The following is a 109,756-nucleotide window of genomic DNA, read 5'->3' as shown; positions in this document are numbered from 1 at the left end:
TTTTCCAATATGTTTCGATATTTTGCGACACACAAGCTTAAAATTAAATTTAAATTAACTAGTACATAAAATATTAATAACTAAAGGGAATGCTGTCGGAGCCTTCAACTTGTATATTTATGAGTTTATTTTTTGGTTTGAATAAATTACCAAAGATGATGACAAAAAGATTGAAAAGCGGTTGGGACCTACAGAGGGTTAAGTCATTATATTCCTATCTATATATCGGGGGTTTTATTCATAGGCTTTATTCATGTTAAAAGTATTGTCTGATAGTCAATAATTCGAAACTGAAAGCCTCATCGTAAACCCTCTGTCCACCTCCTCACCTTTTTCTTGGCATATATGCCAATTCGAAACAAGTTACAGGACGACGAATGGACGGACAAGAAGGGGAGGGGCGACACAGAACTTTCACTTTCCATTTGGACAGGCAGGCGCAACCGAACCGAAGCCATCAAACTAAACAGGGATTTCGTTCAGTTTGTTGCGTTTTGAGATTTTTTCTTTTTGCTCCTTTCCTTTTCAATTGGACACATACATACATAGATACACACACACACACATACGTAGACACATTCGCATTCACCATGTGCGTGTGCGGGCGTTGATGAGTTCGGGAATAAATTTTTTTCTTTTTTTTTTCCTGTGGGAGGGGTAAGGGAAGTAGGCATAGCTCAGAGAGAGAGAGAGAGAAAGAGAGAGACTTACATATCTCGGTGTACTTGTATGGTTACGTTAAGTATGTCCAGGGGAGCGGTGGTAGGGGAATGTGTGTGATGCGATGAGATGGAATGGAATGGCAGGGGAGGGGAGGGGATGGGATGGGATGGGATGGTATGGGGATGAGGAAAGGACACGCGGCCAGTGGAAAGAAAGGAATGAAGCAGGCAGGAGAGCAACAAGATGGCAACATTTTTGTATGAAAGTTGAGAGAAAAATAAGAAGAAAATTCGTAATTTTCATCAGCAAAAAAAAAAAAACAGGCATGAGAAATACCGTAAATACTTCCAAGCATCGACTTATGAGTATCCTATATTATTAATTTGAAATTCTGTTTGTAAAGGAGAGAAAGAGAGGGAGAAAGAGAGGGAGACACAAAGGGGAAAGAAGAGACATAGATAGAACCACAATGTGAAGACAAAACAATGTAGAAGAATCGAAAAAAGTCCACCTCTAGTATCCCTTTTTCTCCAGAAAAATAATAAACGATCACAATAAACGATTCCCTTCTTTGCCCTTTAAAAACGTTTCATGTGCCAGCAAAAAAGGTATATACTCTTTTCTATTCTTTAACTTGCAGGGTATACAAAAAAGAAAACTTTTTTTTTTTGTTTTGTATTTTATTCCTGCTTGACCTTAAAAGAAAATTAGAAGCTCGTGTGGGGATGCTTTCTCTTTTATCAATGTATGTGTGTGTGTGTGTGTGTGTGTGTGTGTGTATCTGTGTATGACCGTGTGTGTGTGTGTGTGGCATCTGTGTGGCATGTGTGTGAGTGATATGGTGAGGCTTATCGAAAAATTCCAAAATAAAAAGAAAAAGAAAAATTTAACGCAAAAGGCAAAAGTTTCGGTTATGTATGTACGGTGTATGGCAAGGGGGAAGGGAGTTGAGGGGGATCGGTTAGGAGGTGGTTGAGAGTGGACAGCAAGGATAAGGATATGCGGCTGCTGTGGCAACGGCAACGGCTTCTCCAATTTCAGTTACAGCCTACCAAGATGAGGGCCAAAATGAGGGTGAGGGTAAAGGAAATGGGGGAATGGTGAGAGTGAGGGTAAGGGTGAGGGTGGCCTCTGTCCTGTGCTGTGCTGTGTGTGTGTGTGTGTATGCTAAAGTGAAAAGTAGTAAATTGAACTTTTCTATTTTTTTTTTGTGGGGGGATTTTTCGTTTGCTGGCTTCTTATTTTTCTCTTTCGTCTTTGGTTTTGCGGGTTGCCTTTCTATCTCGCTCTCTCTCTCTCTCCCTCCCTCTCTCTTATTCGTTCTGTCTCTTTTTGTTGCTGTCTCTCTTCCTTTTTGTGGGCAATTTGTACTTTTCTGCGTTCAGCACTTTTTCTACTTTCTTTTCACTTTCATTTTATGGCTGAGCTTCTTGTGTGTTTGTGTGTGTGTGTGTGTGTGTACTTATTGTAGTTTTTGCTATGGGTTTTGGGATGTGGGTGGAAAATACGTGGTTGGGGGGAGTATGGGAACATTTGTTATTTATCGCTTTTCAAATTAAAGTTGAGCGACTTGTGGGCCAAATTATTTATAGCAATAAATATGAGCTGCATCTTTCACACACCAAAGAAACACGCAAACGGCACACACTCACCCACACACACACACACACACACACACACACACACACACACACACACACACACACACACTGTTTCTTAATTAAAAGTACTAAGACGTTGCCCAGGACAACAGCAAAAATAAAGAAAACTTTAATAATAAATTGAAAAATATATCAAAGGTAACTACTAATTTGTTGTGAAAATGTAATGGAAAAAATACACTGAAACTAAAATCTTAATGCTTTATAGAGTCATATTTTAATTTGAAAAGTTTCTAAAATACTTCATTTTCTAAACTGACTTGAAATTTTTTCTTAACTTCTTTCGCTAAAAGATACGAGCAACAGTATTTTCACTTTGAGCAGGTTCCACTGTATCGGATATAAATAATGATGGCAAATGAAATTTTATTTTTGTCTCTGCTTGTCAATCAGAGACATGACGAACACAAAACATCATCCTCATGCCCAGCTTCAACCTCATCTCATCCTCATCCTATTTGAGCCTGAATGTATGCTACGTTTGTCCTCTCTCACTCTCTCTCTCTCATTTATTCTTCCCTTCTCTGTATATTTTCCCCTCAAGATTTTTTCGCTTTTACTCATTATGGGAAAAAAATCAATAGATATGAACGTAATTTTAGACTACCAACTAGAGAAATGAATACAAACTAACCAACAGCAAAAAAAAAAAAAAAAAACAAAATTAATTAATTTATGTTCGCCCAGGCAGCCGAAATTTTTCCATGGCAATACTCACACACACACACAGTCAAGCCGATATAGAGATACGCAACACACACACAGACACACACACACACACACACACACTCACACATAGGCAATCTATTGATACAATTTTTCCAATTTCAACGTCATCCTCTCTAACAATTTCGTCCTCATTTTGGTTGTCGTTGTCGTCCTTGTTGTTGTCGTCGTCGCCTCTGCTGACAACAATAACAACAACAACAGCAACTTGAACTCATTACAAAAACATAATAACAAAATAAATATTGAAAGAAATGGCATAAAATTATAAAAGCCTTGAATACCAACGGGAAACCCTCCCCAAAACCAACAAAAAAAAAAGGAGAAAAAAATAAAAAAAGGGGGACTCCCAATGCGCCAATAAATTTTATGCACTATCACACGCACACACACACACACACACACCAAGCGAAGGAGTATAAAAGAGAGAGTGAGAGGCGAAAGTGGAGGAGGAGTAGGACTAGCGGCAGCGAACAGGAGGAGAATGAGTTTCATAAGCCGCTTATGAGTGAGTTTGGCCGTGTAGTGTGTATGTGTGTGTGTGTGAGTGGTCAGACTTTGTAAGCATCTGAGTTTATATTATTTTAGTGAAAAAAAAAAAAATAGTAATAAATACTTACCAAGCCCTTTGGGCAGCGTCTTTTATACTTTTATCTTAAAACCCACACACAACCACACACACACACATACATACAAAACGAGCGCGGAAACTCATCAATTATGATATGAAAGACAAAGATAGATAGAAAATTGCAACCCAAAAGATATGCCATACAAAAAAACCAATAGCTAAAATATTTTCAAATTATTCATTAAATTTTTTCAAATTTTCTTTAACAATTTTGAAAAGAGATACATATTTAAATCAATTAAAATCAAACAAACAATTTTCTTAAATAAACTAATATTATTCCTATGTAAAAAAGTAAAAAACAATAACCTGAAATCGAAGGAATGATTTTTTTTTGCTTTTGCAAGTTTAATAAACTAAATTAGCAAAACGCCTACATATGTAATTTTATTAAAATCTTATCCAATGTTGAGACATTAAGCTTTATTTTGGATACACAATGGCGAATTTTATCACACTAGGCTCATCCTTTATTGACGGGTCTGGCCACCACCCCGAAATGTCAATACATCGAATATTTGTGGACTTTTTTCATCTCTTAGTATACCCCCAAGAAGGTGAATTGCCAAAGTGGGTATAAATTCTTAATTTGACAAAATGTCTCCTTCGAAAATGATAAAATTTTCTAGGCCAAAAATCAAATTTTTTGTTTTGACAACCCCCAAATATATTTACTAAATCTAGACATAAAGATTTACTCATTTATCCTCTTCCTTGTACCTATTGGAAATACCGACTTTTTATCTATAGACAAAAACTAAAAAACTGTTCATTAAAGTAAACCAAAAACAATTTCCCCGTCTGTGTAGATATTATCACGGTCTTAATGTTAGATTTAGGTAGGTAAACATTTTCTATAATTGGATCAAAATTGGTTTCAAAAAAAGGAAGGAGAAGATGTTGTGTGTCATTCGTTTTGAAAGAGTTTTGAAATTTTCATAGAAGGGTGCAGAGGTTTTCCCTATTATCCTAGACTAACACAGTCTCATTGCTTAATACTAACTTATGTATCTATGTACCTAGTTTGAGTTCTTAAAAACAGTCCTTTTTCTAGTTTAAATTCCTTAAAAAACAAATAAAAAACATTTTCTCAGCTAATTTTGAAGAGCCAGCATATATGTATGTATATAAAGTCAAGGTTGATGGCTTTGCGGCACGTGTCTTGATTTAAAATCCAATATTTTACACACATTTCAACAAACACACACCACACACACACACAGAGAGAAAGATCAATAATAGTAATAATCATACATATAACAACAGAAAAAGGCAACTTTTACACCCAAAAAAATAACACAAAATACAAAAGAAAAAGAAGAAAAAAATATATAGGAAAAAAAAGAGAAAAAAACAACTAAATGTTCTTATCTTTTAACACCCCTAACAAGGTTTAGGATCCTAAGCCTGAGGCAAATACACACACACACACACACACATACATATACTGATGCCTGTGTGTGTGCCAATAATATCGAAATCGTATAAGCAAACAAGAGGCATAAAAAACTATAGATTCCATAGATGATGGGTCGTTTCAGTTCTTTAAAGGAAAACCAAGACAGGGATAGAACGATAGAGTGGACCCTCGTTGACGTTCATTATGATGGCAGCTGCAGTTCAATATGAAATCCACACGCGTGTGAAACGTGTGCTCCAAAATGTCAATAATGGGATATATACGCACATACATACATACATATATGTACATACATTTATGTTTTATAGTTCACATTTTAAGCTAGGGGAATGACGGCTGTAAAATTCTATTCGCTCTTGCATTGTTGCACAAATCGAATAACCTTAACCCTTTCTCTTTCTCTCGCACCATTGCTTAGAAAAGGGTTGAATATCCAAGGCACATGGCACATGGACAATTTTCCAAAAAAAAATAAAAGAAATGTTTTTGTTGAAAATGTGTAAAATTTTACCCCAAAAACTACAATCGAAGGGTCACTAAATTACTTTTGAGCGCAACTGCAGCAGCGACAGTTGAATCAAATCAACCGAAATGAAAGTGAAATCTAAAGGGTAAAGGGTCTTTAACCCTTTGCTGCCATCAGCAGGATCAACAACCCTCTCACACTTTCGCATTGTAAAATTGCAATTTTCTATGGATAATGCGAAATTTTCCAAAAATTTTTCTATGACATTTTTCGCACATGACACATAAAGAGTAAAAAATCACATATAGACTTAAAAATGCCCTGTAAATATGAATCAAAATTGAAAACTAGAAAATGATTTCAATATTGATGGTTATATTCGAACGCATTGAATACTTTTCTTTGAATACTTTTTAGTTTTGAATTAGTTTTACAGAGAAACCCGTTTAAATAATAGAGAAAATCTTCAAATCAGTAGATAGTCTTCTTGCCCTTGCCCTCTCTTTAATATACCCCGTTTCATTTAATCAGACTACAGGGTAATTGGAAAATTCTTTAGGTCGAGGGTTAGGGGCAAAAAGGGAAAGGGTCACCCAAATGCTGCCGCGCATTGTGTAAATAAAGGATCAGCCGATGCATCCAACTGTCACACGCAAGTCCATGCGAAATTAATAAATTACATTTTTTCACCCAAAAAGAAAAAAAAAAAAACAAAAAAATTTTGCCAATTTTTGAGGAAAAAAGGAAAAAAATTAAATTTGTGTTTTTTTTTTTTTTTTTTGGGTGCACACAAAGAATTGAAAGATGATGGCAAGGGGTCGGGGTGCAATGCAGAGATGGTGGTCGATGAAGGGGTTGTGACACATTAACTGAACCTATTAATAAGCGTTGCCAACCCCCCAACCCCGTTAGCGACCTTTTGAGCGCATCGCCTGACACGTGGGTCAACGTCGACCTGGACCCGTTCCCAAAAAAAAAAAGAAACTAAAATTGACAGGGGACACAAAAAAATAGAAAAAAAAAACTGCAAAGAAAAATGGGTGAAAAAATGGCATAAAAAATGGAAAATTCTCACTCCAATTGAAAAGGAAAACAATTGGAATTGGTATTTTTCAATAAATTGGCACAAGCCTTAGGAAAATTTTTTTTCCTCTGGCAGGCAATAATCCTCTTAACTGCGACGACTGTCGCAAAACTATAACAAAAGGACTTTTCGGGCAAGGGACTCAATGCGTATGCATACATATACATATGTATATAGGGGAGTGCAATCTCTATTGACCTACGGAAGGACCAAAATGCCGGTTACTTGTTCAATAAATTAGATTTTCGACTCTAAAAAGGGAAACTAAATGGGTGCAAAAATATACTAAATTAATGAGAAAAATCCAAAAAATAGAAAAAAGGAAAATAAAGAATAATACAGAACTTCGGGGCTTAGCTGAAATTATGAGATGTCTCATTGAAATCAGAGTAATTAATCAAAGCGAGATGATGAAAGAAATTCAATGCAAATAAAGTTGGATTTTCTGTTGAAAAGTTTAGTCTTGAGATTCTAATCAAATAACTTATACATTTGTAGGCTTAAAAAATAATAATCTGCTTAGTAATCTACTTGAAATACAAATATCGTACTGAAAATACTTTACAGTTTTACGAAAAAGAAAAAAAAAACGAATTTTATATATATTTTAAATTTAAACGTCTTTTTGTTTATTTGGCGCCCGCAGTGAACAGTGCTGCCCCTCTGTTTATATTTTACTCTCGCTCTCTCTGGCTCTCTCCCACTCTTTCACAGTGATGTTTAAAGATTTTTAGCTTTTTCGGCAACTGGTCACATTGACTAAATTCCATTTGTTTTTATAGACCATACGCAAATCTCGCCAAGGATTTGTGTTTTAGTTTAATAACGAAATCGACCAAACTTTAAGAAGTTTGGAATTGACAAGGCATTCAATTGCATCATACCGATTCTTCCCTTGACAATTAAAACAAAATGGTTGTTGGGTAAGTGCATTATATTGCCAATTTCATTACGTAAGAGTGCAAAAAAAAAAAAACAACTTTGCTTTGGTTTCTTCTTCTTTTTTGTTGGTCTTGATCTTGATCCAGATTCCTAGTACGCGGTGGCCTGGTGGCTGGAGCTGTTTACTACACACGCAAAGCTGGCATCTGGGGCAGCACAGAGGAAACGGAAAAGCTATACAACAATGTGAAGAACCAACTGTGCCCATATGTGCAGCAGGTCCAAAAGAAACTGCCATTCGAGGTGCCACAACTACCCAAAACGGGCGAGATGCGATTCCTGGCAAAACACTATTACAATGAGGGCGTTAAGAGCTCATTCCGTTTCATTCACATGTTGCCCTGCTATGCCGGACGAGGCCTTAAGAAGGTAAAGGACACATTTGAGGATTTCGCGAAATCACCAGCTGGTGGCCAGGAGGCATCGACGGCGACGGCGGTAGCAGTTAAACAGCAGCAATAAGGGGAATGGGGGGAGGCTATTTCAAATTGGGAGGCTTGTTTCATGTTAGTCTATAGTTCGATCCAATTGAATATGTTAATTAATCCTACCTTCCTTATTCAACTGCCCGCACCCACACACACACACACACACAGACACACACACAATGCATCGGGCATTGTACTAGAAATAAACAAATTTATGTGTTAAGCGTGAAAGTATCACCAAAAAACCAAAAAAAAAAAACAACTAATTTACTTATGCTGATATGATTTAGAATCTAGATGGCTTTCTCTCTCTCTCTCGCGCTCTCTCAGTCTTATTTATGCATGTTTTGGTTGTAAATTTATTTAGATCCTCCTACTACCGACGTTGGCACTTGATCAAACAATGTCACAAAGTACTCCAAGTCATAGTCTTTGATTTATACTCTTTCTCTTTCCTCCATCTGCTTGTTGGCTTTGCTATTTACCTTTGTGCTGCCGGGCACGTGAATAAAAGACGACCTGTTGCCAAGTTTCACACGCCCACGCCCACTCTTTGACTCCTCTCTCTCTCTCTCGCTCTATCTAGATAATAACCAGAAATTATTGCTGTAAACATTAAGAGGACCATGTTCAAAGATTGTCAATTACTATATAAAATGACAGAGTTTTTGCCTCTTTGAAGATAAAAGGCAAAAAAAGAGCAATAAATAAAACGTAACATTTGACGCTGATGCTGCAAGCTAAGCGGGGGGGACGGGAATGGAGAGAGTTGGGACGGGGAGAGGATTGTAGACTGACTCATCAGATTCTAGTTAGTTGACATTTTACAGCCAAGTCACTTTTTTTTGTATACTTCCGGCCATCATATTGGTCTACTTGGGAGCAAACTAAATATTACGCATACGCCCCAGTGGCAAAAACAAACATAACTTTGCCACACGATACGACGATCACTGCACTAGATTTGCAAATAAAGCAAAAGCCAACAAAATATTACACAAAAAGACGACGTCGTCTTACTCCAGAGAGACCCCAGTAGACTAGATTATCAGATTGTCGATATAAAGAACTTTCTATACTCTTGTTAACCATAAGAGTAAAACTGAATAAAAACTTTTGGATATTCACACAAGCTACCGATGCAAAAGCAAGCAACATGATAAGATCTCATAAGTATACAACTACACTAAGAAAAATCGCCAAAGGTTTGCTAGGTCAAGTTTGAAAAATGCTTTAGATAAACCTAAAAATCGACTACTTTCTTAGCAATATATTTGAAATTCGTTTGACTAGAGCTTATTGGGATGCTTGGAAATGGGCTGTATCTAGGAATAATACCTAAGGATTCATATCGCTTATGTATCTTATAGATACAGTATCTCATGGGCCTCAAATTCTCAGAAACTCTTAACTTCGAATAAACCTTAATTTCTTGACGCTCAATTTTTTGAGTTTGAATTTAGTTAGAAATTGGAATAATGACTTTCAACCTGCATTAGAAACTCAATACATAATTTCTTTGTCAATTTTCAGAAAAAAATCAAACACAATACATCATGGTTTCTGTGTTTTAAATCGGATCCAAATTAAATATCCATTTAAAAATATGCTAAATTGCAATTTACATGAGATATAACTATTTGAAATCGTTTAGAAAATGGCCAAATTACAGACTAGAGAAAAGAGGCCAACAATTTATGTTTAAAAAAATTCTAAAAAAAATCAAACACACACATTGGAAAGTGAACTCCCATTGCAAATTAGAGTTTAAGACTCTTTTATATTTCTTATATCCTAGTTATAGACAGATTTTGAGCCATTAGACTTTACATCTTTTTGATTTTGAGCCATTAGACCTTACATCTCATGTGTATTGAGATCTTGTGATTGGACTTGAAGACTAAAGACAAAATCCCAGCTCCCAATTAAATTAGGTCTGTTTAATAGCAAGATTTGATATTTGGGTCGTGTTCCTACTTGGGATACAAAACCGTTTTTTAAGCCCTCAACTCTCTTGTGAACTCGAGATCAAAGTCCATATACCCAACTTTGCAAAAAGGTTGCGTTTATTCTTTTTTATTAAATAAGACGTCATTGTAGATGGACAAGATTTGTGATAAGAATAATTTGGTAGTAGGTAGGACTAATTAGAGTAAAACGAAAAAAAAAAAATAGAAATAGAAACCCCGAAGAGATAATGAATTGCCACCATATTGTCCATCTCAACTATATAACCACATATGTACATATGACTGTTCTGTCATGGTTTAATATTAGTCTCCCCACTTGAGCCTGTCCCCCGATTAACATCTTGGTCGGGGAGAATTATTTCATTTTAATTTTGAAACATTTGTCATTGGGGAATTGTAGATTTGTTTTTTTTTTTTATATTTGCAATTGTTTCATTGTTATTATTGGCTTCTTCTACTTGTATTTGCTTAGCATAAACAATAACAACAATTGCAACTTGCTTGGTTTTTTGTTTTTAATTTAAATTTTTTAATTAATTAAACTTTTGCGTTATTCTATCTCTCTCGCTCTTCTTTGTGTTTATTGGCTTAAGCGAAGGGGAACCAAATACAAGCAACTGTCGCCCCTGTCTACTAGACACCACAGATGTTGGCCGGACTATGAAACAGACGGACGGACGGAGGGACGGACGGAGGGACGGGCGGACGGACAGAACGAGGGACGTACGATACGGTACGGTCTTGTCTGATAAAGAGAAATTAACACTAGTCAAGAGATGGATGAGTCATAAGTCAGGCATCAGAGAGATAATGACCCTGATCTTTAACTTATTCTGCCCTCATTTGCTTTGAGTATATTCACTTTGTCAACAAGTTGAATAGAAATAAAACTATTTCGCCTATATATAAATGATTTACTTGGCCTTTAAGTCGGCCATAGCGTGACTTTTGGTCTATATAAAAGCGGTAAAATATCAAAAGTTACAATAATATCACGTGCTAAACGAAATTTAAACATTTAAAATCCAATCTTCCATTAAACCCCCCCCCACAGTTTGCCCCTTTTACCAAGAAAGAAGACTAATATTTGTTAGTAAATAAAAAATCACATTTTCAGCGACCCATAAAAATGCAAGTAAATAAATGTTTAACCTTTAAATTGCGCAAAAAACACAACAAGCAACACCTTCCAAAAAAAAAAAAAAAAAACAAAAAACAAAAGTCGTGCAAGGAGATCTGAGGTGGACAAACAACATATATGTATATATATAGATACACACCTGGTCACCCACATGCATACACACATACATACTTATGTACGTACATATGTATATGTAGAATAATTTGTAGAACATAGAAATAGATAAAGATAAGACCCAACTTTCAGTCAGTGACGCCAGGGACAATAGAAATTGTTTTTTGTTTATTTTAACAATGGCAGAACAATAATTAAAAAATGCTTTCATATTTCTCATTAAATAAATACATATACATATGTATTTACATACATATATGTATGTGTATATGTACATATATTCACGATAGGTAGGCATATTTACTTAGATATTCATTTAATTAAAAGTTCCTAAAATAACTTTGATAAGCACCAAGAGAGGGAAAGAGAACCAAAATGTGCTGCAATGCCAATATTATAAAAAGGAATTGACGCAAATTACCAAGCAATGCCAAAATGACAAAAGTTTCTATGACACTTTCATTTGGCTTTAAACGTAATTACACTTAAATATGTGCAGGAATGTCCCTTCTTAAACACCGGAAATTTTATAGATGCTTTTCCATTTCTACGATGACGTGGGCAAAACGGAAACATCGAAACGACTTTTCACCCTTTCCAAAAAGTCTTTTTAGAGGCTTAGGGGAACTCTTAAGGATGTCCTAGATCTTACATATTGTCAAGCTGTCTAAATATTAAAATTTCTCAACTGTTGAACAAAATTTCTTAGGTATTCTTTTCAGAAACTGATTTGATTACTTTCTATCCTTTCATTTTGTTAGATTCGCTTCTACTGTAACAAATTTCTCAACTGCTCAACATAAATAGTTATGGTTTTTGTTACGATTATTGATTAAATCCTTTCAGAACCAAATCAAAATCGGACTACTTGCCTATGAGCCAGACTAATGTTGAAAGTTTTAATCACAGTAAATCATCATCATGCAAGGTTTGACGTAAATCATCATCTCAAGACCCTACTAACTGACTGTTGATGTTCTTAGCTAAATTTCTGTATATATTTGTCTGAAAAAACTTTTGATTGCTCTCTTAGGAATGTATTTCTATAGCATAACAGATAATAGAGAGACCAGTTAATAATATTGGAGGCAATGAAAATAGTTTTTGGATAGAGTTTCAGAGAATCCCTCTAAACAAATAAAGAAACCTTTAAGAAAACAGTCTTGAAGTTTTTTTCCGCCACTGATATATATTCCAAAAGTTATTTGGAAATAGTTTTTGTTTCTTATTATCCCACATTTCAATTCATTTTAAAAGGTTTTTGGTATTCATCCTTCAGGGTTCAGGAACCCTTGAAAAATTGTTCGATCATTGATCAATATGCAATATGTTCAGGTGTTGGCAACTATTAATTTCTATATCTATTTTTTTAAAGAGACATAAACGCCAAGTGAATTCAATTAATTTTGTATTTCAACCGATTTGTTACCAAAAAAAAAAAAACTTATAAATCAATTAGACAGAGAAGAGCTACTGAATAAAAAGTCAAATAAAATGAGAAGAAGAATTCAAACACTAATTGCATTTGAAAAAAAAAACCTTATATATATACATATATACATATATAGGTATAAACAATTTCTGCTATTGACAATTTGTCATATATTCAATTATTCCCGCACTTGTTGTTGTTGTTGTTGTTGTTGTTGCTGCTGCTGTCGATATTTGTGTATTGTTTAATAATTTTTCTATGTCACGTCGCACGATTTGAGTTGAAATTTGTAGAGAGCTCGACCTTAAAGCATAATCCGCTAGCCCCCTCACCGATGCCCCGTCCCCCCTGGAATCAAACACAATCACACCCAAGACAATCGCTGATATTATTGGAGAAGTTTATTCAACCAAAATAAAAAAGTATTCATAATAATTATTACTCTGATAAGAATTAAATTAAGTAGTTTTTTGTTAAGGTAAATACATGTAAGTTTGTTGAACTTATATAAGTCTTACCTGGCCTGGCCTGGCCTGGTCTGGTCTGGTTGATTTAATAATTAAGAAAAATCATGTGCAATTTGTTTAAACAAGAGGCGAGAGCGTGCGCCTTGGGCAAATAGAACAACTAGTTGAAAGTGGGTGGGTGGTTGGGTGGTTCGGTGGTTGGGTGGGTGACTAAATGGTTGGATGCTTAATTAGAAGCGTGGACAACAACTGAATAAACATTGCCAAGTAATCCCCTCTAGTCCCCCCCATTCCATTCCATTCACAGCTTGATCAGAACTCGTATGCTAATATGCTGACAAGTTTATACATAAAATGTTACAAATATTTAAAGTTGCTGTGCAATTCCATGATAACTTGGAATTATTGACCGGTTTATATAAATGTAATGCTTCCGATAATATAGTTAACTATTTGCCATTTTGTTTGTATGTGTGTGTGTGTTAGTGTATGTGTGTGTGTGTATTATAAAGTGAGACGATCTCCAGCGACCCTGCGGCTGTTGCCTTTGCGCTGCTCAACAGTTAACAACAAACGCTTTCAAGTTGCTGCACTGAATCTGTCTGTGACAGTGTGTGTGTGTGTGTGTGTGTGTGTGTGTGTCGATGTGTGTGTTTGTTACTACTATTACTACTACTACTTACCGCCATCACCCACTCCCACCAACTGATGTTAACTTGGCTTATCAGACCAGCCAAGCAGCCAACAAACACAAACACACAAAAAGACACAAAATAAAGCTGCCCCGTCTCAGTGCTCGGCAAAGTGTCGTCGGTGTTTAAGGTATTTCTGTGGGACGCAAGCGCAACTCGAGTTCAAAACACTTTGGACAATCGACAAGTCAATATATATACCTACTATATATACATACATACATATATAGACAGTCGTCAGTCAGACCTCGGCATTTTGCAAAATAGTTTCTGACATTTTTGTGATTTTTTGTTATTTTTTTTGTTTTTTTCTGTAATTTATTTAAATGAATTAAAGTGCATTTCCAATGCAAAGTGAATGTGCTAGCGAATGGCTAACGAATTTTATAAAAGTGTAAAGTGAAGCGAGGATAAAGTGTGTTTCAATTGACATCTCAAAAAGAATTAATTAAACCAGCAAAACACAAAACAAAAAAAAAAAAAGACAACACTAAAACAGCAAAAAATTCAATATTGTTTCTGTTTTGTAAAAATGAAGAATTTATATTTTATGCACTTTACAAAAGTATTATTAATCACATTAATATTCAGCATAATACAAACATCAATCAGGTGAGTTTTCAAATGAGAGACAGAGATGAGAAAATTATATCATACATTATTCATTCATTTACTTCCTTTGAGAGATATTTTAGAAAAATTTCCATAGTCAATAGTGCAAAGTCAGAAAATACAAATTTCAACTACATACATCTTCTTGCAATGCAAAATGTGAGTGAGAGAGTCTGATAAAAACCAATATAATTGATATGTTTTCAGCTGATAAAACAATATGTTCACTCTCCCCCCATCCACTCCCCCAATCAGCCCCCCTGACCAACCATCAAACCATTTAGCATCAAGACAAGAGAGACATTTGGTTTTTTATAAAAAAAAAGAAAAAAAAACTTTCAGACCAGTTGAGCAAATTGTCTTTATACACTTGCCCCAAAATGGTTAATTTATTGCGGCCTAATTAGCAAAATCAATCTAGCCATTAAGAAAACCTAACTACCAGGTAATTGAAGTGATCCTTCAGGTAAACAAAGTAATATCTTAAAGTTAAGGACTTTATAGTTTTCTCTGCCAAATTACTCAATAGATGCAACTGGAAAGAGTATAGAAAGTTTGTCATGTCTATTCTTAGTGTCAAATTCTACTTGGTTCTGGGAAAACCCATCAAGTATTTTTTTTTTTGGGAAAAATATAATGTGAATACCAGGTGAATTTTGTTGTTCAGATCATTTCATTGATAAGAAAGCAAAAACAACAAAATTTTACAAATTTTATTTCAACAAAATGTGTTTGTGCAACAATTTGACGCAAGAAAGGGAAGTTTTTTTTTTTGTTTAAACAAAAACAAGGCAAAGATAAGAAACAAATTCTCTTAATAACAAGAAATCTTTTGTAAACTGTAGAAAAAAAGAATTCAATTAAAAGTTACCTAAAATCCAGAATCAATAAACAAAATTTGTTTCCCATTTAATTGAGTCGGCCAGAGTTGAAAAGAAAATGCTGTGATAATGAGATAAGGGATCAGGGTTCAATACATATATACATATATATATAGTGAGTACATAATGTGTTAATTATTTTCAAAAGCAAGTAGGTAATAATAATAATAATATTTATTATTACTATTCTCATTATTCTGCTGGAGCCGAGAAGACAAATATTGTTTAAGTTGTTTTTGTTTTAACGATTTTTAACTAACTTTCAAAATGAGATTTGGCACAGCTGCGGGGCGCCTATAGATACAGAACCACAGAAAATTCATAGATGGAAACGTTTAGGAATGTGGTGCCCAGGGGGACCCAAGGGTAGGGGGATGGAACAGTAGCTTATACCCCTAGAACAATAAACTCCCACTATAACTAACTAAGCGAAACTGAAGCATTTCGAATGGGTAATGAAATAAAGGCACTTGCCAATTCCGTTAACAATGCAAAGCTATATACCATATGCATATATATATATATTTAAGTATATATATATACATGTACAGATATACATACATATATAAGTATATAATCTTTTTACGTACAAATATTGCCTATATTGGGCTTTACAGGGAGAGAGATAGAGAGAGAGAGATAGTTGAATAATTTAAAAATTGCCCAATAATAATATTTTATGATACAAGTTTGTGGCTAGGAATACCTAAATATAAATCATTTAGTTTCAAAAGAACTCCTTAGTCATGCCGAAGCTAATATACACTAACTATGTGTATAAACATAGATTAAGGGGCTAAGATTTCAACTGCTCTGACGTTTAAATGTTAGAAAATATAAAATGAAATCCAAATCTCTATGGATCATGTGAACAATTAGAATAAGGTTTCATTTGTTTCAAATGAAAACATTATATTGACAAACGAAAATATTTTGTGATTTATGAATACATTTTCGAGCGATGACTGAATTTGCAAATAATTCAAAATTTATGATCATGCAGGAACAACTAACGAGGCAGCCTATAATAAATTATATTTACCTACCTAGCAATCGATTTACGTTTATATATACCTATATATTCCTGACCAACATCAACATCAAGCAAAGTAAAGGCACGTAGTGAGCTGCTTAAAAATTAATACAAAGAAAAGTGTCAATTTGACTAAATTGAGTTTTCTTTCCATTTTCAAGTCCTAGGTATTCCATTTCCAATTAGTTAAGACAGCTCGGCCTTTAATCATTTCCCTTCTACCCTTTTACATGTTGATTGATCTCTTTAATATCCTTTTAGTGCGGCAACAAATGACACAATTGACGAGGAGGAAGAATGTCCCAGTTTATCGAATGCAGCCAGTTTGCAGCAGACGCAACTTATACAAAGATTAACCCATGTCTGTCGATATGATCGTCTAGAGCGACCCATTGGTAAGTTCAATACCCAACAGCCACATACGCAAATGAGATGCTAAGTGATTTCCCTCCCCTTCCCGGCAGAGTATAACAATGTGACATTGGAACGTTTACCGATTGTGGTTAAGACCCGCATCTATGTATATTTTTTGCAAAATCTCAACTCGGATTTGTTGCAATTCAAAATGCATGCCCTATTGCAATTAAGTTTCCAGGACAAGAGATTGGCCTATAAGGAATTCGAGCGGACTGACAATATATTGGGGCAAAAGCATTTAAGCGAACGCCTCTGGTTGCCACACATATTCTTTGCCAATGAACGTGAATCCTCGATACTTGGAACGGATGAGAAGGATGTCTTAACTTCGCTATCGCCGGAGGGCAATGTCATCATATCGACACGAATGCAGGCCTCGCTCTATTGTTGGATGAATTTCAAAAAGTTTCCATTCGATCAGCAATATTGTTCAACAGTTTTGGAGAGTTGTAAGTACATAAGTTAAGATTGGTTAATTTACATATGTATGTATATTTAAACGAACCATTTTCGTTTCGGTTTTAGGGATGTACAACACATCCGATTTGTTATTGGAATGGGAACAAGAGTCACCCATATCATTTGATCCCGAAATGCGTCTTACTGAATATAATATGGGCAAATATTGGCATAATACGACAGTTGTTCATTCGGATATGGTTAATTTGCGGCATGGAGCTTTCAGTAAGTGTTTTTATTGCAATTAAAAATTGGTTTGAAATATTCATTTAATGTTTTTTTTTTTTCTCTCTCTCCCCAGAGGGTGATTATAGTTCATTGAGTTTTACGGTCAACTTGAAGCGTGAGATTGGTTTCTATCTGTTGGACTATTATCTGCCTTCCATGATGATAGTGGCCATATCATGGGTTTCATTCTGGCTTCAGGCAGATGCCTCTCCGCCGCGCATTATGTTGGGCACTAGCACCATGTTGTCATTCATAACGCTGTCCTCGTCGCAGAGCAAAACATTGCCCAAAGTTAGCTATATTAAAGTGTCGGAAATTTGGTTTATCGGTTGCACCTTCTTCATTTTTGGCAGTCTGGTTGAATTCGCTTTTGTCAATACGATATGGCGACGCAAGGAGAATATTGAACTGAAGAAGGTCAATAGTAAATATATCATCAAGTCCACATTGACACCACGACCAGCTAGGCGACAAATTGGCGGTAGTTTGAGTAGCGATTCGCGAGCTAGGTCCTGCTCCAGTTTGGACAACATTGTGTCCAGCACGGAGAGTGTACGTAATGGCAATGGCAACGTGAATCAGGGCTTTAACAATTACCTAACCGTTCATGTGAGTAGGGACTTGAAGACGATCGTTTGGTGGAATCATTCTAATAAGATTTATTTATACGCTTTTTAGCCAAATTTACCCATCATTAAGACCGAGTGTGCCGACAATGTTTCCATTTCCAGTGAAAGGACAAACAGCAATGATCACATTGTTGATATTGACAAGGACAAGAAGGAGACACCGCCAACATTTACCACCATGACGCCACAGGAGATAGCCATGTGGATTGATAGGCGATCACGATTTGTGTTTCCAGTCATGTTTCTAATTTTCAATGCCCTCTATTGGACATTTGTTTATGTATTATAAGAAACGAAATGAAATTTATATATATATATATATATTTATATACATGCATACATATATACTATATATCATCGCAGAATTGTTGCCATAAATGTGAAATCTTGTCGTCTTTTGTGTTTGATCATGTTTTTTTTTATACAAATAATAATTTTAATTAATTGTAAGGTGCCTCATCTCATAGTTGTACAAATGTTGCTCATAAACAAATTACTTTTGACATGATAAATATTCTTATTTTTGTTTTTCTATTGGTAAATGGACAAGTTTTACAGGCAGCAAATATGAAATTTGAATTTGAATTTAAATTTAAAAACCGCCTTACATTTTGCAGTTTGGTCACACTGCCAACAAAGCTGCCAGAGTGTCAAATTGACTTACTCATTTTGAGACTTTTACTGAGCAATGTTATCGGTGTTAAAGAAAAATCGATAATTCACTTTCGCACTGTCTGTGGCAGCACTGTTTAGTGTGAGACAAGAACAATACTTCTCTCTCACACCGTCTGGCAGCACTGTTCAGTACGAGACGAACACGGAACGAAAACTTTTTTTTGGCCGCATAACAAATCAAATCAAGGTAAAATTTCGCATTATAATTGCCAAAAAAAGACACATTTGACAGCTGCTGGGACTATAAATATGCCCAATCATTTTCGCCTGGTAAAAGTGCAAAGATCTTGAACGCCGTCAGACGTTTTCCCTGTCGAATTGTGCAAAAAATTACGTAACCGACGTAACCAGCGCCTGAGAAGATGTTTATAATCACAATTTGTGTCTTTATACAAATCCTACTTAATTTTTTGTGCTGCTGCTGAATCCTGCTAATCCCCAATCATTTCACCCACCTCTCCCACAGCCTAAAAGATGCGTATTTCCTCGATCCTGAACGGAGCCCACTTTGGCAATCTTGCCAAGGTCCATGGCATTGTCACATACAAACTGTCTCCGTTCGAGCAGCGTGCCTTTGCCGGCGCCATCAGCAACGGTCTGCCCAACATGGTGCGTCGCTTCCGCTCCAATGTGTTCCGTGTGGCTCCACGTAAGTTGCAAATTATTTTGGATTATTTGAAATTTACATTATTCTAATATCTCTTTCTCTCTATCCATCTAGCCTTCATTGTGGGCTACTTGATCTACGATCTGACCGAGCGGAAACATTCTGCTTTGCTGCGCAAGAATCCCGCTGACTTTGAAAACGACGAATAAGTGCTGGCTATAGCTTACTTATTATCCTGTAGTTGGGAGTTCACGTTAGCAAATAGTTATGTTAAACTAAATTAATAAAACTCAACCCACAGTTCAAGAGCGAAACTTGTTAGAATAGTTTATACCCAGAAAGTGGTAGAGAGTGTGTGTGAAATCTATCTTGTATCTCTAGATGAGATTCAGGAGTTTAAAAGCCGTAATCCTGAATACGCCCCAGTTGAACAAATTAACTACATGAGTCCTGAACTCTACGTATTCTCGGCAACTGTTCCGTTGGAGAAACCAGGAACATTTTTTGGTACGTATAATCGTAGATTTGGTTGAAATCACCTAGTATATGTGTATTCGAATTCTTCACGAGAGTGAGAGAGAAAGCAATAAGAAATGACATTTCATGGGATTTCCATAGGGTGTATCGAAATCGGGCAATTTAACTATTGAATTGGAATCTAATTAGCCCAAGGGATACAAAGTATATCGCTATCAATGACAATTTTCTTTATCTCTGCAAGAATTTTGGGTTTACAGCTTTGTTTTGTTTTGGTTTTTGTACGCGTGATTTTTTCCGCTCGTGAGCCAATCGTGACTTGCAATTTGTCCATCGCTAATAAATAAACGCAAAGTGGCAACGCCACCATGGCCTCTGTTTCACAAGCAAACGACGTGAATGGGAATACAACAAAATCAATAGTTTTATAAAAACAAAATATATTTCGCGTACTTAAAGTTAGTTACCTATACCACCCCCATATGGACTGCTGTGGCGACGAAGTGCGGAGCGAGAGCATTTACAGCATGTTGCAGGCCATTGTTGACTCCAAAGTGATCAATGTCCAGCTGTTCACAATTGCGGTTGGAGTCTTTTTTCTCATTCTCCTGCTGAAGAACAATTTCCGCAGCTTTTCGGGAACATAAGAGAGAGCGTTAAAAGGGCAGCCAATTGGGGAGAAATGGGGTGATGAAGGAGGACAGTGAGGATAGTGAGGCGCCTTTTAGTGTTTAATTTATATAATAATGTGTACGTGTAAAACAAATGTAGTTAAGTACTATAAAAAAAAAAAAAAACACAAAAACTAATTACATATTTTAAAGCGAATTAGTATTTGCCACCCAACATGTTTTTCATATGTTTGTTTTGTTTTTGTTCTTTAAGGGCAGGTGGCGGCCAGAGGCTACTAGAGCAAGAGGTGGAGAGCAAAAGGCGACAACACGTGACGTCACGAACTGATGTTTATTTTTGATCTCAGGGTCATTTAACAAGGCAAAAGCCCCCCCCAAATCAAGGCATGGCAAACGATTCAAACGCTGCTAATTGAACAGGTTTTTTTTTTTTTTTTGGTCTGGATTTGACCAAAAAGTAAATATAATACCCGGCCCACAGAGAGAGAGAGAGAAAAAACACTCAGTTGTCTATTTCATCACGGCCCACTGAATCACCTTCATTTAAAGATTCTTATCAAAAAGATTGCAGTATGAAAAGTGTGTACCATCGAAATGGAACCACTCAACAGTAGCAATGCGAAAAACCAATGGAAAACGCATTGAATTCTCGAAAGTATTCACCCAATACATTGGAAATATTCACTAGAAATGTGATTCACTTGACCATGATTCAAGATCTTATATGACCAAAACGGAATTTACTACTTTAATGGTAGAAAACATCAACTTTTTTTTCCTAAAAAATTGTCGAAATTTGCCTCTATATACCTATAACCTCTGGCTGGCTGACATTCTCGATCATCCTTCATTCGAATCATTCACTTTCATGGATATACAATGTATTTACAACAGGTTAGTATTTAAATCTTAGCATATAATACAATCTAGATGGAGAGAGAAGCAGTATTTGAACTTTAGTCGGATCTAAAGCTTTATTTGTATTGAACTTTTGGCCCAATTTCAATCTTTATGCAATATTACTATGGACAATTGATTTCAATTGGCCAACGATTGATTGTCTGCACGCACTTCCTGGTTTCCATCATTAGAATGCATTGGAGGAGAGGCAACTTAACTTCTATGACTCAACATTGAAATAGGTTTGCAATTTATGGGATTTATGCTACGTGCTTTAATGCAGAAATTTTCAAATTCACTAGCAAAGACAAACGCAATAGAACGTAAGGAATATAAAAGGCTTCACATGTGTCTAAGTCACTGGAAAGAAACGTGACAAGTTTCAAATTCTATATGTATGTATGTATGTATGAGTCTTTTGCATGGGGCGAAATGCACTCAATTTTTCTTTACAAATACCTCAACATTTTGCATGGCGTGTTGGTAGTTTAATAACCCTTTTGATTGAGTTAATTTGGTTACAAAACATTGTCAATGAACTTTATTTCAATTCACAAGAATCACAAGAGAATTGAAATTGCTGACTAAAGTTCCGGACCCGCAGAAAACATGTAAAACATTGGCTCGATGAATGGATGTATGGCCTAGAATATGATCCAATACAGAATTACCTCACCCTGCTCTTACTCTTTACCCGTCTCTGTTCTGTCGTTCAAGCAGTTCAAAAATTATCATTCAATTCGTGGAAAATATGCGAATAAAAAGTAAAAACAAAAAAAATCGAATACTTTAATCTCTCTCTTTAAAATTTAAGTTTGGTTTGGATTACGTTTGTAGGTTTTCTAGATCTCGAATATAATCACTATCAAATGGGGGTGTCCGATTCATCTCTCCTAGGCCTCGGTCTTTAGTTCTATTTTTTTTCTCAAAGCTGTGGTAAGACAGGCAAATTTTTGCACTGGTTTCTTATGGACTTTTGCAGCTGTTCCATCTAACTTTGAATGGACATTCGTTGCATCGGATGTATCATTAGTTGATTGCTTTACATTCTGTACGGTCTGTGTTCCAATGTCCTTTTGATGATGCAAGCGATTCATTTTACACTGATGCAACTGACTGATTATGGACATTATCTCTGTGTGCTGGGCCTCATATTGGGCTATAATGGCATTGCGACGGCTTAGCTTGCTATAAAGGATATCCATTTGTTGTTGCAACTGATCGTGATCCTTGGCCTTGGAAGTAATCTCTTGCAATTCGTGGCGTAACTTCTTTAGCTCCTGTTCTAGAAGATCGGCACCAATTTTCACATCACTCACTTTCAGCTCGTATTTGGAACGCGTCAATTTGATTTGCTCCTCCAGGAAGGCAATATACATGTCACGATCTTGCAGACGTTTGGTCAGTTTCCTAACACTATCCTCGGGATGCAGGGCCTCGCCATTTTTCATACGCGTTTTCTGCTCCAGATGCAATTCATCCCGATCACAGGCAATTGAGGCCATCTCCTGACGCAGCAAAACCATTCCGTGTTCCAAACGCGATGTCTTAAGACCAGACAAAGTATTACTACACTTGGCCATTATCTAGATATGGTTACAGACTAGTTAATCATTCATTTTCTCGCTACTTCAAATGCACTTACCAAAATTTATTACTTGTGAATTTTCTTACAGTTCTGTGAATTTTTATAGGACACTTGATAATTTATTTGGCTTTAGAGCAAATGAAAGATTTTCGTGTGTGTACAATGAAACAAAATGTGACAACTGTCAAGCCTCCTTACAGAGAGAGAGAGAGGAAACATATCATAGCCATCTAAGTTTTTTAAAATTTTTTTTATTGCCTCACTTTGCTATTGGCTCTGCATATCAAAAAGAGAAAATTAGGAGACTTTTTGAATTAAAATTTTGTTTGTTGTTTGACTCAAACTAAAAGGACTTTAATCTCTGGCTGGAGAATGGAGAATTTACATATATATTAAACGGAGCTCTAGAATCTTTTGAGTCCAAAGATTCCTTTTCGAACACGAGATGATGATCTTTTCTGTCTCTCTTCTCCCTGACAAACCTTATGATTCAAATCTTTGAACTACTTTAATTTGAAACTTATGCCCTGATAATAGAGCATATTAGATGCATCTGTGCCCGAAGCTGTCCATTTGGTCAAACATTGATTCCCATACCCATTTATTTAGGAACTCTTTGCAAAAGAAGCCAACAATTTACCCCATAAACTAAATTGATTATTTAAAACAAGAAGCCAATTTCAAGATATGTATTAATGGTGTTATTTGTAATTTAAAATATTCGAAATTTTAAAATATATATCTACACTTTCTGGATAATGCTCAGGTAGGCCGAATTTGTCGGGCTGCTTAAGCATTGTCCACAAAGTGCAAAGATTCCATAGAGCAGCAATGCAAAGAGCTATTCACATTATGGATGGCATTGGAAGAGCTTTGCGACACGATGGGCGAATCGTATACATTAATGCCATGCGATTGCATCTTATCGACGGCCTGGAGTATCTCATTGTAGTAGCTATCAAGGCGAAAACTGGTATCCGGATTTTGTTCCAAATGAGCCTGAAGGAGCATTTGAAGCTTATTCAACTGGCATTCCAGCAATTGGGCATTCGACTTGATATTGGCCACTTGGCGCTCATAGCAGAGTTTGATGCGATGCAGCATTTCTTGTTGCTCCTCAATGCGCTGAGCCTGCTGAGTGATAAGAGCCATTTGTGGGCAGTCACTTATTGTCGTCGGATTGTCATCGAAATCCACTTGACTGCTCTTCGATCTCTTTGGGGTCTTACGTCTACGGGAGCTCTTGGCTCTGTGTTTCTCTTCGGCCTTTGCCTTGGCCTGCTCCCTTGCCTGTTCCTGATCCCTCAGCATGGCCGCCAGGACACTGCGCAATTGTCTCAATTCATTGTGCATTAGAAACATTGTGCCCGTCTTTTCATTAGTTACTCTAGTTTTTCTATATTTTCTTACAGTTCTTCGATTTGTTGATTTCATTTCCCATGAATTTTACATAAAATTTTGATTGATAATGCTCAACAAAAATTTAACTTGATGTGGAAGAAAACAGAAACAAAAATGCATTAGCCGATTAAATACAAACTTATCACGTGCCAAGTTTTGGGTTTTTTTTTAAATTTTTGTTTTAAGTAAATAATATTAAATTGAAAACCTTCATCCCTTCTCCCAATACATCGTTTCCCCCCCTTTGGACATTCCACTGAGGCGAACTTGAAGAAAATTACTGCAATTTGATATCAGACAAATTTGCATCACTGGAATCTTATAAAGTTGTGTGTGTGTGTGTGTAAGAGTGTGTATGGTTTTTTTTTTCGTTGCGCTGTACCGGATTTAAGCGTGCCACGCCCACTTGCTTTGCCGGTGGTCAAAGTAAAAGAGAGAAAAAAAAAACAAAAGACTTTAAAAAGAAAAACACACATACAAAAACATTTCTTCTTTTTCGCTCTCTTATTGTTGTTGTTGTTGTTTTTTGAAACATAATTTGTATTTTTTGCATGGCGATGCCGCTGTCTTGATAAGGGTTATCGATATGAAAGAAGTTTGGAGTTATTATACCCTTTAATTAACCGTATACTAACTGCAGAGAAAGAGAGAGAGATTGAGGGGGAAATAATGTAAAAATAGTAAAAATAATGGTTGAGATTGAATTCGAAATTCTATCTACTATATATTAGAAACTATGTAAATATATATTGACTCCAACAAGTTGAAGAAACTTAATCTATACCATTAATTAAAGGGTATTCTAACTGAAGAGAGAGAGAGAGAGAGGGCTTTTGTTATTTAAGTAAAGCTTGAATTTGAAAATCCTTATACTGCTTGTGTAGAGGAAACTTCATCTTATGAAAATGGGTGATTTTCGATTTATTACATACATTTTAGACTCACTGAAGGTCTCCGTAAACTAGTCCTTGACTTTATAGAGCATTACTCAACCTTAAAATAGAGACAATTAGGCATAGGATATTAAGAAAATATATATTCTATTTCATTCCCAAACTAATAGACAAATAATAGTTGAATTTATAAGGTCCTTAAATCGAGATACATTTATAAACAGGATAAATAATACATTTTTAGGTCCAGGATGGCATTTATGGTAACATTTTATGAAGTTTTTCTTGTTGTCTAGACATGCAAATAAGTAAAGAGTAAGATGTGTGTGTGTGTGTCTAATTTGTGAGGGAGGAGGAGGAGGAGGAGGAGGAGGGCACATGAAAGGGGTTCACTTTTGTCATTGTCAAGGTCTGTCATGGGTTTTTAGTTCAGTTGAATTTGATTATTTCCTTTATATTGCGTGGTGTGTTTTTGTTTCTGTTTTTGTTTTTTTTTTTCTTCTTTCGATCTCTTAATATGACAAAGTTGTTCTCACTTATGCAATTTCCATAAATTCAAGGTCAGTCATACAATAAAAGTCCAGACATCAGACTCACACACACACACATCTATATTTTTATATGTCTGGCTACTTTTTTTTTTGGCAAATAAATCAAGATGATGATGAGAGCAAAACAAAATATAACAAAAAGGGCCAAAGAAACTCTTATATTGACATTGACAGTGATGCTCTAGAGAGAAAAAATGACAAAAGTGCTTACTTTATGAGACTTTTTATACGAAACCCCAAATTTATTTAGAATTATTGAAAGAAAATTGTGAGCAAAGTTTAAGATAAATGGATAAAAACCACCAAATGAGGCATCCTGTTTCCAACCCAGGCTGTGTTTGTGTGCCGAAAAATGATATCAAATGCAAAATCAAAACAATAAACCCAAAAAAAAAATAAAATAAAAAGAAACCACCACTTGGCCAAAGCAAAACTTGACTAACATCTAACCCAAAATCAACAAGAAGCAGCAGCAGCAGCAGTAGAAGGAAAAGGTGGACGATGAGGAGGAGCTGAAGCAGACAGAGGAGAGATGAAAGGACAACGGGCAGACAAAGGGCAGACAACTAAGGCAAATTCAAGGCAAACAACAACAACAATTGTCCAGACGAAAAAAAAAAAACTTGAGACTGAAGCCGTAGACGTAATCTAGACGCTCTTTTGTTATTTAAGGGGCTAAGAAGTATAGAGAAGTATAGATGGATGGGGATAGAGGATTGGATTGAATGGAATGGAAGCTGTCAAGTGTCAAAGCCAGAAAAAATAATATAAAGTAAAAAAAAAGCCTTCTTTTTTGCCTTTCGATTCTATCAATTTCAGTTTAATTGCATTCAATTTAAAGTGCAGACAGAATTGAATCGAAAGATTTTTTTTTGTTTTGTATAATTTGTCAGCTAGACATATAGCAATTCTTGTCAATTTCAGTGCAACGCACAAAAATTTGATTAGATTTGATTGTTCAAATACAATATATGTACATATATGTATATAGACTATACTATACCTACATATATATAACTCGAATGATATGTATATATTGGCACACTGAAACTGAACACTTGCGCATAAATCTGTGTGAACGAAATCAACATAAAATCGATTTTAAAAGGTAAACATATGAAATATGCAACAGGCCAAGCGACCGACAGACAAACAGACAGAAAGACCGACCAACCGAAAACCGCTGAGTTCAGTACAGCATCAGAGAATTTGCTTTGCAAATTTTCCCGAACGTTTTTGGCGACAATTTTCATTTAACAAATTGAGTACACACATCCGTTCTCCATCTCCATCACGAACTTAAATTCAAACTTTTGTGATCAGTGCAAAAGGCACATAAATTCAATCTCGACAAAAACAAAAAAACACAAAAAAAAAAAAAACACACAACAGCCATGATAAAAAGCAATGGAATTTGCTGCCGCTTGAAGAAGAAACATAACTCAGATAGAAGGAGAAGGAGCAGGCCAAGCATAAGGCATAAGGCAGAAAACAGAAAAGAAAAGAAAATGCAAACTTTAATTTCCGACAGGGGACGATGACGCTGACGCTGAGTTATTAAAAACTGTTCACAAAAGAAATGAACAAACACACACCACACACACAAACGCACACACACACACACATTCACATACTTTCTGCACTGTGCACAGTGCACACACAAAGTTTGTTATGTTGCGCAGGCGCAGCCCTACTGCAACGCCCTCAAATGGCAGGAGGACGTGAATATTGGTGGACAGGCCACATCCCAAAATGTTATTGACCCGTTCAGCGATCCGTTAGCAGTGTGTATGCATGTGTGTGTGTGTGTGTGTGTGTGCGTTTGTGGAGCTTCTCCGCCTTATGGTTCCGTTCCCAACCCCCAATCCATCTACCTCCCTCTCTTCTGCTCTGGCCAATGCCGGGAATTCTTATTAAGATCAATCAGCTAAATGTCGGTTTTATGCTTAATGCTCATGATTCACACGCGCAAAGCACAAAAATCGAAAATGCATATGGCAAAAAAAGAAAAAAAAACCCCAAAAAAAAAACACACACAACCAAAAACAAATCCAAAAGAACAAACCAAAACAACAAAACTTAAAAATTCATAAAAACAATTGAATGCTCTTACCATTTTACATTTCGATGATATCAATTTCGTTTTCAAATCGTTTCAGAATTATGAATATTTTCTACAAATTGAACATTTTGGGTATCCCAAAAAGTATGCTATGAAAAATGTTTACATATTTAGTTCTCTAACGAACATGATAATGGACAATCTTATGAATTGTATGGACCATAAAAACTTATGAATTTGGGATAACAACAGGTCCTTGCCAAATTCCATTGAAAAGTTAACTTAAAACGAATTCTTATACTTCTCTTTTGCAATGTTTTTCATCTACTAGATAAATGTATTGAATGAAAATGTATCATATCCCCCATCAAATGAACGACACATAAAAGTTTGTATGCTTTTTTTTTGCTTTTGACCAACCTTTACAAAGTTGTCGGCGCGTTTTAATGCTGAGAACTTGAGTTTTGGTTACTTAATTAGTCATGGCAGGGGCAGAGCAGTCCCTTTGAATTGAAACTGATTCCCATATTCGGGGCAAATTGTTGTTATTGTTGTTATGTATATACTTATTATATATAGATTCTGTTGGCAATCTCATCTGTGTGTATATAGAGAGAAATGTGCATGGTGGCTTATCACAATTGACACACATTAGAGAGGAGGGCGGACACTCTGGGGTCTGGTCTGGTGTGGACTAGAGAGATTATAGAGCGCTCTGTTCATGCTCTTGCAATTCATCAGCGTGCTTCCTGCTTGCATTTGTCAAATGGAAGATGATTAAACTGTCAATGGTGTAAGAGAGGGGCAAGGGTGGGAAGGGGAAAAAGTTTGGGTGCGGGTGCGTGTACATGTACGTGAGACTTGCAACCAATTCGGAAGACACGTAACACGAAAGCATAAACAAATGCATATATACATATATATTTATTTGATCAGACAACGAGCAGTCAACGATAAGCCAAGTCCAAAGAAAAAACAAGAAGAATTCGACAAAATTTTTGTTGGAAAATTTTCGTTTTCGATGCCGTTTTTTTTTTTTTTTTTTTTATTATTGTTTAAACAACAGTTGCTACACAAATACATCTGCAATTGAGCTCAGCTGGCTTGGTTATAGTATTAAATATTTTCATAGAATTTCATTGGAGTTCATCTAGCAGGTTATCTCTGTATTGGCAATGCAATAATAATTCCATTTGTTTAATTCTCGCCCCTTCGCCTCCCCCCCAATCTATATTAAACTATATACATATATATAGATTTATGTAAATATATAGAATTAATTATTCAAAGAGTTCAATGCACATTTCGAGGTGAATTTGTTAACAATTTGAAACTTGTTTTTTGCGTGTCTAACATCATGTCACGTAATTAATTTGGCTAGTTGAAACGATATTGAGCAAACGAGTAACGAAAATTAATGATATACATATATCGAATTCGCCAAATACATATAGAAATTGCATTCAATTTGCTTTCGATTTTGACTGACTGACTGCCGAATGCATCGAACGCAGAGTGCTGGACGGCCTTGTGCTCAATGTAAGTAATTGATATTTGTATGTATGTATGTACATACGGGTGGATGGTCTGAATCTTATTTAATAAATGCATCGACATATTGGCAGGGGGAACTACACAGAAACTAAGTCGTCCACCAAATGCCAATGGAGGGAATTCAATATTGCCAAAGTGAATGCCCGCCATAAGAGGTTTAAATCATCACCACAAAAAGGACATTCAGTCAAAGGCTTATCCTTTAACCGATTCCAAACAATTAAGTCACTTTTCATTAATTAAAATGTTAGACCATGCTTCATGGAAAATGGTTATAGGGAATTTTCTCAAATTTTTTTATTAGCCATGGGGATATTTTATTAACAAGCTCGTGTGAAGTGCAACAGCTGTCAAAGATAGATAACAATAAAAATGTCAATCAAATTAACATAGTATCTTTACGCACACACCCACACACAAACACACACACACATGCACACTAAATATTGAGCACATTAACAGAGCCCTAACAGCGTACAACTGTTAAGCTTTTCAGTGAGCGCAAAAGCCAAGCAAATGTCACACTGGGGCCAAAGCTGATTAAAGTTATTGATAAACGAGTTGTAAAAACTAACTTTAGCTGCGCTGAAGTTAATAAGTGCCATTTTAAACACGTTATTTTTTTTTTAAATTTTCAAAGTTTCCTTTAATATTTTCCAAATATTTTTCAATAAAGTTGGCTTTTCATTCGCTGATTTCTATGGCAGATAAATTGTCAAACTTGATTTCACATAAAAGTTCCAAAAAACCATGTTTCATTTCAGTAGCTTTCTAATTTAGAGAGTGAAACATAGACAGACAGACTTGGCTAAATGAACACGGCTACTTCCACTGATCAAGAATATATATACTTAGTTTATGGTTGACTAATTTTATAATACCCTTTATAAGGGTATACAAAACATATTTTATACCCTCTCAACATATCAATAAAAGAATAACATACACACTCTATTAAACATGCTTAAACTGCTTAAAGAATATATTTCAAAAACGAATAAAACTATTGAACAGATTCTTCTTGTGTGAGTTTAAATTGATAAAAAAATTTTAAAATTTTCTTGGCAAATTAAAATTAAACCTAAAAATGCATATTCTCTTTCGCAATATTGTCACATATATTGACTTTGTTGTGGTGTAGACATTTCTAGTGTGGTCTTTACCACTGTGCAAGCCTCATGCTAGTGGAGAGGCTCCCCAACGTCGCTGTTGGCGTCGACGTTAACTGCGGCCGAAGCTCAGCGTCTCTGGTCATGTTAAAAGACAAAAGTTTCGGCTGTTTTCAGTCCGTTTTTCGTATTCGTATTCGATGTGTGACCGCGTACGGACGACTGTGACTACGACTACGACAACAACGACGACTACGACGACGCCGACACCGACGACGACGACGCCGACATAGCTGACGACGACTGCGGCGACTACGGAACGCTACGCTACATAGTGTGGTTTTAAGCGCATGTGTGTGTGTGTGTGTGTGTGTGAGCGAATGGTGTTTGAGGTGTGGGGGGGGGAATATTGAGGCGACTACTACTACAACTACACACTTTATACGACGTCGACGGTCAGATAGGCGGTGGCAAGCGGCGGATAATATGTGTGTTTTTATTTATATGTGACGCGGCTACGTCTGCTGGGGCTGCTGCTGCTGCTGCCTGTGCTGCTGCTGCTGGTAGTGCTCAGTGCTCGGTGCCTGTGCCCGTTGCTCCCAGTGCGTTCATATGTACAAAAGTATCTGTATCTTAATATTTTTCATTTCGTTTTTGTTTGTGCGTTACTGCCGATATTTATGTTGTTGTTGTTGTTGTCGTTGTTGACGTCGTCGTCGCCTTTTTGTTTTCTATCTATGTATGTGGGTCGTGCATATTTAATTTATGCAAATAAAACAATGAATTAAAACAGATAAAATTTAACAGAAACTAAGCGAGAGACCCCCGACCAACCACCAACCCCCCACCCAATCCAAAGCAAAAAAAAACCCAATTGTTTGGCTAAGCAGAGTGTGAGGTTTTTTTTCTTGTCGTTTCTTTTCTTTTATTTAATAACAAACACCGACGCACTGGCGATAACAGCGCCACCCCCTCAACTGTGAGACTCCAAGCAAAATAGAGAGGGATAGAGAGCAAAAGAGAGCGAAAGCGTGAGCGCCCCACAAAAGAGAGGAAAAATTCACTCTCGCTGCTGGCGGCGTTCTAACATTGCGTGCATGTTGCCGCTAACGTCGACGCTGACTGAGACGGCAGCAGAGCGACTGAGCAGCGACGCAGCACTGTTATCTGCCCCGATGCCGATCGTGTGTATCTTGAAGATACACCAATACACTCTGTCAGCGTGTATCCGTCTCTGTGTGTGTGTGTGCAGTGTGTGCGGTGTTTGTGCGAATGTGTGTGTGGATGTCTGTGTATCTTCTTGTCTGTTTTGTCGTATAAATTGAGCCGCACTTTGCTTATTCTCGAGTTTTTGCCGCTCAGACGTCGTCGTTGTAAGTGCCACACGCCGGCGAACGCGTTTTGCGGTTTTTTTTACAAAAAAAAAGGAAAAAAACATAAAACACACACATACAGCCAAAAAACAAAAAAAAAAAAACTAACAAATTATAATTATTTTATTTTTAACTGAACTACAAAAATACCAAAAACGAAAAAAACAAAAATTAAATTCAATTTTAGTTGTTCTCGTCGACTCGGACTTCTGGTATTAATTTTTTATTTTCGACTTTTTTTTTTTTGGTTGTTTTATTTTTTTGCGCCTGCTGAAACAAGTGTAAAACTAAATTTTCATGTGTGCTGCTGGAAAACTCATTTAAACGACGAGAGGAGACAGTGCAAAAGAGAGAGAGAAAGAGAGGAAGAAAAATTAATAATTAAATTTGTTTTCTGTGCGTATTTTTTTTTTAATGTTGTTCTTTTTTTTGTCTGTTTGATCCAACAGCAGCATTTAAATTTGTCTAGTATTTGTGCAATTATTAAAAAAAAAAAAAAAAATCAAAATACAAAAAAAGAAATTACCAAAATATCAAGAGCAAGTAAAAATAACAAAATTGTGTGAAAAAACAACAACAAAAACAAAAGTTTTATACAATACAAATCGTTAGAGAGAACAAGAGCGTCTACAGATCGGCCAACAAAAGAGAGAGAGAGAGAGAGAGGGGAAGACAGAGAGAGAGTGCGAGCGAGGAAGCGAGAGAGCAGCAACAAATTACACGCGTAAATTGCGTAGCGAAATTTTGAATGAATCAAATAATAAATAACTAACTAAATAAGTTGGCAACTGGAAATTATAGAAACGATAAACGTAAGTATTAAATGAAATTACATCTACACACATACATTGGCATTACATATGTATGTACATATGTATGTATGTATTATATATATCAGTCAAATGGCAAGAGAAATTAATGTTAATTCCAACAAAAACAAAAATGTAAAACTTGGTCGCGTGATAAACAATTTAACAAATATCTGTTGATGGAAAATTTACCAAAATCAAGCAAAACTTATATTCTTGAGTCCGCCTCTAAATAAAAAAATTATATATATATATATAACGACATATTAGTGAGTAGATTATCGATCACAAATGTCAAAATTACTTCACACAAAAAGATATTGAGATCACAAATTCTAAAACTAAACTGATTTTTTACAATTTTATACATTTATAGAAAGAAAAAAAAAACAACAGAGAAAGACTTAAGTAATTAATTGTATTCACAATTTTTGGCAAATACTTAATTTCCACTTCAATTTTAAACTTTTAGTTTTGATTACAAACTGATAACTAAGTAAACTTTTTGGACTATAAGAATGCATAATTTATGTATCAGATATGTAAGATAATAATCGTCTTCAAAATTTGGGGGGAGGGAATACTTTACCTAGTTATCACAGAATTCATTCAACATTAAAGTCTTCTTTTCATAACCTGCTTTTCATGTGCTCAACCCAAAAAAAAAACCGAAATTTCCCTTTTTAATGATGCCAAAAGAAATGGAAACAAAATTCTGAAAGAAGCTGAGAAAACACACAGAATGAGAGAGACAAAGAGATATAGAGAGACAGATGGACAGAAAAAGTATTTCGAAATCCCCCCGCGATGAAGTAGAAGAAGAAGTTGTCTAAGCATTTATCTTGTGTGAGTTCTTCTTCGGTGGATATTTTCGGTGGGGGCTTTTCAGAGGCGCCAGAGAAAGTGAAACATGTAATTTTTGTGGATTGCTAGCAGGCAGGCGGCAGGCAGCAGCAGCAGCAGCAGCAGCAGAAGTAACGAACGGCCTACAAAAATTACACATTGTATTGAGTGAAATCGTAATGAGTTGAAAAATTTCTTAAAACTGAACTCAAAAAGGGTCTTAAGAAGAGGGGCATACGCACACAATCAGAAAACGCACACACACACACAATAATGATAAGAGAATTAACACAAAATTTATAGAATTCTAGCCGAACTTGCTATACCCTAGAAAAGTATCTGTTAGAACGTTTTTTTTATCTACGTCAATCATATATCAATAGGTTATAAAAGAGATGATTTTCGAACTTTGCTTGTGATCATAAGCTATATGTATGTCCAGGGTATATGTAAAGGGTATATATGAAATGCAGAAAAGAACTTGAATTACTTGCCTTTTTTTTCTGTGTACGTTTTTATTTTTGTTTTCTTGTTCTTTTTTTCTTCTTGTGTTGCTTGTTTTGTAATTGCATGTAAAAACCAAAATAAATACGCACAGATAAAGATGCAGATACAGATACATACCATGCAGATACATACATATAAAAAAGTATATAAACGTATATATATGTATTTATAGAGGGACGGGGAAAAAAGAGAGGAAGACTGTATGTAGGTCTCGACAGGCATAAAGAGTTGTCTTCTTTTTTTTTTTTTCTTTTTGCATTGGGACAAGACAAAAGCGAAATGAACCTCTGCGAAATGGTCGACCAAAAGCCAAAAATGCATAAATAAATGCTAAAGTGCGGCATTTAAAACAACAATCAATAAACATTGTTTAATTAATGTAAATGTTTATATTGTCAAGAGACGCCGCACCCTCCCCCGCCATTCTCTCTCTCTTACCGTTTCTTTGCTGCTTCATCCTTTACAGAGAATTTCACTTTTTGGCCCAAAAGAAAATATATAGTCAATATTAAAGGAGTGTAAAGTGAAGAACGAAAGGTGAAACAACAACAACAACAGAAATGTTTGTTCTGTTAAAAGAGAGTTTTAAATTTCAATTAAATATGACCTACATTGAGGACATTATCATGCTTATGGATTTTTATTACGCATTTATCTTGTTAATTTTGCTTAACGTACAAACACAATCACCTACACACACTCAGACATAGGGAAACCTAAAGTACATACATACATAAACAGAATGTGCTAAATTTAATAAAAACTTAAAAAAAAAAACTAAAGTTAAAATGTTGATACATATATTAAGATTTGTTTAAAGCCAAGTGGAGAAAAAATATTCCAAATCAATAAAATAGATTTGAGTATAAGTGATTTATTTACTTTCTTCTAAACAAAAGGAATCAAAAAATTTCAAAAATGACGCTCTTAATTGGAAAATTTCAGGTTTGAAACCAAAAAGTGAGAAATGAATTTGAAAATATTAATAACTAATTAGATAAATCTAATCTAAATGCTGAAATTAATGAGATGAGTTTTTCCAATCATAGAAATTTTCAATTCATTGATTCTTTTGAATATAAAATGTAAGTTAAATTTTGATTATTTGAATTTTTAATCGATTGGTTCAGTTTGTATCGATTCCCACTATATTAATATTTTTTTTTTACCTGTTTTTATGATACCAATGACCAAGCATTTCGTTTTCATGCCAACTGGAATATATTTGTATATGTATGTATGTATATATAATATTTTCTTAACAAAAAAAAAGCGCCATGCCTTCTAAGCCAAGTTAACAACAACAACAACAACAACAACAAATTCACCTGTAATAACGTCGCAGAAATGAAGAGCAACAGAAAGAGTCGCTTCGCAGAAAGGCAGAGGCAAAAACAAAAAAAAAAAAAAAAACAAGAATTTTAGTAGACAACAAACAGACAGACAGACAGTAAAAAAGAGTGAGGTGTGATGAGGTGTGAGGTGAGAGGTGAGGTGAGATGAAAAGACTGAAGAGAGGTTGAGAGTAGAGAGAAGAACCCGAAATTAAAAAACCAGATTTACTACTAATTTAAATTCTTGGCATACAAAAATTCTAAAAAACAAAAACCAAAAAACCAAAAAAAAAAAAGGAAAACAACCACAGCAACAAAAATAAAACAACAAATATTAAATTGAGTATCGAAACGAAACGAAATGGTTTTATTGGCAAAATATTGGCAGAGATCGACAGAGATCCAAGCAGAGGCAGAGTCTAAAAACTGTGGCCATCTCCGTCTCTCCCATGCAATTGTGGCCAAGTCTCAGATCTTTGGTGAATTTCCGTTTTGTTTTCGGTGGCAACGGGCGCTTCCTTTTTGGTGGATACCCTTTCATACGCACAGGGCAACTAAAATTCATTGGACCAGCTGTAATCAAAATAAAGTTATTCACTATCCATATACCTTATATTCTATTTCTACTATTAACGATCCTTAATCCATTGTATGTTAAGAAATAATTACATGAAAATCTTTCGAAACAAAAATGAAATTTCAAGCTCGTATACAAAAAAATGATTAGCTTGACAATTGATTGAGAAGATAGTGAAAACCACATATATATATATATATATATACATATAGGATTTGTAGTAAGTTTTTTGTTTTATTTATTTATTTATATTCAAGTTGAGCGGTAATTAAAATTACAGTTAACACTAAAACTGGCTATAGCTACTAGGCCTTTAGCTATAGTTCGTACTTTTTTTTTTTAATATTTCCATATTTGGTTAATTTGTTTTGCTAAAGGATATTTACATATTTGTTTTTATATGTATAAGTATAAATTTAACTTTGACTGAACCATTTAAACTTGTAAAACTCTTTGGGAAAACTTTAATAAACATCTAAGAAAAACTCGCCAAAATAAAGTAATATCCAAAACGGAAATCAATTCACATATTTTTTATATGAAAGAGATGTCTTCCATTATGTGTTATAATTTCTTAATTAATCATTAAGAATCATTAATTTTAGAACTGAAAGTCAATAGATGTTAAATAGCGTATAGAATTTTCGACTTGATAAGAGGAATTGGTTATGGCTTTTTCTTTAAAATGTCTTTTGTTTTGTCTTGCTTGTTTCTTTGTCTGATAAATTGACATTTGGTTTGACTGAAAGACGCAAAAACATTTGAAGCAGGCACAGGCACAGTAAATACAAAACCATACAATACAATAAGTCCAAATCTAAAAACAAAAACAAAAACAAAACAAATCATCAATAAAATGAAAATCTAGCACGTGTAAACCTGATAATGTGTTTTCCATTGGATCTGTTGCTCCTGCTGCTGCTGCTGCTCGACGATCATATGTTAATTTCAGAAATTGAAACAACAACAAAAAGAGACAATAATCGAAAATATGGGCATTAATTATGCATTTATTTAAAGCGTATCATGCTTCGGGCTATGACCAAATTTCAACGATTTAGATACTCGCATACAGATATGTATGTATGTATATGTATATAGCTCGTTTGAAAACCTCGATTTACTTTTTGAAAACTGAAAGTTGGCCTAAAAACACAGTTAGGATTTGAATTTTGTTGGCTAGTGGCCATGCATATTGACTCTGTGTGAGTATTTTATTGGGGTTGGGCCTTTGATCGTGCTGTGTGGCTTTTAGTTATGGTCAAAATAAGAAACTCCCCCTCTCCCCGCCAAAAAAAAAAAAAAGTATATATACCTCTATATATACATATATTATATTCATATAAATGTTGTATGGCAATTCTTCTTTCCCATAGCCAATCATTTTCAATGCTAATCATGTCTAAATATTCTTAAATTGCCTGCAGACACGCCTATCCACTTGAAACAACAACACACACACACACACACACACATAGATAGAGAGAGAGAGAGAGAGAGAGAAAGGGAATATTCCATGGGATCTCTATACACACACACCAACACACTGAAAACTTGAAGATTTCCTACCGCTTAAGAACCAGAAGTCGCACTTGACTTGTTTACTTAAAGTGCGAGTGAGTGAATGACTGAATGACTGAGAGTGAGGTAGTCATGACTGAGAAAGGAGGGGGAAGATAGGAATAGCGGGAGCAGGGAGCAGGGAGCAGGGAAGGAGGAGGGAGTGGAGAGGTTGAAAAACGAATTGAAATCATCCATACAATTACGGCATTATAACTACGCAGCATCCGGCAACAGCAGCAGCAGCAACAACAACAACAACAACAACAACAACAACGAGATGCGTGCAAAATCGAAAACAGACCACACTATACATATGTATATATAGATACATATAAATGTATACATATATATAGTATGCCACATAGATACAGATACACATCTTTAGCATTGGCTTCCCTTTAGTCTCACACCAGACCAGACCAGACCAGACCAAGCAACCAACCAAGAAACCGTCCGACAGACCGACAGACAGACAGACAGACAGACCAACTGATTCCCACTCATCTGGAAGCTGTTGTAGCTTGTTTTGCTTTTGCTGCTGCTGCCTGCCTGCTTTGCTCTGCTCGCCACGCCGACGTCGTTTTCTTTAAGCAAGTGATTTCAATTTAATTGACAGTCCTTGAACTTGACTTAAACGCAACCACAAACAACAACAACTACAACAACAACAACACCACCAATACCAAGCAATAGCAACAGCATCAACAACAACAGCAACAGCCAGTTTAACGTTTCACTCTCTTCTAAAATAGAGCACTAAACCGATATCAATTCATTACCATATGAGTCACTCTCTTTCTCTCTCTCTATATCTATGCATTATATAATCTTAATCAGCCTGAATAGAATACTACTTTGTAGATCAAGAAAATCAGAAAGACTAAGCCTCTTAAGAGAAAAGCTACTATAATTAAAAAGAATATATGTATGTATATATAAACTGTTAAAGTTCAAAGTGTTAAAGTTAAAGTATAAACTTAACTATTAAAGTAAACTGTTAAATCCTTAAATCTGTTAATACAAATCTTTCTAAATGCTCGTATTATAAGATTTTCCATATGTCTTTTACTTCAAAAGATACCAATATTTCATTAGATTAGGAAACATTGAATTCTAAAAAGTAATAAAAGATAGACGATGCGTTTCATGCATGTTGCATACCTTTGGGCGTTAAGGGGGGAGCCTGCTTTAGGAGGCTCAAAAAATCGAATTTTTTTTATTGCTTAAATCTGTTCCTAATATATCTAAGAATATGTCTGTCAATTTTGGAAAGACAATTCGAATTATTTTCGAAGATACAGCACTAAAAGCAGTCGGGCGCCGAGCAGGTATACGGGTAAACTTTAGTAAACTTTAAAGCGCGTTCTCTCGAGTTTTCATTTTTGGGATTTTCCAAAATTGGCGGGCAAAATTGCAAAAAAAGTATTCAATCAATCGTAAAAAAACAAAACTTATTAGATTCAGTATCTTATTACCTCCTCTGTGAACCTAAAAAGTTCTTGAAAAAAAATTCTAAACTATTTTTTTTAGTAAATTGAAGTTAGGTTTTTTGGTGAAAAATTCAACTTTTTTTTTCAAATCTAAAAAAAACTTTGATTTTGGCGTTTTTTTCGGGTTTTTACAGGTTCACATAGAAGAAGGACTAATGAAAATTAATTATTCATTTGATTTTTTTGTTTCCGACAAAAATTTCGACCTACATTTTGCCCGCCAATTGGACACTTTAAATGCGCGGTGGTGCACAAAAGTAGATGAAAGTGGGCTAATAAAATGATGTAATAATTTCATTACATTTGCTTCTTTTTTTCTATCCTAAAAAAAACACGAAAAACTGCCTTTTTTAAGCCTCCTAAAGCAGGCTCCCCCCTTAATTTGCAATATGTAATATTCATTATTACGAAAAAAGTAAATTTTTGGTATGTCCTTATTATACATTTAACAGCTTCAAATAGTCCAAAAGTTACACATGATTGTGTGAAGCTTAAGGAATCAGCATAATTAGTTTATACAATTATTATTTGAAACTGATTAAGTGATTAAAAATGAGAGTACAAGAGAGAGACTTTTGTTCCATATTCAAATTAGCTTAAAATAACTAAAGTTCTCTTGAATTTTCAAATATGACAATTGCGAAGAGTCAAAACCACAATATAGAAATCTATAGGGGAATATATATTCGCACACACACACAGACAGACTAAAACATTTTATTGGTATTTTTCTTGTCAAATTTTGTTTTTTTTTTTTTGTTCTTTTGGCAAATAAATCTTACGAGAGGAAACAAGAAATAGAAAAAGAGAAAAGTCAAGATATACATAGAGATATATAGAAATGTATATACAGATATGTATTTATATAGAAAAATATAATATCGTCATATCATCGGGCCATACTATATAATTTATTTTGAAAGCGTGCGTACGCCACGCACATTTGGTAGACAAATAGCCCACCCGGCCATGTATGTATGTGTGTGTGTGTGTGTGTGTGATATCCATGTATTTCACAGTGCCCTGATGATCTTTCATTCAGCACAAGACTCTCAATGAAATATATCATCATCTACTAGTAGGTATGTGTGTGTATGCGTGTGTGTGTGTGTGTGTATTAATTATACAGTACATAACAGACACAGAATGTGTCGGCCATAAGATCTCTCGCCCCGTTTGCCGGCAATCATAAAACTTCAATTTCGAATCGAACCAAAACTCAATTATGACTTGGCAGCATTCGTTCGGTTGGCATACACACACGTGTCTATAACTTTTTATTGTTCGTTATTTTTTTTTTTGTTGTGTTGTTTTCTTTAGTTTTGGTTTTCTATTTCATACGCCCTGTGGGCAAAATATAGAAATATATGTATGTATGTATATAGCCACAGGTGACAAACCCATGAGAAAAAAAAAAGGCAACATAACTTGATATTCAATAGATAAGCTGCTCTAGAGCCATTTATAATAAAAGTAAATGAAATTTAAAAGTAAGAAACAAAAAAAAAAACACAGAAACACACACACACAGAGACAACCTAAAAGTAAAACTTTCACCCGCAAATGATCTATGAACACACACACACACACACACTCTAGACTTTCGCAATTCAAATTGAGCGGTCTACGCACATCTAATTACAGCACTTCAACTCTGCCCTTCTCCCCCTCTTTCAACCAACCCTCTGTTGGCCCCCTCTAACTTTTTAGCTGAAAATAAAACTTGCCAACTGATTAGAAATCCGTTCTTGTCCAACAAAATTGGGGTCCGGCATTGTCTCTATCTATGTATGTATATACATACATACATACAATTTACTTTCACAAAAATCAAAAATTCAAGTTCATGGCAAAGCGAAAAGCATTTTGCAGAAATGTGATTAGAAATTCATTTATTCTAACCACACACACACACACACACACACACACAACTAACACCAACTAAGACCGAGACCCAGACCCCGGAGACCCTCAACCCAGCCCAATCGATGGGTGGGCACTACTTATTCTAACCGTGATGACGTTGCTATCACTAGCCACACTTCCACACATCGATAAGAGGTGAAACTAAAATAAAATCAGCCAACAAATATTTTTGGTTTTTTTTTTTTTGTGCGTGGGGAAAAACTAAAACTAAAACGAAAACCAAAAAGAACAACCCACAGCCCACAATATTTTGATTTCTTTCGTTTGTGTGTCAATGAACTCGTATGAACTAAATTCGTTTTTTTTTTTTTTTACGATTCTAGTGTTTTTTTTTTTTTATTGAGGCCTTTTTTTTTTTTTTGTTTTTTTTTTTCTTCTACTATTTGTCTGATTTGGTTTTGCGTTTGTGCCGGTGCGTTATCTTGAAATTTGTTGCGTAGGCCGATTTTAAATGCGTTTAGAAAAGAAAAGTAATGGGGCAGCTCGAAGATCGAACCGATGCCTCCTTCTCTTTGGCCCTCAAGAGATTAGAGAGAACTTATATGTATAGGTGTATGTATATACATATTTCAAGTGATAATGAGATTGAAAACTTTACGAATTGTCTGTGAATGAATGGGGATTACATGTTCCTCAGAGCCAAATAAGTATATATGGGTCAAGAGGTTAAATAGAGAGCTAGAAATTCAACTCCAATGCCGATGATGATATGCAAAACGAGTATGAATATTTAATTAAAACTTTTTAGATATAAATCTAAACAATTTTCTTCATGTGATACATTGGTAGTTAACAAATTACCAAAGTTGTCTCATCATATATTAAGTAGAGAAATCTAGAAGTTTGTTCAAAAATAAATTGTGTATACACCGTTGTGAAGAAACTAGAATTCCAAATTTTATTTTTGCTGGTCTAAGAAATTTCAAAAGATTTTTAACCCAATTCGATTTTCATTATTAACAATTTTTTTAAACATATATCTACACAACTGTTTGTTGATATTAAATTAAATAGTAGTCGCATCCGTAAAGTGAACGAATTTAACGAAACTTAAACTTTCCATTCCCATACTCAGGTGTTCTAGGCGATGTGTTTTGTAGGATGAGAATTTTTGATAATTGTTTTCAATAATTTCACTTATTTTATCCATTTTTAACTGGACTCTGTATATGAAATCCGATTCAGTTTGCTCATTTGTCTTATTATAACTGGTCGATGTCTTTGAGAGGCCTTAAAATCGATGCACTGAACACCAAGTGTCAACAATGTGATGAAAAGCAATAACAGGAAGAAAACCTTTGCAAACATCTTTTCGAATCTCGCTCTAAAGACAAACTGATGCCAAGCACTTGCTATATATACATATATACATATATGTATATATAGTGATAAGAGCATCTCAGGGGATGTACAGATCACAAAAGTCCCTAACCTCAGACAGATAATGCTAAAAGTCCCCGTCCAAATGTGACTTACCCTGCGAGGGTAAGTCCCATTGTTCGTTCGTTCAGACTATAAAAGTCAAACCTTTGTCGAGGATCAGCATCAGTTCGATTGTCCATAACCACCAGCAAAGATGTTCTCAGTAAAATCAGTTTTGATCTGCTCGCTGCTTGTTGCTCTGGTATCGGCCTATCCACAGCCACAGGAGGAGGAAGCCTATCTTGATCCTGAAATGGCATGGGATGACTCCAATTATCCTCTAGTTCGTTTGGTGCGTTCTCCTGAGGGTGGTTCTGTTGTTCTCACCGCTAGCAAGGATCAGGCTGGACGTGAAGCGAGTGTGCAGTATAATCATAATCTCTATACCAGTCGTGATGGGCGTGGCACCATCGATGCCTATGCCCAGGCTAGTCGTAATTTTGATTATAATCGAAACAATTATGGCGGCGGCATCCAAGGCCGATGGTCTTTTTGAAATGTGTCACCAATTCGATGAGTTTATATAGTATTTTCTTTGGTTTTTTTGTTTTTCCTTTGGAATTGATGGATATTTAAATTAATAAATAAAAAAAAAAAATTTGTAATTAAATTGCTATAAACTTAGTTTTAGACATTCAACTGGGCTTGACTACTTTTTCTCACTCTCTCTCTCTCTCTCTCTCTCTCTCTCTCTCTCTCTCTCTCTCTCTCATAAAAGACCTTTCCATTGAGAATTCTAATTTTATTGATCTTTTTTTCTGGTTTTTCTCTGGGAGTGCCATTTCCGTTTCCGGTTAACAAAAAATAAATACCAAACTCTTTATCGTTATCGTTTGGTTTCACTTTGTTCGATGATCGTTTCCCTTGATCTCTGTTTACAAGGCGATCCTTTTGCCTGAAGGTTCTATTGCATTCACCCCCCCAACGAATAAGAAGCAAGAGAAAGAAAAGTAGAAGGAAAAGGGGAGCATAACAACTACAACAACAACATGAACATGAAGAGTACTAAAAGTCATAAGTCGAAAAGTTCAATGTACTTTTATATTCCTCATCGTCTTTGCCTCTCTTTCGCCCTCTCTCTCGCTCTCTCTATCTGTCTTTCTGCTGCTGCTGCTGTGTGCTGACAACGTTGTTGTGTAACCAATAAAAATTGATTCTGTTGCCAGAACAGGAAGGGCTGGTGGAGGGGGTAAAGGGAGGAGAAAGTCATTGAAGGGAACCGAGTTCTTGTTCCCTTTTCCATTCGCTGACCCTTTATGCACTTTGGGGTTGCATTTTTAGACAACATTTTCTTTATAGCTTTAATGCCCAACTTATCTCTATATAGAATTAACTGTGTTTGTGTGTGCGGGTGCCGGGGTGTGTGTGTGTGTGTGTGCGTGTGCTTGCATGACTAAGTGTAATTACTTTCGCTTTCAGCGTTTGCTCAGCTGGAAAATCAATAATATACCTATATATGTATGCATGTATATGTATTTATTTTATATGTATATATTTTCGTAAATAGTGAATTTTAATTCAAGAATGCTTGACCCCCATTTTCGGAAGGTTAAGACGAAAAATCTCCATGGGAAAGCCAAGATAATATATATATATATATATATGCGAAAAAGGCGAAAATGCAACAAAGAAAATGACTTTCCATTTTCATTTAACAATAAGCAATCAATTGCAAGTTCATGGCACACAACTAACGATCTATTAGAAGAAAGTAAAAACAACAACCAAACGAAACGAAACGAAGCAGATGAAACAAAAGATATACACCAGAAAGAGCCAAGACGGCACTTGAGATGTAAAGAGGGGCAGAGGAGATGGCTAGGCGGGGGGTGAAAGATGCCGCCTACACCAGGTGAGCCCAGCTGTCAGCTGTTCGAGAGAGACAGAGAGTAGTGCTCATGGTGGTGGGGCCTCCAACTGGTTTTTCAATTTCGGCTTGGAAAAACCACACATTGGCATTGCCCCGTTGCCATTTTTAGTGGCAAAAACTGACTGCATCATAATGAAAGTGAAATGCATTGCGCAGATGGCGATGGCAGTTACCAGATACCAACACCAACAGCACCACCAACACCACCATCACCGCCACAGCCACCGCCAGCATCATCAGCGGCTGTAGATAGCCACAGAGAGACAGAGAGAGAGAGAGAGAGTAAAGTGGTGTGTGGTACGGAGTGAAGTGAAGTAGTGGCGACTGGTGGGGAGATAGAGCAAGTAAGTCAAGTGCAGTTGTTGCAACACACATAAACTGTGCAAGCTCTGCCTCTGCCTCTGCCCGCCCTCCTCTCGCCCCGTCTCTTTGAATGGAATGTGAGCGCGTGTCATCGAAAACGATCTGCCATACTCCTTCACATCCTGATACCATAGCTGATCCTCATCTAATTGATTGACTTCAACTGACTGAATGACATATTTGGTCATTTAACCAAGAGACGGGAAATTTGCATAAATTATGTCAACTTGCAACAGGCAATTGTGTGCCTGCCCCCCCTCCCCCCACTATCACTTCATATGTATGTATGTATGTGTGTATGTATGGCCACTGTTCAATGTCAGTGTTGAACACAATGAAGGCCGCCGTCCTCTGTTCTTCTCTTTTCTCTTGCTCTTGCACTTGCAACTTTATCATCTTCTCTTTGCGCCTCTGCTCTGCTCAGCATTCTCTGTGGAGTATTTTTCTGTAAATTGGTTCAATAACATGATCAACTTGACATTGAGACATGACAGCTGGAGCTTTTTGCATTGTGGTAGGGCCGGCCAGAGAGTCAAGAGATAAAGATAAAGATAAAGATAGTTCCTATTCCCTGCCACGCCCCACATTCATGGCTCCTTTTTAACTTAACTACCTTTCCTTTTTGAGGCAAGTTTCCCTTTAACCAAAGAGTCATTAATTTAAGCAGCACTCAATCAAGTCGCAATAAATTAACCTCTATTTGTAAGCAAAATGAATAATGTGAATAACTAACAAATAGACACACACACACACACACACACACACAATACAATGCAACATCAATTCACTTTTTTTTTTTGTTGGTTTTCGTTTTGGTTTTTTTTTTTGGTTACATTTCACTGATTTTGAAAGTGAACGTTTGCGCAGCGGAATCACGATTTTATGTCGAAGGCATACACTCCATTCGGAGGAGCCGAAAAGTCTCTGCATCCAAGTACAGTAAACTAACACAAAAAGGGACGCGAAATCTAATGACAAAACGCAAATCGAAAAGGATAAATCCTCCTGCCCTCCATATGTGTCTGAGATCTTTAAATGTTTTAAATGTTTTGCGATCTGAAATTATTATGTCAGATGACTCGCTCTATATTTAACCACCCGCCCACACAGTCATTTGACTTAACATTGGTTAATATTTCATCTTTCTTGTTCACTTCTTCACGACGGTTCAATGTCAATGTCGTCCACAGTCTGTTCACTGTAGCTCCAGATGGCTGAATGGCTGGCCGTGCCTCTTATGGGCTTTCGGGTTAGTTATTAGCATGTCAGACAATGGATAGATGATGGTTGGATGGTTGGATGGATGGATTGGTTGGTTGTAGTGTGCATACTGTCGTGGTTACTTGCAGTTAATATTGTGATTTGTTGTTATCACAATGCAGTTTTGTGGTCGAACATGGCATGCTCTGCGCGTGTCTGATAAGAATGCCAAAAAAAAAAAACAAGCAAACCCAAAAAGCAAAAGTAAGTAAAACAACAAGTTGTATGTAACTTGACCCAAGTCAAGTCAAGCCAAGCCAAGACAAAGCAAGACAAACCAAGGCAAGGCAAGGCAAGAGTTGATTTTAATGATTTTGGTGCCTTTTGGTTGCAGTTGCAATGCAGCAGCTGCAACAGCAACGGTGTGAAGGGGGTATGTTGGCGGTGGCGGTGGCGGCGGTGGCGGCGTGGGTGAAATTCAGCAGACATAAATTTTGGCGTCGTCGTGTTGTAGCTGCTGCCGTTTCTACTTTTCCAGCGTGCGAGTAAATGAAGCGAAACGTGGGTTATTTTTGTGATTTTCGCAGTATTTTTTGTATTTTTTTGGTATGTGTGAGTGTGTAGTCGCGTTTTTTTTTTCGGCATGCATCTTATAGATACAGCTGGCTTGTGTATATCTTTTTGAGTTACATATTTGTAACGACTGAGGCCAGATAGACACCAACGGAGACAGCAACAGAGACGACAACGGAGACGACTACGACAAACGACGACGACTACGACTACGACATGTCTCTGCGTAGGCTGGTCCGCATCAGGTGACCCAGTTTTCGCTTTCTGTCTCCTCCACTGTCTTGTTTTATTTTGTGAAAATTATACGATATGCAACTTAAAGTTGACTTGTTTTAATGTTTGTGCTTTAATTTATGGCATCTACCACCCACCACACCACACCCGACCACCCTCTCAGCTGCATCTCACTGACATCTCAGTGGATCATTTTTGCTTTCAGAAGAATGCTCAATCAATTTAGCACACATTTTTCATTTTTCCGTTAACCTATCCACTTATTCAATTTAGTGTGCCACGTAACTTAGTAAGTATTCCTACTAAACTAGTTTCGCCCATTTTATATACATCTCCATCTATCTATACATTCTTCTATCCATCCCCCCTCCGTTCCCTTCCCTTCACCGGGCTGTGGCAATTTGCAGCAGACATTGTTGTCCGACCGCAAATTAGTAATACAATAAGCCACGTCGAAATGTTTTGCGCATGCAACGTCAAAGTGCAGTAAAGTGCATCAATGTTGATTATATCTACATATATAATAGGGTGTGTAGGCGTTTAAAAGGGGGTGGTAGTGGAGCGGTTAGGGGATGGGATTGGGAGGTATGGATGATGTATGGCAAAGTGTTGACACATTAACTAGCTAAAATGATTACTTTAAATCTATGTAGTTAGACACATTTAAAGATAGATTGGGTGAATGTATTATTTGTAGTTCTTGCTGACAAAATATTTAAATACCTGAACAAAAGTTGTTAAGGAAATTAAATTTCAAGTGTAACGTGTCGTATACGTAATGTCTATAGAAATGTTTTGAGCTAATGAAAATCTCATCATTCGTTTGCTGAGTTTTTTTATTACTAGCAATTAAGACACAATTATTAAAATGTTTTACTCATAGGAAAAAGTGGATATAAGTATGTATATTCAAAAATATTCAAATATCTACAGTGTTACTTACTTAATGTCAACGATTTTATTATTCTGTTTTACTGCAAGTGACTTTAACTTAAACATGAATTAATTCGGAATCTATAATTTGATTTGCAATTAATTTTGCTATGGTTTTTGATCAAATTTCTTTCCAAACCAAGTGTGGTGTCCTTGGAACAAAAAGTGGTAACGGCAAACTTTAATCTTAAAGATTTAAACTCTATACTAAAACCTAACGAAATGTTTTTTCAATAAATATGTTACTTATATATCTACGGAGTAGATTTTAAACTGAGCTTCTTGTTTAGTTCTATACAATCTCTAAAATATAGAGCATGTGCGCCTGAAAGTATGCAATACGTATAAGCTACATTAAGGCCATGAATATTCAATGATTATCATTAAAATCATAAGATCCAAGTACAAGAAAGATTAAAATGTGTTTAAAAATCTTAACATTCGGTTATTTTTAGTATTTTTCGTGAATCATTTCTCATAATTTGCATTTTAAATAAAAATTCCGTAGTCAACAACTATGGCGATTCCATTCATCCAGCCAGCTGCCACTTAAATCATATTGAAAATTATATATGCCATCGTAAATAAGATATAAAACAGACGCCAGTATACGGATAGACATACGCACACACACACACACAGATGCATACATACATACATATTAAAGAAATAATATTGAACATACATATGTAAATACATATATGTATGTATGTATGTAAATATGATTGTGAATTTAAATTTGTGATATTTGCATTTTGCAATACAATGCATCAGACACAATTGGAAATGGAATTGAAATTGGTCATATGTAGCAATGTGAATGTGGGTTGGTCGCATGCCACACACAGATACTCACACATACATACATATATGCACACTTATACTTATAGCCAATCACACCCAGGTAGACCGCCACAAGTCATTGCACTTTTTGCAATTCATACACGCACACACACACACACACACACACACTTGTTCATGTGTGTGTGCGTGTTTAGATTTTGCAATAATTTCATTTTCATTTTGAATTTTCATTTCATTTTCATTTCAGCATTGGAAACTCTATTTAACAGTCTCCATTGCGCGCTCTCACTCTTTTCTTCAGCTTTAGCTCTCTCTTTCTCTCTCTCTCTCAGCCTGTCTGTCTGTCTCTCTGTATCTTTTAACAGCTACAGCGACGTCAACGTCGCAACGTTGTCACGCTGCGCTGCCTTTGGGGGTCTATTGACAGAGACAGCTGACATCTAAAAATACAGTAAATGACAGTCAGAGAGAAAGAAAGATACCGAGAGAGGGGAGAATGAGATAGATGAAGAGCGAGTGCAGTTTGATCAATTTCACTTTCAGTAATTATGTCACAATCAAAACCAAAAAAAACTGCGCTTCCTCTTTACACCCCTCGCTCTAACTCACTCTGACCAATATGTGCTCTTTGTATTTGCATTTGTATGTGTGGAGTATCCTTCTAACCTTTGCGTCCTTCTTGATTCAAGGGTCGTCTAATTGCCTGTCTAGACAATATTTCAGATAAATTGCGCAATAATTTTTGTTTTTGCCTTTTTATTGTCTGCAATTCAAAGACGCCAGACCAGACTCTAGACCCACCCTAAAGTTTTCTATTTTTGGCTAGTCATCAGATCAGATGGTAAACACAACCAACAACAACAACAACAACAACAACAACAACAACAACAGCAGGAGAGAAAAGTAAAGAAGTAAATAAGAAGAAAGCTTTTCTGCAGAGGGCTGTCTTTGAGGGTAGCAAAAGCAAAAAGCTTTTTGCCTTCTTTTTTGTTATTGTCGTTGTTGTTGTTGTGTGTACACAGACAGTATTTATTTTATTGTCGTAGGTCATGTTGGGGGATGTTGGGACATGGAAGCTGTTTTCGCTTAGAGCTCTTAGCCCCAAGAATCAATGTGCTTTGGAATGCTTTCTCTAATACAACAGCTAAAGAAGAATATAGTTAAATATTAATTTGTTAATAAGGGTATAAAATCTACTACTATTTGCACGGCCAAAAAAAACCTCAGCAGAAAGTGCAAGTAAATTAAACATCTCGCACTCTCTCTCTTGTTTGTAAAATGCATTTACTCTCGCATCCGTTTGTCTTCGCTCTCTCGCTCTCGGTCTCTGTCGCTGTTGGCGTCGCTGCAACTTTGCCAGTTGCAACGTTGCAAGAGGTTTTTTTTTTCCCCCCCCATTTTTGTTGTTTTACTGTTCTCTGAGAACGCAAAATTATTGGAATTGCACAAAGAAAAGTGAATCGACCAAGCGAGAGAGTGTGTATGTGTGTGAGAGAGAGAGAAAGAGAGAAACTGCAACTGCGATTGTGTAAGTTTTACAAGTCAGACGCATACATTCACACACAAACTGAGATGAAAAGTAATAAAAATTAAAAGAAGAAGAAAAACAAAAATGAAACTTGTTTTATGTTTTAGTTTATTGCATTCTTGGTTAACCGATTTAGACTTTAGATGAAAAGAGAAAGACAAACAGTGGAGATTGATGCCAATATCCTCCGAGATGAGACCGAGACCCCTAACGACCGCTCTCTCTCTCTCTCTAGCCAAGAGTAATTAGAGCAGTTTAACGTCAACGTCGCAGTTGCAGCGCTGCAGCAACTATTAAAGCTTGTCGCTGCAATTGTATGCGTGTGTGTGACTGACCTATCTCAATGCAATTCTGCTTGGCCATTTACTCTTTACACTGGCTGAGTGTGCATCTGTGTGTGTGTGTGTGTGTGTGTGATGGAGAGAGAGGGTGAGACAGTTGTGTGCTCATTTATCTTTTAGTTTTGTACAATTTGCTTTTGGAGGCGTCAGCAACTACTACGACGATGTCGATGTCGAAGCCGACGCCATCTGACCCCCGAAAGCACCCATCAACCCCTCTTCCAACACGCTTCCCCCTCCATCCGTTCGGTCTGTAGACAACATTTGCATTTTACATTCAGTTTTTGCCCCCTTGTCTTCTTGATTTAACATTTTTCTCCTCTGATTGTTTCTCATTTTTATTCTGTGCAATTTTTTATTACATATTTTTCTCATCATTTTTTTGTTTTTTGTTTTTGCTTTTTCCTCTTTGACTTGTCGTTCACACGCATGACAAAAAGGAACAATTTTGTTGTTGTTGTTGTTGTATTGTTGTTGCTGTTAATTGTTATTGCTGTAATTGTTATTATATGAGCCAACTAAACGGTTGGCTTATTAAACGCAATTGCTGTTATTTTACGACTTTTGCAGTTAAAACATGCTGCACATTTAATTGAAGTAATAAATGAATACAAAATTTTAAGTGAAACTAAATTTGCAACAATATATGAAAAATGCGAGGGTAGTTCGTAGAATAATTTAATGATGCCCCACTCTTCTGCTCTAACTAAGAGCGAATGTGATTAAGTTTAAAATGATGTGATCTTAGTCTGATCACTTGGGGTGGGGGAGAGGGGGTGTACAATCGATATAGAATCAATCAATATTTTTGTACACTTTCCACCTTCAACATTTTCTGTTCTTTATCATATGTAATCATTCCGTTTTCTTCATATCTTTGCAGTTGCCAACTCACTAACTGGCCTAAGGCAAACTTCAGAAATTCAAAAATAAACGTGAGTAAAATATGCAAAACAAGAATCTGAGAATTTTTTTTTTTTTTTTTTTGGGTAGAAACAAAACAAAACACTTGATTTAAAATGTAACGCCGAAAATGGTTTTGGGGCGCCAGAAAAAAAAAATTCCCCTCCCATCGTTCAACCAACAACGCCAAAAACCAAAAAAAAAAAAAACGAAATATAATAAGTGGCAAGACAATAAATACTAAAATTTATGCAAAAAGCATTATTTTTTAAACAATTGTGAAGCAAAAGAATAAGAATGACGATAATGACAACGACAATGAGTAGAGGAAAAGAAGGTGGAGAAGGAGAATGTAGAGAACTTTTCGAGAAGTTGCTAAGTACTTTCATAAACAAATAATCATGAGTAATGAGAATCGTACAACTCGACTGACTGTCTCTCTTTCTCTCTGTCTCTCTGTCTGTCTCTTATGTACATTTTGTCTATCTATCTATCTATTCATCCGTCTATTGCCAATGTCCGTCCGTAACTGCGGCCATGTCTGTGTCTATGCAACCACTTGACACTTTAAGTGAATGAACTGCCGATCAAACTAAAGCCAGCCAAACCCACTTCAAATACAAATGAGCAAAACTTTTGCCATCATTTTTTTTTTTATTTTGCGCATGACTAAGGGCTCATTTATATCCACATAACACATATAGACAAATCTATATATGTATGTAAATACTCAAACATAGACAAGATATGTGTATGCGTATAATTAGGCGTTAATTGAAAATATCAATGAGGCGTCAGTTGTAGTTACCAAACGAAATTCAGTTACCACACCCGTCCCTCCTCCCACCACTCACCCCTTTTCTTTCCTGCTATCCTTTGTGCCATGTTTCTTCCCCTTTCCGTTATGTTCTCTGCAGTTCTGTTGGCCAAATGACAGCAAACAATTTATAAAACTCCAATTAGCCCTATAACGGTACTTGGTACTGTAGCCGATCTCAGACCGAAATCTCTGCGAACATTTAAGGCAAGTTAACACCTTGATATATTTTGTTTTTATATACATACCTATATATTTTATTCTTATGCGGCACAAAAAACAACAACAACAAAAATCACCATCGACAAAAAAAACGAGCAACTGAAAAGCCGCTTAAATCAGCGGCTCAATCAATCAGAAGACGTAAGACGTTCTGTTTAAATTAAGAATATTTTTCGTTTTTCGTTGGCAATGCCAACTTTCTTTACCCAAAAAAGGGTTCTACATCCTTCTCCACCTTCTTTAGCCCCCAACCCCCTGGGCACACAGTGGTATCGAATGCATGGAAAAACGCTCTAGGGGCTCACAGTAAAAGCTTAAAAGATTGAGAATTTTCTAATCAAATATCTTGAGTCAATTTAAGTTGACTGAGAAATGCATTTTATCTACAAAAGTTGACACTGAAAATCTACTAGAGTAATGAAAGAAGTTTAAAAAAAATTTCTGGATAATTTGGGAATCCTTTTGCCCCACTGTAATCACAAAATGACAAATGTAAACTGTTGGCTTGACTTGGTTTTTTGTGGCTGATTGTGTTGACGGTAGGGGGAGGGGGAGGGGAAAGGGACCAAGGGGAGTTACTCTCAAAAAGCAATCGCTCGCATTTATTTTGTATTTCTTGTGAAGAAAAAATTAAAATTTGAACATCTTGTTCTTCTCTTTTCTTCTGGCTGCACGTCAGCGCCATGTTCTGATCTCTGCGCCAGATATTTAAGAGGCAGAGCCGACACGGGGAGGGTGGAATTGTGGGGTGGTGAGAGGGGGAGGGAGGATTGGCAATCTCCACCAGGTAGCTGCAGCTCCTCACTTAATGCAGTTGCCTCTGGAAAAAAGGCTTCGGTTTTTGTTTTCTTGTTTTTTTTTTTTTTTTTTTTTTTGATTGCATTTCATTAAGTTTTTGTTTTTACTTTTTGGTTTGCGTTTGGTGTTTTTGGTTTTGTTGCGGAGCATTTCAAAAATTTATGCATACTCGACTGCCATTTTGAGCTTGTTAATTTTGGCCTTTCATTCGTTTTGGGTTCAGTTTTTGTTTTCAGATTTTTGTACGTTTTGGATTGCCGCCTCCCTTTGGATTTTATTTTTTGACATTTTTAACAAGCGCCGGTCAAAAGGAAGTTTGTTCACCAAATATTAAGCCCAACTTTTGTTAGTGCCTCTTTTTTAGCCTTGTCAGAACACTTTTTATTTAGAATAGTCGTTTGATTTGGAAAGAAATTTATTAACAATATCTTTTGTATATCCATCGTACCTATTTAAGGAGTTCTTTGACATCGTGAGGGTCTACTACATCTTGAAGTGCTTTATAAAACCTTCTCTGAGGTCTGTAGAAGCCAAAAATGGTTCAATCTATAAAGTTATGGCCAGAAGTTAGAAAAGAATACTATAGAATGCTATAGCTAACTAAAAGTCATTGTCTAAAAGGAATCAAATGAATTTTTGTGGATTTTGTTAAATTTTTTATTGTCGGTAAATATTTCATCTAATTAAAATTAAGAGCATTACATTTTCGACTTAATAAGTTGTGATTTTCTTGAATTTGCTGTTTAAAATTGGATTTGTTGTTGTTATATTTGGAGCCACACCTTTTGTCATGCCATGAATCATGTATACATATGTAAATATACCATATACAATACACAAAGCCATTTACATGTGTGTTCCACTTAAAATCCCAACAAATATATATATCTCATATACAAGTAAAATTCGATGTGTGTGTTTGTGTGTGTGTGTGTGACAGATATGTACATACATATATTGAAATATAATTTTTTATAATCCGCATTTTCTGTTTTTGGTTATATGTTTTATCGCTTCTTTTTGATGTCTTGCCTTGGCCATAATAAGATTGGATTGACGAAAAAAGTTACATGCGAAAAAACTTAAAGAAACATAAAAACTCGTTGTTTGTACTCGAAAGTATGTACATGTGATTCATTGTGTCAAATAAAACTCAAATAAGACAATAAACAGATAACGGATCGTTATTGCCAATATCCGCCATTGATTTCCTATCTAAAGTATTTACTTTAATCCCAAAGATAACTAACTCTACCATGAGAATAATCTCGTTAGTCTAAGATTGTTTTTAAGATCACTTTCGAACTAATTTAAATGTCTTCCCCATTGACATTGATATGGAAAGTTAAATCTGTCGAAAACTCCCCAAAAAAGTGTATTTTATTTGCACAATTTCCACTGTTTTTTTTTCCCCCTTTGCCTTTTTATTTTTGTGATTGTTGTTGTTGTTCGCCTAACATTTAATAAACGTTTAGTTCAAATTTCATTTTTCAATGTGAAGGTCAACATTTGAAGCTCCATTCAATTATGAGCCACTTTAATACCCTGTAAATTGACTCCATCTAGATAATCCTTTTCAATGACAACGATCCAGGCTAATTGTAAACTCTTCATTCAGTTTTAAGAAGCAAACATTTATGGGAAAAACCAATATACCCTTTCATTAGCTTCCAGGGTGATAAACAAATTCTCATTCTCATTTCGTTGATTTTGATGGCCAGCTGTGAATTTGATTCCATTAGGAATTAATTGGACTACTGCATATACATACATACGTTTATGTCTATAATTTTCAAATCGAATGACTCAATCGCCTCTATATGTATTTAAAAGATTTTTGGGAATTATTTCCCCGAAAGTTGAGTTCAAAGCAAAAGAAGTTTGCAACAAGAAAACGTTTTGCTTCTAACCGCACAACAATTGAGGGGCACACACACACACACATGCAGAAAGAAGAAGAAGAAGAAAAAGTCTTCCACAAGTTCAGCAGGCAGCAGGCAGACAAGTTCTAAATTATTTCTATGCTAAAAGTGAAATGTGGCCAAACCACTTTTTCCAAGAGTCGTCGGTGTCGGTGTTGGAGCTGGAGCTGGAGTTGGAGTTGGAGTCGGAGTCGAAGTCGTCGTCTTTCAATGCCTGAACTTGGGCTTGGAACTTGGACTAGGTATTGCCATCAGCAGAAGCAGCAGCAGCAACATCATCATTATTATCATGATTATTATCATGATCATCTGGCATCTTGCCCATCTTCTGCACTAGTCTGCAATTTACTTTCAATGCCACTTTTAAGATGTGGTATTGTTGCTCCTCTGTGGCTTTCTTTGGCACTTGTTGTTGCTGTTGCTGTTGCTGTTGTTGCTATTGCTGTTGCTGTCAGCGTCTAGTCAACACTTTTGTTGCCTGTGTGTCTGTCTGGTTTTTTGTTGCATGTTGGCATGCTGTTTGGTATGCAATTTGCAATAGTTGCGCTTGCGCAATTCAAATGCACACTTAGATACTCTCTCACACACACACACACACATGACTTAAACAAGATAGCGTAATAACTTAGTCAGCCAAGCAGCAGCAGCAGCAGCAGCGGCAGCAACAACAGTCCAAGACGGAAGACGGAAGATGTTGCAACATTGCGAAACAACAAAAAACTAAGCGCAAAAAAAAATACTACAAAAAAAAAAACCAACTTGGCAAAGAAAACCGGAAAAACAACACGCAGTGAGCCAAAGTGGAAACTCTGCTAGCCATTTTCATTCTAAACACTAGACAACACAAAAGCTATTAAACAAATCTTTGATGACCTTAAATCAAGCGTCTTAACAATGATTCTAATCACTGGACAAAGAGAGAAATATGATGATTGAGAAAACTTCAAGGAGCGTCATGAGTTTGTATGCTGAACTAACAACTAAGTAACCAAAAAAAGTTTTGAATTAATATCGAAAAAGAATTTCTTATGGTTTGCTTTAAATTTTTGTTGAATAGTGTTTGAATGCAAGACTTGATTTTTCTCACATTGTTGAATTTATTGGCATAGCTGCGGGCTCTGCGGGTTCGTTTGGCTGTTGCCTCAATTGAAATGGAAACCTCTTTTTGGTTCTCTTCGCCCCCCACACCCCACACGCCCCCTTTTGTTGACAAACCTCTTTTTTCAGTTTTCAAACTATCCCATTGAGAGTTTCGTAAACACTTTTAATTGCATTTATTATGATTGACACTGATAAATCAGGCATATCTAACATTCTGTCCGTGTGTCTTGTCTATCAGTCAGTCAGTCAGTCATTTGGCTCTATGGTGGGGGCCATTGTCACTCTTGTGTTTTATGTAAGCAGGCAACAAATTGAACAATTTAAGCATCTATTGGCTCAAATTGAAACCAATATATGGCCTATGACTTGTATCGTATGTATGTATGTATTAAAAGACTGACTGACTGACTGACAGACAGACAGACAGCAAGCACTTGGCACTCTGCACTTACATGCCTATGCTGCTGGTGGTCAGTGGTTTGGTCAGTGGTTAGTGGCCAGTGGTGGTGGCGGTGGCGATGGCGGTGGTTGGTTAGTATTTAGTGGTGGGGTGGCCATTCCAATTTCCACTTTGGGTTCAATGTGCTTTACTATATGCCTACCTTTAGAAGAAGTGTTCTTCAAATACAAAAGCCTGCACATACACATAAACTGGTAGTTAGAAGTAGAAACCAGGGAGCCAGGGACCTGTACCTGGGACCTGGGACCTGGAACCTGGAACCTGTGCCCAGGTCCAAGTGCATGTGGTAGAGGCAAAAAAAAAAAAAAAAAGAACCTAATGCCTCTTTTGCATATTTGACTCTTTGGTCAAGCATTTGAAACGTGTGTAGGCACAACAACAACAACAACAAAAACAAGCAGAAGAAATGGCAAGAAGATAAGATAAGTTCAAGCAGGACTGGGTACTAAAGTACTTGCTTTGTTAGGGTTAGTTAACAACCACGTTACAAATTAAAAAAAAAAAGAAAAGAAACCGACAACGAGCCAGAAAAAAAAAAGGAAGAATCAACAGTTAGCAGGGTGAGAGGGGAATAGGAGAGTGGGGTGGGGTGAAGCCGCAGTTAAGATGATCAAGATATATTCATCAAAATGCATATAATTCACACACTTGATTATTAGATGAATATCTAGAAGATGACTGAAAACATGAAAGTGGAAATCATTTTAGTTGATCATTTTCATTACTTGTGTGTTGTTGTTGTTGTTATTGTTTTTCTGGCCATTCTTTAAACGCTTTATCTTTGAAGCAAATGGGTTTTCTATCTCCTTACATCCTTACATGTCTCTTATAACTTGGACACTTTCTTAACTTGTCACTTGATTCGATCCTTTTCCTTATCCTCATCAATTTCTTCTGAGTGAATTTGAGTGAATTTTTTCGAAATTGCTTCTTAAACGATTCTAGAATTTCCGAAAAAAAGTGGCCTCAGATTATAAATCTAATGTGGTCACGTTCTCGTTGCCTTTTTGCCCCAATTGCTAAATTTTAGCGAAATTTTTGTGTTTCAACAAACAAAGTATTTAATTTTTTCCATTTCAAATAAAAGACGAGAGGACGCCAAGTAGTGAAAGAAGGGGGTGGGGGGGAGAGAGAATATGGGTAGAAGCAAAGGCAAGCACCAAATCAATTTGCACCAAAATGCGCAATAAATAAATCAAGCAGCAAACAGCAACCACAACAACAACAACAATTTCAAGGCCAAAGTTTATGACGCCTGGGACGGGGGCAGATATTCCCTACCATCTCCTCCCACTTTCCATCTCCATCTCCCTTCTCCTCCTACTCCTCCTCCCGCCGCCTGCTTCTCCTGTTTGGCATTGCAACACACACAGAGACATTCACATTATGGACATGGGCATGGCGAGAATATCTAAGCAATTTCACTTTCCTTATCAGCGAGGTCGGCCACACACACACACACACACACACAGAAAAAAAAATTGTGATAAGATTTCCGACTGCAAGAGCCATTTGCTGCGATTGCAATTGAATTATGAATTGGCCATGTGAAAGAGGGGGCTTAGGGGGGGGGCGTGGCGATTAGGTGGAGTGTTTATAAGTAAGTGAAATGAAAGTGAAATTATATTGTGTCATAGTCTTATTTTTTTTTTTGTTTTATTTGTATATACATATATATGTATAAACCTTAGGTATATCAAAATGCCAAGTCAAATGGTGGGTAGAGCAATAAAAACAAAATTTAGACTTCATACTAACAACAACAACAAATATACACACCAAACCGAATCTTTTTATACACTATAAATTAAATATTGAAATTAAAACTAATTGGAGTTTTTAAGTTAAATTGCACAAAGACACAATAATAATATTTCAAATCACAAAATTGTTTTAGTTTTATGCAAAATACAAACATATTCATTCTGGTAAATCAAATATACATATATAATAATAATATGTACTTACATATACATATGTATGTAGATGAAATATTTATTTATATAGGTACATATAAAGATATGACGAATCTGCGATCAGAATTTTAGAAGAAAAACTTAGCCAGGGGCGAAAACTCGGTCATTTTGAAGTGAAAATCCTTCTTGGATTTCGAAACTTTACCACTTTGATAGGTAAAATGTAATTTTTTTTTTGGAAAATGTATATAAGAACATTCATGCAAATTATATGAGGTCATCCTTATCAAGATATGCAAAGAGCCAAACAAAACTGATATACCCCATGTATAACAAGGGTAACGAAAAGAATTCGCTTATATTTCGGTTGACATTGAAACTTTTTTTTGGCAAAAAAAAAATACGAGATACGAGTAGGTAGAATTGGGATTTTGACAAACTGTTTTAATATTTGCTCTTCATATACATACACACATACATATGCATACATAGACACACACATTCATATATACCGAAAAATAAGTACATATAGGAAAAAAAGACACACAAACTAAAAAATAATTTATTTTAGATCTATTTCACTTGTTTGATATTGCAAAGGCAATCGATAAAGATTTTTGTTAGATGATAAAGTTGAAAAAACCACAAAATGTGGCATTTTGTATATCGGTTATTCGGGTGCCTAATAACCGAAATGTGCTCCAAAAGTAGCCTTGCATTAATTTGAAGGATAGGTTTTTCCCTAGACCAAATAGAAAAGTGAAAATTGAATAAATTTGTATTTATATATATTCAAAAGTATAAAAATTCGCCTATTGTTCATATTCTTTAAACAACAACAACATATACATGCATATATATCACATCGCACTCCATTATTTCACTAAAATAACAACAACAACTGAAATAACTTGATGATTTTATTTTTGGTTGGTACACACAGCCATGTATGGCTCGTATATATGTTTACTGTTATACATACATATGTATGTATATAGTATATACCTAAATACATACAGATTGAGTGTAGACTGCGTTTTAATGCCGCAAAGCGGTTCGGAGTGCACATACCCAAACACACACACACATACACGTGTGTTTCTGTGTGTGAGTAACTGATAAGCCGATTTGCTTTAGATTCTCCCTCTTCCTTCTATATAGACATACATATGTATATAGTATACATTTATATATATACTCTTTTTAATTGAGTGTTTTTTTTTTGCGCTCTACGCGAATTTGTATTGCAGTCTGCGTTGCCATTTCTTGTGTTTTAGTTTGTTTTTGCGGAGAATAACCACCGGAAGAAAAAAAAAAAACCCCATCAAGCGAGTTTTAAAAAACATTTGCTGGAAATTACCTCATCCACATTGTACAGTTCAGAGAAAGTATATACCTATAGCTATCTAGCTATCTCAGAGATCCAACGAACATATTGTGTTGCCTACCCAAAAGGCGCAAGTGAAATTTTACAAGGTTTGCCTTTATGCCATAGATTTCTCAGATATTCTCACTTTAATATTTTCATCTCAATTATTATTTGTTTTTAAAAAGATTTACACACACTTCAAAAAAAAAAAAACGATAACATCCATTTGTAATATCAATGAAATACAACTAAATTCCATTTAAAACTTATCTCTAACAATTTTCTATTTCTATATATATATATTTTCAGATAACACTGCCATATTGCAACAAAGATTCAAAACTGACTAAAAAGAACCAGAAAATAAAATAATAAACAAACAAACAACCAATCTACCTCGTTGCTAGGCGCTCACTCAAGTGATAGCCAGGAAATCAAATCATCTCAAAAGTGAAAGATTCATCTCTTGGCCCATATGTAGACCAAGTGTCGGCGAGAAAAAAGATGATGGAACAAACTATTATTATAATCCAGACAACCTAAAAAACTAGATAACCAAAAGGAAAGGTTTTAAGAAAGGCGAAACGTACGATCGTTAGATCATTGAGAGGAGTGTCTCCTGCAGTTTTTTTTTTATACTCATACAGACAACTGATTGAGATTTTTTTTTCCCCCCATCCCTCCTAATTTCTCCATCTGGAATTCCACTTGCATCTTCAAATTCATTCGTGAGAAACGAGAGAGAAATACACACTCACACACACACACACACACTATGATGAAGAGCAACGGCGATATTGAAGGGCATCAATTGCCCATTGCTCCTGGCGGAGCATCTGTTGCCTCTACAACTAAACCCAGTAATGGTCACAGCAATGGCCATGGCCATGGCAATGGCAATGGCAATGCGAATGGTAATGGAAATGGAAATGGCAATGGGATGGGCAATGCCTATCATCAGAATGGAGGTGGCGGACGACGTGACTCCAGTCAGGCATTCACACCGTTGCTGGCCCAGCACAATAACACAAATGGCGACTCATTGGCCAGTCCGGCGACAGTCACGCCCACAGCCAACACAATGCTCTACGAGAGTGCGCCGAGCAATAACAACGAATGGAAGGCCTCCGAGGATATAAACAATCTGAAGAATGGCCTGCTAAGCAACAACAATGGCAATGGACATGGTCATGGGCATGGCCATGGACATGGTCACAATCTCCGTGAGAAATATAATCACGAGCAGGCACCACTGACAGGTGGTTATAAATTGCCGCCAGCACGTTCCAGTGAGTCGGATGAATCCGATTTTGATTCGGATCTGAATGGCGGCGCCAATGAGGGATCCAATTGTGGACTATTTGGTTGCCGGCCACGCTGGGCCAGAAGATTCGCCTCGACGCATGTGTTCATGGTGGTATTTCTGTTGGCCTACATCCTCCAGGGCATGTATATGACATATTTTGTGTCCGTGATCACAACCATAGAGAAGCTCTTTCAGATCAAGTCCAAGACCACTGGCTTTCTGTTGAGTGCCAGCGAGATGGGTCAAATCTGTACGGCCATGTTGTTGACCTATTTCGCGGGTCGTGGCCATCGACCCAGATGGATAGCCTGCGGCATGGTTCTCTTTTCCATAGCGGCATTCGCCTGTGCCCTGCCGCATTTCATTTTTGGCGAGCAGCTAATGCACTCCAGTGTAATCCTTCAACAGCAGCAGCAGCAACAACAACAACAACAACAGCAACAACCGTCGCTGATGCAGCAGCTGGAGGAGATCAGCAGCAGCAGCGGCAGCGGCAGCCTGTTGGCCTTGACGCAACCAAATCCGAATCTCTGCCTGCTGGGCGGCAATGGCACTTTGGCCGGGAGCGAGTGTAATGAACAGCGTCAACAGGAGCAGGCCTCCCACTCGAAGATCACAGTGATTGTCCTTTGCATATTCTTTGGCAGTCTCCTCAGCTCGGGCATTGGCCAGACGGCAGTGGCCACACTGGGCATCCCGTATATAGACGACAATGTGGGCAGCAAGCAGTCGCCCATGTATATGGCCGTCACCATTGGCATGCGGATCCTGGGCCCGGCATCTGGGTTCATATTCGGCAGCTTTTGCACACGCTGGTATGTGAATTTCACCAATCCCGGCTTCGATGCCAGTGATCCGCGTTGGATTGGCGCCTGGTGGGTGGGCCCCGTCGCCATTGGCAGCCTCATGCTGATGGCCTCCATTGCCATGTTCTCGTTCCCCAAGCAGCTAAGCGGCAAAAAGACCAGCCAGACAGCCCAGGCTCAGGCAGCAGCAGCTGCACCCATCGAATTGGAGGAGAAACCCAAACTGAAGGGTAAAGGGCAACGGAATGCATTTTGATTTCCTGGATGTGGATCAAGCTAATAACCCTCTCTTTTGCAGACTTTCCAAAGACTGTGCGACGTCAGCTAAGCAATGATATACTCATGTTCCGCACGGCCTCGTGCGTCTTTCATCTGCTGCCCATTGCCGGATTGTATACGTTCCTGCCCAAATATTTGGAAACGCAATTCCGTTTGGCCACCTACGATGCCAATTTGATAGCCGCCTTCTGTGGCATCCTTGTCATGGGCATTGGCATTGTTATCTCCGGTTTGTTCATCCTGAAGCGTAAACCCACAGCCAAGGGTGTCGCTGCGTGGATAGCCTTCACGGCTTTGGTCTACTCGGCTGGCATGGTCATCTTAATGTTTATTGGCTGCAGCATGAATGATTTTGCCGGCTATAAGGCCAGCGATGGCAACAGGTGAGTGCATTAGCGACACCCTCTCTATCTCCTTCTCTCTTTACCACTCTCTCTCTCTCTGTCTTTGTCTTTTTGAATTTGTAGTCCCGCTATCATTGAGCCCGTTTGCAATGCTGCCCTCAACTGTACCTGTGATAAGGAGAATTTCGCCCCAATTTGCGCCGATGGCAAGATGTACATCTCGGCCTGCCATGCCGGCTGTAGCAGCTCCTCGCTGAGGGCCAGCGATAATCGCACACTCTATTCGGATTGTGCTTGCATTCCAGATGGTAAGCAGAAGAAAGCATACTTCTGGGGGCTATGCCACCCACTTTATGTTTGATCCATTGAAAAAATTGATTTTGAATGGGCTCTTTCAGTTGCTGAGGCGGTCAATGGTTACTGTGATAATAACTGCAAGAACTTCATCTACTTTATACTGATTTTTGCCATTTGCGTATTTATGCATTCCACCTCCGAGGTGGGCAGCATGCTGCTTGTCATGCGCTGTACACATCCAAAGGGTAATTATTATATTCATACCCAGTCAATCCGTTGATATCTAATATCACAACAATTCTCATTAAAACAGATAAAGCCATGGCCATGGGTGTCATACAGTCGGCCATTGGCCTATTTGGAAATGTTCCTTGCCCCATTATCTATGGAGCTGTCGTGGACTCAGCCTGTCTCATATGGAAATCGGTGTGTGGCAAGCATGGCGCCTGTTCACTCTACGATGCGGATACATTTAGACAATACTTTCTTGGTAAGTAGTCCATAGTGTCCGGCCCCAGTCTCCGTTTAGATAAGGATCTACTAAAAGTTCAATCATTTTTACAGGCATAACGGCTGGCATTATGTTTTTGGCATTTCTCATGGATTTGGTTGTCTGGCGGAAGGCTCATCGTATTGATATTGCGCCCGAAGATCATTTGGATGCAGCCGGGCCAGTGCAAGCCTCACGCTCACTGGATGTATCTGAGTCCAAACAGCCCATAGCCCCAGCTCCAGATACGACAGTCTAAGTAAGAAAATAAAACAAGAGAAACGAAATCCAATCTACATCAACAGCAACAACAACAACAACTACTCCGATAAAGAAGCAAAAAAACAAGAAAACAGATTTCCAATAAATGTTTACCTTAATTGTTAATTAGTTATCATTTTGTCTAGTTTTTTAGCCTAATGCAAGAGTTATTATTATGTATTTAGTTAAGTGGCATTTTAGAAAACCTCATTAAAATTTATATAACTATATATACATATGTGTATATATATATATCGATATATTTATATATATATAAATATATATAAATATACATGCATACGTAATCGTATATATATATATATGTGGATTCTGTGCAAATCTCAAATGCTATAGTCGAAAATCTAACGCAACAAAAATATATGTTTAATTTTTTTGATGGCATTCATTTACAAAAACTATTCTATTTATACATATATGTACATACATGCACACGTATATTGATGTGTGTGTAATAATGATTACCATATACATATATCAGCGAAAAAAACAATGTATGTCTTTATATATATATATATATATGTATATATATATATATATATATTTGTGTATATGTATATGTAATTGCAACCTATCTGTGGTAGTTAAATTTTAGTTAAAATTCTATAATAAATGTCTAAGTTTGTCATATAACAACAATAAAAATATACGCAAAGAAATTAATGGTAAAAATATATATAAATACATATGTATATTATCGAAAGATTATTTCAAAATCAAAAGATTTGACTTCACTGACTAACTAACTGTAATAGATATGTACATATGTATATATCTTCCAATTCGTACCATAATTATACACAGTTAGCTAGATACCTTTTATAATGATTTACGAAAAGTTGTAATCATTTCATTTGGTTTTCATTTTAAACACTGATATCGTTGAGTATCATTACAGACGGCATATATACATCTAAAAGCCATTAATCTCATTGAGAATTCAGATTAATAGGTATTATACATGGATAATGTGAAACGTTCAGCCAACACGAGATCCTAAGGACACAAAATCGAAATTTATTTCTGCGTCAAGGATTTCATATACTTTTTAAGGTCATTTGGGGTGGCTAACTTATAATGTGCAGAAAAAAAAACTTCATGTTCGGAATCGCAAAAATTGCTGTTGACCTGTGTAATTAATGTCATCTCGTGAGCTCAACCGATTTGCTTTAAATTTTCCAAAAATATACTTAAATATGAATGTGTTTTGAAAAAAAAAAGAACGATTCCTTGCGATCTTGTAGGTGTATTTATGTATCTTTCATTTAGAAAAATTGAAGGGTATAGCTAAATATTTAGTTACAAATTTCTTAACAAGTTTTATTTTTCGTACTTTCAGCGAAGAGCCCAAATTACACCAACTTCATGGCATAATGCAATTGTTTTAAATACCCATTTTTTTGTTTTGACTTTCGTCCCCGTCTTTGTGTGTGTTGGGTGAAAGAAAACTTTGTTTTGTACCAAAAAAAATGTTGCTTTTATTTGTTAACAATTTCTATATAAAAATGCTTAAATTTACGAAATGCAAATGTTTGTTTTCCCATGCGTTATTCCTAACATGTACTACTCACACTTGCCGTATTTTTTCGCTTAACTAAAATAACAAAATTCAATGTTATACAAACGAAACGAAAACTTGAAAAGTTTCCAGTCTTTTTGCTTGGAAACTTTTGTATCTTGGGCTATTGTCTGATTTAACGAAAAACGAAAACGGAATCAGAATTAAAATCAAAATATCGAAATCAAAATGAAAAATCAAACAAAATAATCAACTATCGGGTGCCCACAGTTTGAATGTGCGATCGAATGACGTTGTCGCTATATACTGAGAATTGGGCGAGATGTCCACAGAGATGACTTTGTTGTCGTGGCCCTGAAGCGTTTTTAGCGGCTGCCAGGTTTTGTTCGACCAGATCTTGGTTGTCGAATCGTAGGAGCAGGTGACCAGAAAGCTACCGCAGTCCTGCTGGTATTTCACATCCGAAATGAGATTGGTATGCGCGGGAATGGTATAGACAGGCTGGCGTCGCCGCAGATCCCAGATCTTGCATGTGTTGTCCTGGGAGCCGGTGGCAATGTGAAAGCCATTAGGCGAGAAATCCACACCAAAGATGGCACCCAAATGGCCTTCGAGAAACATTATGCAGCGTCCAGTGCGCAGATCCCAGACCCGTCCGAAGGCATCCAGACCACCAGTCACTAGAACACTGCCATCGGACTGATAGCTGAGACAATGAACCGGCTTGGCGTGCCCCTCTTGATGCAGCACCTCGGTCTTTTGCTCAAGATCCCAGAGACGCCAACTGGAATCATAGCAGGCAGTGGCCAGAAAGCGTCCGGATGGATGGAATGACACCTTGGATACCCTATGCGGCATATGACCGGTGATATCGGCAATGGATTCCTCATTATTGAATCCCCACAGCTTAACGGCACCATCATGGCCGCCCGATGCCATGGCCACCACATTCTCCTCGTCCGCTTTGACGCCGGGCCGTAGGGCTACGCCTCCCACATAACTGGCATGACCACGCAGTGTCTGCTTCAACCCACAGTCGGGCACGCTCCAGAGCTTACATAGTCCTGACCAAGAGGAGGTGAGCAGCAATGTAGAATCTTCATTGAAAGCGGCACTACTCACAGGCCGTGTGTCGCCCACTTGGGAGCAGAGTGGCGCCAAAGATTGCAATTTCTTTTGCATCTCCACCATGCGGCCAGCTCGTGTGGCACTAGGCACTTCAAGGGCCTCTTTAGCTCGCTCCAGGCGGTCGCGAGCACGTGGCAACGAATAATCCGCCATCCAGAGACGGGCCACACGCAACGTATCGGGTCCCTCGTGATACCAGGTTGTCTGTTCCTGCTCACGCTGTTGCAGCTTGCGATCTTCTTCTCCATCGCCCTGTTTCTGCTTGATAGCGTTCTCGCCCAGGCTAGCCAAAAGTTCTTTTAGACGGCGTCGCCGCTCAGCCGGACCTTCGCCAAAGTAGCAAATGGGTTCATTCAGCTGACGCAGATTGTTTTTAATCTCTGAATCGTCGGTGGACACGTTTATCTGACGCGCTCGCTTCTTGCGTTCGAATTCTTCCAGCAGAGCCACTGTATCGCGTTCCATTTCTGCCTCCAAATCGAAGTAATCATCATCGATCCTGTGGGCCAAGACAGCGGCTGTTGGAGGCGTCTGTTGTCCACCTTTTGTGGCACCTGCAGATTTCTTAGCTGATTCCTCATAGTCTTCATCGGAGTCTATATCCTCCAGCTGTCCTCCCGTGGTCGTGGATGTTGCTGAACCTGCCCCCGTCGTCTGCGTCGTTGTCTGTTGTGCTCCCGTCGATGTCGCTGCCGCAGCCGTTGATGAGGCTGCTGTTGTGGCTGTTGATGCTGCTGTTGCCGCTGCTCCTCCTCCGGTTGTTGAGGACGCTGCAGAGCCGGCTGCTTGACGCTTTCGCTCCGCCTCCTCCAGCGAGCCATAATGCAGGGTACGCTGTCGCTTTACGTACTGTATGTCGTCGTCATCTGACATTCTATTTGTTAAATATTAATCGAAAATAATTAATTTTAAACTAAAATTCCGCCAAAACGAAAGAATCAACAAAAACACTTTGCCGCTGAAAACGTTTTACTAAATAGTGTTGTAAAACGCTCACATACATATGCCGGCCGTCAAATGGCCTAATTTGTTTCTGGCCTTTTTCCCGCTAACTAAGCAGGGGCAGAGTTGCTTTGCGATATTTTGTTAAATAGCACTGCACTCAACGGCGAGCACTTGGCAACACTGACACGTTTCAATAGACACACACACACTCAAGCATAAATTTTCATAGCAGTTGAGAGTCAAGTCAAAAGCAAAAATATTTTTTTTCCTGAGCAGAAAAAAAAAACAAAAAGAAAGAAACAATTTTAACATCGCGACTATGAGCGCCCCAAGCAACAAAATGTCCGCCACAGACCAAATGCGCGCTATGCTGGACCAGTTAATGGGCACCGCTCGTAACGGAGATGAGAGGCAACTGAAATTCTCGGACACTCGGGTCTGCAAGTCGTTCCTGCTGGATTGCTGCCCACACGACATATTGGCGTCCACACGGATGGATCTGGGTGAGTGTCCCAAAGTGCATGACCTGGCTTTCCGTGCAGATTACGAGAGTGCGGCCAAATCACGAGACTACTACTACGACATTGAGGCCATGGAGCATCTGCAGGCCTTTATTGCAGACTGCGACCGCCGCACAGATGCTGCCAAGCAGCGGCTGAAGGAGACGCAAGAAGAGTTGACCGCTGAAGTGGCAGAGAAGGCGAATGCCGTGCACGCACTGGCCGAGGAAATTGGCAAGAAACTGGCTAAAGCCGAGGCCCTGGGCGAGGCTGGCGAAGTGGAGGACAGCATGGAGCTGATGAAGGAGATTGACGAGTTGCGGGGCAAGAAGACCAAAGCCGAGCATGAATACCGCACCTCCATGCCAGCCTCCACATACCAGCAGCAGAAGCTGAGGGTCTGCGAAGTTTGCTCCGCCTACTTGGGTATCCACGACAATGACATACGGCTGGCGGACCACTTTGGTGGTAAGTTGCATCTGGGATTCCTCACCATACGAGAGAAGCTGATCGAGCTGGAGAAGACCGCAGCGCCGAGGAAGGCCGAACTAAAGCGAACGGGTAAGATACCAGATCGCGACGATGAGGGCAGAAGCCGAAATCGCTACTTTGTAGGTGGGCGTGAGTTGGATCGACGCTCGCGGGTGCATCGTTCAAGGTCCCGTGAGCGTCAGCGGGGTGGTGGAGGCGGTGGCCAGCGCGATGGTGATCGTGATCGAAGCGAACGAAGTGACCGCAATGGACGTACAGCGACTGAAGATCGTTCCAAGGGTGATGGTGGTAGCGGTGGCGGTGGCGGCGGGGATGTCATCGAGCGTGGTGATCGTCCTGGCCGTGACCGAGACGGCGGACGCGACCATCGTGATGGTCGCAGGAACGATCGAGAAAGACACCAGCGCAATGACAGAGGACGCTTTGGAGGCGGAGGAGACAGACGTGGTGGTGGCGGTGGTGCTGGTGGTGATGAAAGACGAAGATCACCCCGGTCCAGGGAGCGTTCGCCTCGCCACGATAGACGAAACTATAATCACTTTGCCGGCGGTAACAACAACAACAACAACAATAACCGTAGACGTTCCTATTCCCGCGAGCGTTATCGTCGCTAGACATTGCATTTGGATATGGATTCACAGTTCCAGTTCCTGACGAGAGATCGAGAGAGATGCAATTAGCGAGCAGAATTTTGGGTCAGCGCACGTACGTAGAATTAATTAAATACCAACCACCAACAATTAAGCAAAAAACAAATGAAAACTACAGCAAAACTAAATAATTTATGAAATTAACATTAGACCCTAAAATCATATATAGTATATATATTTGTTTCTATATATATCCTATATATATCTATACACATTCATTGATATTCATTGTAAAATGTTAATAATTTTTCCATTTGATTTGACTCTTCTCCTTCTCCTTACCCTCCACTTCAAAAAACAAAAACTTAAAATCACAAAAAAATAAAGCTCTAAAACTTATGTAAATGATATAACTGAATAGAAAACCAAGAAAAGAAAACAAAAAAAACGAAACAAAATCGAAAATGCTGTAAAGAATTTTACAATATTCAATATACCTATATATAAAGTTTTTGGTACAACATACCGTCCTTTCCCCTGAACCCCCAATACAATGATATTTCGGTATGTAGAGACCCAAAACAAAGAAACCAAAAACGAATTCTATTTTGTTGTAGAGGTAGCCCTCGCAAAAAAAGAAGAAAATACAGTGTTGTCCATAAAGTGTATTAAGTATGTACATATATACATTTGTATATAGAAGAGATTTTTCGAAAGGCGTGCTTTTTTGTTTTTAAATTTCAAGTATACAGGGTTGTTACACGTCGGGGTCACCATTTGTCAAATCTTACTAAATATTTAATTAAGAAATGTACCTTTATGTGATTTATACATATATATATATATATATATATATATATATTTTGATAAGATTGTATTGTGTATAGACTTTATTAACAAATTGATTAGTGTCTTTTTTTTATTGTTTTCGTTTTTTGATTTTTGTAGGAAGAGTATGATTTTCTTCTAAAATATTATAATATAATATACACAGGGAATTAATGATGTAGTTTTGGATATTATTTATCAATATTGAGACTATTAATGGGTTCCTTTTTTTGTACCCAAAAGCAAATGTAACTTAACTTAGAGAAATCTCTCTTTCTTCTGCTTAACCTTTATGGGCCACACTGGATGTCCTTCTCCTTCTCCTACATACATATATATGAATAACAATTAAAAACAAAAAAAAAAAAAAACATCATACATACATATGTCAAAAAAAAAAAAAACAAAAAAACCAACAACAAAAAAAAAACAATTCGACTATATACTTTCTCAGCTATCGCCGCGCGCCTGCCCAACTCTTCTACCCCACCCGTGACCCGAGAGTCGTGTGTCGTGAGTCGAGAGGCGTGAGTCTACGCGTGTGTGTGTGTATGTGAATTGACCGATTTTTGGCCCGTTTAGGGTAAGCCTTCTTCTCTCTCTACTCTCTAACTCAATGTATCACTGCTCTAATTAAATTTTGCAGCCGATTTTACATGCTTACACACACAGCTTGGTTGGTGTGTTTGTGGTGGGTACGTATTGAGTATTGAAACAACACTCTCTCTTTCACCGTCTCTCTCAACTCTTTCTCTCTATCTCTCCATCTCTCTTGATCTAGCATTAGTTCTTTGGCAGTTCTTTTCTTTCCATATACCAACCAGATATACATAAGTATACATAGTATGCAATATAGAGTTTGGGTACGTATTTCCTTCCGGCCGGTGTGTTGTATGTGTATGTGTTTTGTTTTTGGGTACGTATAGTGTTAACCGATAACCGTTAGATCACACTTGGGTACGTATCATTTAATAGAGAGAGAGAGAAAGAGAGTGAGATATACAGAAAGGATATGGCTCAATATGGCGTCATTTGTAGGGTTCTCCTTCTTCTCTTCTATCTTCCACGGTTTCTTCCACAGTTTTTTGGAGTTTAACTTAACCGTACGTATTTCCTCAATCAATCACATATGTTTTTTTTTTAGAATACAAAATATCAAAGCTCAATCAACCAACAATTTGTCAGTAGTTTTTTTTTTTTAACCAGCAACCAAACAAAGCATTTTTAACTTCCATCTCTTTCTTATGTGAAAAGTTTTAATGTGAGCCACAGAAAACGATGTACACACAGATCCAAAATGTAGCCCAATGAGCCCAATCAATCAATCATTTTACGATACGATACGATACGAGAGAGTGAGTATTCGGGTACTACTACTACTACAACTACTACTAAATACAACCAATATATAATATACCATGCACAACCGATATATATATATATATACTATATATGTACATATATATATAACTACATCCTATGTATAAGAATTATTTCTCTTGTACTACACGTGTTTATTTTCTTTTGGGCGGCTCTTATCCTTCCTTAATAACTTCCTTCCTGCTCACTTCCTTTTGATCCTACCAGCATTCTCCTTCTCTGTCTAATGTTCATTTCTTTTGACAGCATTTAAACAAAAACAAAAAAACAAAAAAAAAACATGAAAAAAATGGCAAAAGGATAAATATAGAATGAGAATTTTGAGAGGAGGATGAATATAAAAAAAAAGAGAGAGAGAGTTTACAGTGGGTAAGAATATCTTTCAAAATCAATTAATTAATACACATACATACATACTTATAAACCAATTACCAGCAATTTTTGAAATCAGTAAATCGTAAAATGCAATTACATCTAACTAAATAATTATTTTTCTATAAGTAAAACAAAAATCTATACACAAATTTTTATGTTATTATACAAATTAAACACATTTAAATAAATAAACTTTAATGGACTTAAGACGATTGTAATAAAATTGCACTTAAATTATAAATATCAAAAAGTATTGAATATTATTTTTGATGGGAACCATTCGGATGGGTCTGCAACGGACTTTGTCAACCCAATATTGGTATGAAAAGTCTTAAAGGACTCAATCTTATATTTTCTGTTTGTGTTTTTAGGTGAAAAATATGTTTACATATGACATTGAGGGGATGCGATTGTTAAATATTGAAGATCTGCTGTGGGAGATGTAAGTATAAGAAAACAAAACTTCTAAATATTACTCGGTCATTGTCCTTGAGCAATTGAATCCAAAAAAACAGCGCCATTCCACTCACTTGCTTACGACAAATTTTTGGTCTAGAGTATTTCTTATCTTTTCCATTAATCCAATCTTTAAAATCAACAAATTATATATACAGATTTACGTATTCTAAATTTTCTGGCTTTGTTCTCGAAGGTATTATCAATGACTTAGGTGTTCTTTTTATGGACCATAAATTAACTTTAAATCCTCATATTTCTGCTACAGTTAGTGAAGCTATAAATGTTATTGGGTTTGTGAAATGATGGTCAAAAGAGTTTGACGATCCGCACACAAACAAAATGCTGTATACTTCATTAATCCGTCCTATCTTAGAGTACGGATCTTGCATATGGTCACCTCAATATGAGACGCACCAAAGTAAAATTGAATCTGTTCAAAAGCAATTTCTGCTTTTTGCTTTTCGCTGTCTAAATTGGGATCGCAATGTCAATTTGGCATCTTACTACTTTTAATCAATCTTCCTTCATTAATTAATCGTAGAGTAATGCTTGGTGCTATCTTTATTCACAAACTTTTAATAGGTGAAATAGATTCTCCTGAGCTATCGAACCAATTAAACCTATCTGTACCCCGGAGACCTACTAGAAATTTTATTCCTCTATCCTTGTATTTCTAACAATTCTTTGCATGAAACTTTTCGAGTCCTATGTTCTGATTACAATCTTCTGTATCCTGTAATTAGATCAGATTACGGCATTTGTCCTGTGAAAACCTCTATTTTAGCACACAGCTCATAATTAGCTGTAGTTAATCATATTTTAATTGTTTGTCCGTTTTATTTGTATTTGTCCACGCGATCGTGCCGTCCTATATACGACTGCGCCCCACGGTCGGTCGGGCGGGAGGTGGACAGCTCTCTGCTTGGGCTCGCGCGAACAGGTCATGTTTTGGTGTCGTATGGGCCACTTGAACGTACTTCGCATTGTACGCGTGAACGTCCAGACAATTAACCGACTTTAAAAATTTTTTAGAGTCGAAGTCTGCTCTCTTTTCCAAATGCTAGATACTTATCCCAGGACTAAAACAATTTAAACAAGTTAAACACAGTTTTTGTTTTTTGTTTTGAGAAGGCTTCTCGGTGTTGTTTGTTTCTTTTTTATTATTGCTGTTCCGTTGATTTTTTTTTACGTTCTTTTTTTTAAGGATTGTTTGTTGTTCTTTGATTTTTTTCTCTTTTTTTGTTGTTAACTTGTGTTGGTTTCTTTACGATTTTTTTGTTGTTTTGTTTTTTTTTCGTATCTTTTTTTACGCAATTTACAATTTTTGTGTGTTTCCAAAAGAGAGAGGGGTTTTTTGTTACATTTGTATTTAAAATTAAGTTTCTTTTTGGTTTTTTACGTTTTGTTACATTTTCAATTGGCCCGAAATAGTATCTTTTTTTTTGTTTGTTTCTTTGTCACAATTTCTTAAAGCATTACCAAAAACAAAATCAAAAAAAAAAAACAAAAATTATAGAAAATCTCTGGTTGTTTAAAAAGTATTTGGTGTGTGTGTGTGTGTGTGTATGTGTATTTTGTTTGCTGTTGTTGTAATTGTGTGGTAATGGGAAAACCTTCTCACCTGCTCCTCACTCTTAACTTTTTCATCCATTAAACGTCTTGTGAACTCTCCTACTCCTAACTCAAAACAGTCGCTGCGATTTCGATTTCGAATGAAACGAAATCGCATTTAACTCTCTGTTACAATATGTTTTTTTTTTTGTTGTTGTTGTTGTTGATGAATAGTTTTTCTATATATGTAGATAATTTTTCTGGTTGTTTTGTTTTTTTAAGATGGATGATCATCAATATTATTGGAATTTTTAGTATCTTAATGTTGATTTATACATACATACAATTCTTTCCGTTTGTCTGATTTTTTGTTTGCCATTACAACAAATAATTTTGAGTTACATATATGATTTTTTTTGTTGCCTTTTTAAGTTTGAGTTTGCAACATGCTTAAAATTTTGCACTATTTGTTTAGATTTATAATGTTTATAAAATTCTCATCGATCTACAATTGATTTTTTAAGTATTTTTTTTGTTAAGTGTTCTCCTCTTTATGATGTTGTTGTTGTTGTTGGTTGTATTCGATGGGTACAAAAATTAGGTTCTCGATTTTGTTTAGTTTGTTTAGACACTTAAGTTAATACAAATCTACATAATAGATAAAGTGTGTGTTATGCTTATAGAACTAGCCTAAGATATATCTCAATTTTGTTTTTTGTTTTTAATAATATAATATATATAGTAATAGATTTTCCTTTTTTTAGGTTTTTTGCTCTATATCATATAATAGTTGCTGTTGTTTCGGGTTTTTGTTTTTTGTTTTTGCTTAAAAAATAGACATTTAATTTGGCATTTATTGCGCATTCTTTCTTCACTAAATTAATTAACATGATTTTCCAATTTACTTTAGATGATTTCAATTAATCTATATACAAACAATTTCAGCTTAGTTTTGTTTTTTTTGTTTTTAGTTTTTGTTCTTCTTGTTGTATTTGCTTTCTTAGCGACATTTATCTTTTTCTATTGTTTTCTTTTGATTTTGCTTAAAGAAAGTGTTTCTTGTATTCTTGCGAGTGTGAGTTGATGAAAAGAATTCAAATAAACATTTATTTTAAGCAAAGAATATGCCAAAAAAAGAAAAGAAAAGGGAAATATAGTTGGACAATGTAGAATATGATGTTGAAAGGAAAGAAGGAAGATTTAAAATTAAAGCTATGCACTTTTGCCTTCCCTTTTCTTGTTAAAATTTACTTGGAATTAATCATTTAAGAATGTAATTTCTTTACTTCTTTCTCTGTTTACATGATGAGAATTATGTATAGGCAAAAAAAAAAAAAATGTTTATTAATTTATTTAGGAATTGCTTTTGCTAATATTGTTGTTCGCTTTCTTTTGTTTTTTAAATGCTGGACTAGCAAACAAAATTAATATTCAAATTCAAGTGTGAAAAGCAACAAAATGAGTAAAGAGATTTTTAATTTGAAAAATTAATTATAGGTTTTGGCAGCTTTCTTTTGCTATTTTGCTTTTTCTGAGCGTAATTTAAAAGAAATTAAAAAGAAAAAAAAAATGTTTATGTACGTAAATGGTAATAGTTAAAGTTGTCGTTATATATGTATGTATAATTATAATAGTAATATGTAGTACATAATAATAATAATAATTTTGTAAATGTAGATTTGAGGCATAATCAACTATAATTTACGAAACTAAAATTTATGCATCTAGATCAAATTATAAATCGAGTGCTAAGAGCTAGATTCACAGGAAACTGGACTTGATGATCATCACAAATGTGCGCGGGGGGGAGGTGGGGATGGGTTGTGGTCGGTTTGGTTAAGTTGTATGTAATGGTGTTATTAGTAATCGTATTATTAGTTTTATTATTGGTTTATTGATGTAGGGGGTGGGTGTGGGTTTTGGGTGTTTGTTGTTGCAGCTGTTGCTATATTACTGATGTTGCTGTTGTTGGTGTTACTGTTACTGGTGCAATTGTATATTGCTGTTACTGTTACTGTTGTTGTTGTTGTTGTTGCTGTTTGTTTTTGTCGTTGTTTCAGTCCTTTGAGTGAATCGGTATCACATATTTATGTCCATATGGACTTTTGTACTTAATGCCACAATCACGATAGAATTTATCCGGTATACCTAAATTACATAAATACAATTTGCCACAATTGTTCGTTGATGTTTGTTGTTGCTGCTGTTGTTGTTGTTGTTGTTGCATTGCTGCCGCAGCTGCCGTGCTTGATGATGATGATGTCCCTGGTGTGGGAGTGGCTGCGGTCGATGATGATAGTGCAGCTGCTGCTCCTGATGTTGTCTTTGTTACTGTTGATATGCCATTCAAGGGTAAAATGGGTAGTATTGAGTACTTAATAGCAACCTCATTAATACCGCACGGTGGCGGATCCACGGCCAGCACCGAAGCACTGCAATCGAATAATCAAATATAAAGATTGCCAAGAGAATCATTGTCTCTCCACTTACCGATTAACGCTAAGCCATTTGTTAATTGCATCGGATAGATTGGCGACGTTTGTTGATAATATCACAAGATCTGGTGTGGGTAAGGCTACAAATATATACACCAAAAACAAAGATTGCAATTAAATCGGGAAACGAGAAATCGAGGTAGGTGAAAATCAATTCATGAGCATCGAGATGCTTGCTCTTACCATCCACTGAGTGAACTATGATATTATCTGTGGCCTTAAATAGGGAAATCTCAATGCTGTTGTTATTCTTCTCAATTAATTCGGCCTGCTCCACATAAAGCATTACGGTAAGACCATGGGAAGCCAACTGGCGACCCGTGGCAGCTCCAATGTTGATTGTTCTACACACAGCAAAAGAGATTCGTTAAAACCCATATTTATTGAGTGAATTTGAATGACTTTGTCTTACCTCATATTTTTAACGTCATCGCAAATGATGACTATCTTGGGCCACTGATGATTGTTGGCCGGTGTCAAACGTCTAGCGCCGCCTAGCAGGGTAATGGCTAGATCGCTGGCTCCACGCGCCAATATATCGATTTGCCGCTGCAGAGATAGGCCCGCTCTCTCGGCGCTTAGCTCGATCTTGTTGCGCACATAGGCCGGAATCGTTGGGATGATCAGACCATCGTCGGTCACAAAATCATTACTGCCTTCGAACATGCTCTCGATCTGGCGTAGTTGAAGCGGCTTACTGGCCAAAATGTTTTCATCGTGCCGATACTTCTGCTCCGGCTGATGGTGATGATGATGATGATGATGATGATGATGCTGGTGGTGTTGATTCTTTTGCTCCAAATGGCGCACCACATCGGGCTTTTGGTGGGTAGACTCAATGTCATCCCAAATGGCCTGCTTATCGAATAGAGCCAGATTACCCTCAAAATCGAAATCCTCCTGAAGCAAGGGATCATCTGCCTCACTGCCGAATGTCTGATGCACTTGCTGTTGCCTGATACTACTTTCCCGACGTATCCGATTTCTTTTATTTTTACCATTACCACCATTGCCATTATTATTTCCATTACCATTGCCATTTCCAATGCCATTTCCATTACCATTCCCATTTCCGTTCCCATTGGTATACGAGCCATTTCCATTGTTACGCCTGCCATTACCATAGCTAGAAGCTGCCTGTGTTTGTTGATAGTAAGTTCCAGGTCCTCCTGCACCCCCTCCCACTCCACCTCCTCCACCACCATTACCTATAATATCGATGGGCTTACTGATGGCGACACCAACGCTTCCTCCAGCCTCACCGCTACCGCTACTGCCATCGGCACTGCTACTCCGATAGCTATAGGCACTAGTGCCCAGCTTCACCTCCACCTTGGATGGTATCATATTGCCAAAAAATGCAGCTACACTGTTTGGAGTTGTAGCTATTTGTTGTTGTTGTTGTTGTTGTTGATGATGTTGCTGTTGTTGTTGCTGCAGAGCACTGGAGGCTCGCGACGTTTGCGGCGTCCTAGAACCAAAAAGACAAGACAAGAACCAAAAAGACACAATGAATCTACTGTAGAGGAGTCGTGCAAACCATGTTATGATGGTGATAAGGCTTGCGCAATAACAACTAGTCTTATCTCTCGTTTAATGGCCTGGGACCACTTGTATGTAGTTATTATAGTGGTTAACCTCGGGTATATTAGGCAACCCAGCACACACACTGCAAATTGATAGTGGGGTGAGAATTGTGTGTGTAGAAAATAATGAAATATATGTGTACATTTGTGTGAATATAAAAGTGTTGAGTTGATGGAAATCTAAATGAAAGTAATGATCAAATAAATCTTTCATTCAGCAAGAGGTGAAAAGTAACTTAATAAAAAAAAAAATAAAAAAAAGTAATGATCAATTGTATAAAATTTACCTTTTTACGCCATTGGCGCCATTTAGGATTGAGCCATTGAGTTTTAGTTGCTGCATTTGATCGCTCAATGTAGACTTTCCTCCTGATACTCCTCCGCCGCTGCTGCCACTTCCTCCTCCGCCCGTTGTCCTGCCATGGCCATTCACTTTGCCAGTTTTCGATGTCTGGAACTGGGCGTGCGGCTCATCCTGTTGATGCAGCTGTTGCTGTTGCTGCTGCTGTTGCTGCTGCTGTTGTTGTTGTTGTTGTTGCAATTGCAATTGTTGCTGTTTACCAAGAATATTGGAAAACTGTGGCAATTTAACTGGCGTTGGCTTATTAATCACCGCTGGCGTCGCATGAGACTCCACATCCTGTTTAACGGGCTCAATCAAATTGATGGCTTGAATGTCCGAACATTTGAGGACCACTTCGGCGTTCTGCTTGCGCAATGGGACGCCATTGCGGAAAGCACGCACTATGGTTATTTCTTCGGCGGAGATCTGCTTGATCAGACCCTGGAAAACACCGAGGAACTCGTCGCATGTGATGGACACCGCACAACCAATCCAATCCTGTTGATCTGTTAGACCCATGAAAATGTCGTTTTGCTTTCGTTTCGTTTTCTTCTCCTCCGTTATCCGTAGCTGACACCTCTCTTTCTCCCACTCTCTGTCTCCTCTCCGCAATTTCAATTGTTTTTTTTGTTCGTTTTGATATAATGTTTGCCTGCGTTGAGCACAGTTTGTTGTTGTTTGGTTTCTTTTTAACACGCAATTTCACTCGCCCCCACCTTACTCTCTCGCTTGTTTTGCCACTGGGCACACACACTCTTCTTTTATCTACTGCGCACCAAGCCGACCCCTCGACAACTTTTTGCCAGCCTAGCCGTTGGTTGGTTCGTTTTTTTTTTTTTTTTTTTTTGGTGAGGCGAGAAATTTTGCAATATAGAGAGTTGCGCGTTGTTGTTGTTAATGATACTGCCGGGAAATCTGCTGAGTTGATTGCGTTTTTGGATGGCCACGATTCGTATTAAATTTCGAGGTAACTTTTGATTAATTGAAACTCATGATGTCTGTTCACTTCAGACGATGCAAAAAGAAGTGAATTTTAGTTTAGTTGCACACCAAATAAAATATGGAACAAATACTGGTAAAAAGCCACATACATACACTTTGGTCACACTGCGTATGTTGTGTTTACACTACACCTGCGTTAGGTTCAAATTCCGATTGGAGGCGACCGAAAGTTTATTTTTCTACAAAAGAAATGAAGGCAACAAGTGGTGTTGGATTTAGGGACTTTTAAAAGATTTCCAATATTTGTTTAAAGCGGAAGTCACGATGTTTGCGAAAAGTGAGTTTTATTTATTAACAAATTCGATAGCAAACGCATTTCCGTGTAAACACACTATTGATAACGACTATTACTCAAAAAAGTCGATTGCATGAGCGAATTCATAATAGCAAGGCGAATTCGCGCCCGATTAAGTGCTGTGTGTGCGAGAAAGAGACAACAGCTTTAGTGTTAGTTCGCGATTTGAAAAGTTATTAACAATGAAATTGTGAATGTTTTTTATGATTTTTACGCTCTAAAGTAATTAAAAACGTCCCCACATCAAGCGACAAGGTGGTGGAGGAGTTGCCGGATAAGAGGTATTGGTGGCGTGGCTAGTTTGCAGGCTGCTGCCCGGGAGTGTTAATTTTTTTTGTTGTTTATAAATTGTAGGCAAAAAGAACTAGCCACAATTAAATAAAAAATAATTGGAGTGTCAAGGCAGACGACAAAGGAATATGCATAAATATGTGAAAAACAAAGACTATATTCCCATATAGTTACTTATACATACATATATATACACCTATATCTTCTACAGACGTGATGATTTTCCGCATATGAATACATATACTATAAAGTAGATCGAAAACTAAAAGCAAACGCTAACACGAACACACACAAGCACACATGCGCATATTTATACATAAATCAAGTGAAATTAAAATAAGAAGATTGTGTACATATATAGTGCGCGAGACGTCAAAATAATACTAGGCAAAGGCGGCAGAGCGAAGAAAACAAAAGGGAACAAGTAAGTACATTCAAGATTGTATATGTACATATACATTTGATGATTTTCTCTAAAAAAAAAATGATGACCAGGTCGAAAACCTTTCAAGCTTGGCTAATTATGCTCGGCTACTGGAAGCAAGTCTATGTGTGTGTGTATGCCGCCCACACAAAGCTTGTTAGACAGAGATGGCATATGCATATTTCAAGTAACGTTCTTTTTATTTGTGTGTCTCTTTGTTGTCTGTGTCTCTGCCGCTGCCTCTGTTCTGCATGTGCACTCAATTTGGCCTTGCCAAGAGAACGAACCTTAGGCGGCGGCAGCGGCGTCAGATGGGCGAGGAAGATAATATGGATGCATTGCAGCAGCTTCCAAAAAAAGAAAGAAAAACAACAACAAGAGAAGAAAAGAATAAAAAAGCCATTGTTGGTCTTGGACGTTCGTGTCATTCGTCTCTTCTTCACTTTAATTTGCACTTCCGTCTCGGTCTCAGTCACAGTCTCTTCATCGTCTTCCTCTTTTCTCTCTCTTTTTTTTTGCAGCCAAGCGCGTTTTCCTTCTTTTCATTTCGTTTTTTCTTTTGTGTCGTCGTCGCTGTCGGCGGGGAAACACCATGTCGACACGTTCTAGCGGCACTGTAGCCGCCTCTCCCATTCCATCGACATCGACAGGTGGCGATGTGCCACGCCCACCGCCCCGTCGTCGTGCCGCCTCTGTTGCAGGACAACAGCAGCCGCGTTCAGATTATGGAAATGGACATACGCCCCGCCGTTCCCTGGCTGCAGTGGTAAGTGAAACTCTCTCTCTCTCTCTCTCCTAATACTTGAGGGGTTTCAGGGTTATTTTTGGGGGGAGGTCGGTGAGGGCAGAGAGCAAATCTGCCTTATCATTTTTATTTTTATGGTATTTTCATTGTTAATCTAATCTAGAGTCGGCCGCAGGTAAAGGATAGACGAGAAGGGGGCCGTCGGGAGCCTGTGAAACAGCTGTGGGGCATTAGAAGAGGGCGAGGCTAGGGCTGTTTGTAGGTGCCTAAATTTTCAAGACAAGCGACATTTATAATATTGTTTTCTTTTTTTTTACTTTTCTTAAATTCTTGCCATATCTTACTTGCACTTTTGTGTAAGAATTACGACAAAAATATAGTTAGATTAATCTGATAAGATATCTACATATACATATATTTCTGTATGTTTATATTGTTTAAATGTTGTGTTTTATCATTTTCAAAATTAAACTACTAACACTAGTTAGTTAAACCAGTGAAATTTACGGAGTTCTCAAAGTTTAGTCAACCTCTTCGTTAAAGGACAGGCCCAAAAGAGTCCCCAAAAAAGTATGCAACATGCGTGATGGTAAAAGATTCGTGAGGTTTTCGTGACCATGATAGAGAGTGTAATTAGGGGGCGCCCATCAGCTAATGTCTAGTGTTCGGTTCCGTTTGTATATAAACAAACGGAATACTGCAAACAAGCAATTAATACAGAACAGTCTTTTATTTATTTATCTTAATTTAGCATCAGCCAAATAGCACTTGAGGCATACCCATAACGTCTTCATCTCCTCATCGCGATCTTGATACATAATTGAATTTATCAACAATGCGTAATTTGTGCTTCAATGGAAAAAAGTTATTCCGTTTGCTTAACTTATTTAACAAGTCGCCTGTCCAGACTCTGTCGATTGGGAAGGGGGTCTAGCTGTGAGGGCGCCGCCCGATAACGATGGTCGAGCGGACAACGCGGGGGGCAAGCTATCTTCATTAGGGCCCTTGTGTTAAATTGAGACACATTTCTGTAGTTGTTCTCTCTTTTACTCGCAAATAAGATTCAAATATTTACTATGGGATAAATTGGCGGAGTAGTGACGACTTTTACGTATTCTAGAGGAAAGCAATCTTTTATCCAATGTGCAGGGTATAAATACGTCAGAAGCTTTAGTTCCTACGTCATCATTTTGTTGCTAATGGGCTTAATTATCAGTTAACGGTTAATACATAAATGTATGTACATACATACATATGTATGCATTGCGTCAATCACTCATCCACTCAGTCACTCTGGGCAACAAGTCAAATGTCAATTATAATTGATGAGCTCTTCGTGATGCTGAGGGATGAAGGGCAGGCAGGAGTTTACAGGAGTTTGATTAGTTTCTCTTTAGCCCCCAAAAGAAAGAGACATGTCATGTAGTCAGCGGCGCCGGTGTCAGCAGACATGTACATACATATGCATATATTTACACACACACACATTGCAGCAGCACCAAGCAATTCACATAAACACACACCCACAAGAATGTTTGGGTGATCAGCTGTTTTTGTTTTGCTTTGCTTTGGACACTTGTTCGCTCACGTTTTCATCATTGTGTGAGAGAGAATGAGCACACAAGAGACAAAACATTGAGTGTGGAGCACTTGGAGCAACGTTTTAAGCTTTGGCGCCAAAAATACCTAAAGCTTTTCAGTTAAATATTTAGTGTTGCAAAAGTTCTGTGGGTGAGCAAACACAAAACGTATTAAATTGTGTTTTTATTATTTATTAATATACAAAAGTATACGCATCAGGTTAAGTAATACATATTGTTTAAACAAATAAAAGATATCTTTTACTTCATATAGAAATATACCCATCCCAAGAATAAAAAGCTTTTGTGTCTGGAGAATTGGAGCACCCTATCCTTGCCGCGTTAGGGCCACAATTTATTTTGAACACCTACACCCTTGGTCACACTAATTTCGACGCGCACAGCTTTTTCGCTTTAGTTTAGCTTAGAACGTGAGAGTGACCGTTACGTGCAACGGCAGTCGCCAAGTGGGGAGACTTGTTTTGTTGTTGTCGTGTTTGCACTCAAGCTCACAAACACAACACACACATACCACACCACACCACACACTTGCTGAGAGAACATGATTTTGCAATAGTCTTGGTGTGTGTTGTTTAATAATTTCTATCGCTGCTTTTTGCGTTTTTTCCTTCTTTTTTCTGTTTTTTTTTTTTTTTTTTTTTTTGGTTGAGGACTGTTAATAAAAGATAAATAAGTGAATAATTGAATTACACAAAAAATTATTTATTGCCGCGCAAAATAACAACAACAACAATAATAATAACAACAGTAATAACATCGGGGAAAAAAACCACACAGAAGAGAGAAAAATAAACGTGGTTAATGTTTAATGCATCCATTCCAAGCAAATGTGTTAATTATATAAAGCCAAAAGAAAATAAATAATGAAAATAAATAAATTTCTGAGAGTAGAAAAAAAAAGCAACAGCCCAGAAAATCATCAACATCGTGAGCTAATAATCAACGTCGCCAAATCCCCTCCATCCAGGCCAGACCAGACCAGACGGCGATGAACAACAACGAGATTCGCCATTGCTCGGATTTGGATTGAGAATCGTTGAATCGCAATCAAATTCTTCGTTTCTTTCTTTCTGGGCCTTTTTTTTTTTATTATTAGTCATGCATGCTAAAAAAACCAAACAGCCAAAACGCCAAGTGAAAGAAAAATACAAATAAGAACAGAAAACCAAAAAAAAAAAAAGACGCCAATGGGTTGGCCGGCAGTGTGTGTTGGTGGGAAACCTACTTAATTCTTTTGACGGCTGCGGCTTCTCTTTAACGTAACGTTTAGTTTACGTTACGTATACGCAATATATATACAATAACAAAATGAAAACATGCCGGAAGGAAGCCAGCTTCATCTCTAATGAAATCATTTCTCCCTCTCTCTCTCTCTCTTTGTTTCTCTCTGTATTCTTCATGAAACGGAGCGAGTCTTTCTATTTCCCTACCATGATAACGACGCAACAATTGGTATCTGATCTAAAAGTACACTTTTATGAACCATTATCTGTTTTCCAAAGAATTTTCTTTTCTTTGTGTTGCTTTCATTTGGTGAGGCGGCCCTATCTATAGCACGGGCTACTCTATTTTCAACCAATTCTCAAAGACTGAAATAAATCGGAGACATATCTTTCAGTGCAGACATCTTAAATAAATCATATTACTCAATGCAAGGGTATACTTACCTATATACAATAATAATGAAAAACAAAACGGCAATTGTTGTGGAACCTGTTCCTCCTCATCGCCGTCGTCGTCGTCGGGCGTCGGGCGTCGGTCGTCCATTAACTGCAGCAACGCATAAAAACCCAACCGACTGTCGCCTCGCTTCGCATCGCCGTGACCGAATCGAAAAATTCTTTGAATTACTTTGGCACTAACTCGTTTTGTGCAGTTAAAACAAAAAAAAAAAAAAACACATAAAATGGGAAAAATGTCAACCCAAAAACCCAAAAAAAGAGTCAGAAAAAAAGAACCCAACCGTCAGAAATATAATGTTTGTTATTTTTTTTTTGTTGTTTATTTTTTTACTGTTCAATTTAGTGCTCATATAGAGGCGGCGTGCAAATAAATTAACACACATAACAAAAATCTTCATCCGAGAAGGGGGAGAAATAACAAATAAAAAATAAAAAAAGAGCAAAGATATCAAAGTAAATCATAATCAAAATCTAAAATGGCTGAATCAACAACCACTTCGCCATCGGTGACGAGTGAAGATGGTCAAATCCATGGCTACAATAATACTGATGTAAGTTTCTCTCTCTCTCTCTCTCTCTGAATTCCGAGTACACTATCCATATAAGTATCGTCTCTTCATCATCTCAGGGTCGGTGTCGATTTGTCTCGCTCGCCCTCTGCTCTTATATCCACATAAGCCGCTAATTGAGCCGACTTTGATGTATAGATCTAGTTTACGTATCTGCCCCTGCCCCAGCCCCTACCCTCTGATGGACAGATACTCGTCTTCTCTTGTTAGTATTTTGCATAGTTTCCCGGGCCTAAAAGTGCAATAAACTTTCGTGAAAACCTTAATCTAAAATTGTTAAATCAGCTAAACATTCGCCTAAAAGAATCTAATACAAAAATTATTCATTCAACTCTCATTAACTCTCGAAAGTGTGACGCACTAAGTTAGTTAGTTAGTTGATTTGATTTACTTTGAGGGATTGGCCGAGATGCTGGCTGCTGTCTACGTCATAGATATGTGAATTTATCTATTTGCACACATGTTAATGGAATATTATTTCGGTTTAGATCCCCCCCCCCCCCCCCCCCCCCCCCTTTAGATTGAGAGGCTTAGTCGAGCGAAGGTCAAGAGTTTATTATTAGGCATTAACTTGAATCTTCTTTTCAATAATCGCATTAATTAGCAACCATACTGAATAGAGTAAACACCTCCATTTGCAAACAAATATAGAATTTTCCAAGGTATCAACAACAACATTTGAATAATAATATTGTGGTCTTTCCCTAAGAGAGAAGGATTAAGAGATTCTTGCTCATTTGATGTGTCTTCATCTAACTTTGTTCAAGTGAAACTTTTAAGTTTCAGAAAAACTGAATAAATCCAATAAAGAGCTGTTTTCTGACTGCTTCAGAACAATCTTTTTTCCAATTATCCAAATTGTTCAGTGTCATTTTATAGAGTTTAACATTTGGTAGGACTTCTATTCTTTGATAATCCTAATCTCGTAATCAACAATATTAACATGAAAAACTAACATTCAAATCTGAGATGACAAATGAGATTAAAATACCGAATAAGTTTTAATAAATTTCAATTTATATTTCACTCAATGTTCGATTGGCACCGCTTTCGGTTTCGTTTACACTTGGGTCTAAATTTATAGAAATTTCTTTATATTGACCTTGAAGCAATTTCTCAATATTTATTTTCGAACAATTTAAATTCTTCAATAAGTTCAAAAAAACAAGCTAAAAGTATATGAAATAAGAGCGTCTCTTGTTGTTTATTTTTGTCTCAAATTTTGTTGTTATTTTGTGACATTCTATTTAAGGGAAAAAAAAGTTGAATTAAGCTAGATCTATTAGGTATTAGGCGTATAAGTGTGTGTGTGTGTGTGGAATCTATTTGTCGTATTTGTCTGTGGCCAATCTATCAAAGAACATTTGCTAAAAGGGCACCCGGAGAGTATGTGTGGGCGAGGGAGGTGGTGAGGGTTGGTAGGTCAATTTGTGTAATGAATTTGCATCGACCTTTATTGAGGGGGGACGAGGGGTTCCATTTTGACAATGTGGCAAATAAGCGTCAACAAATCAATTAGGTTAATGGTGGCCAAGAAAAATAAAAGGTTGTGGGCAGGGGGGGGCCATAGGAGATTTCCATTTCCATTGAGTGTTAAGGATCTGAAGTATGTCAATGTTACAGTCCCATCACCTTTAAAATTACAATCTGTAAATTACAACTAAAATAATATTTGTGAACGAAAATGTTAAATGTTTTTACATTTTCTTATCAGCTTGTTCTCTTCGTTTTTGTTGCTTTGCTTCTTGTCCGTTTCGATTTTCGGGTTTCGGGTTTAAGAATTCTGTTTGAACAGTAGACAACGGGCTACCGGCAAGTGCCAGCAGTGCCTTGACTTCATTTAGAGCCATTTGTTTTTGCTTTTGGCCTGGCCTATGCCTTATCAGGCAAGCAAATGATGATTACTCATATATATATTTCTGTGTTTTATTATTCATCATTCAGTTTTTTTTACTTTTCGGATTCGGTTTTGTAGGTAAGAGAATAAACTACCACAACCAAAAAAAACCTAGAATGGGGCGTGGACGGTGGGGGGCGGTGGACTTGGTGGTGCACTTCAATGTCACATGGCATTTGAAATGCTAAAAGTGAACGCTTTTTTTTTGTGTTTCCTATGCCAATTTATTGTTGATAATAGAAATTTAAAATTGATAATCACATTTAATGTGAAAGAGAGACAGAAAGCAGCTCACGGGTGGGAGAGGGCCAGCTTTTTCAGTGGGCGTCATCATTGAATGTCGTCAAAACGTAACGAGGGAAATTATGATTTTCGAAATGAGCCTAATTATAATGTAATGATTTACCTATCATCCAGGTAGCAAACTACGTAAATCAATTCTCGGAAAGGGTACTATTCATCAAAAGCGCGTGCAAAAGGATTACTAGGAAAAATGAGCAAGTCAACATGAAAGATGAGTACACTTGGCTGGTCCTTGCTTAACCAGTTGGAATCCGTGTTGTCTTATCCGTGAACTCTTCAACTAAATAAGCTGATGGGATTATAAAGTGTTGATTGTCTTTTAAGCGAGCAACGATAATCAACAAAATATTGCACTTTGCTGCATCTAAAAGGCATTTGAAATTAATATTTTTCATCATATAAGTTCAAGGTTTCAAGGGGTGTTAAAAGGGAAAAGTTATTTCATTTACAATCGCCTAAATTAGTTAGTTAGTTAAAAGAGATAATGAGCCAGGGTAGTTAAATATTAAAACATTTTGACTAGAGAAAATGTATAAATCAATCAAAATAATAAACTGCTAACTCTCGCCCTCTCTATATCTATCTGTTCGTTTCGTGTGATTAACAAATTGAATCAAATGTTAAGTTTATTGAAGAATTTTAATTTTTAACCTTGCTGTCATTTATTTGAACAGTTTTAAGCTAATTTCCCCAGTTGCTGCTGGCTGCTGGCTTCTTCTATGGCTCTCCTGTCAGTTTGCAGTTGAGATTTAATGGCTAAAAATCAATTGAATGCCAACTAACAACAATCTCAGCTCAATGTCAATGTCTGTTTGGGATTACTTTATCTGGGTAGCTTTTTGCTGATTGATTGGACATTGCTGTGCTTTCCACCCACCCGTTAGCCCCTACCTTATCAGCTTCTCCCCCCTCCCCGCCTCCTGGTGGCTGTCTGGTGTTTCGCCTCGTCTTTCTCTTTGTTCGACAATTATAAATAATCATTAGATATGCGAGAGACGGCGTCATTATACCCGGTTAACCTACCCGGCTGTTCCCAAACAATATATCTATATGCATTCAGTTACGCTAGCAACTACACTGGGATAGGTATCGGGGGGTTGGGTTCGGGATGTGGGGAGGGGTGTGGCGGGTTGGGAAAGCCGCCTTAAAGAGCTTGTCGTCGCCGGCGCCGCGTTGCTCTTATATAGTTGTTGGTTTTTTAGTTTTTGTTTTTCTTGTTGAAAATCAATATAAATACGAAAGTACAAGTTCATGGAAAATGGAAAAAGTTTTTACCCCCCCCCCCCCCCCCCCAGGTTCCCCAGAACGAAGTGAACGACAAAATGGCACATGTAAAACAACAACAATAACAACCATAAGAACAACAACAAATCTGAAAATAAAAGCCAGTCAGGGTCAGTATGTGGTCTCCACCACAACATGCGCGTTTGTTTTGTTGATTCTCTTGATATTTGATATGAAAATTGAGTTCTCTTGCCGCCTAACAACGACGTCCATACACACACACACACACACACACACACAGACACACAGAAACACACATGTCTAGCAATTCGAATATCCATTCGTCTGTCCGTCCATCTATCCATCTGACCAGTGGTCAGCAGCAGTAAAACGAGGAGAGGCTCTCAAAGGGGTATTCAGTTACGAACTCACAGCCTGTAAACCTAATCCAAAAGGAGGAGGCCGGTAAGGGCTCTCCCTCCCTCTCTCTATCTCTCTATGTCTATCTCTATCCCTGTTGAATATTTGTACGTAACTTTTCAGCCACTAATTGGACTATATAATTATGATGTTGTCGGTTTGTGAATATAGAACCATGTAATTAATATGATTTTGTCATATACTTATGTAAATGAAAGCGACGAGCAGCGATCTAACAACAAGGGAGCTAGATATAATTAAAATATTCACATACTAAAAGAATGAATCACAGCCACAAAAACTAAAAAAAATTTAACTTAAAACATATGCAGGAAGGTCAAGGTCAGTCTAGAGGAAATTATCTAGCCGACAACAATTATAATACACACGCAAGAAGCAACGAAAAAAAAGAAACTCTTAAAAATGCCAGCATAAAAATGCATAAATTAGTCACAGGCACACGCGGCGTATGCGTAATCACTGGCATTAAGCATAAACGGCAAAAGAGTGTGTGTGTGTGTGTGTAAGGGCATGTGTCTGTGTGTGTGTGTGTATGGCCAGCCAGTGGGGCTTATTTACTTACAATTTAACCACCACACCAAAAACGAAAAGAATATAACGCCCTTTCCTCAATGACCCACCCATCTACAGTGGGGCAAAGATGTCTAAATGAACTCGGAATGAGCTACAGTCGAACCAACATATAATCCAACATATTAGAATTGCTTGATCTAAAGATTTTTATATAGAAAATGACAAGTCATATTTTTTGATTTGAGATTGTCTTATTTTTGAACCACTGTAGCATTCCATAGAAATAGAATAAACAGAAGGTTCTTGGCATTGAATTTGGTCTTTCCCCTTCTATCTTTTCTACTCTTTCACTCTCTGTGTGTGTGTGTGTGTGTGTGAGTGTGGTTTCTCCAACGATGCGTGCACAAGTGGCTCTACTTAAAACAGCTGATGAAACAAACTATCTAGTCTCTTTTCATCACCCTTTCTTCTTTATTGCTAATTTCCTTTTATGTTTATTTCCTTTTTCTCTCATTTGCCAACATTTTTCTTACCTTTTTTTATGTGTTCTTTTATTTTCTGCAGAATGATTCTGGAGACTCGTGTCATTTACGGATTGTTGTGCTCAGTGGTCAATCATTGGCCAAAAAGGATATATTTGGCGCCAGGTAAGAAATAGTTCTCTAACATGGAAACAAATCTCTAATATGATTTTCTCTCTCTCTCTCTCCACATAGTGATCCATATGTCAGAATCGATTTGAATACAATTAATGGTGATATAAATATTGACTCGGTCTTAACTAAAACAAAAAAGAAGGTAAATACACACGTGAATGGTGCATCCATCCATCCAACCATCCGTCCATTTGAAAGGTTCAAATGGAAAGAAATAAACACTGAACACTTATCTAATCTGTGATTTCGCCATGCACTTCCTATTATTATTATTATTAATTTTATTAGTATTAGTATTATTTACCAACTGCTAACCAAGCAAGCAACTAAAGAACGCTTTGATTGTGCGATTAGAAAATGTAAAGAACAATTTTTATCAAAACATTTTGGCGGTTCCTGTGTTTGCCTTAATGACTCAGGCCGGACACAACAAATATAGAAAATTGTTAATTTTTTAGATTTAACAAATTGTTTAATCAAGATTTTCTTTCCCAAGTGTGTTACGGATATTTGTGAATGAAAAGTAAAAAGCTAAAATGATGTAAACCAATGTCTTATCGATATTTTTTTTATTAAATTTCCAAGACGTCATTTTATATTCCAATTTATTAGGTTTTTATTTAGTAAGAATTATGACTCTGGGGGAAATCTGAAATGAGAATGCAATTCTAGATTTAACGAACGTTTAACTAATAATGATATATCCCCTACCATTTCGATTATATGTTTGATCTTTAACTAGAATATCATCTACTATATGTCCCAATGGCTAATTTAATCTTTTTATATCCTCGCAGACACTGAATCCAACCTGGACCGAAGAATTCATATTCAGAGTAAGTTTTGTGGCTGTTTCTTTCTCAACGATTGAATTCAATTCATATTCATTGCTTTTTTGCAGGTTAAGCCGTCTGAACATAAACTTGTGTTTCAAGTATTTGACGAGAATCGTCTGACACGCGATGACTTTCTGGGCATGGTTGAGCTGACATTGGTGAATTTACCCACAGAGCAAGAAGGACGAACCATTGGAGATCAGAGCTATACGCTGCGTCCGCGCAGGTCAGTAGGGTATGTTTATATGATTTGCAGTTTGATTTTGTTTATTTAATTTCAGTTGATTTACACAACTCTCTCTATAAACATATATATAAGATCTAATAGAAACAAAAAACGAATTTAAAACCAAAATCAGAGAAATATAACTAAAGAAAGTAATAGATATTAGAAATTATGCCATTTTGTAAATTAAATCGCTTTTTAAGTTGTACATGTCCTACACACAAACAACATCAACATCCCATATTCATACATATATCTGTACACACATATATATATACATATATAGGTACATAGAATGTATATATATGTATAAGGAATCTGATTCTGGATAACCTTTCAATTCCATTTCAAAGTCTTCTACTGTCATTACAAGACAGTTTTACTCATTTCTCATCCGAAAAATTGTGATAAACAAAACCTTAACTCTTAGGTTCGGCGGATCTGTTATTTCTTCTTTCTTTCTCTCTCTCTCTCTCTATCTCTCTATCTATCGCTCTGTGTCTTTTGAGCATGGACTTTGCTCCAATAAACATTTCATATATATCTGGTAATAGTATGGATATTTATTTGAGTCGATGTGTATTCACACATCAGGCATGGAAAATTCAATAAATCATTCCAGTTTCTTGTTGCACATTCCTTGTATATATATATATATACATATGTGTGTGTATATATATATATGTTTATAGATATACATATATTTATTTAGAGAAAGAATCATTTGTAGTAGTTTTTGCTTTTTGTAAAACGTTTAATAGCTCCACCCACCTCCCAACTAGGTTGGGGGGCGGGGCTAGGAGATATGCGCCGCTATGAACACCTTTTAGACTAGACGCTTCTCAATTTTACCGAGTATATTAACAATTTTTTTTGTTTTTTTCTTTCCTTTTTTGTATATTTGCTTTGGGTTTATTTTTAGTTGTCGCTTTGTATAATTGTTCTTGTTTTTAACCTGTGTGAGTGTGTGCGTGTGTGTGTATTTATCTACGTGTGTGTGTGTGTGTGTGTGTGTGTGAGTGCAAGTGTGCGAGTGGGAAAGGCTGCCTGTGTTAAATAATTATTTTTTTGCTTCTGTTTTTCACTCATTAATGTTTACAATATCATATCCTACTCCTCACCCACCAACCCAACGTATATGATGTATATATATGTGTATATATATATATATATGTATATGCAATTATATAGCGCCAAATCACGCATCAAAGGCACTCTGAGGATCTATCATGCTTTTATACGCGAAACACGCGAACAGAGCAGCGAACCCTCGAGCAACAATAGCGATGGCGAATGGGAGCATGTGGAGGCCAGCAATTCGGCAGAGACAACAGCACAGCCGGTAAAATCATTATAGCCAGAGATCAGAGAATAAATCTTTAACCTATCATCTCTTCTTCTCTTTCGTTATAGCATCCCTTTCCTACTGGCGGACATGATGCATTGCCAGCTGGCTGGGAGGAACGACAAGACGCCAATGGACGCACTTACTATGTAAATCACACAGCACGCACCACACAATGGGAGAGACCAACTATGTAAGAATGCCCGAAATCGATTACTAAGATCTATTCCTGACCAGCCTCCACTTGGGAACATTACAAACCCAAAGCGACCATTAAATTATTCGTTTCCAAATGGAACCTTATCGCTAATGCTTATTTCTCATAATGATTTATAAGTATTTGAATAGTTTATGCTAAAGAATGGATCTTCTAATCGATACTCATCTCTTTTTTTACATTGATTGCTTTCTTTTTACTAAACATTATTTGTGTGTCTCTCCTCGTCCTCTTTGCCTCGTTAGCTTGACCACCAACAACAGCCATGCCGCTGATCAATTGGCCTCTGATTTCCAAAGACGTTTTCACATTAGTGTGGATGAAACGGAGTCGGGACGATCGGCGGTAAGTTTAATCAACAGCATTACCAATCGAATTACAACTACAACTATATAGAAAATATATTTAAATTATTTTAATCACCAAACAACAAACAAACAAAACAAACCAAAACAACAAAAACTACAATTTATTCTATATATACCAAACTATCTACAACTTTCTATCTATCGTTATATATACATATATATTGCATGTGTGATTATGCATGATTTTTATTATTATTTTTTAACTTTAACAACAAACACACACACACACACACACATACACATGTGTACAAAAAACATCACACTCTGCACACAAACACAAAAAATTCTCCCCTCATCCTACTAAAAACAAATTCAATGCGAGATTTTCTTTATATAAAATTTATCGTCTAAACTCACAAAAACAAACCAAAAAAAAAAAAAATTTCTGAAAAAATATTTCACAAACACACAAAAAATAACAATTAAAAACGAAAAAATAGAGACCAAGGAACGCTGCTCTTGAAGAGATTACCACTGCAAGTGATCAAGACGATCAAAGTGTCAGCTATAGCAGTGGGGATGAGGAAGAGGATGAGCTGGATGCAAATTGTCTGAACTGTGGTCAAATCCACAATGAGGAACAGGCCGAGCAATTGTCAGAGGATGTGGATGTGGACTGCCAGCAGCCATTGGTGACCACAAACTCAATAGATGACGATCAACTGCCCATGGCATCAGCAGCAGGCGCACTCTCAGCAACATCCTCTCAAAACGCTCAAATTTGTGATATACTCGATAGGAATCTGTACCTGAGACGCATATTTGTAATGCCAATTATAAGAATATTTCCTCAATTCTTTGCCATAGTTAAGCTAGAGATCGAAATGGTGCTATGATGATGATTCCTCCCCGGAATGGCATCTCTCTCGCTCTCTCTCTCTCTCTCAACTGGATCTCGCATGCTATTCATTTGTAGTGACATGTGAAATGTGTCACGGTTGCGGGTTAAATCTATTGTTTCCACGCCCGAGATCCAGTTGAGTTGACAGAATCAGAATGATAATTTGTGATGACATAGCACCATTCTACGATATGTATGTATGTATTCGATATATATTTTGTATATTGGCTAGCGTATGGATAGTGTTGTAGTTGAAGCATTTCAAATTCGATTTTTTACATATGCCATTTGCCAATTTCCAATTCGATCCATTCTTATAATTATAATATACCATAATGTATACATATACATGTATATATATATATATATATATATGTATGTATGTAGGATGCCATCAGTCAATTTAGTATAGAGGATAATAACAATACAACGCCAGCAACACCAACAACAACACCAACAGCAACAACACCAACAACAATCTCACGCACACAGTCACAAGCATCTCTGGCCACAACACCAACGAACAACAGCAGCAACAACAACAACAACAACAACAACAACAATGTTCAAATGGATATACAAACGAATCCAACTTTACCTCACCCCCAAATGGATCATGCCAGGTTAATATTGAAGAATGAAGCGCACCTAAATGTTAGCACCATTTCCTTCTTAAACCATTTTAAGTCACACACCTCCTGTTTTCAACTCCTCCTCTTTCTCCTCTTCTTCCTTCTCTCTCTCTCAGTATCCTAACTATCGATTCCCCCCTTGTCCTTTCTTTCAAAGAATTGCAAGATCTAAATTCAAAATCTAGTCAAATATTATTGTTAGTGTGCTTGTCCGTTTTGATACCGTCTTAATAACCCTCAATTGGATCTTTATCTCCTATCTCTCACTCTCTCGCTCTCTCACTCTGTCTCTTTCTATCTTCGGTCACTGTCAGATGCATTTAGCGTCTGTTTAGTAGCAATTGTCTATTTAACTCCCCGGCCCTGAAAAACAACCAATTTCTTCTTCTTCTTCTTCTTAATCTTTATAAATTCAGTTTTGTTTACAATTCACTGCGACATCCCGTCGCTCATAGGCAGCCAGAAATCTCAGTGACCAGTTTGCAAAACGATTTGCGTCCAGTGCGGCAGGCACCGGAGTTGCCGGCCATTGCCATGACCAATCTAATGACGCGTCGTGCCATCGATAATATGTCCAACAATTTGGGACGCCAGCAATTGGATAACCGTCAGCAGCAGCAGCGAAGACGACACCAAATGCAATTGCAATTGCAGATGCAACAGCAACAGCAACAACAACATCAGCAAAATAGGCAATTGGTTAGCATGAGTTCCACACACACACACACACACACACAGACACGCACACCATAGCACCGACACGTAACACACGCACACACAAACAGACACACATACACACACACACACACATGAGTATTGTTGTTGTAACATTCATTTGTAGTTTTTGGTCGATTTCTTGTTGTGTGATTTGTCATCTGTCGCCCATAACGCCGCCCACTCCCCTAGCCTTAACTTACCTTACCCTGCCATGACCTGCCCTGCCCTGCCTTGACTTGGTCTCTCATACAAATTCAAGTCGAAATTCAACTATTTTGGCATTGCAAAATTTGTCACATTTGTTGAAACATTGAGTTAAAGAAAGAAAATACAAAAAAATACATGGGCTTAGTATGGGGTCGTCGTACAAACGTGCAGAGGGTAAGCCATAAATATGCACACACACACACAAGCTCCACGATCCACACACACACGCACCTAATAAAATGAAGAAAATTATATAAAGAAATTCGAAAAACAAAAAAAAATTGTCATCACAATATCCATCATCATCATCATCAATCAAACGATCGTTAGATTGATTAATTAACTTTAGTTGTTGTCGTGTTGTTGTCTGCATGCGCATTAATTTATATGCATAATATATATGTATGTATGTGTATGTACATTTGTATATATATTTAGTATTATATATTGTTCTTGAACTGTATTCGATTGTGAAATGTTCTGTCTTTCTCATAATACCATAACAAACATTTGTTTTTTGCAGCTATTTTGTATTTATTTTTTAATGTTTATATTTGCCTATACATATACTATTAATCGTACTATTATTAGTAATAATATTATCATTAACATTAACATTCTTATTATTATTAGAACAATTTGTATTACGCTTTTTTCCACACAATATATGTTAACTATGATTTCTGCTTTATGTGTTTAAAAACAAAATGAACAACAAACCATAAAAGAAGACCATAAACAAAAATATTTTTGTAATTTGACAAATTTACTTATTATTTTTATCAACACTTTCTTTTCTGTTTCTTCCAAAAAAAAAAAAAAAAAAAAAAAAAAACCAAAAAAATAAACATTTATGCAATGCATATTCATCATATATCAAATAAATATTATAATTAGAATGAAGACACCGATCACACAGACAGCCACAATCCCTCAGAGATCTCAGCTCCGTCCACACGACGCAATTCCGAGGAAGACAACAGTGCAGTTGTGCCGATGGAACAAGTAAAGATTCAATTTTCTACCTATCAACTCTATATACATAATACATATAGATATATATATATATATATATTGCATGCCCAACCCCTTCACCATTCCATCCATCCATGCAACTACCCACAATCCAGCATCTTTTTGCTCTAAACTTAAACTTTTTACAGATCTTTTAGCTCATTGTCAGTATTTGAGAATTACAATCAAGCTTTTATCTGGTTTCGTTACAGAATGCTGGCAGCGAAGAGGAGGCTCTACCACCGCGTTGGTCCATGCAGGTGGCACCAAACGGACGGACCTTCTTTATCGATCATGCTGCTAGGCGTACAACATGGATCGATCCACGTAATGGACGCGCTAGTCCAATGCCAAATCAAACACGTCGCGTAGAAGATGATCTCGGTCCATTGCCTGAGGGCTGGGAAGAGCGTGTGCACACAGATGGGCGTGTCTTCTATATCGATCACAGTGAGTAATTTTAGAGCAATTCATAGAACGATTCTTGATCAAAACGAATATTCAATTGCAGATACGCGCACCACACAGTGGGAGGATCCACGTTTGTCCAATCCAAATATCGCTGGTCAAGCTGTACCGTATTCGAGAGATTACAAACAGAAATACGAGTATTTCAAGAGTCATATTAGAAAGCCTGTATGTGTTGATTGATTGTGATTCATATGCTCCTTATGCTTATTCAACTTTTTTATGTGTATCTCTTTCGCAGACAAATGTACCAAATAAATTTGAAATACGCATTCGTCGTACATCGATATTGGAGGATTCATACAGAATTATTAGTTCGGTAACCAAAACCGATTTACTAAAGACTAAATTATGGGTAGAGTTTGAGGGAGAGACTGGTTTAGGTAAGTTTTTTTGTTTCATGGAATTATTACTATGCGTTTTAATTTTAAAATTTATTAGATTACGGTGGCCTTGCTAGAGAATGGTTCTATTTACTATCCAAAGAAATGTTTAATCCATATTATGGACTCTTTGAGTACTCGGCTATGGATAATTATACATTGCAAATAAATAATGGAAGTGGTTTATGTAACGAGGAGCACTTAAGTTATTTCAAGTGAATATCGGATAATTTAATTGATATTTAATTGGTTTAATTTTAATACTAATTTCCATGCGTAGATTCATTGGTCGCATTGCTGGCATGGCTGTTTATCATGGCAAATTGTTGGATGCCTTCTTTATACGTCCATTCTATAAGATGATGCTTCAAAAGCCCATCGATCTAAAAGATATGGAATCTGTCGATACCGAGTATTACAATTCATTGATGTGGATCAAGGAGAATGATCCGCGCATTTTGGAGCTAACATTCTGTCTGGATGAGGATGTCTTTGGACAGAAAAGTCAGCATGAACTGAAAACAGGTGGCGCCAACATTGAGGTGACAAATGAGAACAAAGATGAATACATCAAGTAAGTTAAAAACTGGAAGGGGGCTTAGGGTATAAGTAGGGTATTTCATGTTCAGCAAGTTAGCTCACCTCACAGATTTTCAACAAACTTTGTTTATCTGTGTGTGAAATATTTCCTTTCCTCTAATATGTATGTATATATAAAATGTCTTGTGATAACGCAAATGAGATAGAATCAAAGAAATAATATATAGAAGAAAAGGAGATTAATTGAAATTGAGGAGGGAGGACGTGTTAGATAAGACTTTGGTTATGGTTCCCTACAAATGGTGGGGGGAAACCCCTGATAAATATTGATTTTTAATACATTTCTTTTCTTTGATATAGGCTCGTTATCGAATGGCGCTTTGTTGCGCGTGTTAAGGAACAAATGTCTGCCTTTTTGGATGGCTTTGGTTCCATTATACCGTTGAATTTGATTAAGATCTTTGATGAGCATGAACTGGAGCTTCTAATGTGCGGCATACAGAATATCGATGTAAAGGATTGGCGTGAGAATACTCTGTACAAAGGTGACTATCACATGAATCACATCATTATCCAGTGGTTCTGGAGAGCTGTTCTCTCTTTCTCCAATGAAATGCGTTCGCGTCTATTGCAATTCGTTACGGGCACATCGCGAGTGCCGATGAATGGTTTCAAAGAGCTATACGGTTCCAATGGCCCACAAATGTTTACCATTGAGAAATGGGGTACACCCAATAACTTTCCTAGAGCACACACCTGGTAAGCATTAGTGAATGGAATTTGATTGGCACAGCTACAAGAGAATTATAAATTTATTATTTCTAACAGCTTCAACCGTTTGGATCTACCTCCCTATGAGGGCTATCTGCAGCTCAAGGACAAACTGATCAAGGCCATTGAGGGCAGTCAAGGGTTCGCTGGAGTGGATTAATAACACTGGCAACTTGGGCGAGGGCATCATGGGTGACGGTGAATGGTTATTTCTGGAGGTGCAGCAGCAATTTCAGCAAGAGCAAGTGGAGCGACTGCGGCTGCAGCAACAAACAACATCACAGCGGCAACAACAACAACAATATCAATATCGAGGGCAACAAAGAAACCGCATCTCATCTAGTTGGAGGTTCACCGCCACCAAATCGTGTACTTATTTGTTAGTTTGCTTTTGTATTATAATCATTTTTGCTAGTATAGTGTTATTTCGTATGTATTTTTAACTAGACGCGCCACACACACACACAGTTCCGCAGTTTCGCAGTTCTGCATGGTCATATGGCAGGCGCTAATTCAATTCTGTGGGCAGCAACTGCAACAGCAAACCTAAAGAGTCCATAAATGATTACCTATCTATTATCTATTTGCCGACAATTGTAAAAAGTTGTAAACGTTTTGCAAACTACATACATACATACAGATTTAAAAAAAAAAGGAGAAAGAAAGTAAAAGAATATTACCATATATACATACATGCCTACCATATACATATATATGCTTAATTGCTTAACAAAATATATTATATATCTTTAAACACAAAGAAATGCAAATTTTTATAAATGTTATTTTTATGTGCTATTCCCCCCATCCTCTCCGTATTGTCCCTCTATAAAGAACCACGAAACAAACAAGTTATGCCTATCAATTTTTGAAGTAAGTTCAACAAAAAAAGAAACAATATAAATTTTTTTTTTTTGTATTATATATATATGTCTGTGTATTTAAAAAAGAAAAACGATGATGATGATGATAATGTTAATGTGTATAAGTCGATTTACTATTAAATAAACAATTATTGAAATGAAAATGAGAGGATATATATATATAAATATATATATATATAAAGCAAAATTCAAATTTGCAAATAAAATTTATAAATGTATAATTGTATAAATGTTAATTATATACACTTACATGCATTCCAAATGTTTACGACTAAAACTATTGTATGATTGATTCATCTAAAACAGAGTTATGTTTATAAAAAAAGGAAAAAAAAAACAAAACATAAATTTAATTTTTAAATCAAATTATGGCATGCAAAGAGTTAAAACTAATTGTTTCAAACAACAACATAAAAATAAACATGGAAACAAAGGAAACAACAATAAAAACTATAAAAAAAATAAAGAGGAAAACTAAAAACGAAAAAAAAAAACCAAGAAATGTACTTAATTAAATACCAATTGTGAAAACATTTAACTAGTTAATATTTCTGTTCTCACTTTTATCCCAACTCTTCTAATTGTTAATACACTTCATTTATTTTTCATTCATTTCATTTTTTATTTCAAATATTCATTCATTTAATAGTAGATGCCAGTGTGGTCCTTGATCCAATCCAAGTAGCTGGTAACACGGGTGAAGACAGCTGGGTATTCCTTCTCGCAGCCAGCAGATGAGCCGAACGAGGTCAGACCGATTTGGATCTTGTCGCTTTCGAGGACCAATGGGCCACCAGAGTCACCGTTGCAGGTGGACACACCAGCGGAAGTCGACACACAGATGTTGGAGTCACGGATGAGGGTCAAGAAGGTGCGTTTGCAGGCGGTGTTCGAGATGATGTGCATGTGGGCGTACTGGAGGTGAGCGGCAACCGAGCTGGAAGAGTCCGAAGTGCGGCCCCAGCCGGAGGCAATGACCTCATCACCGGTGTAGGTGGAATAGTGAGACTCCAGTTTGGGCAACTCAACGGAGTGAATGGCGCTGTTGTACTCCACATGGGGAATGCGGATCAGAGAAATGTCGTTTTTCAGGTTCTTGCTGTCCCAGTCGGAGTGGATGATGATGTCATCCTTGGTAACATGGTGCTTAACCTTGGGGCTGGAACGCACAGTGCTGCCTAGAGAAACCTCAACGGAGTCAACACTAGAGATAGAAAAATAAAAAATTAGAACTAATCTGCAATCTGGGCTATGATCATTTCGGTGCCTACCCATCAGTGCAGTGAGCAGCAGTCAAAACCCATTCGTGACCAATGAGGGAGCCGCCGCACCAGGCCGAAGAGGAGCCAATCTTTAGGGATAGACCAACTTGGTAGGGGAATTGATCGGTGTGAGCATCCTCGCCATGGGTGATGCGTCCACTGGGTCCTTCCTGTACGGGAACCAGCACCTCACGAGGTTCAATCTGGCTACGCAGAGCCGATCCGGAGGCATAGGCCAAAGCCAAGGCGAAAACAATAAGCACTTTCATGTTGAGTCTACAAAGAAGTGTATAACATACTTGGACTCTGGGTTCGCCTTTTATAGAGGCATTCTCCTCCAATCTAGGTGCTGACGTACAAATAGATATACTGTGGGCTATCTGATCTACGATTGAGGCACCTGTTCAAGTGGTCTAGGGTTGCTCTTGTAAGTCGCACGCTTTCTTATCACAATACCAGCGAAATTCTAAATTGATCTGCGTCTGTTTTTTTTTTTTTTTTGTTTTCTTATGGTAAAGTTAAGGCACATGAATTGGCACCTTCTGTTATCTATTCAACGTTCAAACTACATTATCTATTCTATCCGCTCTCAGATTTTTGATTGGCCTTGAGGTAAGTAAAGGATGATATTTAGAATTAACAAAATTTGATTCCCAACGTCATGACGCTGTGTGTGTTTTTTGGAAATCTTTCAGTTATAATAACCTGGGCATTTATTTAAAAGTTTAATAAATTTCTTCACTTTAATGTCACTATTAAATAAGTTGAAGAATTAGTTATTTGTGAAGACATTCTTTGTAATGCAATTATTAATTCTCATTATAAGGAAAATAACATTTTTAAATCGGCTAATCGAAATGATGAATTACAGATCTTGGTAAGCAGTCAATCTTATCTTTTTAAGGCTATATTTCGTAAAATCGATTTTCGATTTTAAAAATTCAAAAATCGGACTTCTAGTTTTCGAGATATTAATGCGAGTTAAAAACGTTTTAAAATGTTATCAAACACATTGAGATTTTAAAGTCACAAGAAAATTGTAGTTATGTCGTTGTTAGATTCTTCTTTTAAAATCTAAAATCCACAAATACTGCTTGAGGTCCTCTAGACTGATATTGACCAATTTCACTGCCAGGCCTTTAAAAACAATGTGGATCATCTGAAGATGCGCAACAAGCAATTTCTAGAAAATATTATATTTTCTGACATATTCAACAGTTTCAGAACTTGATCATGACAGTGCGGATGGAAAATGACTTAAAACCAAAGGCAAAAGGACATCGCGATCTTTTTTACAATGGTTAAGTTATAAATAATAAGTCATTTTTATTAAGTTATTATTAAATAAAAATTTATTATTAATGTAAACGTTCAGTTTTCGGTAAAAGTATCAATAAATAAGGAAACCATGTCCTTTCATCCTGCGGCAGGATTTGTGGACTCTAGAGCTAAAAAACGAAAATAGTATAATTTTCTCGATGCTATACTTGTCTCCGCAGAACACACTGTTTGGAATTCTCCTGGAGCAGGATTACCGATCAGCATTTTAGAATTTTCAGTATCCTTCAAAAAATATTGTAAGGGGGTTGCTTAGAAAAATGGCCAAAAATTGCAAAAAAAAAAAAACACAAATGTCCATATAATTCAGTCATTCAAAGGAAGAACAGGACGTCCTTTGTGAGGATGTAGGCCTTGATTATCCGCTTCGACTGACATGAGCAGATCCTGGAAAGTTCTTTACGAAAATGAGATAAAAGGAGATTTGTTTCTGGTTAACAAAAAATTACAAATTTTACGTTTTGAGGTTTTAATACCAACCGAAAGTTTCAAAGGTTCAAGGTTTCGAAAATCGGTCAAAAATTAACACTATTACAGGTTCACAAAGTTAGTGTTATGTGAGAATCATGCCCGACGAGAGGGGGGTGGTAAAGGTGGGATTCCCACCGGGCCCGAAGTTTTAGCTTACTACCACCGGGCCCTGATATCTTCTCGACGGCCCTGGTGAGAATATAGTCCCTTGCCATTTTATTAGACTCCAAATCTACTTTTACTTAACATTTCTTTTGTTACTATGAACTTTTGTTTTGTTGTTACTATGAACTTTTTTATAAATATATCGTTTTGGCAACACTGATCATGTTGGTAATCGATTTCTCACATCGATTATAGCGAATAAGACATATAACATAAAAAACAGAGTTTTAGTTTCACAGTGCAACTCATCAATTTAACGTGCTTCTATAGCGATTTCATTTTCATGTAAATTTCTAATTTTCTGATGTGACATATGTTGTATTTATAATTCATTTTGTTGTTTCATCATGAAATAGGTTTGTTAATGTCTACTGACGTGTTATAAACCAGGAAAACTTAATTTTTAAGCATGAGTCTAATCAGGGCCCCAGAGAGAAAATCAGGGCCCCCTACTTCCCTTCAAAGAAATCCGCTATTTTCGACTGTGATGTATCGCGGGCCCTTCTGAAAACCCACCCGTAACCCTTCCCCCTCTCAGTGGCCATGAGTCTAATAAGTAATGCCTGAAGCATAAACTGATATATGAATTTCAATCATCGTGATGCATCGGTTAAAAATTGCATGAATTTTATATTCTGTATTTATCGGCTTTATGACTTACTCCTTGGAAATTAAATGGAATCGAAGGATTATCAGTTTTCTTCTGACCACTTCCTGAAATTCCTCCCCAAAAGAAATGAATAAAAACAATTGAGTTTGTGTTTTTATGTTTTTGAACAATGTTCATATTTATTTATTTATCATTTATGAATTTAATTTATTTATTTTTCAGTTATTTCATTATAATTTTTGTTTTTATTATATATTTATATATATATAATGCTTTTTACTGTTGTGTTTTTTTTTGGGTTTTTTTTTTAAATTTTGTTGGTTGTTTTTTTTTTTTTTTGGTATTTTTTGTTGTTTTTTGTTTTTTTTTTTTTGTTTTTTGGCTGCTCTAAAGCATATCCTTTTTATGCCATTTGTTGTTGTTGTTTTTTAAACTTATATACCATTAGCTTAAACTTATTATGCCATTATTTAAATTGTTTTTGTCATGTTTTTGCCGTTTTTCGACCATGTTTGTTTTGTTTTTGTTTTTTTTTTGCTTTCATATTGTTTAAAATCATGTAATTTTTGTTTTTGGTTTTTTTTCTTGTTGTAGTTACTTGCGTATTGCTGTTGCTCTTGTTGTTGTTGTTTTTGTTGTTGATGATGATGCTTAATGTCAATATACATACATAAATATATATTGTATATCCTTTACCGATCTTAAACCTTCATTCTCTTGTTCTCCTAACTCTTTTTGTGTGTGTGTGTGTGTGTTGCAATTTACTTCTCTTCATTTCTCTTTTGACGTGTGGCACATTGTGAACAAAAGTGAATGATTTTCCGTTTAATCAATTTTGGATTGTTAATTCTGTTCACACGCTTTCATATATATATATATATATATTGTATATTGCTTGTGTGTATGTTAAAAACTGCGTGTGTGTTTGTGTTTGTGTGTGTGTGAAATGAAAAGAGCAATTGAGCCCTCTTTTTATATTGAATATAATCGCAATGTCTCGTCCTTTTCTATATACTATATCTGTTGTGTCTGTCTCTGTTTGTCCTTTCGATTCGTTTTATCTGTACCGTTAATCGAGGGTCCTTATTAAATAATTGAATTACTTTCATTATGCCTTTTTATCTTATACTTTTCTCTCCATTCAAACTATCCATCCTTCTGTCTGTCTGTATGTCCTATCTGTCTGTTCGCTTGTCTTACTGTCTGTTTGTCTTTCTGTTTGTTTGATGCTTTTAATATCAGCTGCTTAACATTATCTGAATTTAACTATATGTTTGTTTCATCATTTGGTTATATAACTATATGTATATCTGTATATATACATATATGCATATCTTGTTCTTGAATCTGTAATCTTGGGTTTCGTCGTTTATTCGGTCTTGTCGTTTATTTTCTGAATGAACTGAGGGACTGGGACCTTTTCGATTTTCAAATATTCTTCTCGTAGTAAATATACAAATTCGTTACCGGATTTTTGTGTTTTTTTTTTGTTTTCTTTCTTTCTATATAGATGAAAAAAAAAATTGTTTTCTTTTTTTTTTTTTCTTGTTTTATTAAATTCTTGTCATGCTTCTATTCTGTGTTTTTTTGTTTTTTCTTAAGTTTTTTTCTTTTCAAAATTTATGTTCTTTATTTATTTGTTTATTTAATGTTTTTTTTCTTCGTTTTTTACCTTGTATAGTTTGCTGTAAGTGTAGTACTGTTTCAGTTTATGTATATATGTATATATACATATATATTAATGTATACATATATATATATAGACCACTTTTATGTACACACATTGGCTTTTTGACTATGACAAACTATTTTAGTTAGCCGTTTTTGCTCTTACTTTCTTTTTAGCCAATGTGGTTTTCGCTTTTCTTCGTGGGAGTGGGGGAAAGGTCAAGGATTGGGTAGTGGAATAGGGAAATTTGGGAAATCACTTAGTTCCTAGTATTTTATTTCGATTTTTGTTTTACCATATTAATTTCCATTTTTGTTTTCTTTTCTGCTTTTTTGGTTTTTGTTTTAAAGTATTTCGCATTGAAAGTTCTTTGTGTGTTTTTTGTGTATTCCGTATATATTCCGCCGATCTGTATATTGTATGTATAATTGATTCCACTTTCTGTCTTTCGCTTTCTTAATTACTTGTAATTACTTTTGTTTTATTTCAACTTACTTAGTTAGAATACTTACAAACTGGGCGCGTTTTGGTTTTTTTTTTCTTCTCTTTCTTCTTTTTCTCTTTCTTTGTTTCTTTATAAATGTAGCTTCTTCTTTACTTTCCTTATTCTTCTGCACTTTCATTTTCTATTTTGTTGTTGTTCTTGTTGTTGCTGTTCTTGTTTGTTGTTGTCTTGTCTTGTAGTTTGTTGTTGTTCTTTGTTTTGTTTAAATTGCTTCTCATGTGTATAAAGTATTAAAATGATTTTGTTTTTCCATTTGTTTTAGGTTTTTTTTTGCTTTTTGTTGTTGTCATCATTTGTAAATACAATTTTTTTTCAACGCCATTTTTCTTCTCTTCTTTTTTTGCCATTTTATCTGGCTGTCTCTTTCTTTTTTTCTTTCTATAACCTGTTTGCTCTTTGCATTTGCATTCATATTTGCTTTGCCTTTTTTTCTTTGTTTTTTTTTCTTGTTTTTTTTTTTTGTTTTTTTTTGGTTTCTTGTATATATTAATATATAATTTTCCATATATATATATATGTATATATATATAGTATAGTGTAAAATATATAAGAGATATTGTCAATATAGTAAAGGTGTTATTCCTGGGGGGGAATTTTCTTCTTTTTCTTTTCATTTCATCTTCCTTTTTTGGTTTTTTTGTCTTGGTTTTTTTGTCATTTTTTTTTTATTCATTTCATCTTAATTATAGCAAAAATAGTCAAGTGATCGGTTCGTTTCTGTTTTTGCATGTATTGTGTGTGTGAGTGTGTGTGTTTTTGGTATTGGTGTATGTACACATTGTGTATGTATAAAAATCTGAAACAAAATCATTGTTAAATTGAAATTTTCTTCTTTATCATTTTCGTTTTCCTTCTACGTTCATCTAATAAAAAAAAAAAAAAAAGAACCAACTAATTTCTACAAAAGAAGAACTTAACAGAAATTGATTCGAACATTATCACCAATAGACTCATAGAGAGCGAGAGAACGAGAGAAATTTTGATAATATTGTGAAATCCTTACGAAATTGTCTCAATTATAATTCAAAATTATTAAAGCTGAGAGAGTTTTTTATTAACTTGTTAGATTTTCTACCTTTCTCGATCACTCAATCTATATCTCTCTCTCTCTCTCTCTCTCAGTTAAGGTCTAAAGGGTCTCTTCAATTCGAATCAAATTGGCTTCATTCTTCTTCTGCTTATATCTTTTAGTTGGCATTTTGTTTGCTTTTTATCGGTTTAAATTGTATTTGTTTAACATTATCGTATCCATTTGTTTGTTTTTTATATACTCATACACATAATAAGAACTGATATGTTTTTTAAGTCAATAATACATAATTATAATTTATAAAGAGATAGATAGAGGGAGAAAGAGAGAGAGAAAGAGTGAAAATTAGGCAAAGTAATTCGTTTAGTTCATTTGTGTGTAGACTACAATTTCATTTCATTTCATTTCATTTTTTATTTTTTTAGCTTATATATTTTCATTTTTTTCTTTTGTCCTTCGTCCTTCGTCTAGCTCCTTGGGTTCTTATGCCTCACAAAAATTGACTGGAAATTTTTCTTTCTTCTTTTCTGTTTATAGTTTTTGTTTTAAAAAATCTTTGCTTAACTTTTTATTTATATTATATATATATTTTTATTTATATGTATATATATTATTTACTTTTCTCTTTTGTTTTCTTCATTGCGTTTTATACATTAAAAGAGATATTTATATATATATATATATATATATTTTTAGGGTTTTTGTTTTGGTTAAAGCTTTTGCGCCTGCGCCGTCTGAAGTGGCAAATTTTTCTCTCCTAATTTCTCATTTTTGACGGCGCGTTGAGTAAAAAAATAATGAAAAAACTGTATTTTATCTTATATATCTTGTTGTTGTTGTTGTTGGTTGTTCTTGTTCTTGTTGTTGTTGTTGTCGCTGTTGTTTGTTTGCTAAAAATGTGTTGCCTTCTCAGTGTTTGCTGTTTTTTTTTTTTGTTTTTTTGGTTTTCTTCTAATTTTCTAATTGACTGAAATTGATTTTGTTGACAAGGACGCATTGCTTGTTGTTATTTGTTGTTGTTGTTGTTGTTGTTCTTATTGATCCGGTATACCAATTTGTTTCATTATATATAAAGAGAATGTTTCGATGATCTGATGATCTATTAGATTCTACTTATAGATGAAAATTTTCTTTAACTAAAAATCTGTCTTTATTTTTTCTGACATCAAAAAACAAAATTCTCTCTAAATATTGTAAACAATATTAACATTTTTGGAATAAAAATTCTTTGAACACAAAACAAATTAAAGCTGTAGAAATAGAATCTATTTTTCAATTAGAATTGTTTTTTATTTTTTTTTTTTTACATACTTTAGCCATTATTTCTACATTTGAATCTTGAATCGAATTGCAAGGAGTTGCCGTCGTCCTTGTTGAATCCTTTGGCTTTTCAAATTCTCATGCGGCAAAAGGAGGGGGGGTTGGAGGAAAGTGTTTGAAAGGCAAAAGCATTTGGCGCCAATTGTTAGAAGAAAAATTAAGCCTTAGCATTTAAATGTCTTTTTTTTTTCTGTTTATAGCCAATAGATTTCGAAATATTCAAGTTTCGAAAATGTTTAAAAAGAAATTTTGTATCAATTTTGCTTTTTGTTTGTTGTTGTTGTTGTTCTCGCTAGGACAGTCGAAAATGTAGTTTTACATGATTCTTTGTGTGTTTGTGTGTGAGTGTGTGTGTTTTATTCTTAAGTTTTCTTTTTGCTTTGTCACACATTAGACAATTACCAGTTCTTGTTAATGCTCTCTATAATTAATAATATTTTGTATATATATATATATACATATATATGTATATATGTATATTTTTTATATATATATATATATATATTGGTGTATATTTTATGTATTCAATTTTTGTTGTTGTTCTTCCTTCTTCTTCTTCTTCTTGTTGATGTTAATGTTAAACTTATTTCTTGTTGTTGTTTTGAATTATTGCTTTTAGAACATGTCTTAAAAATATATTTATTTATATATATATATATATATATATACATATTTGTTAATATATATATATATATATATATGTATATGCCTTATGTATAATATTTTTGTTTTACGCAAATATAACATATTGCAATGCAATGCAAAAAATGATTTGCTCTTTTCCATCTCTCGTAATGTTCCAAATCAGTTTTCACATTTTTTTTTCTCTTCAATTTTTTTTCCTTTCCGTTTTGTTGCCCATTTGTGTTTTAAGTAAAATTGTTTGCTCTCTTCTTCTTCTTCGTCTGGTTTTTAAATTTATTTTTTTTTTGGTTTTTATGTTTGTCGTTTGCTAATGATGTGTGTGTGGACAGAAATCATGTCTTGATCTTTTGCCTATCTAAAAAAAATTCAATTTTCCCTTAAACTTTTTTAACTTTTCTTTTAGCTGTCTTTTATGCTTATTTTCTTAGGTTTGTTTTTTTTTTTTTTTTGATTATACATATGCAGTGTGTGTGTGTGTAGAAATCAACAAAAAAAAGGAATTGTAAAACAATAAACAAATATTTACGTATATTAAGTCGGAAAGCCGACCTGGTTGAATACCCTGCACCCTTCAACAAGTTCATTCAGAGCCAATTGTTTATGCTGCTATCTCGCTCACTTTTGTGCTAAATAGTGGCGCCGTCTAGCGACCTGATTCTAGACTGCAACTTCTTCTTCTTCAAAAAGTATGCAAAAAGTATTCATTGTTTTTCGAAAATGAAATTAAAGAACTTTCAATTGATGCATCGATGATTATTCACAAAACTAAATTGACTATTGCATACTTTAAGGGGTCGGATTGCACTTTCTTTCCATATCCTTCAGATTTGCCACGTCAATTAAAGAGTCTGGGTATGCACAGGGTATTCAAAATAAAATTCAATACTTTCTATGCAGTATCATCAACATTATAAACGCTATATGTATATGTATATGTATATGGTAACTATTTGCTCTTGTTTCGTTTTCCTCAATATATATATATGTATATAACTAGGTATATCGTATAATTATGTTTGGTTTTGGGGTTCCTATCCGGGTGGAGGTTTGGGGTTTTGGGGTCTTGTCGTCTGTCGTTTGGTTGTTGTTTTGGTCCAAAGACATTTGCCTTTTCTTGACTTTTGGCCAAATGTCTTTTGGATTAGCGCGTTGGTTTGACAATTTGGCAAAAAAGTTAAATGTTGTCTTCATCTATACATTTATCTGGGTTTTTGGTTTCTTTTTTTTTCTCGTCATGTGAAAAAGGAACATTTTAGTTTATCCGTCTTCTCTCATTTGCTTCTTCTTTTACATGTACATACACACACAAAAAAAAAAAAAAAAAAATTATTGTTAATTATTATTTAGGTTTCCTCTCATCCTTTATTTATTTTCCCAAAACTTTTCTTTGGGGTTTCATTTTGGTTTTGGTTTTTTTCGTTTTGTGTGTTTAAATGTGATTTGACTTAACTATTTGATAGGTTCCAATAATTTTTTTTGATACTTTTTATATATAGTAATTTTTTTTTTGTTTTTTTTTTTTTGTAAGTTTTTGTTTTTGTATATAAATATATTTGTTCTATTACTTGAATTATCCATCCTTCCATACATCCTTTCATCCAGCTCCCAATTATTCATTATATATATATATATATATATGTATATATATTCATTATTCATCATGGTCGTCAACGAAAAGTTGCGACTAGAAAAAAAATTTAATTGCACATAATGTGGCCTGCATTTTTTTAAATTTGCTTTTTGTTTTTTTTTTTTTTTTTGTGTTTTTCCTTCCTCATCATTTTCCATAGAACTTTTCCTTGAACATTATGTTCATCAGCTTTCCGAAATTTCCCTTTCTCATTCTTTTTTTTTGTTTTTCTTTTGGGACAAACACGATATTGTGAAAGTTTGTCAATATTTTTTGTTTGTTAT

The 109,756-nt window shown here is 36.3% G+C and overlaps 13 protein-coding genes across 23 annotated transcripts; 8 read left to right on the top strand and 5 right to left on the bottom strand.

Moving 5' to 3' along the window:
• Positions 1 to 7,274: 7,274 nt before the first annotated feature.
• LOC6646014 (MICOS complex subunit MIC13 homolog QIL1) lies at positions 7,275 to 8,746 on the top strand. Its single transcript, XM_002068923.4, has 2 exons — positions 7,275 to 7,574; positions 7,680 to 8,746. The coding sequence occupies exons 1-2, from the start codon at positions 7,564 to 7,566 to the stop codon at positions 8,053 to 8,055; spliced, it is 387 nt and encodes a 128-aa protein (XP_002068959.1). The 5' UTR covers positions 7,275 to 7,563; the 3' UTR covers positions 8,056 to 8,746.
• Positions 8,747 to 14,344: 5,598 nt separating this feature from the next.
• LOC6646013 (pH-sensitive chloride channel 2) lies at positions 14,345 to 18,608 on the top strand. The gene is made up of 6 exons (XM_002068922.4): positions 14,345 to 14,449; positions 16,625 to 16,758; positions 16,828 to 17,229; positions 17,306 to 17,464; positions 17,541 to 18,076; positions 18,146 to 18,608. The coding sequence occupies exons 1-6, from the start codon at positions 14,370 to 14,372 to the stop codon at positions 18,383 to 18,385; spliced, it is 1,551 nt and encodes a 516-aa protein (XP_002068958.2). The 5' UTR covers positions 14,345 to 14,369; the 3' UTR covers positions 18,386 to 18,608.
• A 268-nt stretch (positions 18,609 to 18,876) lies between these two features.
• Positions 18,877 to 19,692, top strand: LOC6646012 (cytochrome b-c1 complex subunit 8). Its single transcript, XM_015177624.3, has 3 exons — positions 18,877 to 18,958; positions 19,238 to 19,420; positions 19,493 to 19,692. Exons 2-3 carry the CDS (start codon positions 19,246 to 19,248, stop codon positions 19,585 to 19,587), a joined length of 270 nt encoding a protein of 89 aa, XP_015033110.1. The 5' UTR covers positions 18,877 to 18,958; positions 19,238 to 19,245; the 3' UTR covers positions 19,588 to 19,692.
• A 409-nt stretch (positions 19,693 to 20,101) lies between these two features.
• On the top strand, positions 20,102 to 20,701 carry LOC111519082. The gene has a single exon (XM_023177995.2). It carries the CDS (start codon positions 20,338 to 20,340, stop codon positions 20,500 to 20,502), a length of 165 nt encoding a protein of 54 aa, XP_023033763.1. The 5' UTR covers positions 20,102 to 20,337; the 3' UTR covers positions 20,503 to 20,701.
• Positions 20,702 to 22,162: 1,461 nt separating this feature from the next.
• On the bottom strand, positions 22,163 to 23,164 carry LOC6646011. Its single transcript, XM_002068920.3, has 2 exons — positions 23,033 to 23,164; positions 22,163 to 22,973 (listed from the first exon to the last, which is right to left on the bottom strand). The coding sequence occupies exon 2, from the start codon at positions 22,968 to 22,970 to the stop codon at positions 22,281 to 22,283; it is 690 nt and encodes a 229-aa protein (XP_002068956.1). The 5' UTR covers positions 22,971 to 22,973; positions 23,033 to 23,164; the 3' UTR covers positions 22,163 to 22,280.
• Positions 23,165 to 23,653: 489 nt separating this feature from the next.
• On the bottom strand, positions 23,654 to 24,455 carry LOC6646010. The gene has a single exon (XM_002068919.4). The coding sequence runs from the start codon at positions 24,407 to 24,409 to the stop codon at positions 23,765 to 23,767; it is 645 nt and encodes a 214-aa protein (XP_002068955.3). The 5' UTR covers positions 24,410 to 24,455; the 3' UTR covers positions 23,654 to 23,764.
• Positions 24,456 to 32,470: 8,015 nt separating this feature from the next.
• Positions 32,471 to 64,029, top strand: LOC6646008 (solute carrier organic anion transporter family member 74D). Of its 2 annotated transcripts, XM_023177993.2 has the most exons (8): positions 32,471 to 32,730; positions 51,119 to 51,170; positions 60,053 to 62,085; positions 62,154 to 62,517; positions 62,602 to 62,786; positions 62,877 to 63,020; positions 63,089 to 63,265; positions 63,340 to 64,029. In XM_023177993.2, exons 3-8 carry the CDS (start codon positions 60,519 to 60,521, stop codon positions 63,522 to 63,524), a joined length of 2,622 nt encoding a protein of 873 aa, XP_023033761.1. In that variant the 5' UTR covers positions 32,471 to 32,730; positions 51,119 to 51,170; positions 60,053 to 60,518; the 3' UTR covers positions 63,525 to 64,029. The 2 variants fall into 2 exon arrangements, with proteins under 2 accessions (XP_023033761.1, XP_002068953.3); XM_002068917.4 differs by lacking the exons at positions 32,471 to 32,730; positions 51,119 to 51,170 and adding an exon at positions 59,795 to 59,850.
• On the top strand, positions 42,530 to 43,028 carry LOC6646009. The gene has a single exon (XM_002068918.3). The coding sequence runs from the start codon at positions 42,544 to 42,546 to the stop codon at positions 42,883 to 42,885; it is 342 nt and encodes a 113-aa protein (XP_002068954.2). The 5' UTR covers positions 42,530 to 42,543; the 3' UTR covers positions 42,886 to 43,028.
• Positions 64,030 to 65,002: 973 nt separating the features above from the next.
• Positions 65,003 to 67,170, bottom strand: LOC6646007 (U4/U6 small nuclear ribonucleoprotein Prp4). The gene has a single exon (XM_023177811.2). It carries the CDS (start codon positions 67,062 to 67,064, stop codon positions 65,313 to 65,315), a length of 1,752 nt encoding a protein of 583 aa, XP_023033579.1. The 5' UTR covers positions 67,065 to 67,170; the 3' UTR covers positions 65,003 to 65,312.
• Positions 67,171 to 67,323: 153 nt separating this feature from the next.
• LOC6646090 (putative RNA-binding protein Luc7-like 1) lies at positions 67,324 to 69,183 on the top strand. Its single transcript, XM_002068915.4, has one exon. It carries the CDS (start codon positions 67,456 to 67,458, stop codon positions 68,740 to 68,742), a length of 1,287 nt encoding a protein of 428 aa, XP_002068951.2. The 5' UTR covers positions 67,324 to 67,455; the 3' UTR covers positions 68,743 to 69,183.
• Positions 69,184 to 74,893: 5,710 nt separating this feature from the next.
• On the bottom strand, positions 74,894 to 78,795 carry LOC6646089 (enhancer of mRNA-decapping protein 3). The gene is made up of 5 exons (XM_002068914.4): positions 77,680 to 78,795; positions 76,219 to 77,277; positions 75,990 to 76,150; positions 75,802 to 75,886; positions 74,894 to 75,743 (listed from the first exon to the last, which is right to left on the bottom strand). Exons 1-5 carry the CDS (start codon positions 78,252 to 78,254, stop codon positions 75,368 to 75,370), a joined length of 2,256 nt encoding a protein of 751 aa, XP_002068950.1. The 5' UTR covers positions 78,255 to 78,795; the 3' UTR covers positions 74,894 to 75,367.
• Positions 78,796 to 79,160: 365 nt separating this feature from the next.
• On the top strand, positions 79,161 to 98,360 carry LOC6646088 (E3 ubiquitin-protein ligase Nedd-4). Of its 10 annotated transcripts, XM_023177984.2 has the most exons (20): positions 79,161 to 79,313; positions 79,535 to 79,747; positions 80,269 to 80,513; positions 89,287 to 89,369; positions 89,439 to 89,520; positions 90,176 to 90,214; positions 90,280 to 90,449; positions 91,632 to 91,782; positions 91,854 to 91,978; positions 92,248 to 92,347; positions 93,599 to 93,834; positions 94,260 to 94,542; positions 95,665 to 95,772; positions 95,994 to 96,231; positions 96,293 to 96,417; positions 96,491 to 96,632; positions 96,691 to 96,847; positions 96,913 to 97,206; positions 97,533 to 97,931; positions 98,001 to 98,360. In XM_023177984.2, the coding sequence occupies exons 3-20, from the start codon at positions 80,340 to 80,342 to the stop codon at positions 98,101 to 98,103; spliced, it is 3,009 nt and encodes a 1,002-aa protein (XP_023033752.1). In that variant the 5' UTR covers positions 79,161 to 79,313; positions 79,535 to 79,747; positions 80,269 to 80,339; the 3' UTR covers positions 98,104 to 98,360. The 10 variants fall into 10 exon arrangements, with proteins under 10 accessions (XP_023033752.1, XP_046867707.1, XP_046867708.1 ...); XM_047011751.1 differs by having other exon boundaries at positions 79,161 to 79,747; positions 90,280 to 90,440; XM_047011752.1 differs by having other exon boundaries at positions 79,161 to 79,747; positions 94,299 to 94,542.
• Positions 98,361 to 99,424: 1,064 nt separating this feature from the next.
• Positions 99,425 to 100,373, bottom strand: LOC6646087 (serine protease 1). The gene is made up of 2 exons (XM_002068912.3): positions 100,099 to 100,373; positions 99,425 to 100,031 (listed from the first exon to the last, which is right to left on the bottom strand). The coding sequence occupies exons 1-2, from the start codon at positions 100,356 to 100,358 to the stop codon at positions 99,470 to 99,472; spliced, it is 822 nt and encodes a 273-aa protein (XP_002068948.1). The 5' UTR covers positions 100,359 to 100,373; the 3' UTR covers positions 99,425 to 99,469.
• Positions 100,374 to 109,756: the final 9,383 nt, after the last annotated feature.

The sequence above is a fragment of the Drosophila willistoni genome, assembly GCF_018902025.1.
Source record: "Drosophila willistoni isolate 14030-0811.24 chromosome XR unlocalized genomic scaffold, UCI_dwil_1.1 Seg105, whole genome shotgun sequence".
In the NCBI taxonomy this organism is placed as follows: domain Eukaryota; kingdom Metazoa; phylum Arthropoda; class Insecta; order Diptera; family Drosophilidae; genus Drosophila; species Drosophila willistoni.
The sequence above is the reverse complement of the archived record's forward strand: the minus strand, read 5'-3'. Positions and strand labels throughout refer to the sequence as shown.

Bases quoted from the DNA above. Each gene is read 5' to 3' on its own strand.
- LOC6646013 (XM_002068922.4), top strand. From the start codon at position 14,370: ATGAAGAATTTATATTTTATGCACTTTACAAAAGTATTATTAATCACA. The intron at 14,450-16,624 runs GTGAGTTTTCAA...ATATCCTTTTAG, and splicing joins ATAATACAAACATCAATCAG to TGCGGCAACAAATGACACAA. The intron at 17,465-17,540 runs GTAAGTGTTTTT...CTCTCTCCCCAG, and splicing joins TTTGCGGCATGGAGCTTTCA to AGGGTGATTATAGTTCATTG.
- LOC6646012 (XM_015177624.3), top strand. From the start codon at position 19,246: ATGCGTATTTCCTCGATCCTGAACGGAGCCCACTTTGGCAATCTTGCC. The intron at 19,421-19,492 runs GTAAGTTGCAAA...CTATCCATCTAG, and splicing joins TGTGTTCCGTGTGGCTCCAC to CCTTCATTGTGGGCTACTTG.
- LOC111519082 (XM_023177995.2), top strand. From the start codon at position 20,338: ATGGACTGCTGTGGCGACGAAGTGCGGAGCGAGAGCATTTACAGCATG.
- LOC6646011 (XM_002068920.3), bottom strand. From the start codon at position 22,970: ATGGCCAAGTGTAGTAATACTTTGTCTGGTCTTAAGACATCGCGTTTG.
- LOC6646010 (XM_002068919.4), bottom strand. From the start codon at position 24,409: ATGAAATCAACAAATCGAAGAACTGTAAGAAAATATAGAAAAACTAGA.
- LOC6646009 (XM_002068918.3), top strand. From the start codon at position 42,544: ATGTTCTCAGTAAAATCAGTTTTGATCTGCTCGCTGCTTGTTGCTCTG.
- LOC6646008 (XM_023177993.2), top strand. From the start codon at position 60,519: ATGATGAAGAGCAACGGCGATATTGAAGGGCATCAATTGCCCATTGCT. The intron at 62,518-62,601 runs GTGAGTGCATTA...TTGAATTTGTAG, and splicing joins AAGGCCAGCGATGGCAACAG to TCCCGCTATCATTGAGCCCG. The intron at 63,266-63,339 runs GTAAGTAGTCCA...TCATTTTTACAG, and splicing joins ATTTAGACAATACTTTCTTG to GCATAACGGCTGGCATTATG.
- LOC6646007 (XM_023177811.2), bottom strand. From the start codon at position 67,064: ATGTCAGATGACGACGACATACAGTACGTAAAGCGACAGCGTACCCTG.
- LOC6646090 (XM_002068915.4), top strand. From the start codon at position 67,456: ATGAGCGCCCCAAGCAACAAAATGTCCGCCACAGACCAAATGCGCGCT.
- LOC6646089 (XM_002068914.4), bottom strand. From the start codon at position 78,254: ATGGGTCTAACAGATCAACAGGATTGGATTGGTTGTGCGGTGTCCATC. The intron at 77,278-77,679 runs GTAAATTTTATA...TTTTGGTTCTAG, and splicing joins GGCGCCAATGGCGTAAAAAG to GACGCCGCAAACGTCGCGAG. The intron at 75,744-75,801 runs GTAAGTGGAGAG...ATTCGATTGCAG, and splicing joins AAATGGCTTAGCGTTAATCG to TGCTTCGGTGCTGGCCGTGG.
- LOC6646088 (XM_023177984.2), top strand. From the start codon at position 80,340: ATGTCGACACGTTCTAGCGGCACTGTAGCCGCCTCTCCCATTCCATCG. The intron at 89,521-90,175 runs GTAAATACACAC...ATATCCTCGCAG, and splicing joins TAACTAAAACAAAAAAGAAG to ACACTGAATCCAACCTGGAC. The intron at 96,633-96,690 runs GTAAGTTTTTTT...AAAATTTATTAG, and splicing joins TGAGGGAGAGACTGGTTTAG to ATTACGGTGGCCTTGCTAGA.
- LOC6646087 (XM_002068912.3), bottom strand. From the start codon at position 100,358: ATGAAAGTGCTTATTGTTTTCGCCTTGGCTTTGGCCTATGCCTCCGGA. The intron at 100,032-100,098 runs GTAGGCACCGAA...TTCTATCTCTAG, and splicing joins GCTGCTCACTGCACTGATGG to TGTTGACTCCGTTGAGGTTT.